The sequence below is a fragment of the Anarhichas minor genome, unplaced genomic scaffold, assembly GCF_050575085.1.
Source record: "Anarhichas minor isolate MPS153535 unplaced genomic scaffold, ASM5057508v1 ptg000007l, whole genome shotgun sequence".
NCBI classification, from domain to species: Eukaryota; Metazoa; Chordata; class Actinopteri; order Perciformes; family Anarhichadidae; genus Anarhichas; species Anarhichas minor.
In genome coordinates, this window is record NW_027466453.1 from 17,846,770 (window position 1) to 17,979,406 (window position 132,637).

Sequence of the window (132,637 nt, forward strand, 5' to 3'; positions counted from 1 at the left end):
GCGTTCAGTTTTTCTGCTCCACATATCTGGAACAAAGTCCCAGAAAGCTGCAGGTCTGCTGAGACCCTCAGCTCCTTTAAATCAAGATTGAAGACTTTTCTGTTTGCTGCTGCCTTTAATGGAACCAGATTCAATTAATATATTAATCAATTTCCTGCATTTCTGCATTTTACTACTGTATTTTATTTCTTACACTGTTTTTTAATGTTTTAATGATTGTTTTTATTGTTTCAATGAATGTTGTTAATTGTTTTTAAATCTCCTTTTCTTTTGCCTTATGTTTTGATGCTTTTAATGGTTTTATGTGAAGCACTTTGAATTACCTTGTTGTTGAAATGTGCTATACAAATAAACTTGCCTTGCCTTGCCTTTGTTTCAAGTTTGGTGGCTGTAGCTTGTTCCTTTGGTATAGCTGTCATAGACTCCCATCGTTTTGGGCTGAGGGCGTGGCCAAGCACAGAATAAGGGTTAGGGTTAGGGTTAGGTTTGGGTGGGGACGTGGTCTCCTGGTGGAGGTCACGGGGGGCACGGGCACACATGGAAGTGTTAGGGTTAGGGTGATGGGAAGGTCTTGGGAAGAGGAAATAAATTGAAATTTGTGAAATCATGAATGTGATTTGAAGTTAGCTCACGAATGAGATTTTGAAGGGCTTTCATTTTGAAACGCAGTCTGTGCATCCATTTCCTCTCCGCTGCCCGCCGCTGCGCCACACTCCAATGTCTGTTGGAAGCTTACTGCCACGTCCAAACAGAAGTAGTATTGAGTCCACAGGGTTACAGCAACTGAGCAGGGATAAGTGCAGGTAAAGGTAACACGGTACCAGATGTCGGTCCAGGTGACAGGAAAACAAATAACAGCAGCTCAAACGCAATAAAACAAAGCAGCATTGACAATCTGGCAACTGACGGGGTGAAAGGGGCTGGTTTATGAGCTGCAGAGCTGCTGAGGGAAAGTGGGAACAGGTGAGCAGGTGAAGATGGCTGAAAGGGGTTAACCTGATGGGCCCCTGGGCTTGTGCCCAGTAGGCCCCTTCAGTAAACCATCCATGTGTCTGGTGTCCAGGTAAAAGGCAAAGAAGGAGGAACCGGGGGATGTGGCTGGAAGAGATGGATGGAGAGAATGAATGTGACACAAGAAGTTTCCATTTCACGTAACAGCCCTTTTCCACAGCCCTAGATCTGTGATGTCAGTGGAGGAGGGTGAACAGCAGAGGGCGCTGCAGGCAGAGTGTGCTGCAGGGAAACACCTATTTTAGAGTGAAAGCAGCTGGGTTTACTCAGGAATAGCGCAGTGATTTATGAAGTAGAGACAAACATAATGCAGCTGGTGCTTTGGGGGATTGAAGGGGCCTTTAATTAAGTTATCCGCTCACTACAACAGGGTTGATTGTAATTTAAATTGAATCAACTGGATTAATTAGACAAAACAACTGCTTATGAGTGAAAAATGATGTCTAAGTTTAAGAAGCTTAATAATCAGCCTCCTCCAAGTTCAATGCCAGCAGACTGAAAAAAAGCTAAATCTGACCTCTGACCTATACTTAAAATCAACTGCATGCTGATTTATGAAGCACAATGGAGTCAAATAACAAAACAGGTCAACCTGAGGCCAGTAGGTCCTCAAACAGAATATTATATACAACTCCCTGACCTCTGACATGTCACAAAGGTTCGCTGAGCTTGTGTTCCTCCATAGGACCAGCTGGGAGCTTCTCCACATTCCTGACCCTACAGACAGACATACCATCCACCTAAAAAGTGATAAATGGCTACAGGGGAGCGTGGCGACACGCGTCACGTTACAGCAATGATCGTAAAAGTGTTTCCACATCTGTATGGAAACACTTGTCAAGTCAGCAAACTGCAGCAGCAGACAGGTCTGTGAAAAGATTGAGATGTCACAGCTTATTCTCATGATGATAACTGTGAATTATATCGTGTAACAAATCGTATTGCAGTCATATCGAGGAGTTTATAGAGATATTTCTTCTCACAAAATGTTTTCATAGAACACATTTTCCTTTCCTCCTCAAATCTTGTCCTCTTATTTTATTTAGATTTTTCTTATCTTTCATCTTCACTTCTATATTGATTTGTACCTGTTCTGTTTCTGTGCTGCTCTAACAGCAGCATATCCCTTCGGTGGATCAATAATTATTAGATAAGATTATATAAGATAATTATTTTTTTTTAAAGTTTTTCAATTAATTAAGTTTTTCATTTAAGAGGTTTTGTTTGATATCGAATGTAAAGCCAAAGTCTAAGAAATATATTCATGTAATCGAGCATCTGTCTAAGCTTGCACCTCAAAACGTCAGAACATATTTCATTCCTGTAAGGAGGTGTGGATGAGCTCGTGAACCTGGGGTCATAGGTCGCCAGCAACACAAGGGGAGGTCTGACGGCTATAGCGTCGGCTCTGGATGTCCTTAACACCAAAGTAAAGGAAACAGACATGACGAACAGACCATCAGTGTGGAAACACAAACAATCACGACCAGAGAGCTGAGACAGGGGACAGAAATAAAGTCCTCCAATGCAGAAGATTAGCAAAGTTATTAATGAAATGAAAGCAGATTATCTCTGAGGTAAATTTGGATATAAAACCTGAAAAAGCTAATGAAGGAAAGCATTTCGTTCTCAGGGCCCGGCGCATTGGCAGACTGTCAAGTTTATTTAGCTATTTTGGTCGAGCTCAGCTGTCCCTTATATGCTCTTCTGGGAATGCAGCTGCCATCACCCTGCCGAGCAATCCCCGTGTATTTAAGGGGGTGGAATGGCAGGAGAGATGTGTGTGTATGTGTGTGTGTGGGGGGGGGGGTTGGCGGTCAAACAGGTGGGAAAGAGTTCATGACCAAACACAACTTTGTAGTGATGAGAAAGCAGGACTGCAGCCAGAGGTTAATGGTGCTTTCACTTGTCTGTCAGTTAACGACTAAACTCACCTCGTCCTCAAGAAAAACAAAACAGACACAAGAAACCAACTTTTACATAAAATATTATTGATAAAGAAAACACATGAAATGAGATGATCTGACACTTGAATGACTTTTGTAATATTTTTTGTGTCTTCTCAATATTTTAGAGGCAAACATTGTACTTTTTACGCTCTGACAGTTAAAGTTACATGTTGCTTTACCAATTTAGCTTTTATATAGAAAATACAAACAAAAATGTTTGTTATATAAATGATATACAGATAGAATATAGATGTAGATGAATACAAGTATCGAAGGCTCCCATTTTTTGTGATGTCATTAAAATCATTTTTGATTCCCAAATGAGGTAAAAACTTTCAATATTTCACAAAAAAAGGCAACAACTAGAGCAACAATTTATCTTGAGACCTTCAGGAACTAAACTACCAAACGGTATATAAAGTAAAAGTAGCTCCACCTCAACCAGCTGCAACAGTAATCTGATAATGTCAGATATAAGAGTATTTTTTATACTTTAAGTACAATTTGCTGATCTTACTGTATTTTTACTGAATGCAGGACTTTTTTCTTGGTATTTTTATATTGTTGAACTGTTACTTTTACTTTAGATCTTCGTACTTCCCCCACTGCTGCCTTTGTATCTTATAGCACGCGGTGAATTGTATTTCATATATTTTTTTGGAGTATCTTCTAAATCAGGGCTTTTTTATTTATTTAATTCTGCTTTTATTGTTTTTTGCCTCCGCAGTCTAAGATAATGATGTTAATGAAAAAAATTATGATGATTTTCAGTAATATTCTCAGTTATTTCACTTAATTTGTGACATTTAATCAAAACTTTACTGATAACAACTAATTATATACTTTTAAAAGTTGAGATTGGTGAAATTGTACAAATTAAATTATAATTATATTCATTTTGTATATAGTAAATTGTCATTCATTTTAGATTAATACGTTATGTCAATACCCCACATTAATTATGATAAATAAGAGGTAAAAATAACTAAAGATGTGTCTTTGATAAAGTGAAGCCCAGTAAGTATTAATGCATCAGGAAGTTACAGGATGTAATGTATTCTTATACACACACACAATTCTGTGTGAGCATGCATATCCAAAGATAGATTTTCTAATTCACCCCAGTTATTTTAAATAACACCGTGTGCAGTTTTTCAAAGTCAAACTCATAAATATTCGTTCTTCCATGTTGTTTGTTTTGTGTGAAGAGATATTTTGATGAGATGATACATTAGATGATAATAAATTGATACTCGGTGTTGAGCTTCCTCCATCATATCATCTATGGGAAAATCCCAGATTTGACATGAGCATCATTACAACTTAAAATAAGCACGCGGAGTTGTGCACATACAGGGTAAGAGCTGCATCGGCTGCTGAGTGTATAGAACGCTTGTATCTCAGGCCGCAATATAGCAATGGACATCACAAACCAAAAATAAAGTCAGCCAGTGGCCGCTGCTCCTCTCTGCAGGCAGATGGAGGTGGACAGAAGGAGGGTGGACGGACAGTGTCCACCGGTCCAACAAGCATCTATGTACCGAATGTCCTTATTAGTCCACGTGGGACTGCAGACCTGCAATATGGTCCCCCAGCTATCAGGTTTACTTAATTCCAAGACTCCTGTGTCTATTTCTGATCTCCTGTAAGGTGATACGCTCCCCCGCCATTCTGTCTCCTTCCCTTTAGCCATCAGTTCATCCCTGACCATCCTCTTGCTCTCTCCCCCCCCCCCCCCCCTTCTCTCTCTCCAGCTCACCCTCTCTCTCTTTTTTATCCCCATCCAAACTTGAGGCTGTGGCTAAAGTTAGACCGGCCTGCGGAGGGGTATATAAGCCTCCGGGGATGTTCGTAAAATGCGGCTTCACACTGTCTTCTCCTCCTTGATCAGCCAAACCTCCACTCATACCGTCTCAAGATGGTGAGTACCAGGTTTCCCACATCTCTGCAACTCTTCTGGTGGAAATATCAAACCAACCCCATGGATTAACTCTTATCCGCATTTTTTTTGTTTTTTTGTGGCAGCTTTAAATAATATTAACTTAAAAGAGATGGGAGCCTTTGTCATCACTTCCAGTAAATCGTTTTTTGTGGATTTTTGGATAATTGCAGTTGTTGTTGATGCAGTTTTAAGGATGCTTGGGTTGTTAAATTCTAGTTTGCACTTCAGATTGCATGCCAAACTCAAACATCTGGAGGATAACAAAACAACCCAAGTGCATCTCATGTTCTCAACCTGGAGGTTATGACCTCTTGACTTAAATCTGAGGGACATGATTGATTGGAAGGAAAATTATTCTGCTACACAATTTTGATATCTGTTTTTGTAGTTTTACCATTTTTGGTTTCTAACACAATTACTCAAATGAAACAATGGAAATGAAAGATGTTCATAGGAGTAAATCCCTATTTTTGGTGGATGTATGTGAACGTATACATCGTTTAATCTTTAGGGGCTACAAGCCAAAAAGGTTTGGAACTCAGTAGCATCCCTGTGAGTTTTTTCTTCAGGTTTTCACTCATGTGTTTGTCCTCCAGGCACCAAAGAGGGCAAAGAGGAGGCAGACAGCAGGAGACAGCGGTTCCTCCAACGTGTTCTCCATGTTTGAGCAGAGCCAGATTCAGGAGTACAAAGAGGTGAGGTTCGTCCGGCCACACAGCGACACTCCATCGCTGCAGGAGTGTCTCGTTTTCTACTGTATGAGCATCAGGGAGCAGCCGACGTCTGTGTTTTCTAGTTAATGGACAGACACATAGATGTAAAGAGCCTGAATTAAAGCTGCTTTAACTTCAGTTAAATTTCTTGGACCAAATTAGAGTTTTGTTACGCAGCTCTTGGATCCATTTTCACAGCAGTTGCTATTTTGCTATTTTTCTGCCCTGACAATTCAATAAGCACCAGAATGTCATTAGGAGGAGCTCCGAAATATCTGTCACCATTTGAAGCTCTCCACATATCGTTCCCCTTTGACTCCCCTCCTCCCCCCCCCCCCCCCCCCCCCCACTCCCAGCTGTCACTCAAACATCTTTTTAAGGCTGAAGGCTGCGAGGCCAAACAGAACAACTGGACCTATGTTGTGATACAGATCGGAGGATGTGAGGAGAGGAAAGAAAAGAGGACAGTTGATGTTTTGAAAACGTTCATGCGTGTTTAATCTCTATTTAACGTCATTTAAAAAGCAGAGACAGACCAAAAGCAGAAAAGAGGAAGTGTGAAGGGCGTGTGTTGGGGTTCAGTAAGGTCGGGCAGATTAGATTTGATACGGCCGTACATGCCTCCTGCGATAAGTGATATGGTTCAGTGCCACTTTGGGAATGTATGACACGATGATTGCGGTGATCTTAGCACGGTGCACAGATGGAAAGATAGCAGGGATGTGTTTCGTATCTGTCAGAGCGGGGGCAAGTGTGTGTATGTGTGTGTGTGTGTGTGTGTGTGTGAGAGAGAGAGAGAGAGAGAGAGAGAGAGAGAGAGAGAGAGAGAGAGAGAGAGAGAGTAAGAAATAGGAAGGCAGGGGGAGAGATGAGAAATGAGTTCTAGTTGAAGAGATTAAGTTTCAGAGTGGATCACACAGCTGTTCCCTAATGATGCTTTCCCAAATTAACATGTAAGGAAAGACTCGGGGCTACCTTAAGCACCCCCAGCTCCCCCTCACCCCCACCACCCACACCACCCACACCCCACAAGGCCACCACAGTCAGAGTGGACTTTTCGGGTGCAGCCTTTTTCTTGCACAATATCCTCTGACAACATTGGTAAAGCCCTGCGTCACAGATACTCACAAGCTGGACAAAGTGAGGACAGAAGAGTCCCTGAAAGAGGTCTCACCTCATCAGTTTTAAGTGTTTCCTTCAAGTAATAAACACATTCTGCTTCTCCTCTTTGTAGGCTTTCACAATCATTGACCAGAACAGAGATGGTATCATCAGCAAAGATGACCTGAGGGACGTGCTGGCTTCATTGGGTGAGCGCCGTTGGGATGAATCTACAGTGGAAAAGCATGCGCGGCTACTTGTTTCATGGTCTCTTGTACTGATCCAAATTTGTTTTTGGATCCTGTTCAGGCCAGCTGAACACCAAGAATGAGGAGCTGGACGCCATGATCAAGGAGGCCAGCGGCCCCATCAACTTCACCGTCTTCCTGACCATGTTCGGAGAGAAGCTGAAGGGTGGGCGTCTCATTTTCACCAACTCTTTCTCCCAAAGTGTTTTACGTTATTTACATTACAAAGTAGACATTCAGTCGACAGTGGACTCAAGTACTCTTCCTCTGTATAATTTTGAGGTACTTGTAATTGAGTATTTCCATTTTCTGCTACTTTAGACTCGACAAAGTTTCAGAGGGAAATTTGTACTTTTTACTCAACTGTATTTATTTACATCAATAGTTACTTTTAAGATTTCATATACAAAACATATTGTCAGTTTATAACATATGATGCATTCTTACAGATTAAACTACCCAACAGTGTCGGAAGTAGTTCAAATAAGCTCTACTGCGACCAACTGCAACATTAAATGGCTGCTTACATATCAATAGATCCAAAAATATTATAATATGCACAATAGGTTCTTTAAGATGTGGATGCAGGGCTTTTTACTCATAATGGAGTATTTTTATTAAGACATGGACAAGTTATGAGACACTGGACCCCTGGGCACAGACATGTAAAGGGTGTTTTGGATCTCTTGTAGTTTTGCGTCTCTTTGAGGATGTTTTGTGTCTCTTTTTGGTAGTTTTGAGTCTCCTCTTCATAGTTTTGCATTACTCTTTAGTAGTTAGGGTTAACTAACCTCTCTGTCTTGTCCTCGTCAGGTGCTGACCCCGAGGACGTTATTCTTACCGCCTTCAAGGTCCTGGACCCCGAGGGTACTGGAAGCATCAAGAAGGAATTGTGAGCAATCTATTTAATAATAATTTCAACGTTATTCACACATGTCCAATTCATTGTTTGACCCCCAAAATCTTGTCTGTTCACTCATTCCAGCCTTGAGGAGCTCCTGACCACTCAGTGCGACAGGTTCTCCAAGGATGAGGTAAAATCACTGCAGAACTGCACGTTTTTGGCAGACTGGTCTTATATTCAACATATTCTGAAGTACTAATAGTCAGACAATCATCCACCTGTAACATATAGATTTGCTTTTGACGCGTTAATTCGAAATATTTTTCAGAAGAAAGGTAAAAAATGAACAAAGTATGGGATGCAAGTGGGTATTGTGTTCTTAGTCAACTGCCTTTATAGTGACTATAAAAGTGTCTCATTGTTTGCAGATGATTTTCCCTTATTTCACAGGGAAATGTCAGTTCAGTATGTCTGCATACTAAATCCATCCATTGCTCAAGACTGAGAGGTTTAGTTGTCTTTTAAGTGTTACTTGGGCTAAAAACTAAACGGTTTCGTAGAATAAGCTTCTATAAAGTGGGAGCTCTCTGTAACAGCGAGTGGATAACTTGACCGGTGTCCCAAAAACATGCTGCATTCGTTTGAAGAATATCAGTGTAGCTACATTCTAACGCCATGCTCAATATCCAACCTTCATTCTCTCCCTCAGATCAAGAACATGTGGTCCGCCTTCCCCCCAGATGTTGCCGGCAACGTAGACTACAAGAACATCTGCTACGTCATCACACACGGAGAGGAGAAGGAGGAGTAAAGAGAAAGCTAGAAGACATAAAAGACAGCAATCCCTTTGCTTTTCTGCCTTCCCTGCCCTCTTCTTTCCTCCTCTTCCTCCTCGCCCACCTTCTGTGTAAACCCATGTGCTCAGCCGTCCGTGGTCAAACCAAAGACTTGTCACAATGACACATGAGAGGGCTGATGCCCATGGGGCATCTATGTTTGCTTATGGGGAATAGGGCTGATTTCCAATAAAAGGATCCTGTAACATCATTTCCATCCACAAACTTCTCAAAAACCTGTTCTTTCCTTGCAACCGTCTTCTGTCTTCTCACCTCTGTCTGTCCTGTCACATCCACCTCTGAGAAGACAGGTGTACTGCTGGGGAGGGGGGAGGGGGGGCACACAGTGCGAGGACCTCATTCTACATTTTGAAGACGTCCTCTCGGGTGTAAAAGGGGGGAGAGGAGGGGGAGCAGTTGCAGGTTAGAAAGGAAAAAGTAGTGACAACTTGTCTTCCTTGAAAAGTTAAAAAAAAAAAAAAAAAAAAAGATTGGAGGGGAGAGAAAGGGCCGAAAGAAAACATTTAAGTCTTCGATTTCTTTCCCTCTGCTCCTTCCTGCAACCATTAAATCATCTTTTTTTCCATAAGCTGGACTCTTCCTAGCCTTTCCTCTGTAAAAATAAAAGGGACAAACTGTGAATAAAATCTCTTTCCTTTTGTACAACAGTGTCTCTGTTCAGTGGCTCTGTGCGAGGAATCCAGTCTGGTGGAGTAAACATCAGAATCCCTCCTGAATATATAGCGACATCTAGTGGAGCGTCTTGACATCTGGATGTACAAATAGGAGCCCGAGATGTAAATCTGATCCACAGCTTAATATACATAAATGACTAAAGCAATGAATGCTGGTTAAAAATAAATGCATCAAAATGTATAATGTTTCCAAGAATACAGCAGATCTCAAGGTTGAATTCATCACTATTACGCAGAAAGAACATCGTCCACATTCAAACACCGAGAAAGACAAAAACAAGATGATTTAATATATTATGGTTTATTACTCATCACAAATGTCATTATCGTCATCAATTAAATACATCAGTTGTAGATCTGAAGGAATGAATTCAATTAGCTATATGATTTTTATTTCACTTTCGCCAGAGAGTGACAATGTAAACTTAAAAACACAACAGAAGTAACGGCATGGGGAGAACATAACCAGCGGAGACGCTTCTTAAAACCTTTGCATTAGTGGGAAGTCATCCTCGATCAAGAACGACGCTTTCAGGATCGATGCAGAAATGCACAACGGACCTGATAGAAACGGGCTTCAATATTGCAGTGCTGACTCCACAAGCTTAGCGAGATTATTAGTTTTGATCATCGAGGCATCTCGAAGCCCTCTGAAATAAGAGACATTACATTATCGCCAAGACATGAGCGGCGAGGATGTATTGCTCATACAATATTGTAGCCCACGGGACAGAAAGTGTGCCCAGAAAGAAAACCTTCTGCAGCACAAAAATCCATTTCTTCCCACGAGACACCAAACAGATCCTCGCGATCGGTTTGGTGAAATCAGTGCTGCTGTCACCGCACACCATCAACAGTCGTGATGGAGGCGGATTTGCATAGATGAGTTCAGGTTATCCTCACTAACGCGACACTAATCTGTGCCTGTGAATGCACCGGCGTCAAAGGAAAAGGGGGGGGGGGGGGCGTGACGTTTGTATCTCTAAACCACAGCCTTGTAAAGACCTGAAGTGAAAAACAATGAAAATGCAGTTGACATGTTGGCTACAATTACACGAAAGTCCCTCTAACCCTCAACTACAAAAACAGTACAGTTAAAGAGCATCAATGTTTGCTTTTTTTTTTTTTTACACTAACTACCTGGCACTATTCATCGTATACTGATGGGGTTCAGTGCGGTTTAATGTATGCATAAATATGTTACAGTACAGAACACTGAGTGTAAATAGGTTAGGGAGTTAGTCCAGAAGTCATCATGAATGTTACAACACAACCTGGTGAGACAGACACACTCAAGATCTCCAATTAAAGAACCATTCAAAGCTCAAGAATCACTTCTTAGTATATTATACAGTACGATTAAGACCTTCAACTCCCAAAAATTCTGCCTGAATCGTCTCACGGTTTGTTCTTTCTACTCAAGTCTATTTAATACTGCGCTTCATTAAACCGGAGACTCGTGAACCTTTTGCTGACCTCGCCAACAGTGACGGTAAACTTAAAAACTTAAATAAAAGCGAAGACGTGCATCGTGTTTGTCGTGTAGAAGCAGAGGACTTGGCGTGCAAAGAAAAGAAATCAAGATGATCCCCCTGCAACCACACCGCGTAGTCGGCCATCGTTCCAGTCAACCAGGTGTCTCTTACTCACATAGAAAAATACTCGGATGCAAAATAATAATAATAATAATAATAATAATTCATAATATACTATATTTGATTAAATTAACCACTTTGTACATAAATACACCAGAACCTGAAGGTCAAAGTTGAGAGGTTAATGCTACATTGGCACACCTGGCACCTCCAGTCAAGTGGCTTCCTATAGGTCCTCCAGGCAGACGTCTCTACGTCACTGACGCTCCACTTCAGTGCTACTTTGTGACCAAATCACAAGTGCAAAACAATCTTCCTTCATTCTCTTTTAAGATGTCTGAAATCACATTCTAGTGGGTTCGTTACCCATGCTGAAATTTGGCTAAATAAAAAATACATACATAGGATTTTGTTCGTCAAAAGCAAAATAAGACAAATTTGATAGATTTGGTCTGCGTTGCAAGTTTCCGCGCAACCAGCTTATCAATTATGTTGCGACCGCTTTTTGCAAAAAATCAACCTCGGACACAAGAAATGTAAATAAAAATAGTAAAATGCTCCCTGTGTTTTCTTTTGTCAGAGACAGAAACACACTTCATGGTTGTATTCTTAATGTTCTCCCTCTTTTCGGCCGTGTACATCGCTCCATTTCCCGCTTCAGGTTTATTCCACTGCAAGAAGAATTTGGGATAAAAAAAAAAAAAAAGCAGCTAGAGGGAGACTGAAAACAGGGAGGCCACACACACACACACACACACACACACACACACACACACACACACACACACACACACACACACACACACACACAGAGACACACACACACACACACAGAGACAGAGAACAGAAACACATTTCACTACACTACTAGTGTAGTGAGGCACACACTCACTCACAACATTTAACATGACAATAAATACATCCTCAACAACATTACTAGCATTTCTGCCTTCAGTGCCTGTGTTTGAGACGACTTCAGAGCTTTTCTTTTCTTTTTGCCGCCGACATCCAGAGAACGAGTCCACAGACGAGAGACGAGGGGGCGTGTGGAGCGCTAACGGGATCCTATGTGCTGTAGGTAGACGTGTTATTTACATACTCTATGGCACCGCAACTATCTCTGCAAACCTTCAGTTCAACGATCCCTCGAGTCAATGTTCCTCTGAACACTGACATCCATCGGATTAAAATAATAAAAAGAACAGAAATAAGGACTGTGATCTGTGATTCACAGTCCGTGCTCCAGTTGAAAAAACATCTCACTTAAACCTGGTGAAAAAGAAAGCATTGAGCATGGGGGCCAAAAAGCCCCCCGAGGTGCTGTTAATCCAGTTTTCTCCCCATAGTCCAGAGACTACATTAAGTCTTTGAAATGACGTGTTAGGAAGCCACCCCGTGTATTTGTATTGATCACTCGTTCTGTGTCTGGGGGTCTTTTGTTCCCCTGACCTCTTTTTGTTTCGTGTCCCTTTTCATTATCCTGGAATGACGAGTGGGGAACTAGGCCGAATCTCTTGCTGCTGCAGCTCCATTCTTGTCCTCCGCTTCTCCTCCCCCTTTGTCCTTTTTCTTCCCCCCTTTCTTCTTCTCCTTCTCTAGCCTCTCTTTCTCCTTCCTGAGCCTCTCTTTCTCAGCTTTGTCCTTTTCTTTCTTTTCCTTCATTTTTTTCTTCTCGTCTTCCCTTTCCTTCTTCTTGTCTTCTCTGCTCTTCTTCTTCTTCTTCACCTCTTCCTCTCCGGTTGCGACGTCAGTCGCTGGCACCGCTTCTTTTTTCGAATCTGGAATTGGCGGAAGCGGGGTGTTGTTTGCCGTCGGAGAGGGGAGGGTGGGAGTGATCTGCTCGGAGACGATCTTAGGGGCGGGGAGAGTGCTGGGCGGTGTTGCTGTGCTTTGTGTCGGGGCCGAAGCGGTGGGCGGGCCCTGTGCTGAGGTGTCTGAGGAGGAGGCCTGAGTAGGCCCACATGAGGAGCCAGATGCTCCTCTGACTAAGGGGCTCCGAATGTGGGGTACCGGTGCCCTCTGAACGGCCCCTGGAGGAATAGGTGGTTTATGGCTGGGGCTAGATGACTGATGCGTCAGGCCCTCCATCCCCGAGGGGCCCGAGAAGGAGCTCTTCTTGGATTGGGAGTGGAAGGGAGCCTTGGACCTGCGGAAGCCAGGGAGTGAGAGGAGGCTGGAGGAGGCCCTGAGGGGTCCCGGCGGCGGGATCGAGCTTCCCAGGAACGAGAAGCTGCCGCCGGAGCTGATGGAGGAGGCGCGGCGCTTGTACTCGAAGATGGCCCTCGTACCGTGGAGGCGGCGGCCGGGCTGGTGCGTCAGCTCCCCTCTGGACTCCCTCCACTTCCTCACCTGGACGTTGCACTCCCTCTCTATGAGCGACTCCGTCACCGGGAGGATGATGATCTGGACGACACATGAGACGAGACAGACAGACAGAGGAAGTGATGATTACTAGACTGGGCACTACGGGACAAAGTGACTCACACCTCGTGTCGCTGAGTAAAAACAGAAGCAGCTTTTGTTTATGTCCGAAAAGAGAGAGACACCCACCTCCTGTACCAATATCTCCTCTCTGATAGCGTCGGGTGAGATGTTCCTCAGACGCTCCATGGTTTCATACATGCCCTGTACTTCCCGCAGTTTATCCACAGAGCCGAGCATCTGTTTCAGGAGCACCATTCCCACACGAAACACTATCTTCACCCCTACAACCAGAGAGCAAAATGTTTCTACTCCAGCAAGTATAAATATTGATCCAAATTCTTATTATACTGTTAGAATTCATCACCAACTAGAGGTAAATATAAACAGACAGCAGCTGGTTTTATATGGATGTGAATGGTACCTTCACAGAAGAACATGTCCCACACACGCAGTACGCTGGCCCACGGCAAGGTGCGAGAGAAGATGCACATGAACCACTCAGTCATGTAGAGAATCGGGTCGATCTTGAACTTCTTGAGATGACGGTACGCCATCGGACACGTACGCCGCAACAGGGAGAAGAAGATCTCCCCGTCCAGCTGGATCGCCTCCTAAAAACACAGAAATGATGGCGTCAATAAAGCTGAGAAAAACCGACAGGACGTTCTGACAAAAGAGTTCCCTCACTCACCAGTCCAGCGCTGTAGTAGCCGGGAAGATACTTCTCACATATCTGGACGAGGCACCAAAACGCTTGCTGTGAAAACGGAACCAAAGTACAACAGTTTAGGTTATAGTGAGACCGATAACTGCATCAACGCCCACTTTTCCCTTTCTTCCTTCTTTTGGAGATATATAGTGATGTATGAAAACAATTATATAAACACTTCCTGTCCTGCTAAACAGAGAACAGCTTTGAAACGTTCAGCATATACAGACACACTCCGGCTACAGCAACTGTGTCATTAGAAAATAAAACCTGCAGCTACTTCAGTATCACTACATCAGATCAGAACACCCGTTTACATCAGGGACTGACTGATCTCAGGTTTCAAATCGTCCGATGAGGCAGGTCCGTGTGGTAACCTTGCTGTAAAAACGTCGACCGAGCAAAGCAGCTGTAACCTGAGTCCTGTCTGCAGCACAGACGCTTGATATTGTTTCGGTCTGGTCTCATGAAGCATCAGCAGCGTGTGCGGTCTGCTACTATTTTTAATTTAGCGCTTTGTTTCGTTTTCTCGCACGCCCACTCTCTCTGAAGTAATGTGTCCAGCGAAGAGGGACAAACAGGAAGAGAGATCACGCTTTAAAACAAAAAACATGACGTGAACCGCACCGTGTGGTGTGCTACGCACTGACGCTAACTCGTCTTCCCGAGGGCCCGCTGGTCTGGAATCACGTTGGAGATTCTTTTGCCTCATGTGAAATCACGCAGCGGGTATTTGACCTACGATACAGTCTCGTGTGACGTGTGAGAACCTGTCTCACCTCAGCCGGCATATGCATGAGCAGCACCGCAGCCACCGGAGCCTGGGCCTGGCAGTAGCCCTCGTCAGGCCGGTAGACAGTGTAGGCCTTCAGGATCCGGAACAGATCCTGCTGCCTGCAGGAACAAACAATGAACTTATTAGAGATGCATGAATTATGCTTCAAGTGTAAACCTTTTTAATGCAGCAACAGATTAGTCAATCATGTGTGTTTACTCAGATGTTGTGTTTTTTAGTTGTTGTTTTTTTTACCCGTGGCCACCGCGAGCAGCAAACATCTCATGGAAGGGAAACTGTCTGTGGAGATCTTTCTCTATAATGTCCAACCATTTAGCTTCTCCCTGCTCTCGCTCCAGCTCCTGCAGGGAAAAAAAAAATAGACAAGTTCTAGAAAAAGTTCTCATTAACTCATGGAGTCAGTTTCCAAATTAGCCAACACAGTGGATTAGACAGGAAAGCCCTGTATGAAAACACATTTGAGAGTCAGACAACACAAACAATACTAAGCAGACTGCTGGGACCCAGACCCAGCCGAGCCCCCCCCCCCAACGTGGACACGGAGGCCGGCAGGCAGGATTACCGGTCCTGATAAGAGGCTTAAAGCTTGCCAGGTCTGCGCCTGCGCCCTTTCAGCACCCCTGGAGCTGAAATTGCCCGGCTCAGCCACGACGTCCCATTACAATTGTCCCCACTTAGAGCCAGTTACTCAACCACAATACTGAAGCTTCTTCAATGTCCTTAAATATTCTGAACACTGCTGCAACCAACTGAATACAAAGAGAGAGAGAGAGAGAGACGCGTTCAGGCCTGAACTGACAAAATCTTAGACCTCATGTTTTTTTGTTATACCATTCACCGTCTGTGTTAAATTGTAAAATGTTGATGTTGATGAAAACTTTTAAAAAGACAACATGGTAACAGTGATACCTCAAATTTTCCCGGGTTGGCATCCAGGAGCTCTTGGCTGTTGGACAGCAGCTGCCAGGCTTTGGCTCTGAGAGAAGATGGAATCCCCTTCCTGCAGCGCAACTTCACCTTTAACGCACAAAAACACACACAGGGTATCAGCTCTGGCATTATGTCAAGTATGACCAATCCAAGTATACGTAAAAACACATCTGAAAGGCCGATGCGTACCTTCGGGAATCGATGTTTGATCCATTTATCCCAGTTGTGGAACATATCGAGCCATTTCACCTCCCTTTGTCTGGCGACTTCAACTCGAACTTCCTTTTCACTGTAACGTGAGCGATATAAAATGACTCCATCACTGACAGAAGTGAGAAGTACTCGTTTTATTTTCACACCTCTACATACTGCACTACGATATGTTTCGACATTCTAATCTCGTTGCACAAATGAATTACTCGCTCTCTGTTTCACATCAGTTTGCACAACGTTATGATGAATTGATCAGACACAGAACAACATTGACCAGAATTCACTGCCACTAGTGACGGGCAATCTATATTCAACAGTGGAAGAGCAATTAGCTCGTCAGAAAAAGTAGAAGCAAAACCTGACAGAAAAGAGAGGAAGAGAGCAGATGGGCTTGAGAGGTGATACCACAGAGACACACAGTCAGTACACATTGAGTCACAAAAACGCTCTCAGCATTATCTGAGTCAGACCAAGGGGAGATAAAGGATGAACAGATATGTTTAGAGCAGCAGAGAAGAAGAAGAAGACAGGAAGGAGAGGACTATCTCTTTGGGGCAGATGGATGATGGAGCGAATGAGATGTTTGAAGCAAAGTGACCGATTAAAAGGAAGATAGGCAGGATTTACATGTATCTGTGTAAACAGATTCTGTGGCCATAATCTAATGTCTCATAATGCATATAGTGTAATGTCTACATTAAGCTTAAAATAAAGAGATGGATTTTTCCCCCTCCTTCAAACAGCCATAACGAATAACCGTCTCTCAGTTCAGAATATCTCAGACTTATCTGTTAGACATAATGACTTCACTAAGTGATCAATATTTTGCACAGTGGACGGGAGCTTCATTAGTTAATGTCATAACACTCACCCTGTTTCACTGTACTGATTCCCACCTAGGAAGCCATATTTATCCGTGCGCCTGACAGCCATGCCATTGACCTCCGAGTCGGAGCCCACAGAGCTGCCGTCCTCTCCCAGCCCAGATAGAGACTCCAACGTCCCCGACATCATGCTGGCTGACTCTAGGTAGCTGAGGGTGTCAGGGGCCGGCCGGGGTTTGGGGTTGGGCAGCGGGAAGGCTGGCTCTTGGATCAGTGGGACAGTCGGGCTGGGGAGTTCGGCTCTGGTGGGGGTGCTGGGCGGTTCTGCTTTCCCTGCTTCAATGGGAGTGTCGGGCTTCGGGGAGACGGGAGGAGGCTGACTTTCAGGGTGTTGTGCTTGTTGAAGTGGCTGAGGTTTCTCCTCTTCAGCTGCTGCTGCTGCCGTATCGATGGATTCTGCAGGAGCAGGAGCAGGAGCAGGCGCAGGATTGGAAGCTGCAGCGATTCGGGGTTGTCCCGCTGTAAAATGACCATCTTCCATAACAGGATTTGGATTGTGTGTGACATGCACATTGGGGTAGAGATTAGGACCAGGATTGAGATCAGGAGAAGGGGATGCCTGATGCACTTCGCTCTGAACTGATGGCTCACTTGAGAGTGCCGGGGTCTCTGTTTCAGTATTAAAGAGCTCTGCAGCTGGTGGGTCACCGGTCATTGTTTCCTGCTTCATAACATGAGCTCCAGTCTCTGCAGCTTTCCCTGCTGAGTCCTCCGCCTGTGGAGCAGCCTCGTGTACCAATAATGCGAGGGGGGTCTCAGCAGTGAGTTTGGGAGGACTCGAGGATGGCGGGGGAGTAAAGGGCAAACCCCCCGACTGCGCTGCAGGAGTGTTTCCAGTCAAAGTGTTGTCATTGTAGAGGGAAGACTTGGGCGAGGAGGTCTCCTTGGCGGACTCTGAAGCAGGGCTGTTGGTAGCAGGGTGCGCTGAGGAGGATGGAGGGATGGATGGAACTGCATGAGGATCACCTAATGCAGGGGGTGATGGGGATAGGGTGAAGAGTTCGGCCATGATGCCGCTCTGATCTCTCCTTTACAAATAGAGAGAAAATAATAGACATCAGTTTTCTTTTGCTAGAGAGCAGCTGTCAGTTCAGTCAATAAATAAAACCTACAGCTTGGATCATAAACCGTTTATTATATAGAGGATAGAGATGCAAATCCTCTCAGCAACAAGTCAGGACCCTGGCAACTTTAAAAAAGGTCAACGCTTGATGCAACAGATGACTAAAGTGTATGAAAATCTTTGAGCCGTTTTCTATAAAGCATAAGCGCAGAGTTCCTCTTCTTAAAATTAGATCAGAGAATACAATAGGAGAAGCAGCAGACCGTCAGCCGTATAACTCCAAGCCACTGTCAGTGGTTTTACTTGTAACTTCAAATGTGATGTTTTTGATGTATTATTTCTGCAAATAATGTAACAAGCTACACACACACACATATATATATATATGTAACAAGCTACATACATACATATATATATATGTAACAAGCTACATACATATATATATATATATACATATATATATATGTAACAAGCTACATATATATATATATATATATATATATATATATATATATATATATATAGTTTACAATAAAACTACTTTACGATGGTATAAATATTAAAGCATACAACTCATCACACCAGAAAAACGCTGACATCTATAATATCTCGCTTTAACACTATCTTACTTTTTCATCGGGTTAGCCATGGTGACGCAAACACCTTCCTGATTATATGTTTATTCTACAGATATAACAGTGAACTGACATTTAACGTTATCAACAAAATATAGTGATCCAGTACTTTGCTGATAAAGCAGGTTAATGTGTATCGTGGTGGTTCCAGACAGCTATTGGTTTCATGCTGGTAGCTAATAACACCAGACACTTTGTTGTCATATCCTCTCTCTCGAGGCCTTTCTCGAAGCGACTCAACTTCCCGATTCAGCACACAGGAGCGATGTGGTTTACTAATAACTAATAGTCAACACCCTCCCTCCCTCCCTCCCTGAGTGCTGCCAGGCCCTGGCCGAACAGCGTCCACGGCCTTGTCCACCCCGCTGCCCCAGTCAACCGCAACTTCAGCTCGGCTGCTCAACTCACCCACAACCGGCGTGTCACTGTGATCCGTCCGCCTGGATAGCCAGGGGGGGTTCCTACCCGTACGCTCCCCCCGCCACTGCTCCGGCTCCGCAACCTACTCGGTGAAATTAAACGATGAAAAAGGGCGAGACCCGGGACCAGGAACCGCTGAACGGGGGCGAGGACCTGGAGACGCAGACGCCTTGCAATCGGCGAGCTCGCTGGCTAAGTTACCAGCTAAGCTAAGTTAGCTTGTTTAGCCTAATGTAACTATTAGCATTAGCGCCGATAGCTGTTTCTGTTAGCCTAGCTAGCTAGCCGAATGTTTCGGTTACCTCAGTTAGACATGCCCACTTGCTGCGACAATTCTCGCCAACCTTCTAAAGAATAATTTTCATTCTGAAACAAAAATGACTTTCTTTGTTTAATGCACCCCAGCACAGCGGTGTAGGGTACATCCAACACCAGCAGGCTGCATTTCCTACTGACAGCTACGTGCGTGTTCTCGTCAATGTCGTCGTGCACACGCACGCACCCGCACAGGAGCCTCCCTTCCACAGCAGAAATATGCTATTGTACACAAACTATGCATTATACACAATGGTGGAAAGTAACTAAGTACATTTACTCAAGTACTGTACTTAAATACACTTTGAGGTTGTTTTTTGAAACTTTACTTTACTTGAATATTTCTATTTTATGCTTACTCCACTACATTTCGGATGGAGATGTAAGTCTTACTTCAACACTGTAGCTTAGTTACCTTGCAGATTCAGATTAGCAATACTAAATATACTTAACAAATGAATACTTATATATTATGATTGCATATAATCTGGCAGTATATACATTTGTTCGATAAGCTCCACCTTTACCAGCTGCAACATTCATTTTATTTATACATAAATGCATTACTAATTATATTCCAATGATGTATAGATGTATTATTTTGAAATGGATCCTTCTACATAGTGAGTAGTTTTACCTTAAATCATACTTTGACTCTTACATGTTTGATGCATGACTTTTAACAGAGTATTTCTACACAATTGTTTTGCTACTTTTAACAATAAGATATTAATACTATTTCTCCACTAATATGTTAATGATTCTTGACATTTTTATTTCCTCAGATTTTATTAAATTTTTCCATAATCACACAAACATTTACTACAAGCATCAAATATGTCTATTTGTAAAGCACCCTCCACATACTTTTTTTTGAAGAAATTATATACCAAGGAGTTACTTAAAAAAGAGAAAAACATACATTTCCCAAATTAAAACAATGATGGGAGGTTAAATAAATGCAATCTAATGAAAACACATTCAATGATCAGTGTCTTCTTTGTTTCACTACACTGGTATGTTTCTATAGCACCAGTAGATGGCACAATCCCATTTAATTTCAGGTAACCCTGAACATGTAGGTTCTGCTGATCCACCAAAGCATCTGTTAAACACACACATGCACAGCCATGCTGACCACCAAACGCATTCACCAACATTATGCTGTAGGATGTTAGCAGACAAATCAAAGAGAATATAAACTTGAGATTTGTTTTGTTTGGAGAGACCATCATAGTTTGTGTGGGGATGGTGAGTCATTTCTCTGCTTTCCTTTTCACACTAGCAGGCATGTGATTGTTGTGAGGATTGCCATGGTTAAAAACCACAAGAATTGGGGGGGGGGGGGGGGGGGGGACACCAGTAATTCTACAAGGGAACTCCCATATACTTTGTCTTACTCATACAACCTAATGCTATCCAGCTGGTTGTCATCGAGTCTGACAACAGGTTTCCACAAGAGTATCAAGGAAGACCGAGTCCTTTGCAGTGTGCGTAAACAAAGTTCATCGTGTCCATGGTAATCCAGAGGGAGAGGACTCCCAGTAACCATGTGTAAATGGTAAGTAAACAATGATTTAAGATCATGAATCATATCTCCAGACTGTACAAACTGTCATGATGATGTACACTACACATGGTAATAAAATACATGAGATCAGTTATAGAAATAACAAGAAATGCAACCTCTCCCTGTAATGTGAACCAAGTGCAAAACCACAACCAACAAAGCCATGTGGAATATATTAAATCATCTTTATTTAAAATTGAACCAAATGAAAGAAACTAAGCATGATACATTTCATCGACAATGTCATTATAAAACATTCTTTAAATTAGATATAACATAAAACATAGCTTATCAATAATAATACATTACAGAAATACAGGTCTAACGTCAGGTTAATGCTTGTAAACCGTGTTTACATTTGTCATAATTACAAATGTTGATGTTAAACAATCTCTGATGTGAAAATGTTTAATATCTGAATAAAGCACATTCGTAACGGAAAGCAGTCCGTTTGGTGTTTGTAGCTGGAAAACTGAATCCAATGGACTTTAACAATGAATCATACATTCTTTAACAAGGATATTAATGTTTGTGCTTCATCTGAACAAATGCTTTAATTATGTTTTCTTTACAACTAAGCTGCTAGACTAACACAAATATAACAATGAAATTAAATATTTTTTATACTGTAAATTTGCTTTCCTTCGGTTTTATTGGAGGTTACTTCTTAACAGTGTACTTCTGGAGTCCTGCATGTCTACGTAGCAGCTTCTAAAGCGTGCTGTACTTGAGGTCACATTAGGAGTCTTTGTTGTTATCCACAGGAAGCGTGTCAACCCATTTCTGTGTGCGGGTGCGACACTGGTCCCAGTCGTACAGAGGGCGGTACTGGAAGTGGCGCTGGGCTTTATCTGAGCTGACAGTGAAGGAGGTACAAGCCACGGCCAAAGTGTAACGGTTCAGCAACGGTGTGTAGTTGTAGACGGGGCTCAGGATCCAGCGGAACAAGTCATTAAGCATGGCCATGAACCAGAGCACCGTTGAGGGTATGCGCACCCGTCTGAAGTTAAACGTGGAGAGGAACTGCATGTTGAAATTCTCGTAGCTCTTGTAGGGCGAGTCATCGTAGCAGAAGAAGGCTTCCCCTCCGACTGTCTGTGGGCGATCTCTCAGGGCTCGGGCTGCAAGTACATGCATCCAGGCCACGTTGCCTAGAAACACAAACAAGTGGGTGAATACCAGAGTGATGGAAGAAGAGCTCAAAACACTCAGAGGACAAAAGAAAAAGTAGTCAGTTTCAAGAATGATTCCTCGTCCTCACCACTGTTGTTTTACACCCTTTCAAATAAACTTCATGGTTTCTTTGGAACTTGAGTTAATGGTATATAAAGAATTTTAAAAAAAATGTGCTTTTCGAGAATAAAATTGAAATCTCGAGAATAAGGTAAAACCTTTAGTATTAGTGAGAAAATGAAGATTTTTTTTGCATTTTGAGATAATGTTGAAATGTTAAGAATAAATCAAACTACTAACGTTAGCACATACACTGAAATTTGGAGTTCATGCCTTGACATTTTGACTTTATTCTTGAAATACCAAAAACAAAAAAAGACAAATATTCCTCCTCATTTTTTCCTTATGCCCTTTTACGCCATATTTATGCCGTTAAACATGTCGAACATGAAATAAGAATCTCCACTTAAACTAGTGGAATAAAATCCAGTGGTGTAAAAGACAATATACCTTATTTAAAAGTTGTGCACAGTTACAACACTTGAGTAAGAATGCTAATTTGCTAAACAGCTGTGACCACATTACACTGACGTCAACTGAATACAGGCTACAAATTACAAAATATCCACTGAAACCAGCATATTGAAGCTGGTATAAAATTGACATCAGCACACCTGGAAGGAGATTAATTTCATACTGCTGTAAAGATTTATGTGCCGATACTATGCACATGGTATTGTTGTCACAATGGACAGATTACTCAACGGGCTAACTGGGCAGGCACAAGCCCAGGCGTCCAACAGGTTAGGCGGCCCCTGGTAAGTGAGACAAAAGGACTAAAGGAGACAGAAAATGTCTACAAAGATATGCAAAACATCCAAAAAGAGACACCAAATGACTACGAGGTTTGTTCGGGTTCTCAGGCTACATTGGTTAACTTTGATGCGTCTTCAAAGTTGTGATTATGACTCGCAAAAACAGGAATCCTACCTGCATAGACCCGTCCATGTTCAGAGTCCTCTGGGACACCCCCGACGACCGTGCCTCCCCTTTCGACAGCCTGATTGTAGAAATCCTTAATTAGCTGGTGTCCCTCGCCATAGATCCCCGTCGGCCGCAGAGAACATGTGGATAAACACTTTCCACCCTTCACCTGGACAGGAGACAAAACCAAGATTCAGACTTGGTAAAAATACACTTATACACAGAGCGGTCAAAGGGTAGATTTCTGTGGAATTTCATTGTAAACAGCAGGAGTTACACCACAGCAAAGCCACAAGGGGGATGATCGAGCAATTTTGTGGCTGAGAAGTTTTGTGGTTGAAATGTTTTACAGTAAACAACTTCTACAGCTTTCTCACACCCAGTCTTAACCCTTGTGCCTCGCTTAAAAAAGAGGCTCTGATGCCTTTAGAGTACAAACATATCTGTGTCAAGCATCATAACCTCTGGGACTTCATTCAGTTTCAGAATTTAAACTTTTAAATGTCGGTATTTTTACATCATACCACTGTTTTTCTACAATTAAATAAGAAAAAACAAAAAAAATGTATTTTTCTTTTGAAAAACTAAATGCTAGGGGGATTTGTTTCACAGTCGGAGATATGTCAATGAATAGCAACAACATAGATTTTGATGCATTGCATTAAACACTGCAGTGCTCCATAATACAGCAGCGATGCCCCTCGTGGAAAACAGGGAAATAGCATGCATCTGCCCCACAGGGCAAACATGACAAAATGGTTCAATCGAATGGAAAATAGTTTAAACTATAATTTTGAAGCCATTGCTCGAAACGTTTGTCTGCGTGTGTGTGTGTGTGTGTGTGTGTGTGTGAGTACTTTGGCAACACAGTTTATCATAGACTTATTACAGTAGCTGAGGTTCAACTTCCAAAATTCTAGAAAAAACTACGGCAAACCAAAATGTATGTCGTATGCATCAACACAGACAAAATAATCGAAAGAATTAAGCCAAAAATGTCCCAAGAGGGGCACAAGGGTTAAGCTATGATGTAATACATTATAAAATCTAATATTTTGCATTATAGTACTCAGTAATAAACATTAATACACAATCTGGATGGCAATAAATATTGTTTCTATTCTGCATCATCATGGTTTCATGATATTCATTTTAACACTGTTGTTGTTTTTTTTGTTTTCCCAGTGCGTCTTTAAAGTTTACAGGTAAAACATACTTTCATAAATCTCAATAAAACACCCCAAAACCAGAACACTGTTAAACATAAAGTACCTTCTTGCCATTAGCTTCAAGCACGAGTTTCTCTGCCTTTGCTTTGCTCTGAGGATAGGCCATCGTGTGTTTCACTCTGTACGGCGTGTCTTCATTGCCCCTGCAGAGAAAGAGTTAAACAGTCAGAGGAGACTCAGGAGAAGAACGCAGGTAGTGTGTTTTCTTGACCTCGCCAAAGGTATGAGGGGAATGTTTTTATCTGAAGCCCGACAGACAGAGAGGCCACAGAGCGGAGGAGAAAAGTGTCTCCAGCGTTTCCAACAGGAGAAGACCAAAGTTCAGTCTGTCACTTTGATACATTGAATATTGTTGTGAAGCACACACACAAACACACACACACACACGTCACGTCAAGTCACTCCACTCCCGATACCGTAGGTAAATAAACAGTGCGTTGAGACATAATGTGTGAAGTAATCATGCAGCTCTGACTCACAGAAAGCTGGTTTGTTAACCCTGAGATGAGGGAAACTGGTCCAGGAAGAGAGGAAACTCAAACTCTGGGTCAGTTACCGTTGTAAACCTAACTTTATGCCTAACATGTTATTATCTGAACTTACTGCTTTTGTGTAATTTCTTCTATCAGCGGTTTTTGCCCTCACATTGAAATATTACACACAACACAGCTGTTTGTTGGAGAAGCTCCACTAAAATGTTTATTTCACATAATGTATGGAAATACACTATAATATTTCTGCGGTAGCAGGATGGTGGTGCAGCTGCAGAATGTAGTTTGGCATATGTTTGTGTTTATTAGGCTGCGTATAGTCTGAACGGGTTAAACTTTCAACATAATTTCAGTGACTGCATTTGAAATTACTACATTTGTTTAAGTAGCTGAAATAAAGCCACAGAATGCTGTTGAGCCCAGATCCAAACAGATGTTTCATTTTAACCTTTTAATCATCTAAAACAATACTACTGGATCAGAACGTTTCTCTGATCGATACATTTTTAAATCTATATCTTTCATCTTCACTTAGCCCCCATGTTTCATCCCCATCAGATTAAAACTGAACAAATATATCATAAATGTAATGAATATACTAATATATGGTCAGATTCCACCAGTTCACCATCCATTGAGGAAATGCAAGTCTGGAATAAGATGAAATTATAGACAAGACTGAATAAAACGCTCCGTTTTCATCGTGTCAGCATTGTTTTTGTTATGGTTTCTGTGCATCCTTGCACCAAAATATTCCACTATCATCCAGATCAGAACAATGCTCTCTATTGAATTGCACAGACTTCCTCAGAGAACGTAACCTATTCTTACATAACAGCGTGACAATTGCTCAAGCGTGTTTTGAGTTAAAGTTGCAGACGTAATGCTGGCAGCGTTACGCAACCCGTGTCTGACATACCAGACGGTCTGGTGTTTAACATTAACGAGGAACAGTGAGATAGCGAGCGAGTCTTTGAAAGCCCCTCGATTGTACAACCAGGGTGCTGGTTACTGTGTGTTGTGTACTTTTGTCTCCACCCAATCATATCTGTACTGAACAGGCCTTTGTGTTTTCCATGATGGTGCGTTCATGAGAAGAAAAAAAATAAGATAGTGACCACAGAAACGAAACTGCAAGAGCTAAAGAATTTCTGAGTGTAACCATATGTGCTCAGACTTGTACACTTGTCACCTTGTTAACTTGGTCATGCAGACACAGATGATCAGAGACAAGTAAAACCAGAATGACGTTTGTTTTTGAGCTTCACCTGACGAAGGCATCTCCGTCGACGTTGGGGCCGATCACTTCCATGCTGCTGGTGTAGACCAGGCACTGGATGCCACACTCCACACAGGCGTTGATCACGTTCTCCGTCCCTGAGCAGAGAGAAAAGTTTAAGTCATCTAAGAGATGGGAAGGGGGGGGGGGGGGTACTGGGGTTGGAGAGATCAAACTAAATTGTTATTGCGTAGTCCTACAAAGCCACAGGACTGACTTTGACACGGTTGGATTGTTTTCAGTGCACCTTTAAGTCAGTTTTAAATGACACAGGATGAAAGTCTTGGAATTATAATAAGGAGAGGGTCAACAGGAAAGAGCCACATGTGTTCAGCTGATATAAGAAGAAAACATGTATTCCTGAAACCTGGTCTCAATTATGCAAAAGTGGAGCGGTGGTGGAAAGAAATACGGACATGGCAAAGTGGAAGAAATAATACCAACAATACTTTTGAGGTCTTTCCGGTTTTCCACAATAAGACTTTTTAAACTTTAGGTGGCCTGGTCTAAACCCTGGCTGCCACGTTCTAAATTAACTGTATTTAAGAATGAAATAATTTAGGATTAAAAGAAGTTTTAGAGAAACCAGTAAAAAGAGAGTTGCAAATCTCTAAGTGGCTCAAATATAAGCATGCGTCAGCACTTCAGCATCGTTCCACAGATTAAATAAATGTGTTTTTGTGACCTTGTTCAAATGGCTCATAAAATCAAGATCAGATTCCCAAATGAATCTCAGATCTGTAACATGTGTTTCAATTTGCTTGGACAGACGAGCAAACACTGACTGAAGTCTCCGACTTTCTGCTCATTTCTGTTGAAAGATATATCGCTCATCCAAATGTTGATGTCAGTGAGACAGTTAAACGGAGTTTCAAAGAGCTGGGGTTGTCTAATGAGGCATTATCAAATGCTAACTTTCAGTGAATTTAGGAGAAATCTACAGACGCAAATAGACAAAGTAGTGAAATAAACACCTACATGTGTATTCTGAAGGTTTTCTGTCCACAAAATCTCTAAACTGAAAAACAATGTTTTTGCCTGCAGTGTCTCGCCTTAAACCAGACAGAACCAAACATCAACGCCTGCATAAAGATAACTGATAACAGAAATACATATTAGATTATATATTTGAGTGTAGGGTTTGGTTTGACTGCTAAACAAACAAGAGTAAGTGTCTATGGCCGTGCTCGCAGCTCTTTGATTTAAACACTAAGTACAAGTGAATACAAACATTCAAGGTTCAGCAACCATCTGTTTTGGGGAGACCTGAGGCCACACTCTGGTTCACAGCAGGGTTAAAATCTCCGGTATGTACTCAAGCTGAAGGCCAGAAATCACAGAGCCATTGACGTCAACAGTAAAATATATTCCGACTGGAAACCAAAGATACTGTGTCATGATCTGAACTCTTGTACTGACATAAGTTTCCCACACCGGCAATTCCTACTCATTGTGGGAGGTTAGAGTGAGTTTATGTTTGTGAGACTGAAGAAGAGGGAGTTAACATGAAATCAACCCAGGGGAAATAATATCAAATTCTTGTAATATTGCTGAGCCAAAGGAATCTAGACCGAACCGCCCTCAGAATCAAATCACTTCCTCGGCTTAACACAGACGGGCACAACTTTAATTGTGTAGAGGTTTGATGAAAACATTAAATCTTACTGAGCTGAGGAAGTTCTGGCACTTCAAAACATTAACAACTTCCAGACATATGGGAGTAATTTATACATTCAATTCCAGCAGCTGTGTGTTTAGTCTATCTGCTGAATCACTGCAGACTTTTCAAGGCCACACACCGACTATAGCCTCAACCCTCGGACATGAACCCAGACACCGAATTGGTGAACTCCTTTCATCACCTGTTCCATTATTGTGAGCAGAATCCTCAGTCTGGATCGGTCGGCAACCTCCGGGTCTGAAGAGTGAAGCCAATGCTGAGGTGCCTTACACCTGCATTCTCTCTAATGGCCATCAGGGGGCGACTCCTCTGGTTGCAAAAATAATTCTGATTGTATAGACGTCAGTAAACTTATATTACCTCAGGGAACTTTGTAAACACGAGTTGATGGGATCAATCACTAGTTTAAAATATTCTACAATACAAGATTAAAGATTCATTTCAATAGCCATAAACTGAACTAAATGCAGTAGGTCATGCAGCAATAAGGGGGAAACAATCTTGCTGCATTCAGGTGCTCCTTGTACACGAGTACTTTAATGTCTACAACCGAAGTGGTACAGAGCTACTTTGAGCTGCACTAACAGAGGGAAGGGGCTTAAAAGACCTCTTTGGCACACGATTCCTAAAAATGTCACTTAGACTTTATAAGGATGTTCAAGTTTGGATGCAACTATGTGATGTGCTTCACAACACTTTATGAACAATTATTAGACAACATTCAATATCCAGGACCTAAACCTCTGACTATCTCTTTACAGATCCTCTGTTTGGACTCCGTCTTGTTCATTTGTGTGTCACCCAGACATTATTCAGGGGAAACACCGGCTGATACAAACTCTGCTCGTGACTCACACTGATAGGGTTAACCAGTTAAGAGCAGAATGACCCGACATGCTTTTTCAATGCACAAAGAAACTCTACCATACGTTATATTACAGAATATGTAAAACTAGCCCTTTATCCAGGTTGGAGTCTGTCACTGCAGAAACGGGCAACACAAACAGGCAACGTTGTCTCAGTATTCACCAACGTGATCGGTAACATGGGCGAAGTCACGTCCTTGAAAATCATCCACAACAGGAGAAGGCGTGGGTTTCCTCTGTTTTCTGGTTTCCCGCAGTAAAACATTGCTAAAACAGAATCACCCCGTTGACGTTTCCTCCCTTTGTCATCACTCGGGCCACCAGTCCCCTGATGTCTCACCTGTGACATTGACAGCGACGATGAGGGTCTCTGGGACTTTGTGCCAAACGTCCACCAAGCTGGCAGCGTGGATGACGACGTCGGCCCCCCGGGAGGCCTCCAGCACGCTGCTGTAGTCTGTGATGTCCCCCTGGATGACCACCACCTTCGTCCGCTCTGAGGGACAAACAGGAAGACATTCAGTCAAAACTCAGTGGTTTTCCTAAGAGCTCGACAAAGTCCGGGAAGAATGAACTCACTTTGTTTGTTGGCAAATTACATGTGAACCCTCATGTGAACAATGCCTTTTTCTTTCCCCAACAACAACGAAGTTGATCAAAGACACGCTTTGTGTCATATTTGCAGATTATCTGGATCGTCTTCCGTCATTGTAATTTGAAACGATGGTGCATGATTTCTCAGAATTTGAGGCGATACCTGAACTTCTGAAAGTGTCTGAGGTGAAACAGTCTCTGCTTTGTTTTGGTCACCGCTGAGTCAATTAACCGTTTCAAAACCCACCTTTAATCTGGGATTCATCCTGTAATAAATAAATATAATCTCATTCTCTTTATACTGGGATGTTATCCGTTTTAAATTATCCTCATCATTTATGAAGGTCTTACACTTGTGCTTTACCTTGGCTCTCATGCACTGTCCTTGAGATGCCGACAGATAACGACGCCGCCCTGTAGCTCTCGTGGAGCCGCCCCGGACTTTTGAACACTGAGTCAGAGATCCTGTTGTAACTCAGACACTCCTTCTGGAGACGGCGTCTGTAATTTGACCAATTACGGTCTTTTAATTACAGCCGTTCACACCGATTTAAATCAGCTCAAAATGTCAACACAATTAAACATCTTGTTTTGTGTGAGTCCCGCATTGGGTGTGACTGTTAGCTGATCTGTCAGGGGCCCAAACAGCAGACCTCAGTCTCTACGGACAATAAATAATGAAAGCTCAACAAAGTACTTTCCACTGTGGCATAGGAGGCGTCATCGGTGGTTGAGCGCATTCCCCACAGCGATGAGGAGAAAAGGCGTACTGTTGTTAAAATGGAAAAAAAACACTGCTTGGATTTTGATTAATTTGATTGGTGAGGTTTATTTCCCCCCGTAGGAAAAAAGATGAGTCAACATGTGAGAGGCGGAGCGCACGTGAACCACCTCAGGTCACAACACACAAAGGTGGTGACAGTGACTAAACACAAACAGGTTGTCAAGGACATGTTATATACCATCTCTATCCTGGAACAGGAAGTGCGAGTATTCACAGCCCAGATGTCCCCTCTGCAGATCACTCAGCATGTGAGGGAAATTATGCCAGTGCTGTTTCCATGTGGAGACGCAGAGTTCAGCTGCAAACGCCCCATCGCCGCCTCTCACATTACCGAAAACTAATAGAAACGCAACGCTCACGGACGGATTAGGAGACAATGGGCCCCTGGACACTGGCATGTAAAGGGCCCCACCCCTCCTACATAAGAGCCAGAGCCACAGGTTCAAAGGGGCACATTCTTGGTCATTTTGCTGCTCTTTGTAGTTGTTTTGCGTTCTTTTTTTGGTTGTTTTGTGTCTCTTTCCCAGCAAGAAATGTTAGCAGTAACTTCCAACAGAAGCTCTTGCTCAGGGTCCCCTAACCAGTTGGGCCCCTGAGCCTGTGCCCTGTAGTCCCCTTCAATACTCCGGCCATGACTTATAATCAAGTGGAGGTCTATCAGTATCACAGTAGACCTACAGGACTAAAAGAGAGAAAGATGTAGAGAGAAACCATGCAAATGAACATCGTTTGAATTACACACAAACATGCAACTGGAGAAAAGTTGCATCAAAACCCTTCTTCGACTATCAGGAACCATTCGTGTTGTTAAAAGATGTCAGAGAATCTAATATGAATTTATCAGAGACAATCTTCAAGCGGAAACTGTCTCCGATACGACGTTGTGAACCAAACAATTAGAAACCCTGAAATTAAATACAAAGCACGACAGAGCTTTGAAAGAGACACCAGCTTCGCCGATATGAGGTCAAACTTTAAATGACGAAGGGAAACGTCTCACCTGTGCCGAGTCCATTCAAACTTAAGTCGACGTGTTTGTCGAACACCCGGATCTCCGCCAGCTGGTCCTCCTTCTCCAGTAAAAGCCTCAGGAGATGCCGGCCGAGGAAGCCGCAACCTCCGGTGAGCAGATAAACGGGACCCGCCATGATGTGCTGCGGTGACAGCTGCTCTCTGCGAACTCTGAGCTCCTCAGCGTGCAGCCTGAGCGAGACGCATATCTCCGAAAGAGGAGGAGGCATGGCTGCGGCTTTTCTGTTCGTTTTTTTGTAAACCTTTATTGACACAGACAACGTGCCTTCAGGGCCTTTCTCTCCTTAGATCTGCACGACAAACATGGGCGGAAAATATTATGTGGTTCAAATAAACTCGTTCTAGCACATACATCGCAGCCAGTGGTGGAAAGTAAATTTACTCAAGTAACTGTACAATTATGAGGTTCTTGTACTTCCATTTTCACTCAAAGGGTTATTTGAATTATACATTTATACAATACGACAGCTTTGGTTACTAGTTATTTTTGAGATGATCAAAAGAAAATATAAATTAACTAATGCATTGTTATATATGTTATGAGGCTTTAGGTACACCCAGTTTATAAGTTATTGTTGTTAATAAAAAGGATCCAGATTGTCTGCAGAGCTTTTTCAGAAGATGTACGTGCACACAACCCAAACGTTCTCACTAATTGCTTGTTACTGATCTACTTGAGTCCTTTATTTATTAACCAGTTAAAAACATGAGTTTAAACTTTTGTCCCCACGGCTGACAGTGCATGCAAACACGGAGCAGCTTTTTCTGTGTAAAGTGAGGACCTTTAACAGTGGGTGTGCACATGAGTTTGGTATGCACTTGAGTATTTGCTGTGGTGTTTTTAGCTGAGCCCACTCCAACTAACCAAACACACAAAACCACTGTCCCAGTGAATTTACCTTTAAAAAAAATGTCTTTGTGAGAACAAGATGTAAACTAAAATATCATATTGTGGTGAGTTTTTAACTACATATATATCCAGTTGAACTAAATTGACTGACACATCCTGATTATACTCCATGTATGAGTTACCTTTAGTCTGTCAAACTGTCGAGGCCATTACACCCATCAGGTCACACATTAACACAGGATGACCGATCAAAGGGCGGTCGGCTTTACTTTGTTATCTGATGAAGAGTTCCATCAGTTTGTCACACTTTGAGAAGGCTGATAAACTTAAAGATGGCTATAAAACAACTTCACATACGCAGTAATTCTCCCGAAGACCTGGAAACATCCTCTGTCTATAATCAGGGGAGTTTCTGGTAATATGTTCAATAATAAACACGTATCACTCGCTGGCATTTCTATTTGCAAGGATCATAGCGTATTATACTTCTCATAGTTGTAATACAACCTTTTTATAATGCGTTATAATACATTATACATGCTTTTCTAATAGTTCATTTATATCATAAATATGTGCATATATATATATATATATGCATATATATATATATATATGCATATATATATATATATATATATATATGCATATATATATATATATATATATATATATATATATATGCATATATATATATATATATGCATATATATATATATATATATATATATGCATATATATATATATATATGCATATATATATATATATATGCATATATATATATGCATATATATATATGCATATATATATATATATATATATGCATATATATATATATATATATATATGCATATATATATATATATATATGCATATATATATATATATATATATGCATATGCATATATATATATATATATATATGCATATGCATATATATATATATATATATATATGCATATGCATATATATATATATATGCATATGCATATATATATATATATATATATGCATATGCATATATATATATATATATATATATATATATATGCATATATATATATATATATATATATATATACATATATATATATATATATATATGCATATCCATATATATATATATATATATATATGCATATATATATATATATATATATATATATGCATATATATATATATATATATATATATGCATATATATATATATATATATATATATGCATATATATATATATATATATATATATATATGCATATATATATATATATATATATATATATATGCATATATATATATATATATATATGCATATATATATATATATATATATATATATGCATATATATATATATATATATATATATATATATATATATGCATATATATATATATATATATATATATGCATATGCATATATATATATATATATATATATATATATATGCATATGCATATATATATATATATATATATATATATATATATGCATATGCATATATATATATATATATATATATATATATGCATATGCATATATATATGCATATATATATATATATATATATATGCATATATATATATATATATATATATATATATGCATATGCATATATATATATATATATATATATATATGCATATGCATATATATATATATATATATATATATATGCATATGCATATATATATATATATATATATATATATGCATATGCATATGCATATATATATATATATATATGCATATGCATATATATATATATATATATATGCATATGCATATGCATATATATATATATATATATATATATATATATATATGCATATGCATATATATATATATATATATATATATATATATATATATGCATATATATATATATGCATATGCATATATATATATATATGCATATGCATATATATATATATATATGCATATGCATATATATATATATATATGCATATATATATATATATGCATATATATATATATATGCATATATATATATATATATATATGCATATATATATATATATATATGCATATATATATATATATATATATATGCATATATATATATATATATATATGCATATATATATATATATATATATATGCATATATATATATATATATATATATGGATATGCATATATATATATATATATATATGTATATATATATATATATGCATATATATATATATATATATATATGCATATATATATGCATATATATATATATATATATATATATATATATGCATATGCATATATATATATATATATATGCATATGCATATATATATATATATATATATGCATATATATATATATATATATGCATATATATATATATATATATATGCATATATATATATATATATATGCATATATATATATATATATGCATATATATATATATATATGCATATATATATATGCATATATATATGCATATATATATATGCATATATATATATGCATATATATATATATATGTTACTTTATCGTGTATATTATCTTATCCTCATTTAAATATTTCTACTCATCTATATTACATCATATTTAAATCTAATGTTATGTTTGTTAAATCCTCCTTTTACTGAGAATGTTGAGTTATTGGGTATTTTTGTTAATGTTTGTTCTGTTTATTTAAAATGAAGAAAAGAAGCCAATTAACAAAGCACGGAAAACAAAACAAGTTAAGAGCTTATTTCCAGGTCAACTCAGTTCAGTGCACCTTTAAAATACCAGTCATATGTAAACAGAACAGATGTTTATCAGACAGATGTAGAGATTAGAGCTTTTAAACTCACGTCACCCTCTGCGCTGTGAGCTTAAACAGATCGCCCACTTCACTTCATCATCTGGGGACTTGTGACATTTCGTCGGCCAGATTTCAGCGCTTCCTCTCTTGTTTTCTCTAAACAGGAAATACAAAAAATTGCAGGTGCATTTCCTCTTCAAACTTCCTGTGATACGCATGTCTTCTATGGAGCGTGTTGAACACAGTAAGACACACAGCTACAGAAAAACATGAGCTTTTCATTTATTTAAAAAATATTTTAATGCACCATTAATAAAGGGTCCAACGCATTAATACAAGAGAAATATTGCAAATAATATTAAAATAATCATCAAATTAAAAGGAAAAACAATAAAAAATAAATGACTGGAAGGTATGTACATGTTTCCTCCTCATGGAGAGAGGAAAGGGAACGACATATTTACAGCTTGAAGTCGGTGTGTTTCTACGAGAAACAAACACCTCTACAATATTTACATGTACTTCTTTGATTTTTTTTTCTTTTCCTTTCATCTTTTTATCCTGTAGGAAAGAGGGTTGTTTGTACTGAAAGGCTTTCATTGCAACAAGAATTATCTTACACACGTTCCTGTTTGGAAGGGAACAAGAGAACAAAAGTCTTCTGGTTTGAAGTTGAAAATGAAAGTTAAACTTTGGACGGCCATGGCCATTTGGAAAAACAGAGACGCAACACAAGGGGCCAAATACGTCCTGCTGTCTGCAGCGCATCTATGCATACCTTCCACCCGTCTACACTGCAAACAGGTCGGGAGCAGGACTCTTGTTTGCAATCAGCTGATCCATTTCTCAGGGAGGGATGTTTTGTTTGGGGCGAATATCTCCACGCTCAAATAAAATAACGCTTTCTGAAAAGGCCCACAAAACAGGGAAAAACCAAAGAAACTTTACAAAACTAAACCTCTGAAAAGACCTGACCAACTCATATAAATGTGCCTTTTAAAGACGTGTGTAGCACACAGATCGACTAAGTTAAACACTGACCACACATATTTACTAGGACCTGCATGAGTTTGGTGGTGAAAGCTTTGAAAAGCTGAAGGAAGGAGACGCAAACTGTTGAAATGGGAAACGTCAACATTTGCTTCCATGAAACTAAACACAAACAGGCGGAGAGATCCAAACAAACACTGAACGGGTTCTCAGCACAAGACTTTGTTGACATAGATTTAACTTGGGGGGGGGGGGGGGGGGGGGTTGTGCTGATCCTGCAGACATGTAAAAATAAAACACACTTTTAGCTACAACCTAAACTGACGTATTTTCACAGGGGGTTAAAGACAGTTCAAAGGACTTTGCTCTCGGGTTGTGGCAGATCAGGAGAGCAATGCACAGCGGAGAAATTATAGTTTTATGGGGCGGTGGATACACTGAAGCTCATTTCACTGTAAGATACTTACAGCTAATGCAACTAAAGAACACTACCATTAACAACAGCAATAGTAATATTAGAGAACACTATGAAATGAAATCAAAATAAACGGCAAAACAATCTTCACACTTTGAAATCTTGCATAACCGAAGACCTAATTGATTAAAGTTGTCGTCTTAAAAGTGCGCCCTTGACAAGCGCTTTTAAAAACCCTGAATTCGTCAGATATTCCTGTGCGTCTGTGTGCGGATCTGTGTGGATGGTTGGGTGGTGGGTGGTGGGTTAATGCGCGGGATTTGACACTGGAAGAGTGAACGAGGCTGTTAGATTATGTAGAAGTACAATACTGGTGTTCTGTTCTGGCGTCTTCCTTCAAACGGGTATTGGCATGGGACTATAAAGACCTTTCATGCCCGGCTGCACGGAGCCTCCTGGTTGGAACATATCACCCGATGGAGTCCAACAATACTGCCACAGAAGAGCCAACGCTGGAGCGGAGCAGAGCCCCCCCGCCCCGACACAAACCTCTCACACACCGGCTTGTGAAAAAGCCAAGTGAATGAAAAGTGTGCATGAAAAGTGCAAATGTATTTGTGTGTGTCTCTGTTTCCTGGGTATTGTGAGGACGGGGAGGTGAGGGGGGAGGAATCAGAGGGTGGCTTTGTTTCGAGGTCCGCTCTGAGAAGGGTGAACCGGGAGGGGGGGCGGGGTGTCCGGGTCCAGCTGTACGTTGGCAAGTGAGGAAGAGAAGTGCGTCCGCTAGTTCAGTGTCCCGCGACAGTTCTCCGTTCCACACAAGCAGGGAATCTTGTTGTCCTCCAGAGGGAACTTGTAGTCGTAGGTGATCTCTTCGTTGACGGCGATGGCCTGCTTCGAGTAGATCACGATCTTTTTCTGGGACTCTATGGTGATAACCTTGGCGTAGCAGCTCGGCTGGAGGAACAAAGCAACGAGAGACTGATGAGCTCCAGAAAAACATTACATCAAATAGAGTCATACGTCATCGCCTGTAAGCTGTGACCCAGATTTAAAACACGTCAGATATGGACAAGTAGGGCTGAAAAACAGGCCACATTTTGGTGCTTTACGGTAATTGTGCTGTTGCCTTAGAAGTGGAGAAAACAAGACCGACCTTCACCTGCAAGCAACATCAGAAACATGTTTCCGCTATGTTTCATAATCATTGATATCCCCCCCACACGAGAATATGAGCTAGACCGGAGAATATTCAGTTAAAACAAACTGGTGATTTTTCACCCTCATTGTTCTCCTTGAAGTTGCTGGAAGTGATGTAATGTGTCCCCGGTGCGTTTTATGTGGAGCGAGCTCTGAGCCAGACTCTGTTTAAAGAAAACAGACTTTTCAACGCTACATTGTGCTTCAGCAACCAGCTTTAAAAGTGACGTAACTTCTGTTTAAATGCGTGCTGTGGGAGGGATTTAATACAAAAAGTCAATGATAAATGTTAATGAAACTTAAAGGGTTGAATTCAAGAACAGAATTTTAGTGGGCTGGTAGAATGAGTGTTTAATTGGGTTATTTTCTTTTGATGTTGCCAACATGTTGGTTTTGCAATAAACTAAATGATTTTGATCCCTTTGTTCACATAATGAAGAGTTGTACTTATAGCAGAGAAACGAGCTGCAGTCGTTTCTAGAAACATCGTTGGTCTGATTATAAAATGAGCGTTTCATTCACACAAAGGATCAAAAGAAATATCATTGTTAATGGCGACGCAGCCCTTTGGACAGGTGTTGCCTGAGGATGTTCACACTCACAGTGCAGCAGTGGTTGATGAATCGAGCCAGGTTGCCACACTTGGTGGCGTCTATAATTGTGTCGTGGTCCACTCTGAACAGGTAGCTGCTCCCGATGCCCTGCTGCGCGTACCGCTTCTCTCGATTGTCAGCCACCATCTGGACGGACACACACACACACACACACACACACACACACACACACACACACACACACACACACACACACACACACACACACACACACACACACACACACACACACACACACACACACACACACACACACACACACACACACACACACACACACACACACACACACACACACGATGTTAAACCAAACATCTGAAATGTTTCTTATCAACAAAGCAGCAACAATGGACACAACTGTTGGACAATATGCTGCCTGCATGGGATGTCTGGTAAGTTGTGCGTGTGTTGAGGCCGTACCTGTCTGATGTTTTGACCCACGTACTCGATGACCATCTCATCAGCAGCAATGGGCTCCATGGCAAACAGGCCCCACTCGTGGATCCTGCTCCGTCCAAAACGAAGCTTCTTCTTACGATACTGTAGAAGGAGAAAAAAGACTCACTGTAACAAAGGTCTTGGTTTAAAAACAAACTAAACATAAAGTCATGAAACTCATGCTGGTTTGAGGAAATGTATGTTTAGGTGTTAGTGAGTAGATTCTGTCTTGTGCCACCACCCTAAAATATGACCACCACCCTTCTTTAGGCTGTTGCTGGTGACATGACTGTCTTCTGTCTGTGTTCAACACAGGGTGAGCTCTGTGACATGTTAATGAGAAACAGGCAGTCTGCGCTGAAGGATAAACGCCTTCCTAGTGAACAAGTTAGTCACTGATAGCGTCCATGACTCAAAAGTGTGTATAGTTAGACACTTCATTTTAATATAGCATCAGCTTATGTTGGTCAAGAAATAGCTCTAATGTGTACGCAAACTGGTGACTAAACTACATGTGTAATACACACACACATGCAGTTTGTACTTAAAATAGTTTTAAAGTGAAGAGTCACTATCGTAGACAAAGTTGGGGAAGCAGTTTACTCCAGTTTTGCACTCAGAATAACATGCTGAAAAGTGGAACGCCTTTCCTAAGATGTAAATAGAAGAAGAAGTTTGCATCTGTGTGATAATATTATTGGACAGACGCAACATTATGACGGTGTTTGAGTTCCTGTCTGTTTCGCTGAACTCCATCTACTGTATTTTATTGTGAAATCTTAACACTGGCAGGTGGAATTCATCAAAAGCGCACAACAAAGCGTTGTAGTTGTAACGTGACTGAGGGGGTTCATGGGTTCCCGTGGTTGTAACCGTGTTTACCTTCAGCTGGTTGAGTTTGAGCAGGTCAGAGTCCATGACGGCCGTGGTGCCGATGGCGGTGAGGAGGCGGCGCTGCTCCGAGCGTCTCTCTGAGAGGACCCGGTTGGCTCCCTGGCAGGAAACAGACAGAGTAGAGCCTTTACAAAGAGGCCACTGACACAGGCTCACTTTACAGCGTGGCCTTGAGCTGGAACAAGCTGAACACTTTGACCTGAATTTGTAACAGTGCAACGATGTCAGTGTGGGTGAGCTTCATTTGGAAACCAGTCACCGGGAAGGCAGATACGTCTGTGAGGAAATGTTGGAGGCAAGTTTCTCTTCTGCTTCAACAAAGTACGCTTCACTAAATTTAGACCCAAATACAGGATGTGACGTTATCAACATCGTATTTTTCTCACCGATTACTGAAGAGGCCAATGAAATGATCCCACTAACAAGTACTGACTGTGTAGCCAATGGCTGTTATAGCTCAGGCTTTATTGATATTAATGAAAATGTTTTCCTTATATCCTTAACTCTTACAAACCTCAATAAGCTGTGTCCTTTTTTAAGAACAAGATGGATGAAACTATATGGATTTATTTCAACATCAACAGCCGGTGTCTGTTTGCTTTTAACGTATACGTGGCAAAAAAACATCAAACATCAATGTAGCAGATGGTTTGCAGCAAGCATGGAGTTTAGATGAAAGTCTAGAAATACGGCTCACATTAATGTGCAGCTGTGGCACTTTGTTTGTTGCTTTCGTGTGTATTTAAATAGCTGAGGCAGCGTTATGGATGAATGTAAAGTAAACTCGACTGATTGAAGAGAAGGTGGGTGGCATTCAAAGTTCATCATGTATCATCTGAAGAACATTTCCACTATTAACTCAAGAACAAAGCTCATCACAGAGTACCTGCTGTGCTACTTCTATCAGGACATCACACATGTGGACTGTGGTGTGAGATTATGAGTCCGGTATACTGTACCACTAGAAACACTGAGGTTACATCAAAACAACACGCCATGGGTAACTAAAAGTCTTCCTGCATGGAGCCAGTGAGCCACAGCACAGAATGGAAAACACATTACTGGGGAATACAGGCGCCGCATAGTAACACAACACAACTGCATGAGGGGGTTTCCTCAAAACTAAACATCAGCAGCTGCTTTCAAATGACCTGAATATCCACATTTTACTACTTTCACTAACAATCTGGTGTGGGATGGAGGCTGTAACCCAATAAACTTTAATTGCCAACATTATACAAGAAGAGCAGATATTTTCCTTCAAAAAACAGAAAAACTAAATACTGAACATAGCAAGAACTATGAAGGTTGAAAGGATAAAGACCTTGTGTGTGTGTGAGAGAGAATGACAAGTAACTAAATAACGTATTGTTCGAGACTTTTGGGTGATCAGCTATTTGGAAAAGACACGAATCTATAAACATCTCTCTCCTCTGGAAACACTCTTATTACGCCCACGTTTCCAGTTAATCTGAGCCAAACTGCTGTGGGCCGATTGCAACTAGTGGAATTCCTGAAGGGCATCAGGCGCCATATAAACCATCGATATAATAATACTATTAAGCAACTACTGGACCTCCTGAGGTTTGTGTGCGGAGCCAGCACAGAGAGGGACAACATCATTCTTTCCACACCATGTTCATCTGGAAGCACGTTTGGATTTTTTGTGAATTCTCCACACAATCAAACCACTCTTTCTTAAAAATCTTATCTTACGTCCACCATTCCAAGTCAGGTATACAGTGTGACTGATGTTCTGGGGCGCAGCTGCAACATCTACAGCCTTATCACAGTGATGTGACAATAAAGTACTCGGTATGAGAACAACTACAGAGTGATGCTTCAGTTTTGGTAGCCGTGAGGCGCAACGTCCTTCAGAAATGTCTTTGTTTGTGTCGCTTGTGTCACGTTTCAGCGAGAACGCCGTACCTAAATACGAGTGCAGAGAAAGCTGTGGACCAGGCGAAAAAAGCTGACTCATTGCTGTGTTTTGGGACTCATTCTCCACTGAGGGTCGCAGATTCAGAGAAGGAAATTGCTTACCGAGCTGTCGACATTCTCCACCTCCCGCATGACCTGCTCGGGCAGGTCCAGGTCCAGGTAGACGTCCTTCTCCTTGCGGCTGATGGCGTAGTAGCCCTCACTCCTGGCACAGCCGGTCACATGCTCACGAAGCTGACCTCCTGCGTTCTTCTTCTTCCGCCGAGGATTTGGCAAATTGGTTAGTGCAGCTCAAAGGTCAAGGAGAATAGCAGGAAACCACACAGTGATACGAACACAAAACAAAACATGTAATGCAGCTACTTGTTGATTTAAAACAGATATAGGTTGTTTAATGCAGGTCAGGCATTGAAAAGGATATCAGTGTGGGTGACCCAGTGAGTGTCATTGAGCCAGTCAGAGCTGTGGTTGTCCTGTAGCAGCTTTTCATAAGTCTTCCTCAGAAGACTCAAGTCTTCGCCGTCCAGACCGGAGTTCCAGATGTCATACAGGATGGTCATCTGCTCAAACTCACTGCGGTTATCGAACTTCTTGGCTGGTAGCTCGGGCGCGGCCGGGACGGGTTTCGGCCAGCGCTGGGACGACGTTACGCCCGCCTCCTGCAGAAAGAGGCGCTCACTCTTCCTCACGTCATCGACCAGCTCGTCCTCTGTGTCGGAGCTGGACAGCTCCCCGGACTCGAGCTCCTCCACGTCCACATCTTCCTCAGAGTCCTGCACAGAGGAAGAGGAATGTTACTACCAATCAACTGTGAATGAGCACTTTTAAGAAGCATTGCGGTTGTGTGTTCACACATGCAGTTCAGTTTGAATCATCCATTGTTGCCTCTTAGTTTCTAGTTTGTTTAACATTCACGCTGTCACATTATAGCTCGGGGTTAGGCATCTGTGAGATGATTGGACGAGCTACCTGCCTGTCTACGCACATCGCTCGTCACTAGAGTCTCCACAAGCTGCTAGTCTGACAGCTGTGAGGACTAATAACAGTTTATGCTAAACCTTCAAAATGATCATTTTAGGGGCTTTGGAGGGAGGCCTGAAGCGAAGAGTGGAGACAACTTGGCAACTTTCTCGCTAGATTTAGCAACTTTTGGAGCTAATGCTGCTAGCCGCTTTCATTGGAAAAGAGTTGGCAACACTGTTCTGCTTTTATGGTTGTTTACTGGTTTACCGTAGCTTTAAATCACATGACAGGTGAGATATTTATTGGACCGTTAGTCATCTGAAAGATGAACATTTTGTCAGCGGAGTTATTCACATTTTGACAGATGTATATATGCAGGGTCATTACATTATATTTTCATACCAAACATTCAAAAGGGTGCGCTATTGTTTGGACCATTATCTCTTTACTCAGCATATCACAAGAGAAGAACGTTTAAATTGAAAAACACGCTGCAAAACAGGAAAACTTCAACATGTTTTTTTCCAGTGAGAAGCAAACGGCTCAGGCGTGTGGCACGCATGAGAAAAAACTCACTAGATAAGTATACGTGCGTAGACAGGTGCTGGTGATGTTACACCAACTGAACACATTTACATACAACACTGAGACTCAAGTGTTATTGTTGTAGAGAGGACAACATCTCTGCTTGCTCCATTTAAAAACATCCTCCGGCCAGCACGCACAATGCAAAGTTAAAAATGTTTTATTACCTCTAATAAATAAATATATATCTATATAGTAGTTCTGCAGCGTGTTGGTTTTCCCATTGATTAAAAGCCCAATAATATCATTTTATATAGCTCGGAAATGTTGGGCATGCATGAGAGACAGGAAGTAATTTCCTTCCTGGGGAAAAACCTGACGACATTACCAAACACTAACGTGCCATTATAACATAAACCTAAACCGACGGATGTGTCACACACATTGTGACAGATGGTTCACTACCTGTGACACGCTGTTTACGGTTAAGACATCCACAAACGTTTACAGGAACAAAGCAGAAGTCCCACGCACCTCTAGTTTCCGCTTCCTCTGTTTCTTGCCCGGCTGCTCCTTCTGTTTCTGCGTGAGATGCACCTCGATGTTCTCTTTGTCTTTCCTCCTCCTCTTTTTGCTGTTGTCCTTTTCAAGTTCGAAACCTTTGCCGACCGCCATCTTCTTCTTCGACGACGGAGGCAGAGATGCAGCCTGGCCCGCATCCTCAGACTCACAAAGCACTCCCATTGCGGATATGTATTCTCCTGTATCTCCTCTGGATGGCAGCGCCTCTCCGATGACCTCCTCTGGAGCTTCAAGCACTCCAGAAATAGTGTTGAGGTCTGCTGGGAGTAGGACAGAGGGGTCCTGTTTGGAAGAAGTCCTTTTGGTACCAGATGGTACTGGGAGAACAAGGGGTTTGCAGTAGTTGTGCTCCATACGGACAACGACACCCTCTGGGCTCATAACCAGGGCCAGCGACTCTGGAGAGAAGAGATCTTCCTCCATCTTCTGCTCCTCTGCCTCATCCGATGTCTCCGTCTCCTCCGAGTCCCCAGCGTCAGGGTCCATTTTCAGGGCTACGTCAGCCAACACGGACAGGTCGGCGGTCGAGGCGGAGGCCAGCTGCAGGAGGCCCGTGGCCCCCAGCTGCTCTCTGAGTCTCAACCTCTGCTCTCTTTCTTCCTCATCCTCGTCTTCCTCTCTGAGGGAGTGACAGGACGACGCAGACAAGCTGGTCGTCCGAGGCCTGCCTCTGGACCGTTTGCTGACGGGAGGTGGAGGAGGGGCCTCCTCGAAGGCCATCCTGCACATAGAAGCGTGGTCCAGCGGCAGGTTCTGCACAGTGCGGCACACCATAACAGGAGGGACGGGAGATTTGGGGGAGTCTTTGCCTGCACCACGTTTTCCAGGGGATTTGACCAGGGTGGTCTGAGGAGACACAAGAAGTCCCTTTTTGGACTCATCAGAATCTTGGGTTCGTCCCGATGGGGGCACGATGAGGGCATTGCCTTCACCCGGTTTGGAGGCAAAGGGGAGCAGTTGGATGCCCTGAGTGACACGAGCCGAGGGGGATGGGGAGGAAGTGACGGGGGAGTCTTGAGGCCTGCACGGGGAGAGGAGGAGAGAGTCACCTGCCAGTTGAGAGGACGATGGCGATAACGGTGCCGTCGGCAGCTGCGTTTTGCTGTCGATCTCGCCCGTGGAGAACGAGACGGTCTTCCTGCGCTTCTTGAGAGGGGGGACCAGAACAATAGGAGACGAAGGACGCGGGTACGGGGGCGATGGAGGACGCTTGGTAGGTGCTGCTGATGGATCTGCCTTGTGGTCCTTGGCTTCACCTGAGAGAAAATATGAGAGTTTTGAAAGACTGGTCCAAACTTAGCAAAGCAGCCGTTTAGATAAAGTCAACATCTTCCTTTAATGTTTAATCTTAGTATTTTTTGACGTGATATGCATCTGATAATGGTTTTGATGAGGACTAACCTGTTTTGACCTCTGCCTTTGAAACAGCAGCTGCACTATTCTCACTGAGAAAAACAGAGGAAAACATTGAAGTCAGCCAGAATGATGATGACGCAATGAAAAGTTGACAAATGAATTAGCAAAGATATTAGAAACACCCCAAAACTCCATACCGGCCAGCTTTCTCGGTTGTGCTGTCCATGGTGGACTCATCCATGGTGTCTGGCCCTTCGCTCTCTGCCCTCTCTCCTTCCTCTTCATCCTCATCTTCAGAGGAAGATGAAGACGAGGACCCTGAGGAGGAAGAGCCCTCAGAGGACGAAGAGAGGCTCTCATCATCACTATCAACACTAAGGGCATCATCTAAAAAAAGAAAGAAAAGAAAACAGTTATTTGGTGTCATTACTGCCTTAACTGAGAGTAAACATAATCAATAAAGACGTAGTAATACGATTATGGGTTGAGATTTACCATCAGACTCCTTTTCACTTTCTTCTTCATCCTCCTAAAAATAAAAAAGATCACAGTGAAATGCTGCCATCTAGCAATCAATATGAGCGACAACACAATTCTGAGCAAACACAAAACAAATGAAATATAAACTACCAAAACGTTCATATATTCATATTTATGCATGCTCTAAGAAGACGACAATAAAAGGACAAGAACTCAAACGCACCTTTTCAGTCGAGGAGCCGTCTGAAGTTTCCTCTCCCTCACTGCCGAGCTCCCACGGTTTACGATTTCTCGGCTTCTTTTTCCTCCTCTTGTTGTCCCTGTCGGCTCCGTGTCTGTTGGCCTCTGGCATTCTGCCCCCAGCAGCTGGAAACAAGACACCAGTTTAAGAGCCTATAAATGCAACCTGTCTGTTAAAACGATCAACATCAGCTCAGCAAACCTTCGTCGTCCTCGTCTGGTGGGGTCGAGGGTCGCGGCCGCTTCATGTCTCCCTCTTCAAGCTCCTGAGGTTCTTTCCTCTTCACCTGGACAAGAGCACGCCGACAATATGTTGTATAAATCAATGAAACGCAGCCAAGGGCCGACTTTAACGGTTCTGGTACTTTTAGACAACTACCATAAGATTATTCTCGAAGCTTTTCCATATTTATTTTTTAAAAGTCTGACCAGCGGCTTTCGATTTTGAAGATTCTGATTGCCTTACCAAGAACTATAATTGACATCATAAACAACCTCTTTTGTAACTTTTCTTTCATGGAGAACTGAAATTGTATTCTATATTCATAATAACACTGACAGTTAAATAACTTAAATTTTCTCCAAAACTGCACTTAGTTACAGAACCTTCTCTCACTCGATCGATCGGTGCATCTCTAGTTTATATTAAGATTAACTAAACTGGAGTCCTGCAGTAATGAGGACTAAACTTTCTCAAATCTAAACGTGGGACAAGTACTTTTAAATGCAAAATAAAACTGACACTTCCCAGTGTTCGTCTGTAGTCCGAGGTATAGATGTCGGTAATGTATCAAACCACAGTGTGAGCTGTTGAACGTGGAGATGCAGTCCTGATCTGAGGCAGTGTGGTGCATTTACCTTGAAGGAAGGCAGTCGTAGTGCTCCTCGAAGAGACAAGCCCTCCATGCCACCGCTCTTTGCCCAATCCACAAGAGACGTGAGAGGCTCCCGAGGACGGTTGACCTTTTCCTCTTTTTTCTCATCGTCCCGTAAGGCAGACACCCCTCTCACCATCGTCTGGAAAGGCTACAGGAGGAAAACATTCACAATTTGTATTTATTCCCCCTTTTTCATTTTACAGTATAACACCGTTTCCTGATCAATGTGCTAAGCAGCAGAGAATGAGGGAGACAAATTCAAACCGTTATCAAACGGTAAAAGTAATGGCAGCTTTGGAAAGCAACACATCCCCTTGCTAGTTTAAAGGCAGCGAGATCCTGAAAGTTTATCTTTGGAATGTTTTTAATCTGAACATAGAATCAGCTTTAGGAAAAGGATTTTAGTCCGAGTCTAATGAAACAACCTCTAAACTAGAATTAGCATCTCACGGTTGTATGCCTTAGCTTACCAGCCATGCTGCAGTTTACAACCATGTGTCCAAAATGTCATCACTTCATCAGTTTATCCGTTTAGACATTTGCATGAAATAGTTATAATAAACCTAAATTCTTGTGAGGTCACAGTTTGACTACCAAATTCTAGTCAGATTATCGTAGAGTCTTAATGCAAGTTTTGCCTCCAGACGAGGGCTGAGATGGTGCGTTCACGAGCATGGACATGACGGAGGGACAACCGGAATACATTGTGCCTCTGGAAACGTGTGTCGCCGGCGTGGAGGCATAAAAATGTGGATGATGCAGTATTTCTTACTGTCACACAAAAAGCAAAGCTGCAAGCTTAAAAACTTTACCCGCACCAGCATCGCTGCGATTCGTCTTCCTTACCTTGGCCTTGGTCTCTTTCCTCTCCCACCACTCGTCAAAAGTCGCAAAGGCAACGTTCTCCACCATCTTGCGGTTCAGGTCCCTCTGCATGATGTTCTTCATTTCCTGGATCAGAGTGCCCAGCACCATCTGCACCGTGGCTTCATGCGGATTCTCAGCCAACATGGGCATCTCCTCCCCTGGAGCCCTGTACTCGTCTCCCTCCCCAGGCAGCATGGTGCCATAGCCGGGGGGGGGCATGTAAGAGGGGTAGTGCGGCTGTAAGACGTGTGGCGGCCAGCCACTGTGAGGAGGTGGGATGCCGTGGTGTGGTGGGGGTGGGATCTGAGTGCTGTGGGGGTCGGGGTAGGGGTAGGCCATGTGGTGGGGCATGTAATGGTGGTCCTGGTCGTAGGGCGCACCCGCCCCACTTCCCTCCTGGTCCATGTAGGGGTGGTGTGTGTGGGGTGGGGGCATTGAGTGGAGGTGGTAGGAGGTGTAGTCTGCAGTGGCTGCCTCACCAGGACCTGGGCTGTCGTTGGCCGACGACATACGCAGCTGGTGCAGGCGACTCAGCATGTGGGTCTGCATCTGGAAAGACATAGGAGCTCCACCGCTGTACTGGTTCATCAGCTCCATGGACGAGGCATAGTCATACATGTGGTGGGGCATGGGAGGAGGGTACTCTGGGTGCAGTTCCATGTGGGGCAGCGGAGGGATCCCGGGGGGAGGCGGGGGTTGGAGGGAGTAACCAGGGGGAGGTGGAGGAGGCAAATGAGGGTAGGAAGGAATGGGAGGGTGCATGGAGGTGCCAAAGTGCTGTGCAGAGTCAGAGATGGGTGGGGACGAAGATGAGGGGTCCGTTTGTGAAGGAATGGCAGCCTGGGATGAAGAGGGGGAGGAGCCTAAGGTGGCTGAGGGCTGGTGGGTGGACACAGTCGTTATGGTCGTCTCCTCCTCCTCCTCGTCGGAGATCTCCATGTCTTCCCCTGAGGAGTGAGGGGAGGACTGAAAGAAAACAAAGTTTATTGCGTTAAGTTGGGAAAGTGTTTAACCGCCATCAACAGTGATAACCACACTTTCAAAAGGGGGGCTGCAAACATAACTCAATACCACAGATTCAGGAAGTGTGCTGTGGAAATATGAATCCGGTAACCACAAAAACAAACTGTTTGTGCTCCGGAGGTTAACCATCTCTGTACTGAAGTTATTTCTTCTATCCTTCTTTTTCTTCCTTTAGGGCAAAGAGTCGTTTGTTTGACTCGTGTGTTGCATTTTGAATAATAATAAAAACGTTTTGTAGGATTTGGTGGCATCTAGCGGTGTGGTAGCTGACCCCTCCGCTCACTCCTCCCTTTCCAAGGCTGCGGTAAAGTGAGCCACCAAGTGCAAAACCGCGGTAACGTCGCTCGTCTTGCTCAGAGGCCGCCCTTACCGTAATGACACTACTTTAGGAGCAACGGAAGTCAGACTGTGGATGGCTGTGCCACAGTTTTGCACCCTGCAGCTCACGTTTCTGTAGTTTACAAGCTTGAAGTAGAACTACAGTGGCCTTAAAGGCAAAAAAAAATCTAGAGTCAGTGTTTGGTTCGTCTGTTCTGGGCTACTGTAGAAACGTGTGAAGAGGAGCTGCTCCCTATGTAGACATGAAGAGCTCATTCTAAGCTATCAAAAACACAACGATTCTTAATTTCAGGTGATTAGACACTAATGTAACTATGAGCGAACATTTGTCAGAACCAAAGGCAACAGTCTGAAGCTCTCAGCTTCATCACGTGCTGCTGATCTTACCTGACTCTGTCCATTGTACGGCGGTGTGTGTGCTCCTGTCCTGCTCTGTGTATCAGCACACCCAGCCTGTGAAGATTCCTCCTGCAAAGCTCCAGTCCCAGTGAGAACAACCTGGGCTTCCTCTGGGGAAAGATTGTGGGAAGAGTAGGTGGAAGAGGATGGCATGGTCGCTGTAAGTACAGTGGGACTCTTCCTTCCTTCTCCCCCCTTTCCTCGTTTCCTTCCTCTGTGGCCATCTCTGTCCCCTTTCCTCCTGTGGTCCTTCTCCCCATTGTCTCCCACCTGCTCCCCCGATACGTCACCTGAGCCGCCTCTTCGCTCTCCTCCATCCCCACGTACTCCCCTCTGCTTCTCCTCCTTCCTATCTTCCTCATCCTCCTCATCAGAGGGCAGGAAAGAGAACTTGGCCTTTTGTTCCTTTAGGAGCATCTCAATACGAGAGTCCAGGCTGCTGCTGTGGTAGACGAACGGCAAACTCTCATTGGTGGAGTCTGGCTCTGGGGAGGACGAGTCGCGTTGAGGGGGCGGTGGGGAGCTGGAGGAGGAGGGAAGGTGGTGGGGGAGGGAGGTAGAGGAAGGTGAGGTCGAGGAGGAAGCGATGGAAGGGAGGGGCGGGGAGGAAGGCGGGGGCGTCTTCGGCAGTACGGGTGGGGTGCTGGGACGGCGTTTGGGCTTCGTCCACTGCTCTTCGCGGGTTGGACTATCCTGGTTGAAGTCCAGTGTTCCGAGTGTCTCAGCGACAGCCGCTGCGATGACTGACGCTGGCGGGAGGGGGGGAGGCGGTGGGGGAGGTGGAGGCAGGGCACTGTGGTGACCAGCGTGGAAGTCGTTGTCAGCGCCTACCGGAGGCAGAGAACCCCTCTCGACGAGACTCGTGCCCCCTAGACGAGTGGAAGCGTCTAATCCCTGAGGGGGGGCTGGGGCAGGCTCTTTGGAGGAGGAAAATGCGGGGTAAGACGAGGGGGGAGGAGACATGCTGTTAGAGGACGAGCGGTAGGAGTTGGAATTGTATCTGGGGTCAGAGCTGTTGGAGTAGTCGCTGTCTCTGTCCCTGTCTCTATCTCGGTCTCTGTCTCGATCTCTGTCGGGGTCGTGGCTGCTCCGTCTGCGGCTGCTGCTGCTGCCCCCCCCATGGTGGTTGTGAGAATGGTGGTGGTTGCGGTGTCTCTGGTGGCCGTGGTCACCTGACCGGGCGCCCAGACTGTCTCGCCGGTACCCCCTGTCATCCCTGCGATCTGAGTGGTGATGGGAGTGGTGGGAATGATACTTTGTGGAAGAGTTTGTGTCTTGCTGGTGATGGTATGATGACCTTCTGGAGCCGACCCCCGCCGCCCCGTAGCGCCCCCCCGAGTCTCTGTCGCGGTTGCGGTCCCTGTCTGACATCGGGGGCGGATCGTATTGGGCGGCAAGAGGTGGCGGAGGCATCGAGGAGTGGTGCGCCATGTGTGGCCCGGGCCCTCCGGCGTTGGGGTACGGGGGGTAGCAGGGCGGCTCGTTGGGACGGTACGATGTATTCGGGGGGTACATAGGGCGACCTCGGTGATACACTGAAGGTTCCTGTGCATCCTCCGAGTAGCGAGACACTTTGTATCCTCCGACGGTGGATGAGACTGCAGAGGACGAGGAGGAGGAAGGTAGCATGTCCTGGGGAGGGTAGCCGCTGCCCAAAGTGCCAGTGTTGTAGCCAGTATGCCTGCAAGACACAAATGAGGTATTTTAAAACTTGACTACCTAATCATGACTGATATTCACAAACTCTGTGACTGCCACTCGTCCATCGACTATTAATGCCACAACTGCACGAATGTTATTTTCGCAATGTATGTTCATCCAGCAGTGATTATGACATAAATGATTTGTGAAAATATTTCTTGAGGTCTCCTGAACTACGATTTGATATTGAACGGACAAACTCTCTGTCTGCCAAATAGTGACAACCAACCTGCCGCCAGTGAAGCCCGGGTCTTGTGAGAAAGCAGTCCCAGATCTGGAGTTGTAAGGAGTTCCTCCTCCACCCTGAGAGGAGGCAGAGGAGCCTGGTGTGAAGGGAGGACCTGCTACGGAGGAGGGGGGCGTGTCCAGACGCTGATCACTGAAACCAGTATCCCCAGAGCCAGGGGTGGCACTTCCTGATGTGAGGGCCTGGACCCCTGCAGCCAAAACCGCAAGATCGCTGGAGAGCCTCCGCCTGATTTCTGATGACTGCTCAGAGAAAAGTAAATATATAATTGATCAAGTTATCAACCCTAGATCATCATTAAGTAAGTGAAGTGACAATTTTAGTGTATCAGTACCGTGTCGGGCTGTGGTTGTGGCTGTGGCTGAGTTGGGGCCTGAGGCGGGAGCCTGTCTGTCAAAGCCTTGCCTCCCAGGGGCACAGTCTGAGGAGTGTAGGACCCGTTTACTATCAGGTTGTAATACTTCTGCCTCTGCTGGCCTGGGTGGATCAACAAAAAGCCACAGAAAAACAAATACAGGGCTGTTACATGAGCTCACCACAGACATAGACGGTTCTCATGACAAACTCCGTCTCCACCAAGAGCCAGCTAATGTATGTTTTTTTGTTAGTTAGCAGGAGATCCCAAAAGCTTGAGCAGATGAGGCTTTGAGCTTACCTTTTATATCCAGCTGAGCTTGAATGATGTTTCCCATGACAGAAGTGTTGTGCAAATGTTTGACTGTGTCCTTGGCTCCTCTGGTGCTGGTAAACAACACCCTGGCCAGGCCCAAGTGCTTCCTGGTCTTGGGGTGAAACAGGATCTCCATCTCCTCCACCTCACCAAACTTGGCACACATTTCTGCCAAGAAGGGCTCCTTGATATTGTCATTGAGTCTGGCAAAGGTCACCTCCTTGAGGGGTATGGGACCCACGTAGAACTCGTCAAGCTGTGGAGAAAATAGACAAAAATCGGGGGCAAATAAGTCGTCATTGCCATGAATGAAGCTGCGAGAAAGTGTGAAATGAATGTTAACCAGCTTTTCTCACCTTTAACTTCGGCACTGGCAGGGACAGTTCTGTATACCTGGACCACAGTCTCCGGGGTCGAGGGTCCCGCAGTTCACCCACGGGAGGAAATCCAGAGTCCTGGAAACGTTAAGGTTACATTTCCTTACTGAGGCATTCAAACTTGACACCGCGTCTACCTCACACAGAGAGATGGACGGCAGAGACACGAGGAGCTGAAGTGGCTCCAGCCTCCTTTCAGCTCGGTCTGGATTGCACCATCAACCTGTTCATATTCTATGACCCTCGCCGTTGACTTTGTGGCACGTATGTATTTTGAGTCACATACTTTCTGTTATATTTATGATCCTTATTGTATATAAAGTAGATACATTTCTGTCATTGTCTACATTTGGTTTTTTGCACCTTACTGATCATTTTGATTGTTTATATTTTGTTTATTTGCACTCCACAAAGTCAAACTCTTTACCACTATGTATTTAAACTGCTGCACAACAAGTTACCTCAGTATACATACCTTATCTTTAATCACACAGGTTGCAGTTCAAATATACAATTTTAAGCACGCACACACACACACACACACACACACATGTTATAGAGAGTAAAACATGGAAATCAACTCACTGGCACACTGAAATGCACTCCATCGTATCTGTAGATCTTCTGTGCAACCCGCCGGGTGGCTGGGTCCTGGACGAGTTTGTAGCTCTTCCACTGCAGACTGACAGCTTTTTGAGAATCTGCCCCACCGTCTGGATCCATCCTACAGCTGAGAGTCACAGGGCGGCCATGATTTCACACAATGATCACGTCAAGACCACCAACACGATTAGAGATATACTGATGAGCACTGCTGCAGTAATGACAGCCACAGTGTGTGTGTGGCCGTTGGCAGTGGGTTCACTCTCTGCTAATGTAACACAACGATGAGCTGCGTCACATCAGTTAGCCAAACATGAACTTTTTATGACCCGTTGTCTGCTAATAGTGATATTCTAAACAGAGCAAAATAAACGTTGAAGCAGGTTAATAACGAGGACGTTCTCAGTCTCGACTAAGATGCTGCGCGCTGTCAAAACAATGACCAGCGTTACGTCACTGACTAGTTAGTTCAGTTAGCAACATGCTAGCTGCACACACAAAATGCAAAGAAACCATGTTTCCCGACGTCAAAACAGAGTTCACGTTAAACGCATAATGAATCGGGTGACGAACTATTCCGCATGAGCAACATAACCGGCAGCTCTCGCGTTAGATAACGTTCACGAATGTTAAATTACTTATGCCTTCTCGCTTTAGCTAAGGCAAGTTAATGCAGCCGTTGGCTAATGCTAACTAGCAAGAACACCAAGTTTAGGAGGCAAACTCTGATCTAGCTTCCCTTCTGCCCTCATCGATAACGTTTAATCTGTGGGAAATAAAGTCACGCACCCGTCTCAGAGGCTCTACTGACTTGTTTTGACCTCCGGTCCGCCAAAAATTCAGACCCCACCTCTTCGAGATCTACTGCCCGCTCATCCGAAAGTAGCAACCCCGCCGCTACAGTGTAGGCAGCTACATCCAGGCCCGGGAGACGAACAAGAAAAACACTGAGACCCTAACAGAAAAGAGACGTCTCCGATCCGGCGCTAAAGCAAAACCGACGAGCTAAAACGATGCCGCTACCATTCCGGTACTTAGCCCAAACAACAACACGCATTTCCGACCGGCGAAGCCATTGTTTTCGCTCTAAAATCCATATATTGTGAAGAGAGCGGCCATCGCGTAACCAACCTGAAAGCCTCGCCTGTTCTCCATCAGTGTTTGCGAATGCAGCCTACGATTTCTGAGCAGCACTTTCTGTAAGCGCGGTTAGTAGAAAAATAAACGCTAAGTCACAACATGGAGGTAAACTGTTCAAATTATTAAAATAAACAAACATTTTATATCAATAAACTTCTTTATTTTGTTTATAGACACATTTCTACAGTTAGAAAAAAATATTCGAATCTGCGCGTACCAACCCAAGACCAGGAAAGTGACTAAAGCGCCCCCTATCGGCGGACTAGTGGTATTAATGACAACTCAGCAAACGAAAACTAATCTGATCACATTTCTGAACCAAGTGGTGCACAGTTCTAATATATGAGGTGGCATAAGTATTATTAACAAAATGTACTTTAAGTATCAACATTAAAAATACTCATTAGACGGCTAAATTTCTCCCACAGTGTCTTATTACATATTTAATTATTAGTGCGGCATTGACGTGTAAGCAGCATTTTAAATGTTGTTGAGGTGTTCAGTATACATTCACGTAAGTAGCCTACTGTACCTAAGGTTTAATTTGAGGTACTTGTCCTTTACTTGAGTCTTTTCTTTTCATGCCCCTTTCTACTTCTACTCCACCATCTCAGAGGGAAATGCGCTTTTGTACTTCACTGCACTTATCTGACAGCTTCAGTTAATTCACAAATTAAGATTAATACAAAACATACAAAGTAGTGCAGTGCAGTTTGTTCAAGCACAGCTGAAACGATTAGTTCGTTGACAGAAAATAACTTGGTGTTGTGGAAATTTATTTATTTCGATTTTTTTCCACCACACTTGGCAACTTACCATTTTAATTGTTTTAATTTATATATCATAATGTTGAGGTTTGAATATTGTAAAGGTGTCACGTTGGGCTCTGGGTAATTGTGACAACATTTCTCACTATCTTCAGAATATTTAAAAACTGATTAAAGGATAAAATAATCCATAAGGACAATAAACCTTAGTTTAAGTGCAGGTTCTGAATAAATGTACTGAGTTACATTCCAGCGTTGGTTGTTGGTTGATTACTGTCTGTTGGACCTCTAGAGGCAGCGTTTCAATGTGTGAAGCGGCCAATATTGTGCACCATGAAATAATAAACGATGTAAATGCTCTGCTGGAGTGAATTCATTTTGTGACCGAGTTAGAACATTTGAATGAAACCGATCAAGACATTTCAGGAAATATATAAATAAGAAAAATGGAAATCTAAAAATGCACATTTTAAACACTGAAAAGGCAAAAATGTGGAAGCACTGGTTTCCACAGAAAAGCATTAAACTGTACTTGTAATATAATTGCAGTATTTCTGCATTAGACATTAATAAGCCAATCCTTTTCAGCATTGCATTAATGTTTTATTAAGTATGTTAATTTAAGTCTTTGGTCATTTCTGATAACTCATGGTGTTTGTGTTAAAGGATTGCTCTACATTTTGAGTTAGTGAGGACAAAAATAATTTATAAATATTCCTGTGGTTTCATATTATCCGGGGATTTTATGTCTTGTTATACAGCCTTACATCTGGCTAAACGCAGTCATTGTATCCGTTTTAGCTCGTCAACCACACTGATGTAACCAAATCTAGTATCGAGACTGCTGACACAATCTCAAATTTAAATTTAGCATTCAGCCTCACCCATTCTGGTCCCCGTTATAGACCCTCACTCTCTTAAAGGTCTGAATCAGTCTCTATGTAACTTATAGACCCTCACTCTCTTAAAGGTCTGTGAATCAGTTTCTATGTAACTTATAGACCGTCACTCTCTTAAAGGTCTGTGAATCAGTTTCTATGTAACTTATAGACCGTCACTCTCTTAAAGGTCTGTGAATCAGTTTCTATGTAACTTATAGACCGTCACTCTCTTAAAGGTCTGTGAATCAGTTTCTATGTAACTTATAGACCGTCACTCTCTTAAAGGTCTGTGAATCAGTTTCTATGTTCGTATGAAACCGTTTATCACCTGTAAATCAAATCTGATCTAGAAAAACAGAGACAGTCTTCAAACAGACTCCAGTGCATTTTATTGTTTGCTCAGATAATCAATAGAAACAGCCTGCAAGAAATGGAAATAATCAGATATAAATAAAAATTCTTTCAAGATTATATTAATGCGAATAAATTTCCAATGAAACCACAGCGATGCTTTTTAAAAATGTGGCTCAAAACCACCAAATAGTGCGTTCTCTCCCAGCAGATGAAGTTTAAAAAGCTCACCGAGCTACGCGGCTGTCAAACACAGCTCCAATTCATTTTGACAAAATAGCTGGACAGAAAAATAATAGTAAAAAAATTGTGGTGATATGATGCTGGAAGAAGTCCCTCCCACTTGAAATGGACAGTTCACTCCCAGTCATTTGGGTTGAGCCACACCAAATATAGAGCAGGTGGTGACGGAGACGGCAGAGCTCGACCGTTTACAGCGACTGTGAGCCGGAGCGGTGCGCTCGAGTCCTCTGTGCTGCTTGCTCACATGGCTTTCACTTTGATCTGCTTCATCTTCATCTGCTTCTTCTCGATCTTCTTCTGATCACGTCGCTGAGCCGCTTCCTGGAGAAAGAAAGAGAGAAATATTTGAAGACGTTATTTGTGTGTTTTTCTTAAATATAAGATTGATATTTTGGGGATATGTGTTGATTTGCTTTCAAGCTGAAAGTTAGATGAGAAGATCGATCGACCGTCACGTATGTACGGTAAACATGTAGCTACAGCCGGTTTAGCTTAGCTCAGCATAAAGCTAAGAAACAGGGGAAAACGGCTACCTATCCAAAACCACCCAACCAGAACCTCCAACGCTCAATTAACAAGCTATATATTAATTGTTTAATCTTTACAAAAACCAAAGTGTAAAATCAATAACAGCACATTAATGTCTGTAAAACATCTGCATCATTTTAGGTAATTACGGTGAGTGAATTCAACAAAAATTGCTAGAATCATAAAAGTACATCAACTTCAGTAAAGTTGCTGAACTGCTTCAGGTGCATTTAGAAACACAGAACGACATCATCATCAATCATCTCTTCTCACTCTGAGCAACAAAGCAAAGAAGCAGCTTCCCCCAAAAAGGTCAACCTGTTCCTTTAACAGTCTTTTTGTGGCATTTCTGACCTCCAGACGACGTTGTCTCTCCGGGTCCTCCTCATTCATGATCCTCTCCTTCTCGGCTCTCTTCTTCTCCTCCCGGCGTGTCTGAGCTGCCTCCTGCCGCTGAGCGTGAGTCTGCTTCAGGAAGTTCTCCTCCACACGGGCCCGGTTTCTGTCAGCCTTCATTTTGCCCTACACATGCCGGGAACATATAAAGCACTTAAAGTAAGTGGAGTGGTCATTTGGATGCACTGTGAGGCACCAACGTGCTAGAATCCTGCGTACCTCTCTGTTGAGACGGAGCTTCTTGACTTTGTCGATGCTGTAGATCACCATGTTCATGAGAGGCAGCAGAGAGTCCATGTCTTTGGGAGAAGGGTTGCCCTTGCCAGGCACTACACAAGAAACAGAGTACATGAAACATCAACGTGACATGATGGGGTCGCGAGGCACAGTGAAGACAGGAGAGACGAAGTGCTCACCATTAAATGTAAACAACAGCGTCTTCTTGGTCTCAGGCAGCTTTAAGGGCTGACCCTCCCTGAAAAACACACACACGGGAACTTTAAGTACCACAGAGAACGTATTAAAGTGCTAAATAACTTCCATGTCGGAGATTGAAAAGACAAAAAGATGAAATACTTACTCTTGCATAACTTTTGGACCAGAAAATTGGTCCGAGAAATGGATGGACTCGATCTTTTCAGCATGATTGGTGATATAATGCACCATCTAAACAAAAACAGATCCAGACACATTGAGAGCTGTATTTAAAGAGAATAAGACACCCTGGCATAATAACCCTGTTCAACCCTTAAACACAATACTGTGTGTGAGACGGCCGTAGAGAGACAGCACCTTGTTGTCCATCACCCCGTCTGTGACTTCGCCCATCTCACTCAGAATAGACAGAGAGTCAGGGAGCCCATACTTGGCCCCGGACTTAGGCTTGTCACCGCAGAACTCACTCTGTGGAGAAATAACAAAAACCATTGTTTAAGTATATGAAGTAACAATAGTACGGTATAATAAACACAGCATGTGCAGAAGTTGTGGAGGATATTCACCAAGTCCTGCATCTCCTTCTGGAGCTTGGCCATCGTCTTCTTGGTGCCGACAGCGAACACAAAAGTGTCCATGTCGTCTTCATTCAGCGTCACTTTGATTTGCTACAGACAGAGAGACGTGAGTGAGACAATGACTGTGCACAGTCCAGTGAATCTATACTTTGTGTTCCAGTTCACAGACTTGATTAAATTGCTATTTGAGTGATACAGACCACTTGATCCCCGACAGGCCTCATCATCCTGGCCAGCACGTTGAGCAGGTCCTGCCTCTTCAGAAACTGGATGAGACCACATGAGAGGAACATTACATGACGGCATATTCAGCACAATACAGTGACACCAACACAGTCCTGTACATGCAACACATCAACACACCTTGAGCTGGATCAGCATGCCTTCACAGCACACACGTCCGGAGCACCACAGGTTGTAGATGTGCTCATTTTCCTGATTCAGCTTCCCGGTGCTCACTGCGTCTTTACTGGTGCCGTCATCACCTGCACATAACAATGAACACAAGCTCTGCTTCGTACTGACCGTCACCACGATTGACACCCGTTGCTTTCACACACTGCTGTGTCGTGTACTGAAGACAACTCACCCACTAGTGCAAAGTTGCTCTCCAGAAGCTCCCTGTGTGAGTTGAACCAGGCCTGAGCGAGGCGACTGTTCTTGTTCTTGCCGATGAGGTAGTTCATGATGTAGGCCAACAGGCCGGTGACCATCAGGATCTCCATGTAGTAACTCTCCCAGCTGTTCTGCAGATGTGCAGGAACCTGCAGAGAAACACCAAGCGTTCATTGATATCATAGCTCGACCGATGCTGGATTTTGTTCCTAGGCCAACATGAGATGAAACTTTTAAGAGTAAATGTTTAACATTTCTGTACTTAATTACATACTGATGCAACATATAATTCATCCGTCTAACTTTAAGTATAATGACGACACCGTATGCGTTGCAGGCAGCAGGAACCACGTGCACTTTCAGAGCCTCAGCCGATCACGATCAGAAGAGTGTGAAACTTGCCTGTGAGAAGATTTGAGCAATAAGCCCGGCTTACCGTGTGGATTATAAGAGGGTCTTTCATGGAGTGGCCCGGCTTCTCCATGTCTCCAGTCACCTCAAACTCCTCCTGGTCATATTTACTGTACATGTCTTGATCCTAAGGAAACATCGAGGTCATTTAGCTTTGCGTAGTTTAATAAAATGCCATCAATAATACAAAAATTGATTTATTATGAAGAATGTGCTCAAATTGGATGCTTATATATGTAATACAAGGCCATGTACCTGTGTCTCAGAGTCCTCAAAGCCATCCAGACCATCGTCCAGCTCCACGGTGGCTTCATCTTCGTCTTCCTCCTCTTCAGGCTGCGAGGAAGGCAAGGCGCGAGGCGGGGGGGCAGTTTCTGCCTCAGCCGCCGGATCGTCGTTCATGTCCTCAAACTCAGCGAAGTCGTTGTCGTCAAAGTCTGCGATGTCCTCGCCATCGTCGAAGTCATCGTTGTAGTGTCCCCTGGAGACGGGAAGGGCCAGGAGGACCAGCAGCGCGGGAATCAAGAGGAGATGCGCTCTACGCATGGTGGGACCTGCACCACAGGGGGAAAGAGTTGATGCAAGAGGACACACCAGTTCAGAAATCTGTCAACTGCTCCATTCTGCAAGGTGCTTGTGTATCAGTGAGGCTACCTGGAAGCATTACATGCTGTAAAAGTGTGGTGATAGTGTCAACCTGCCAGGCCATAGATATTTAACATAATAATCCAAACTGAGGCCTCTGGCAGTAGCTTATAACTGTGACAAGAGCTCAGGTTAAACTTCACCACAATACAGCAACCAAGGCAGCCACTGCTCGCACAATAGGGCTTCATGAGACAAACCCCAAAGAGAGGAAAGAGTCCCCACGGACCGAGACTAACGAGGAAACAACTACTGAGGAAGAGAAGGAGCTGCTGTGTTGATTTGGTCCCTGATTAAGTCACTTTCTAAAAAAAGGATAAAGCTATAATGTATCAGTGTACTAGGATTAGACATTACTAATGACACACTAAGGCACAACGTAAATGCTAAGCTAGGTCAAACTTCAGGAGCTGCACTAGTTGGGGGTTAAATCCAGAGAGCTGTCGCTAGCCCAACGAACTTTAGCCCAACATATCTAACGTGTGAGTTTTGCTAACAGGCTTTAATATAAAGTGATGTAAATGACTTTCTGTGGTGGCATTCAAGTCAAAACTAACACTGTGTACTAATCCAGTGTTTATGACATATACGATGAAACCACAAACCCGCAAATCATACCCGACCCATCCCCCAGCTCTCACTCACTTTATCATTAGCTGTTAGCAAACCTGCTATTAGCATGCTAACGGTGGCTAACTAGCATGGCACCTTGTTGCTAGCAACCAACCTGTTCTCTTTAACTCAACTCAGACGATTAGTCGTACTTTAACAAAACACCTGAACAAACCGAACAACGAGCGTACCTGGAGAATGACTGTGACAAAAAAAACGTATCGCTGGTTTCAAATCAAGTAGCTTGAACTGTCCTTGTAGTAATATTTCCCGTTACGCCTGAAGCAGGAGAGTACTCGACATAGGACCAACCTTTCAAAGCAAAAGTATCGCGGCAGGATATATCCATTACTCCCTTCGACGCCATAGAAATCACGTGACGTGTACTCGTCTGATTAACTCAACAGTTTTATTTTGAAAATATTTCTACCGGAAGTCTTTATGGGCTGTTGTTATGTCTGCCTTTATGCGAGTGACGTTGAACATAGGGCGTTGAATGCTAGCATGCTTATTACTTCAGCGCCACCCAGTGGTCACGTTACGTAACTACAACTGTGTCTATTTCAGAAGTGGTATTACAGTACACAGTACTACTATCATAATATACATAGTAAAGTAGCTTACAAACTATTTTCTTACGCTCTGGATTCATACACTACAACATCCAACTCCTTACATTACAGCATAGATTATATTTTTATAGTTAAAATAAATATCGTTATTTACACAAATTATTACAGAATATCATTCTGCTGTATATGCAATGTATACATCCACCCATGCTATATTTATTTATTTTCACTATGTATGTTATGTTTTGTTTTCAACTTTATATAATTGTTAAGAGTTTACAGACTGCTGAATAATAAAAGCCTTATGAGTTCATCATTAAACTAATGTATTGAGTTCAACTAACTTACCTATTATGTTACACCGTTACTAAACTTTTCGTTGTGTTATTAAGATAAATACAAACTTTATTATGTATTTATTAGCAGTTAACTACGCACTTCATAACGGTTAACTATATGCGGTTTACTTTTGCTCGGAACTATTTTTCAGGACGTTTGAGCGACACGGAATCATTAGTGTGTGACACACAGCGGCTGAACCATGTGGAACGTGTTGCGTTGACTTCGTCGGTGTAACGTCGCTCGTTGAAACAGTTGTCGTCAACATTCTCGGTCATAATGAACGCGATTCCTATTGAAAGCGTAAAGATAGTGCGGTAACAACAGATGTTATTAATGTTGATGACTTTAGCTGCTCTAAACATTGCTGAATAATGGGGAAATCTAAGGTAAGGAACGGCCTGTGCTAGCAAGTTAGCCACGAGTGAAGAGAGTTAGCCTGATGTGAGCTTAACACTTTTATTGTAATTTAAATCCAAATCACACAGGAATCGGTGAAATGTTATTTACCTTTTCTTTTCATGATAATAAATATATATGACTATTGTGCTTTCAGACCAAGAACCAGAAGAAGTCCCGAGCTACAGCTAACCATGTGGCCGAGGAGACCTACGGCGCGGTCCCGCACTCCTTCGTGTTTAATCGGGGTCAGATTGGGAAAAACGTGGGTCAGCTCATTGTGGACGTGCGGAGAGTCATGGAGCCGTTCACCGCGGAGTCTCTGAAGGTCTGTCGAACCGTAAAGCAGACTGTCCACGCTGCTGGATGAGGCCATGTGCTCTGTGAGCTCATTCGTTTGCTTTAAATGGCATCACAAGGGTAGATGTGTGGTTGCTTTAAATGGCATCACAAGGGTAGATGTGTGGTTGTTTAAAGGCTTTATTTGAACATTTGAGTAAATATATTTTGGTTTTCTCGAGATTTAAGTGTCATTGCCTTATCCTGCTGAGTCTCATCCACTATGTCTGACCTGTTTGTGCTTTTTTTTTTTTTTAAACCAGGTGAGGAAGAAGAACGTGCTGAAAGACTTTGTAGCCATCGCAGGACCACTGGGAGTGACTCACTTCATGATGTTCAGCAAGACTCCCAGCTGCATAAACATGGTGAGACCACCTCACACTATGAGCAGGCCGCTCTCTGGTACTGAAGGACTGTACGGTTGTGGCACGTAAAGCCTGTTCCACCATTAAACAACTCGCATCTTGTGCTTTCAGAGACTTGCTCGACTTCCCAAAGGTCCCACGCTTCATTTCAAAGTGCTCAAGGTAAACAAATGAACTCTCATTTGAAACACAAGTAGACAGATGGGCTCAGATGATGACGACATTTTAGTACTTGACTGTCTGTGATGTTTTCAAAGTAAACGCACTGATTTGCCCAAACTGTCAAAGTAATTTTCAACTCTTGATTTTTCTCGTTTAAGACTCTTTTGAACTTTTTCTCTTCAGTACTCTCTGGTCAAAGATGTGGTTTCGTCCCTGAAGAAGCACCGGATGCACGAGCAGCAGTTCACGCACCACCCGCTCCTCATCCTCAATAACTTTGGATCTGACGGCATGCACGTCAAACTCATGGCCACCATGTTTCAGAACATGTTTCCTTCCATCAATGTGCACAAGGTTTGTTCTTCTAGCACAAATATTGCCTCGCCGTCACTTTGGTTGACTCAAGATTGAAAGCCTCGTTGGCATGATGAGAGTATAGTCTTCTGAGATTCCCTTTGAAGATACATTAAAAGTAAACGCTTTCTGATTTCTGAATCTTTGAGTCTTTCATCATCGTAAACATTTAACCCTGAATTCTAGCAGTAAATAAATAAGATGCTGTTGTTTTCCAGATAAGCCTCAATAACATCAAGAGGTGTGTGCTGCTGAATTACAACCCAGAGACCCAGGAAATAGAATTTCGTCATTAGTAAGTAATGTGTTGTCACGTACATTGGTCACAGATGGCAAAGAGCTTGACTTTGCACAGAGATCGGCTCAGATGATGACAGATTGTGACTTGATTGTTCAGTGATGTTCAAAGTAAACGCACTGATGGGCCTCCACACTACAGCCACACGTCTTATATGTTGTTGAGTGAATGTCACACTGACGCACATGACGTGTTGTAACCTGCAGCAGCATGAAGGTTGTCCCCGTGGGAATGAGCCGCGGCGTGAAGAAGCTGATGCAGGAGAGGTTCCCCAACATGAGCAAGTTTGAGGACATCAGCGAGCTGATGATAAAGTGAGCTGCTCGTGGCGGTACAGCCGTTGTAGTCCTGAGGTCAAAGGGCGCTTAGTCTGATGATCTGTTTTGTGCTCTCCTTCGTCTCTCAGGGGAGCGAATCTCTCCGAAAGTGAAGCCGAGCAAGACGGGGAGCACAACATAACGGAGCTACCACAGGTCTACTCCGGCAGAGGCAACATGGCGTCCCAGCAGAGTGCCGTCCGTCTGACCGAGGTGAGAGCGCCGAGGGAGCGAAGCCGTTAAAGATGTTACCATGTTGCTCGGATGGCAACTGAAGTGTTGCTCTGTGTTGTCCTCAGATTGGTCCTCGCATGACTCTGCAGCTGGTGAAGATACAGGACGGCATGGGAGACGGGAGTGTCCTCTATCACACCACAAGTGAGTTCACCTCCGTCCTTTTTCTTTGGTCTTCCTGCTTGGTACGTTCTGGTGTACGTGATGAAAAAAATCATTATGAATTCTATGATTTCTCTCTAAAAGTAAACGCTTACTGATGCATCAAAAGACTACAGGGTTTAATGTGGACCGTGTAGAAACAGTCTTCTAATGAGAAGTTGTTATGCACTTTGTTTGCAAGTCTCCAAGACGGAGGAGGAGATCCAGGAGATCCTGAAGAGGAAGGAGGCCCAGCTGAAGGAGAAGGCTGGTCGCCGGAAAAAGCAGGAGCAGAACGTCGCTGAGAAGAAAGAGAAACGAGACGTCAACAAGTAATTTGGCCGTGTAGATAATCAGACCTTTCTGCCGTGTCATTTTTTTCTTTTTGCGTCCGTGTAACACTTATTGTTTCCCCTCCTAACAGGAAGAAGAGCCTGGAAGGCATGAAGAGGAAACATGCTGAAGAGGAAGAGGACAGTGAGGTGGAGGATCCCGGGATGCAGGACAATGAGGTCGCTGTTGTTGAATCTGATGATGAGGTGGAGTACTACAGACAGGCTGTAGGACTGGAGCCAGATGAAGGTGAATATAACGTTGTGCTATAAGTCATTAGCTCTGCGGGTTGTTTTGAACGTATTTATTGACCAAGACTCCGTTTTTGTGTGCAGACATGTTCCCCGCTAACAAGAGGAGGCACGGCTCAGAGAGGACTCATGACCCTGCCAAGAAGAGGAAGATGTCACCGGGTAAACCGTTTAGAAAAGACAGAGACACTAAATCCCCCATGAGAAGCGGTCCAGGAGGACACCGAGACAAAACAGGAAAGGGCGGGGAGAAACCGTTTGGGAGGAAAATGAAGCCTGGAGGAAAGGCGTTCGGAGCAAGGAAGTTTGGCGACCGGGACAGGAAGTTTGGCGACCGGGACAGGAAGTTTGGCGACCGGGACAGGAAGTTTGGCGACAGGAAGTTTGGCGACCGGGACAAGAAATTTGGCGACCGGGACAGGAAATTTGGCGGGAAGAAGAATTTTGATGGGAAGAAGACATTCGGTGGTAATAAAAATACGGACAAATCTAAAGGTCCAAAAGGCAAGCCGGCCTTCAAGAAGAAGGGTCCAAAGCACGGCTCTAAACAGAGGAAGGGGAAAGGCTGAAGCTCCTCCTCCCCTCTCTGGACTTTGAATGTGTTTTTCTGCTCGACCTCCAGGTGGCAGCAAACATCCAGTTGTTATTAAACCAGATGTTTGTTTGTGAGACAGTTTATTGCTGAAAATCAGCAGACGGACAGAAGAGAACAAAAGTGCTATATTTTCCACACTGTATGATTAATTGTACTTGTTCAATAAATTGTTAAGATGATTTTGTTCTTGTCTGGGAGCTGGTGCTGTTTCTTGGAGTTATGATTATTACATTTTTTTTTTTCAATTCAAACTATTTTCAGACTCGGGGTCCAGATGAGATGAATACATAAAATGACACAAACATTAAAGTACATGTAGGCCTCGCAATGCCTTACAGAGAGACGGCTGTACCAATGTCTCCACAGCTGGGACTGGTAGTGTGTGCTACTAAACTATGGTCGTTAAAACCAATATGTCATTTTCAGAGGCATTAAGCCGACAAATACATTTATACATAAGATTTCTTTAAACCGTTTGGAAAGTATTGACTCGTAACAGCCACAAACATTTCACTGGCACTACTCCATCTCTGTCTGTTTAGCAATATTCTCGTGGCGTCAATAGTCGCTGTAAGCTCTTTTTGTGTGTCGAGTGTTGTACAATATGCTCTGAACAGAGACATCCTCTCACTCTACGCAGACCAAACTTGCGTGAGAGAGTGATTGACTGTCCATACATCCTACGACATTGCCGAGAAATGTCCTTATCGGTCATGTGTTCCGTTATAAAACGACCTAAAATATATTTTACTTCACAGACGCCAAGATTATCAGACAATCTGAAGTCGGGGAATTTTAGACATTTGTCCTCTTTGGTTCGACAGATCAAGATAGCACTCTCACTAAACACCCGAATATTTTTCTAATCCAGCTCCACCACTCTGGAGTGAATTGCAGACCCACATATGGAGACTTGTCCTAGGAATTTCAAGAATGTGCCCGACAGGTTTTATCATCACTTTACTTCCACACTTCTGGGTCAGTTATCAAGTTGACACCTTAACACCGAAAGACCGCACCCAGGGAATTTAAATGAAGCTGCTGATGCTCATTAGCTGCTCCCCAAAGTCTTCATGTGAGGATCGAGTTGTAAGTAACAATAAGACTGATCTCAGATCGGTGATTAAGTTTACATTTTTATGTAAAACCCTCCCCTAAAGCCCGTAGTCATAGAAATGGTTAACACTGAGGGCTATTTACCACCATTGGGCTTGCGCATGCAGTGCCATCATAGTGTTTCTTTGAGTTGCGTAAGAGGAAGTGTCAGAATTCTAAAAGCCCTCCATGTCTCTCACATCGAGGAGCTTTTCATGCTGTCGTTACAGTTATCATACAGGAAATTAATTCTCGGGTTATACGCCACAGCACGCTGCTCTGCAAAGCTGCCTTACGGTAAGAAGAGGTTAACATTTACATTTCTGATTCTCTAAGGGTAAAATTGAGTCTCTGTATTAAAAATGTAACATTTAGTGTAACATTGTATCAGCCTACTGTATTTGTTACCTCAAAAAAAAGAAGAAAAATCCTCTTTGTGGAAAGGTTTCCTACCTTAACATGCTTTTACATGTCTGTGCCCATTGTCTCAAAAACGTTGCATACATGAACTGCACTTAACATAATTAATATGACTTTTATCCACATTTATTGTTCAACATAGTTCAAATTACGGATTTTGGACGGCAAAACTGTGTGGGAGCAACAAAGTAATCGTGGGCTGAACTCGAGATGGAGAATAACTTCACGTGTGAGAAGATCCAGAAGCTCCTGCTGCCCTTGATGTATGGCGTGGAGTTCCCCGTGGCCCTGGCTGGAAACCTGTTCGCCCTGTGGCTGCTGGTGGTCCGAGAGAGGCGGAACTGGCACACCGGGGTGGTCCTGGCCTGTAACCTGGCCATCAGTGACCTGCTGTATGTCCTGACCCTGCCTATGCTCATCGTCTACTACTCACTGGACAAACACTGGGTGTTTGGCGAGGCTGCGTGTAAAATCGAGAGATTTCTTTTCACCTGCAACCTGTACGTGAGCATCTTCTTCGTCATGGCGATAAGTGTGAACCGGTGTGTGGCCCTCGCGTTTCCCTTCTTCACCCGGTCCCACGTAGAGCCCGTCCACGCCAAGGCCGTCAGTGTCCTCATCTGGGTCCTTGTAGCAGTCATTTCCTGCCCTGTGCTGAGATTTGCCTCAGTTTGCCAAAGTGGGGACAAGACTCGGTGTATGGCCTTCTGTCTCGGGAATGAAAGCCCTCACTTCACTTACAAAATGTTCCTGGCTGTGTTTGGTTGTCTGGTTCCCTTTCTGGTTACTTTCTCTTCTTACTGTGTGGTGATTTCCGTGGTGTGGAAAAACATCAGTGTAACCACACTGGAGAAACGTAAGGTAGCCCTGTTAGTCACATCAGTGATTGTGCTTTATACCGTTTCCTTTGTGCCGTTCCACGTCTTCCAGATCTGGCAGTTGTACATGAAAATCCAGACACCCAACATTGGTGGTTGTTGGGTGTACAACATGTACCAGGTGTCCAAGGGACTGGCAGCTCTGAACATGTGCATCCATCCAATCCTTTACATGGCTTTGTTTGACAGTATGAGAGTGGCTTGTTGTGGGAAGAGCCGAGAGGACGACAACAGGGAGGGGAGCACGAAGTACAGAGCTGCTGCTTGACCAGGAAGTTCATCATGTTTTCATTCTGTAAAAACTTGCTCTAGTTTCTTGACTTGTTTTTTCTGAAAGTTATTGTTCAACTAACTTTGCAACATAATCCTCTGTAATAAATATGTCTTCATTGCTGTAATGTGCCTTGTTTTTTTCTGATTATCATCATTCCGATTCAGTTCCTGTCTGACCAAAAATCTAAATCAGATTAGAATTCAATATCCTGCATATTTGGTTGTGTAATCAGAGGCATTGAGCTTTGTTACAGAGGAATCCTGTTCTCTTTGAGCAAGTGTTTTAATGAAGCAATGTTGACTTGTGACCTTCTCATCCCAGTTGTTGTAATACAATATGGGATTTGTTTTCAGTTCTTTTGAAAGATGAATGGTGAATGCATTCAGAAATTCTCAACTAACAAAAAAGCATAAATTACAGAGAAGTAAATAACAAAAACATTGTTGTGCAGCTGTCACAGCCCGGCTCAAAACCAGCAACAAAAAACAATGTAAAAATAAATGTATGGCAGTAGTGTGAGTGGACACTATCTTTATCTCTCTTGAAAGTTATTCCTTGCATGAAACTCACACTCCGTTTTTCTCTCTCCGAGAAATAGACAAGAATAACTGATGTATAGACACGACTCTGTCACTTCTCCCCTCTGTCATCCTATATCAAGCATTGACAATGTCAAACATTTTCATCATAATACAAATCGAAATTCATATATGATTACATATGATTTCCACCCTCCCGCCAGTAGAGTTTAGCTTGATACCACCGGTTAAGAAACAAGGCTCTTATTGTGAAGCTAACAGTTAGACAAACGTGGTGCTTTTATTGCGAAAGTTAAAGTCCCGGAAGTGTGTGTATTGGCGGCTCGACTCGTCGCTCTGTGCTCCGCTCTTTACGGCCCTGAAGCTAAGCTAGCTGAGAAGATGCCGTCGATTGAATACGACGAGTGAGTGGGTTTTTAATATACATTTAATAACTTCTGCATATATTGGAGACATATCATCGATCTAATATGTAATATCAATCTCTCCCCTCCAGCTCCAAGCCCAGTTGGGCAGACCAAGTCGAGGAGGAGGTAGACGAAGGTAAGGAACTAACGTCAGTTAGCTCATGCTAATGCTAGCACATCTCTCTTAGCCTGGTGTCCGCAGGAGGAGGCCGGATAGGCGGCTTCCACTCACACGTGGTTGTTGGGCATATTACTCCAGATAACATACACACGTACCAGTGATGTGTCGGCTATCTGATGTTTAAAATATGTGATTAGTACGTTTGACCGAATGACATAAATGCACGATTTCTTGATTAAATATGAAGCTAACCGACATATGACGGTGACGTAGGCAGTGTCATTCACTGGGGACGTTATGATAGCTAAGAGTTAGCAAGCTAGCTGTGTTACTGGCTTTAGAAATAAATAAATACAAATGTCCCGGGTTAATTAATAACTTGAGATGTGATCGAGAGGACACATTCTGAGGCTGCTCCATAGTCAGCGTTGACACAACAGGATAGTACAGTGTTGATGTCTGTTTATTTAACAAGAGGGCAGCGACAACTGCTTCTGTTCCTTTCTGGCTTTTTGCTCAGAATCTAACTTTACTTATTTATTTTTGTCAGGAACACTACCGCCTCCCAAGGAAACCATCAAAGGAAATATAAAAACCATCACGGAATATAAAATAGATGATGACGGAAAGAAGTTCAAGGTAAGCTAAGTTTTACTAAGATATGCTAAACAATGCTGGTTTGTATACGTCTGCATTGCACGTGTGCAACTCTTAAACATGTTTATTAAAGATGGTGTACATGTATTGGTGTACAGTTACCGTGATGGTGAAGAGGCGTTTCTTTGTTCATCTATCAAACGTCAGAGCTGGAGTAGTACATGTCATTAGACTTCCTTTTTTGATTTGTAACACTGCAAAACCAACAGAAGTCGTCATACATGCAACATTTTGCGTTTGTGAAATAACTGAATTCGTCATGTTCTGCCTGTGTGTCTTGTAGATTGTGCGGACCTTCAAGATCGAGACAAGAAAAGCCTCAAAAGCTGTTGCCAGGAGAAAGGTTTGCGTTTTAAACTGCGTTTAGTTTTATTCACTTTGAAGTTAAGACTTTGGGTGAACTCGGGCGTCATGGATTCTATTTCTCTCTCATTCCAGAACTGGAAGAAATTTGGCAACTCTGAGTTTGATGCAGCCGGTCCTAACGTGGCCACCACCACAGTCAGTGACGATGTCTTCATGACTTTCATCTCCAGCAAGGAGGTGAGGATCCATTGTGACCTTTTTAATGGTTATTTCTGCTTAATACATGCAAAAACAGGCTGTTATTTACTGTGACTGAGTACCTCTTCTAACCTCTTGCAGGACTTGAACGCCCAAGACCAGGATGAAGATCCCATGAACAAGCTGAAAGGACAGAAGATCGTGTCTTGCCGTATTTGCAAAGGCGACCATTGGACCACCCGTTGTCCGTACAAGGACACCCTGGGCCCCATGCAGAAGGAGCTGGCTGAGCAGCTCGGGCTTTCCACCGGAGACAAGGACAAGCCCGCTGGCTCTGGTACCGTCAGCTCACCGTGCACACAATCCAGATGTAGATTTGTGAGACGTTCCTCGCATTATGACTGACGTGGCCTGTTCTTCTTCTCTTTCACCAGCGGAACCAGAGCCGGCTCAGCCTGCGCAGAGCAAGACCGGGAAGTACGTTCCCCCAAGCCTGAGGGACGGAGGCACGCGGAGAGGGGAGTCCATGCAGCCCAACCGGCGAGGGGGATGTAAGTAGATCCACCTTCTTATTCTACGCACACATTACTTGATTCATTGTACAGTAGCAAGAGCGTTGCTCAGTATAGACAGCATGCGTTTGCTCTCGACAGCTGATGACAACGCCACTATTCGGGTGACCAATCTGTCGGAGGACACCCGCGAGACAGACTTGCAGGAGCTCTTCAGACCATTTGGCTCCATCTCGAGGATCTATCTGGCCAAGGACAAGAACACCGGACAGTCAAAGGTCAGTGTCCGTCTTAAGAAAACAAACACGTCAGAGACTGGAAGCATTAAAGCAGGTGTTCTTTTATGTAGATAGTACGTTGACTGGTGTATTTGTATCTAGTAAACAAAAGCATCATGTACTTTTATGTTAAATACTAGCTGGCCCTGCCAACAATAGTACAGTTGTCTGATACATCATCTGCTTTGTTTCCTGCAGGGTTTCGCCTTCATCAGTTTCCACCGTCGGGAGGATGCATCCAGAGCCATCGCAGGAGTGTCCGGATTCGGATACGATCATCTTATTCTCAATGTCGAATGGGCCAAGTAAGTTATTGTCAGTTAATTGTTGGTGTATATTTGTATTTTTTTGTTCTTGCTGCTAAACATATTGAATTCTCTCTACAGACCGTCAAACAACTGAGGAAACCATCAGAATACATTCGAGGATGCCAGATTTTATTGTTGTGGTAAAACGTGGCTGTTACCTAAATAAAGAGAATCACATTGTCACAATCTCCTTGTTTTCATTCTAAAATTTGAGGGTAGCTTTTATTTTTGACTGAACCTTAACTTTAAACTGTTGAAGCTAGATACCTGTAATCTCTGAGTTGTGACTGGGAACAGATTGTAAGCAGAATTCTCATCACTAAAGCCACATCTGAATAAAGTCAGTGATGAGCGCAAATGCTTCCTTAACGGCACAAATGAATAAAGTTATGAGGATACTATAGCTATTGGTACATGTTTATGAATAGTGATGCAGAAACTGGATTAAAAACATGTTTGACTCCAAGTGACAAATACTGAAGTAGACTGCAAAATTGCCTGAAGGTGAAAAATCTTTAAATTTATTCTTAAACTGTAAAAAGGTCCAGTTGAGATTCATGAGTAATCACAGGTCTGTGGCTGCAACATGTTCCTGTATTTTATGATTTTCACATGTCAACCACACTGCTGAAGTCACTCTACTCATGTCTAGATAATGAAATTTAAAGCACTTCAATCATTACCACCAAAATAATAAATTCAGTTGCAATGGCACAGTACGTAGATCAAGTTAAAGGAACAAAATGCAGCATTAAAAACAGTCATAAGAGTAGATTGTGGTAACGTGCTGCCATCTCTAGGTTCTGCTAAGTAGCCATATTGTTCTATCCATAGATCTGTCACTTCTGCTTTTAACAAGGTGCCCTATTCAATTCTTTAAACTACACGTCACATTTTTTGCTGGTGCATTTTAGAAAACACTGGCCAGGACATTTCTCGGTGTAAATAAACTTCTCAAATATACTAAATCAGGTCTTCAACAGGGGGTCTGCAAAATTTTAGGTTGAGACAATTTTTAAATTCTCTTTTTTCCCCAAACATGAATCTGTCATTTTAATAGTTCAGTATTGTATAAAAGATAACAGGTATGTTTATGCATGGTAGTGGCACTAATAGGCCACTCATTTTCATTTACATTTAAAACAAAAACATCAATTTTAATAGCTTGTATGCATGATTATCATGCAATTGACAATGTTGATATCGGCATTGGTATCTGCTGACAAGGTATGTTTCTAAATGGCAGTGGCATGGCCACCCTACTCACTGTACCTTGCACATGTTTAAAATAAAAACATGAATATATGAACCCGTGTATTATTTGAATAGCTTAGTATTGAATGCACAATAAAGATGTATGTTTATACATGGCACTAGGCCCAGTTTAATATAAAACACAATATATATAGTCAGGGGTCCCTGCTCCATCTCTATCACTTTGGGGCTCCTTGGCCTGAAAAACATTGAAGACCCCTGAACTAAACCATATCCATAGTTTATCCGAGAGATTGTAGGTGTGAACATAGCTAAAAATGTATATTTAACTGTAATAACTGCTTTATTAACTTCACTTCTTGTCAATGTTAATACATGAAGTCTACAAATAATCAATTTCATAAGAGCTTTATTTGAAATATTACACATATAAAAACTACATACAATTTATTCCACATGATGATTAAAAGCAGTTAAAACAAAAACATCGAATGGCACGGCACAGAATGTCCATGTGACACCGTTAAAACCAGCTGGTTAAAAGAAACGTTGGCATCAAGATTTGTGGAACCGATTCTTGCTGGAAGGGAACCAGGAACTAGTCAGAGACCTCCATCTTTTCCCGTTTCACCGTCTCTGTGGACGAGAGAGAAACGTCAGTAACTCAGCATATTCAGTGTGTCATGAATCAGGAGAGTCAGAAGAGTCACCTGACGCTTGTTCTTCCTTTATTCTCTCCATCACACACTTCTTCAGCTCCAGGCCGATGGCTCTGGAGAGTGGGGGGGGCACTGCATTTCCAACCTGCTCAAACAGGAAGAAGCCATTATACAACCCGACTGTTTAAGGTCAGAGGCAGGATGATGTTGATGTTCGCTGAATACAACAAATGAAGGAAATAAAGATAGCGTACTGGAAGAGTAAAAAAACCAAATGTAGAAAAATTACAATTAAAGCAATATCACAAAATATGAATTTAACTCTTCAATGTTCAAATTCCGTCTGCGTGATTTTACCTGTCTGTGTTTGTCCAGAATGTTTCCAAAGAAGCGGTACGTGTCGGGGAATCCCTGCGAGCGAGCGCACTCCCTCACACTGACCACTCTGTGCTGCTCAGGATGCAGAACACGACCCTGAAATCAAAACAATCACATTTAGATTCAAAACGCCAAAAAGATGACAGGCCTTGAAGGCATCAATTCATTGCCGTTCTGTTAGTATACGTTTCCCTTGTCTCGATACAAAAGTGACACATAATGAGGAATGACACTAATGCTGTGAACTCTAACATTTCCCTCCGAGTTGTCTGAAACACAGCACACTTGTGAAATATTTTGGCTGTAATTTGATTTCTCCTCAGACTCATGTATAAGAGGTTGACATACCTGCTTGCCCATGGGCTCAGGGTTGGTGACGGTTGTGCTGAAGAAGCCGTCCCACTCCAGTCTGCCGTAGAGTCCGGCCCAGTGGTTGTGGCGGTTCCCGGTGTGGGGCAGACACCAGGGGATCAGTGTGCTGAACTGTCTGTCTGCAGGGTCGCATGGAGTCCCTACAACGACACCGACAGTCAGAGCTGCCTCAGAAACAGAAAATGAATCTCCGGCATTGTTCAAGTAGAAAACTAGAGCTACGTACCTCCTGAACACGTGCAAACTCCTCGGAGGGCACCGGTGCTGCTGCGGCCATTCTTCTTATCAGAGTGCGAGTAACGCAGCTTCTTGGTCATGGTGCTGTCTTTCACCCGGACCTCCAGGTTGGGCAGATCCCTCCAGTCGGAGCCCGGAGCCAACGGGATGTGACGCATGCGCCCTTCAACCAGAGCACTCATGTCCTGAGACACAAGAGGTCTGGTTAGAAACTTAGCGATCACGTTTGGATCAAACATTACCAAAACAAACGGAGTGCTGCAGGAATGAGTCCCAAAACCAACAAATGAGTCAGCATTTTTACAAGTTTATTTGTTTTTGGTCAGATGCCTGAAATAAGATCTGTGGAGGAGAAAACTCTGGTGGTCTTACACCTCACCTTGCAGATATGATCCCTGAGGATGGGCTGGTACTGCGTGCCTCTGATCTGCCTCTGGAACCAGGACTGAGGCTCTCCGTTGTAGGAGATCTCCAGTCCAGCTGCTCCATTACGAATCTCTGGCAGGTCAGACATGGTGTCTCTGACAGTGATGGTTCTGTAGATTCCTCCATTACCTCTGTTCAAGACAGACCATTCAGTTTAGTATATGTCAGATAAAAGACATTATGATCCATGTGAGGAGGCGTACCAGTCTGTGATCTAGGATTAGAGATCATTAAATGGTAAACAGGGCGTTGACATTACCGTGTGACGTTACTGACGTATTTCCTATCGTCCACCACCACGTTCAGAGAACACGCTCTGGGAGCAAACACATGCAGAGGCTCAGGGTAGCGAGGCAGCTTCTCTCCAGGAGCAGCAGCCAGGATGATGGCCCTGCGGCGGGTCTGAGCCACACCGTACTGACCGGCCTGATGAGGAGAGCAGCGAGCAGGTTAGAGCAACTTCAGTCATCACACAAGCAGTTTACCCTCAATAATCAGGGAGGGAAACAGCGACTTTGTTATGAGCAGATGGTTGTTATGATTTTAAAATCATTTTCTTGTTATTCAATTCTACAGGACTCGACTTCATGTGAAAAACAATGAGATTAATTGCAGTATAGCACCATCTTGTGGAATGTCAAGTCCGTTCAATATCTGTGGTTCAACTCATGAGTTAATGGAAATGCCTGGATAAAAATCGATTTGAAACCAGGCGATTTTGCTTCAGTCTAGTTTTTCCTTAAAGGGTGTTTATATTGACTTTGTATTTTTCACTGCCTACTTTGGTGTTAGGTCACGATAATAACCCGAGTCAGACCCACCTGAAGGACACCAAAGGTACACTGGTAGCCCATCCGCACTAGACAGCGTAGAGTCAGCTTCAGGACCATGGAGCTTTTGAATGAGACAAAGTTCCTCACGTTCTCCAGCAGGAAGAACTTTGGTCTGTAGTAGTCACAGTAACTGCAACAGAGGAAGACTTATTGTAACTGTGCACTCGTGTGGTCTGTACCGAATCATGTTTACAATAACTCAGACACCGACCTGAGATAAGAGACCACGAGTGAGTTCTTGAATTTGGAGTAGGTGCGAGAGTTGAAGCGGTTCATTCCACTGAAGCCTTGGCAGGGAGGTCCTCCACACAGCATCTCCACATCCCCCTTCTGAGGCAGCTTCTGGCCCAGAGAGTTGTTCTTCTCTCCAGACATGACCAGCTTGAGCAGGACGTTGCAGTCCTCCGTGAACACCGTGGTGCCGGGGTTGTTGAGCCTGAAGGCCTGTGCTGCAGGCTCCCACATCTCTATGGCCCACAGAGTCTCATTCATACCTAAAGGAAACCAGCAGGCACGTTTTCACCATCGTACTGGGAAATAAAAACTGCAGCTGCAAACACATCTGTGCACGTGCAACATATTTAGAGAGTGGCAGGGAACAGGCATTTACCAGCCTGGTGGAAGCCTTCAGAGAGTCCACCGCAGCCAGAAAACACATCCAGCGTGCGATATTTGGGCACTTTAAGCGTCTGTGGATCATTCTGCGCTTCCTGTCCAGCAGCAGCCTTTCCTTTTCCTTTACCTTGTAGAGAACAATGGATCATTGGATTAGGATTTCAGTGAGCATTAAACCAATTTTAGATAAATAAAATCTATGCGTTTATTTTCACCTTTCCCTTTGCCCTTTCCTTTGCCTTTATGAACAGCTGAGCGGGCATGATTTGGAGGATCTTCAAAGCTTTTTGATTTTGCATTATAGGCCTGTGATAGAGGAACACAGTTCGTAAGAGACTTGTACACTTTGTTTAACATAAACAAAGCATTTTATGGCTTTATTTACCCCCATAGACCCTTTTACAGCTTGTAAACAATGATCACATTCATAATTGTGTGCACAGTTTGGCAACAGAAGTACAGCTGAGTGGGCAGCTGTTCAACTCATCTGCACAGCATTTCCCCCTCAGTGTAAATTATGTTTTTTTTAAAATGACCAAATCTGAAATAATGCAGATAAAGTATTAACTCTACCTCCAGGAAATAGAAGCGGTCAGGTCCCCCGCTGGAATAGTCCTGGACTGATTCATTCAGGTCTTCTGCATATTCTACTTGGCAGCGGCCGAGCAGCTCCGTCATGCTGACCGTCACCTCTTCGTCGCTCCAGTACAGCTGATTGATGTCTGAGTGGTAACTGGCTTTGACCCCTTTGTGAGTGTTCTCGGGCCTGGTGGAGGAGACGAACGCTGGTTAATTCTGAACAATCGTTAGTGACAGATCAAACCCAGAGTTGTGATGCACTTCACCTGTAGAACTTGTAGAGTCGCAGTTTGACCTCCGCGGTGCGTTTGAGACAGAAGATCTCCTTGATGCGCCCGATGCGGAAAGGCTCTGGAGCGTCTTGGTTTGACCCCTTGATGTAGTCCGAGGACTTCCTGTAATACTCTGGGTACAAGTCTTCATCCACATCCTCTTTCCTGTGCGAGCGCTTCACTGGACTCGCTGGCTTCACACTGAGGGCCAGAAACAGAGGCAGTGAGTCTCGTAGACATTTTACTCGTACAGGTTTGAGTAAATTAAACATTTTTAATCATTTCACTCACGTGAAATTGAAAGAGTCGGGATGCAGGTAGACACTGTCTGCCACTTTGAACTGCTCCCCCTGGAAGCAGGCCAGAGCATAGACAGCCTTGGAGTCGTTGTCTTTGTCTGTGATGGGTTCAAATGCACGAGGCCTTTCCCGTTCCTCTCGCTCTTTTGTCCGAACGCAGCTGCAACAGAACCTGAGGAAACGTATCCACAACAAGGTAAAGGAACAACACAAGCCACACTCACACGTACAGTACAAACACACGTGTGGCCGGTGCTTACGTGAACTTTGAGTCTTCTGATGGAGCGGTCTTGGGAGGCGTCTCAAAGCGGGAGTAGTCCGTGTCGTACCAGAACTGGTAGAAGAAACTCTTCCCGTCATCCTCAATCACCTTGATTTCTAAATCCATGCCACCCTAGAATACAAACGTAACCATGAGGTCAAGAAAACTGGTTAACAAACAGCAACTTCTCCTGCTGTCAAGTTAGCGTACCTCCATAGACCAGTTGTCCGACGGGGCCTTGTACATGACGTTAACTTTGCCCTGCACATAGTTGAGCAGCATGTCTTCACACTCGTCCACCATGACGAGCTCCAGTGGATCAGAGGACTCTCCCAGCACTGTCTGAGTCCCACGATGGAACCAGTGGGCATGAAACATCTTCCCATTGTTGTCCTCCCACAGCGACGCGATCCTGAGAGTGAATACGTCGTTAGAGTCACACAAGACACGGTGACAACTTGTTTTCATAGAGTCTAAGAAAAATGTCATACCTTGCCAGATACAGAGGCAATGTTGGATCCTCTGATGAAACGGAGACACAGTCGCCCACCTCCAACTCCTCGTCATTCACACAGACCTTCCTGTAGTACTGCTTCTTCCCCTCGGTCTGAAGGAGACAAATACATTTACACACTGCTGGATCCTCATACACGACAGAAACACTATTTTAACAACCACGTAAGGGCGACAAACACCTGAACAGCCTCTCCGATCCAACACAGTTTACACTGGGTCTGCTTCTTCCTCTTAGCTTGAGAAACCTTCTTCGCCTTCTCCACTGGAACATCCTCGACAACGATCTCATCGTCTTCAGCCTCCTTTACTGCGAGGTTTGGGCATCTAAACAAATGATGAATGTCAGCAAAAGAGTAATTAAGGACTAAACGGGTCCACGTCAAAGTACAGAAAAGCATAATTTAAAATTCTCATCTTTTCTTCAACATTAAAGGCGTTTGCAAGGTTCAGGTGTTAATTGCACATCAAGCAACAAAAGTGAGAAACTGGTCAAAGAAAGTTTGTAAAAACATATCGTGAAGGCTGCAGAGTTACATCACTTAGAGAATAAACCGATCAGAAGACATTCTTACCTTCTCTGCTTACAAGCCTGCTTGCTTTTGCCACTTCCCCCAAATTTGATCATGTCCTTGCAAGCTGGACACTTGCCACAATCAGGAGATTGGCAAACCTGGAGACAATCAAAAGAAAGAAAATGCATTTCAACCATAGCGTATTATATAGGACACAAATTTAGAATTGTTCTGCCACCAGTATCAGAAACACGACCGATACGGTCTGAAATGCTTCATCTGGTATCAAAGTAGGAGAGTCTATGCGCCGATCAGACATCACTTAACTGATTCACACCACACAGGAACAATACCACACGTCACTCACTACCCGATCCATACTGCACATGTGCGAACTAATACTACACTCCTGTGGTTACACACGCATGCATCCTATTTCTTCCACAATAATGCCACATTGTAAACAACATATGAGAGCTAACGTTAGCCGATCGGAACATTTCTACACAAATCAGATGCACACGTGACACTGGTAATAAAAGTGATCCAGCGCCGTTTAAACACCAATTAGACTCACCTCACAAACACCACAGCGCTGTCTTTTGGCCGCAGCAGCGTCTTTATCATTCTGGTCTATCTCATCGGAGAAGAAGGTGTCAAAGATCTGGTACACCAGCGTGGTGGTGGTCGCTTTAGTCGGCCCCTTGTCCTTCTCGATCTTTGTTGGGTGACGAATGGCCTGTCTTCTGGCAGCTCTCCTGTCAACAGAATAAAGTTTGTGTTCAGAGGAAACTGTGGAGCCAAATGGACCAAACACTCGATGAGATGTGGAGCGATGCATCAAATCACCACAGCATCAGGCCATGCAACACAAGAAACAAGCAAACAGACACAGTAAAGATGTTCAATGCAGAGTTCGCGTTAGACTCAACCGGCCAACAACGTTAACAAACTCTGGTCTGCACAGAAAACACTAACGCAGTGTTACGACTGATGGTTTAGAGTTTGTGATCTCAGCTGGCATAAATAAAAATAAACAAATTCTAGCGTGAACTCTGGTATAATGCTCTTTTGGTCCATTTAGCTTCTTTCACAATAAAACACCACCATACAAGCCAAGGATGCATTCAGAAGGCCTACCTACCAGTACAGCAGCATGCTGCGTTAGGAAATGTTAAAGGAATGTTAGACATTAGGGAGAACAAGGAGCAGAAATACACAAAAAAAGTGGAGAACTTCCTGAAGCATTTGTGTTGCAAAGGTGCTTCTGCCAGAAAAACTTGGTGAAGCTGAAAATGGGGAGTTTTCATTCATTAAATATGTTGTTTTCACTTTGACCTAAAGCAGCTAAGGAAAGCTGTCTTGGTACAATAAATCCTAATCATCTTTCAGCCGTACCTCTTCCCCAGAGTGACTCCTGCCAGCTTGATCAGGTCTCTCATGCAGGGAGTAACGATGATGGGCTGCTCGTCAGAGTCGCCAGCCTCGTCGTAGCTCTCCACCTGCTCCACCACAAACTGGGCGTGGCGCAGCAGCGTGTCCTCCGTGAAGCAGTTGAAGTTCAGCCCTGCAGGAGGGACGGTTGTCTGAGGACCGGGGAAACAGAAGGCGATTGGTGTCCTGGTTTTAAGAGCTACAGTACATTGCATTCCTCAGTGTGAGACTGAGGAATGCAATGTCAAATACATAAACTTGGCAGGACGCTGTTGTGAATAACTACGAGTCTTCACCTCAATCTTGTTGAGAAGGTCCTCATAAGAAGCATCGGGATTCTTCTGGAGGAACTCCACCACGATCTTGCTCATGTAGATCTTCTCCTGCATCACAGCAAAGATGGGTCCGTACTCCTCACTGGAGTGCATCAGGATGTAATCGGCAAAAGCTGGAGAGTGAAGATAGATGACCATTAGAACATCATACGGAGAAAAACATGAGAATTTAGAGCAGGAAACTTTGCTACCTGTAGTGAAGCCAATTAAAGCCCTTTCTCCACCATCAAAACCAGTGATCCACCAAGCATTGATGGGGCCAAGCTTCTTGGCAGGAACACCACCTGAACAAATGAATAATACCACACACGTTAACGTCGGCTCGTTCGTAAAGAACATTTACAACGTTTCCATTCTTGAAATGTGGGACTTCATACCATCCAAGCACGGGTTGTCATCATAGATGGGTTTGACCACACAGCTGAAGTAGAGCTCCACATTCTTCTCGATCAGCCCAGAGTCAAATGGACAAAGGTGTCCTCGCTTGTCATACACGCTGCAAGACACAAGCGCCACAACGGACTCAGGTGCTGCAGTACAACAAGCTTCATACTAGCAGCATGAAATCAGCAGCACGAGTCCAACAAGTGTCGCCCAAACGCTGAAGTCTAAGAAGAATAACCGACCTGAAGTTTGTGATCTTATGCTGTGGCAGATCCTCGTAGCTCTCAAATCCATCCTCGTTAGAGTCAAACAGGGAAAGACGCTCGTCTGTTAACATCTCTGGTTCATCCAGCTGAAGAGAGCACAATCGTTTAGGGTTTCACATTCTTCTGCTCAAGTTAGATACAAAATGAATACACATTTGTCCTGTATATCAATCTTGAGTGTTTTAGTGAGTCGCATAGTTTCAAGATGACTCCTGAATACAATGGGACTATATGGCACATGGCTTGTGCTCAAAGCACCCAAAAACAAACATTAAATAAATCAAGGGTTTCATGTGACAAACTGCATGCAAAAGGTAGTCTATTCAAAATATATTGAGGTTTTACAAAGAACACAGACAAACAAGTGTTAATAAAATTCTCACCGCATTATCAGGATCCCCTTGAAAGAACTTGAGATCAGAATCATCCAAGTATTGTCTGCAGTCTGTACATTTGGGGGGCGGTGTCTTAAATAAATAAAAGATCACACAGGTTGCATCAGTCAGAATCATTAAGGCTGAACAAAAATCACTTTACACATGAGTCTCAGGGGGGCAGAATTCAATTTAATGCTTTTATTACCTTGTTAGGACAAATAGTAATGAAATTTTTGACAAATCCTCTTTTTTCATATTTAAATAAGCATAGCAGGCAAACATCAAGGTAAGCATAAGTATTTCACAACACGTATATTTAGTTTAGTGGTAGACAGAGTTATATGTGTTAACTCTGATGAAGGAGAACTTGACTAAGTTTGACAAAATGAGATGCATGGAATTAGATTTGTTGAAATTAAGACTTCAATAATTCAAATGTAAGACTACGTAATGACTTTCAATGCCCATTATCTACTAAATGTAATTGAAGACTCTTTAAAGCCTCTGAACACCCACACAGGTGTTTTCAATTAATCTGTTTGATTAGCCGGCTTCAACCTGCACAGAGGTCTAATCAGCCTGATTAAGTGAACACACCTGTGCAGGTGTTCAGAGGCTTTAAGGACCTGCAGACACCGAGCTCAATAACAAGTCATTACCTTTGCAGCAGAAACCGGTTTCGTGACCTCGCTCTCGGATGTTTCTGGAGCAGCAGCCCTACATAAATTAAAGGATTAGTACGTTATGTTGTGTGAGCTACATCACCATCACTAATGTTGACTTACTTTTCATCCGATTCCACTTTAAGACGCTTCTCCTCCCGAGACTACAACAGATTTATAAAGTATGGGCAGTGTTACACACAATATTTATAGGCACAGCTCTTTATGTTTAAACATCACTGGAACATAGAAATGATTCACCTCCTCAACATCATCTTCCTCCTTTTCTGTCTTCACTTCATCCTGTCCATTAGCAGCTTCTCCATTCAAGTCTTCAGACTTTCGCTTTTGACTGCAAGACAGACGTAAAAACAGAATAAAGACCCTTGTACATGTAAAAGATGTCGTAGATAGAGTACAGAAGTATGAATTACAAGATAAAATTAATTTACGCACACTTTAGAGAACATTGACATGATGGTTGGCTGTTTCCCAGCGTTTCTTGTAACCCTGGTACTGGCTGGAGACTCTGCAATGAACAGAAACAAGACTAAGTTCATCCTATACCTTCGTTTTAAATCATTTAGTTTGTGGATCACTCTCATATGGGAGTGCAGCTGCTGCATGACAAATATTGATAAGAACTCTAAAACGTACTTTTAGTGTCAGAATTTGTCTTGCTCTTGCGGCCACCTTTCCCTTTGGAAGCAGTTGGCGACTTGACAGCCTCCTCTTCCTCCTGTACGTCCATGGTTGCATCTTCACTCTGCTTTTCTTTGTTAGAACCATTTGTGACGACAGTCTTTCCATTCTGCTCCACGCCGTCGCCAGTCTCGAGACTAAGCTCCTTTCCCAGCAAAGCCTTTACTTTAGAGATGTAGACCTCCTGAGGAAAGCACACCGTATTGGTCACAGGGGAAATAATGAGGAGACATTTCAGGATTAGTTATGATTCGGATATCTTTAAGAGTCACCAACCATTGACATCTCTGAATTTTTCATTTTTTCCTCTAGGCTGGTCAGCTGGTCCTGAGCATCGACATGTAGGAAGTCCTGCACCAACTTCAGCTTCTCTTTCACATGATCCTGGAATGGCATTTTAAGAAGAAAGCTCTAAAGAGTAAAGCTCAACTTTAAAAACACTGAACAATTTTAAAAAGATAGTTTACCGTAGGCAGCGAAATTAAAATACCACATTTATACTTCTTTGATTCGAGTGTTGACGGATACTATTGTCCTAAAATGCATCGTGTAACATAACCAGAGATGCCAATTGATAGCGTATGCTTTACAAAAACACTCATCTTCAAGATGACATCATCAAGAGCTGAACTGATGATACTTTGGGGTTGTGATTGTGTTTCAGATATTAAATCCATATTAATTTCATGACCTGCAGGGCATCCATGGAGCAACCCTTAGATTTGTATCTTGAGGACAGCCTATAAACAGTTCATCTATTTGCTTTTAAGTACATCTAGACACTTATTAAAGTAGACAATATTGCAGATTTTAGAGAAATGAAAACCAATTAAGGGTGCTGCTTCCATTTGAGTCGACAGGACACTTTGAACCTACAATCACGTTCAGTAGTCTTTGGAAATCCAAATGGAAGAGTCACAAGCAAGAGCATTTAGTGAGCAGCTGAGTGACGTTAACACTTAACTACATGTAGACGTTTAAGAGGAATAAACAGACACTGAACCCACCTCGTCTGAACAGCAGTCCTCATCCAGCACCTGCAGCCTGTGAAAGTCAAAACAACGCTCAGTTATATTAATCCACGCACACATTGTCCGACACGGCTGTATAGCAGTACAACTCGTGTTGACAGCGAGCTAGCATAAACATAGGGAACAAAACTTCCTGAGTGGCGCCAAATCTCACACGCTGCTCCATCCATTGACAGGCTAAAGATGCTAACTGGCTAGCGTTAACGGGGGGGTGGGGGCTAATGTTAAGCGAATGCAGCATCAGTCCCGACTGTCAAGTGACAACAAGCTAACGCTAGCTGCAGCTACTAATAAAGGCAAAAAAGGTAAAACGGGGCAGCCCTGCTCATGACAGCCACAGCAGCTAGTTACACGGGGTTTAATTTACGTTGTTGTGGCATTTTTGACCAAGACCTCAAGCTACATGCATGCTACAACATAACGACATTATTAGCATTCAGGTTAAGAAACGTTTACGTACCTTTTCCTGACATCCGCTGGCAGAGACGGGGAAGTCCTGGATGGCATGGCAAACAGCTAGCTCAACGAGTGAGATAAAACCGATAAAACCGCGTTAAAATCAGTTAAAAATAATGTTTAAACCGGCCGTTGGTCCCTACAGCGCGGCTCCAGAGCGTCTGCCTGTCGTCCCCTAGCAATGGATACTATAAGCAATTCGGGCGCGCGGGCCGTCTTTTCGCGCGGAAACCCGGGTGTTGTGGACTGTACCACTTCAGTGATGTGTGGGTAAAACACTTTCAATACGCTGCGTAATATTTCCCTCCTGATTGCATCGTCTGAATGTGAAGCCCATTTTCGTTCTAGAAATATTTTATTAAAACACAAGTATGATGGACATGTGATTGAATTGTAAAAAATATGTATTAAAAAAAAAAAAAAAAACTAACTCGACTTACTCCTACTGTTTTCTAGATGCTTTGGACGACTGACCAGGCGGAAGCAATCTGAATGCTGTTTACTAATGATCTATAATATCAATAAATGCCTGCATTCGAGATGAGAATGTATATGCAGCTTATATATACTTTTGAATGAGCGCATATAATAGATGCCATTGTGCTTGCAGTGAACACTAGAGTTGTTGTGTTAATGCAGGCTAACAGCTATAGATGACTCACTTTGCTGCTGTAATATAACGTTATGTTTGTGGTTCCGAAGTAGAATCGGGCTCTCTTTGTGTCTCTCACATCTGTATCTACTTTTTTATAAGTAGATACAGATGTAAATTTGAGCAACTTCTGTGATTTTATTTAGTAGACCAGTTGTTAAATTTCTTTTGGAGAAAATATAATAAAAATGTGACTATACGCATATTCTACCACAAGGTGGCACTATGCCATTGATAATCTGGAAAGTCTTTTTCAGGTTGTCAAATCATGGTTGTGGATCCTCTCCGTCATATTTTACATGCAAATCCAACCAGGCCACATTTACCGCCAGTCCCAATCACATAAATTAAGACCTATAGGCTATTAATTGAGCAGTGATCAATTTCCAGGTAGTGTGTGTGTATGTGTTATATTTACATAATCTAATGTAGATGTTAAATAAGTATGTTATTTTTTCTCCATGTCTATTTTTCAGTGTTCTTTTTGCAGGGACAAACCCACATATGTCTTGTGTTCTGACTTAAATGTTTTTGTATATACAACCCTCACCTCCAGGTTTCTGAGTCTGATGTCATATCCTGCAGGGCGCTGGAAAGACTTGGCAGGCATTACAGCAGCGCAGCCTCCTGGGGCTGATTCAGCCAATGTTCCCACCCAGGAATCCTGGACGTCTGACAGGAAACAAGCCCAACTCTCCCAAGGCCACTATAAGTCAGTCTCTCCCCTTACCCCGAAAACCTCTCCCGGGGCCTTTCTTCATGCTTCTCTCAGACAAACTATCTTACAAATAGACATTCTTCCTCACCACACCCCATTTCCAGCCTCCCTTCTCTCTGCCCAGCTTCCCACCATAGCCCTGTCTTGCTTTAGCCTCGAAGCAATTTCATAATTTGATTAGGTAAGAGAGCCACGATTAATGGCCAAGCAGCATTCGCATGTACACTTTCAGGCTGTCATGTTGAAGCTAGTGTTTTTCTGACCATGTCAGAGCATGTTTGGATTAAATGCTCCAGTTTGAATACTTCTCAGATGCAAGCACAATAGCGAGGCATCTCAGGACCTGCAGCGAAGCCACAGCTGCAATTAAGTTGTTTGCAAATCAGAGTTAAACTCAAACGCACACAAAGATTTCTTTCAGTATTTCATTTATTTTATAAAAAAAAGGGAATGCAATTAACAAAACGTTTATGTACCTACATTAGTGTTTCAGATTGTACCGATTTAACACAGGCAGCGTGCTATTGGACACAAAAGGCTATTGCACACGAGACATTTCATACAACACAAATCATACATACTGTACAAAAATACATACATTCTTACATACAAACATACATAGTTATTCATGTATTTATTATAAAACATCACAGAGTCAAGCAACACAATGAAGGGACAGGTACACAGTTTAAAACACCTCTCCATCTGAAAATAAAATTAAAAAAACTGGGGGAAAGCAAACATCACTGAAGCTGCCAAAGTGCTTTTCACCATTTCTACTTGGTCATCTAAATGTAAATGTCAATACCAAAAACACTGAGGGAGAGAAGAGTTTTAATTGTGTGTCCACAGGAAAACGGTTAGTGTAACCCTGAACAACAGGAACCGGACAATGAAAAACAGGACTTCCTGTGGCTGCAGGAAGTGACATGTTGTAGGACATCAGAGATGAGGATGAAGGTGACCTCCCAGGAGGGCAGATCCTCCCCCCCTCCCCCTCCTCACTCTGTGCATTTGGAACCGGATCTTCTCGTATTTTGTAGGGGAGGAGAGGGGTCTTTGGAAAGATGAGACGTGTTTACATCTTTAGCTGCACAAGGCATATGGCCAACAAATTAAACCAGGATGTTCACAACATTGTTTGTTTTGTTCATGGTGCTATTTAAGACTTCACAGTGAGAGTGACCTACCCTGTTCATCCCACTCTCTGCTCGTCAATGACTTGGTAATTCAAAAGGATGATCAATAATACTGTCGACAATGGAGCGCCTGCCCCAAACACTTCATACATACATTCAGCCTAATTTCCCCAAGAGGAAGGCAAAAACAGAGACGGCACATTTTTGCTACGTTGCTCCAACACTGTCAGGACATCGGCCCCATTGGTCAAAGCTGCTGGACAGCTGACATTGAATGAAACGCATCAGTGCCAACTCACTTCAGGAAATGTGCTTTCTGATTAGGCCTTCCTCGACGGAAACTGTTAAGATACAAAAGACAACAGTAAAAGCAAGTGGGACAGATTATGAGAACAGATGAGGGAAGGAGTGTTAGTGATGGAAGCTGGAGCTGGAATATATCGTACATACATTAGCACTTACAAATAAATTAGAATCTCATGCATTAAATGTAAGCAGATTATGTAAATTTGTTGTAGTTAATCAAATGGTTTAAGCAAGGTTATATGGGGAATATATAGCCCTGGTTTTAGTTGAGGGAGCACTCGTGGTAACTTGGCTTCACTGGAGTTCAGTGGTGAGTGAAGCTGATCACCGTCTCCAGCTCTGTGAAGAGCAAGTGATGGATCGGTGGGCCTGATGTTTACACTTATCAGTACAGGAGAGTAAAGTTGTTCAAACCTAGCGAACGACAACAATCTCTGAAGTAATCTACAAAGTGCAACTTTGCAAGCTTTGCATAGCTGCAGTTGCTGAAAGGACCAAAGCAACTCACCATAACTACAATATTACGTTGGTTATGTTTCTAATTCTGGCGTTTTAATAGGGGTTTACATGTTTAGAAAGAAAAACAAGACGACAGGCATATACATGACGATGGTTTGCAACTCCATATTAATTAATGAGTACCCATGAAAAATAAAAAAAGCTCTTTTCACATTTCTGACAGTTCCCTCCTGCTGAATTGGTTCCCTCTTGAAACATTGTGTTTTTGCACACGCTGCAATCGATTGAATGTTGATTGTGAATTCACACAATTTTGATTGTAATAAGAAAAAGGCCGCGTTGTAGCCTTGCCAGGCGTCTCAGTCCAGAGTGTCTTTTTTTTTTTTAAACATCTCTGCATCACAGCACGGCCTCTCTTCTTTATCTCACTCACTCACACACACACACACACACACACACACACACACACACACACACACACACACACACACACACACACACACACACACACACACACACACACACACACACACACACACACACACACACACACACACACACACACACACACACACTGATGTGTTCGCACCGTATCAGACACAGGTGGTACAGTCCTGCATGATTGGTGTGGTCTGGTATTCATGCTTGTTGGTGCAGTGTTCCAGAGAGCTGGAGCTCTTCAGAGGGACCAGACAACGGTCGGCTGGCCGCCCGCTTTGCAGCATCCCCCAGCAGCACAACACACGCAGAAACTCCTTCCTCATGTCCTTGCTGCGCAGCGTGTAGATCACGGGGTTAAGCGCCGAGTTCAGAGTGGCAAAGCCAAAAAAGATTTCTGCTTTGGAGAGGATAGGGCAGAACTGTATCCTGCATGACGAATCCAGGAGGAGGATGATAAAAGCGGGCAGCCAGCACATGATGAAGACGCCCAGCACTATTGTGACTGTTTTCAAAAGGGCGTAGGCCGGCGAGTTGGTCGCCTCATGGTGGCTGGAGCGTACAATCAAATAGATCCTCACATAGAGGATGAGAATAGAGAGCAGTATGAGGCTGAAAATGGTGACAACGAAGAGGATGTATTTCTTAGAGTAAAGCGGCAACACCGTCGAGCATTCACCGAGGTTGTCGATGCAGTTCCAGCCGATGATGGGAAGTCCTCCGAGCAGGATGGAGGTGACCCAACAGGCTCCTATCAGGAGGAACATGCGGCACGTTTTGGTGGAGCCGTACACCTTGACCTTGGTGATTGCAATGTAGCGCTCCGTAGCTATCGCCAGCAAGCTGAAGACTGAAGCCGCCAGAGCGATAAACGCCGTGCCCTCCCGGATGAACCACTGCACGGGCATCAGGTCAAAAGTCCTCGGCCCCGACAGGAAAATGTTGGCTATGTAGGCCGAGCCTGCCAGCAGGTCAGAGAACGCCAGGTTGCCGATGAAGAAAAACATGGCGGAGTGGAACTTCTTGTTGCGGCAGACAGCGATGAGGACCAGCAGATTCTCCAGGATGATGAAGGTGCAGAGGACCACGATGGCGATGTTGAGGCTGGTGAGCGTTTTCTTTTGCTCAGTATGTTTGGTCAGCTCATCGATGGTCATGTTCTTAGCAAAGGCATAGTAGGAGGGGATCAGGCTCTGGTTGTAATATTGGGAGTACTTGCTCTTCATGGTGACAGGGTGGCAGAGCACAGCGGCTTTACGGCAAAGATTCATTCACCCAGTGGTGTCGTGCAGAGCGTCTCAGTCGATAATCATTGCCTTTCAGGAGAGGACGGGGAGACGGCCCGGGCTGTGAGGGAGACGGCCTGTCCCACAGTCACGTCTAAGGAGCTCTATGTGGGTCACCTGCAGACACACAGAAGGGAAGAGAAGGCCCGTGTTACAGACAGGGGAAATTCACTTGCACACATGAAATAAACTGTGACAAAGCAAGCGTAGAAGTTTTAGCAAAACAACGCAACCAGGCAACAACCTGCTCCTCAGTCTGCACAGTGGAAACTAAACACTTCAAGTCAAAGAGTGGAGGAACAGCAACAGACAAGAGCTGCAAAATGAGCACCGTATTAAATCAAATGTCCCTGAGGGGTGATCTATCAGATAAACAGATTTCAAAATGACGGGCTGGCATTCACATTTAAAGCAGAAGACGGTGAACACACTGAATCCCAAACTGAACACCCACGCAGGAAACAGTTGCAGCTTGTTGCGGTCTAAAAGGAACGGAAAGTAAAAACCCAGTGGTGTGGTACGTGACTGTGAGGAAGCTTCAATTCACTCTGAGGGTATTAATCACGAAAAGATCTTCCCTGTGTTTGGGCTGGTGAACCTGTGCAGGCAGAGATCATCTTCAGGTAGAAGAATAAATACTCTGCGAGTGCTGGTGCTCAGACAAAGGGACATTCCACTAACCCTGTCCAAGCACTCGGCTGTCAACACAGGGCATTGTTGTGGGGAGCGAACCTTTCCGCTCCAGCGAGCTACCTCTTGAAACTTCTGCATAGCTTTTGGATCCGCCAGACCTCCTCATCTCATCCCGACCCCTCCAACCAGTTCACACAAGAGAACAGCAAATCAAACGGAGGCCCGAGAGCAAAAAGGTGGGAGTTTCACTGACTTTGTGAGAAAACAAACTTTGGTGAAAAATCATACACCATTGACATATGGTGACATATCACAATTTTAAGTGACAGAAAAATCATCGTTAAAGTCATTTTTCATGCAAAAATGGCAGAAAATGCTTGTTTCAGTCTCTCAGATAAGGGGATTTCCTTCGTTTCTCTGTTTCATATCATATTAAACTCAAAATATTTGGGGTTTGGAATGAAAAAACAACATTTAAAGATATAACCTGAGACGTTGAGAAACTGGGATGGACATTTCTCAATGTTTTCTGTAGGGCTGCACAATTCATCGTATTTTATCCTTATCGAGATGTCAACTTGTGTGATAAACACATCATGAAAGATGTTTTGAGTTAGTTGAAAGAGAGTATCAGTACAAATTTGCACTTTAAAATGTTACTATCATTCTTTAATTGGTGACTTTTGTGTTTCATTCAATGCTCAATTTATTCCTTTAAAGAATGTTGGAACTTATTTCCTTCCATTTGTTTTAATTCAAAAAGCAAGTTCCTGTATTTTAGCAGAATATGTGTAAAGCTGATAAAGTGTTAAGTTTTATAATGATGCAGCCAAACAAATTAACAAAAACCTTGTGAACCACTTTAGTGGCTTCAAATTACTCAGAGAGCTCTCTGTCAAGGAGAAACCCATAAACAAACCAAAACAAAGGAAAGTTGGAGGCTCTGGAAATCTAATTAGAGGTGGAGCTGGTGTCTTCAACCTGTCAAAAGCAACAGGATCCCTCTGCAGCGCCAGAGGAAATCTAACACTGTTCATCTTCTGCAGCTCGCGCTTAACTGGAAATCTTTAGTGGAAACTGGGGCTTGAACCTCGTCTCTGTTCAGCTGGGCTTCTACTCAAAAGCCGAGAGACTGAGAGGTGGCGAGGGAACGAGACAAAGCCGGACGGAGAGCATGCATGTGGAACGGCATCTGGACACAAAGGCTGGAATCTGAGACATCACCGTGACGTCCACAAACTCATCCATGTGACGAGTTGCACCGCGCCGGACTTCACTCTGCTCGCATGCACAGAAATCTTTCCTCACACACACACGCGCACACACACACGGCTAATTGTGACAGACATGGAGTAGTGCAGCACAGCATTCCCCAGGTTCGACACACAGCCAGCAATAACCAGCACACTGTTTCCTCCAGCAGGAACAAAGAACAATAGTCTCCTTCAGCGTGGATAGCATTGCCCTTCAGCCTTAATAATGGGACAGCACACTTCCATTTGGCTGCTGCAGCTGTATCATAACAGAAATGTATTTACAGCCGAGCACTCCCTTATCAGAACTGCTGTATCAGGGCAGACCCCCCCTCCCACCTCCCACCTCCCCATCCTTTTCAGCTCCATTAATAGACACGAATAGCAGGCTTGAGGCTGAGCACGTGTGCCAGCTGCCCCAGCGTAATTACATCAGGTTATATTATTGCAGCCTATAATGATTTTATTACTGGAAAAATCAGCCAGCTCCGTATCTCTGCAGACTCCAGTCTGCGAAGAGAAAAACGCACCAGAGTTTGCTCCATCTTTCGCTCGGCTCTCGTACGTGTTGAGCAGACAGATCGAGGTCGTCCCGTCACCTCCAGTCCTTGGCGTCTTTCATCACAGGGGATTTCACTTAGAGTGTGTGTGTGTGTGTGTGTGTGTGGGTGTGTGTGTGTCTGAGAAACCTGCCGGGCTGGTTTACCGACAGCCCCGCCCTGCCCCTCTACCTGCCGCCCGTGTGCCATTCAGGTGTTTCCGTGGTGATTGGTCGACAGAAGTACTTCCTGCTATGCAACCCCCCCCCCCCCCCTCCCTTCCCTCCCAATCGTCAAAATTGTGCCCTGTGTTCGACCCTGGCATCACTGTCACACTTCCACAGTAGACACAACAAAAGTGTCAAAACGTGTTGTCACACCATGTGGCTCCTTTCTTCAGAACAACAATGTGATGGCTACAGCTGCTGCATAAACCCCCCAAAAAACGACACTTCAGTATGTTAACGGAAGAGTAAAAAGAGTAAAAAATGTAACATTAATACTGCTATTAAAGTGTTTAGGTATGCAGTGCAATATTCTATGAGCTGAATCATATTTTCGTACAATTTCAACAGTATATTAAAATATTCAGATTTGAATTCTGCAGCCAGAGTCAGTACAATTGTTACACCACTGCTCTAAAGTTTAAATACATTAACTGTGCATCAGATGATGTGTAGTATTACCTGCCTGCACTTCCAATCAATTCAACTGAACACACTTATGCATTAAAGATATATTTAACTTAAATAAAATTCATCTATATTCAGGTTGCATTCATGATTTTTAATAGTAGAGCTGAGTAAAACTATTACTGCTACTACGATAGTATTTAAAAGTGATACTGTGGGACAGCATATCCATGTACTTAAATGCAACTTGAATTGTTCCAAGTTAAAATAACTTAATCCATTATGACTTAAATATTAAATACGCTGAAGTATGTAGATGTTGTGCATCGCAAATACTTTGTAATTGTTTTTTTCACGAGAACAGAGATGATGGAACATTGTGGTTTCATGAACAACTTACTGTGATGTGTGTGAAGGTGTGAAGAGGCTGCAGCAAGACAAATATAATATCGCATCTGGATTTCACAGTGAAGCTCAAAGAACGCCAGACAAGGCGATGAAAGAAACAGTGGACACAGGCGCCTCAGAGACAAAGGAAGTAAAACAAGAGACAGACACCTGAGACAGGATATCCTATCAGAACGCTTAGTGAGCCCTATCATCACCAAAGCTGCACAGTTCTAGTTTCTAGAGGAATGATGCGTAGATGCTCGTGTGTGTGTGTGGTGCATGTTCACATGAACTGCTTTTCACAGCTATGCTTACTTTTCACATCCACCTATACGGTTGCAAACATGCTTTAAAATCGACCAAGGAACTGTCACCTGCAACCAGCTGCATAGATCTTCCACAAGATGATTCAAAATGGAGCTGCTGAAAGCTGACTCTTGTTTCCTCCTAATCCTTAACAAGAGACAGAGCTCCCCTCTCCATCATGGGACCTGACGACTGCACAAAAGCCTCAGGTGGTTTTGTTCCCCAGAAACACCTGATAAGCCCCAATTAGCACAGCGTCTGCTCACTAACAACCAAGGCAACGCCTCCCCATTACATCACCTGCTACCTGTCACACTCGAGCTCTACTTTCACTGGGGGACAGCACTTCAAACAAAAACAGAGCTCCTAACCGTCGACACAGCATCCACGTTTCTGTGCACGCACACACACACACACACACACACACACACACACACACACACACACACACACACACACACACACACACACACACACACACACACACACACACACACACACACACACACACACACACACACACACACACACACACACACACACACACACACACACTCCCATGCATATTTTGGTCGAGATAAGAGCGGACGACTAACCTTGTGTAGGACGGTTAACATTTCCGGCTTATCTTGTTTATTGAAATGTGTTTAATGATTGTTTACCGACAAGAATCACCCGAGCAGTTTGAGGTCCGTTACATCCTGTAACTGCATCTTCCTCCGTCTGTCCTTCACACTCCCTGCTCACAAGCCGCTGTAGTGGCAACAGAGCACCAATCCAGCTTGTTTTATTTTTTTTCCTCACAGCACAGAATCTGCTCTAAAAAAAAAAAAGCCAGCAGCATGAGACTATAACACAAAGATCTTCTTTGTTTGGACTAAAATATGACAAAGTTAATCATATAAATTTTCCCATTTTAAGGGGATTTAATGACTTCCTGCGCCCTCTTCGAGACGCCAGGCTTTTCTTCTGGAATAGACTTAATCTCAGCCACGAGGTGATCCGTCACGGATACACAGAAAGCGTCTGCTGCTGATTTGTTCTTTCCTGCTCAGTTTCACCGCCGTTAATGGAGGTATCAGTGTATCATTTATCTCTGGATGGGCCTTTTTATATAACTGTACACTTTTCTTCTCCCCTCTGCTGCTTATGTCCAGCATTTTCTAAATGATATCAGGGGGCGCCAGATGGTTCTGGAGAATAAAATGAAATAACATATTTTAGACTGGGGGATGGTTTTTAAATGACTTTGCTTGTATCAGTAATAACATCTGCCTCGGAATAGATTTGATAGAGAGAGAGAAAAAGCAGTCTGGACGCATCAAAACTCTGCAGAGCCTGCAGCCCACTGGACAACGACTTGGTGCTTCAAACTAAGCACAACTAGGAGGTCACGAACACCAATCTGATTATTCTGCGGGGTTGCGATTAGAAGAAGTTGAGAACCACTGTTCAAACTGACCTACAGACCAAAGGACAGCAGGACGACCAGCACTCATACGAGTTTGAAATATACATATTTCAGAGTGATGGAGGTTGTGAGCTCAACAGCAAACATCCTGTGTTGTTGTCTTTGAACTCAAAACAAAGTATAGGTGATCTTTTGAGTATTTTGACTGAAACCAAAAGGTGTGAATGTGATTGTGTAGAGCGGGGGTACAGCAGAAGAGCGATGGCGTCACGCAGGAAAATTCCACACGCAAAAGTACAGTAATGCAGTCAGAGCATTTCCCCAGTCAAGTGTTGACATGCCAGAGAAAGCACAACTCACTATTAACCGCCACAGAATTTCACCACTGCTACCACTTCTCAGGAAATGACTGAAATGAAAGATGCACACCCACAGTCCTCTCTACACTTTGCCACAGATTTAACTTTATCAGCGATGATGTCGTCTTTACACCACCAGCTTCTTTAAGCCAAGGGGTGGTCAACTGGCAAATGACCTACTGCGGTGAATACTAAATAAATAAAATAAATAATGGCGTGAGCATATTTCACATCCTAGTTTACACACTAGGTGTTCTGCTTGTTACATCTTAGTATTAGACAGATTTAAATCTTACATTTGCATCATCAGTGCCGCTGTGCAACGAGAGGAAACACAGCGATGGACTGTGTCTGCTGGCAGGTGGCTGCAGCGTCTCTCTGCTGCAGCGTCTCTCTGCTGCTCTGTCCTTCGCTGAGCCCCGCGGCTCTGAGTGTGAAATCTTTTCACACCAACACATATTCATTTTTCACAGTCAATTTCCAGGAAGAAATGAAGCGTTAACGTTTCCAGTATGATTGTAATCTGGCACGGAAGAGGATTCATATTGCAGCTGTGACATGACTGGTCCTTCAAATGACACCAGTCACACAGCTCACATACAGCCTCTGTGAGGTCAAAATAAACCCAGAACAGTTCTTACATCTATGACGGCCGGATCTTATCTTAAGCAGTCACTGTTATCCCTGTTACGCGCCACGCTGCCGACAAGCTCGCTGAAGATGCACAGCTGGCACTAAGAGAACATTCAAGAACACATCTCTCATCTGCTACCTCAACTATCACTGTTGTAATACAATAGGAAGTGAAATACATTCACTTCAAGACCTCAGGAGAAATGCCACTGCATTCCAGTCTATATTAAGTCCCAGAGTGCCAAGCAGGCACTCACTTTTATTCTTTCTTATGTTTGAGTTTAGATATTTTCAGATGTTTACTGTTATTTCCTAAATGTCGAAAATCAGTGTACTAAAATCCAGAGAGACAGAGAGTCTGTGACTTCACACACTGAGGGCGAGGATGGAGCAGTGAAATACGGGCAAGTAAGTCGTCAGGATCTGTTATTTTTGAAACAACAGCAGCTCGTGAAATCACCAGACAAAAGAGGTTTTAAGGGGAAGTACAAACAAGAAAGAAGAGAGCCTGTTTCAGTGTCGCGCTGTAACTTGTACGGTCTAGAGAGGAAGAACAGACGGAGAGATATGAGACGGGGCCTGCAGTATCTCACAGTTTAACTGGCAGAGGAACTCAACTGGGGGAACAACACATTTAACGTAGCAAAGAAATGTCCGTCGTTTGCGAGGCCGTGTTCCAGATGTTACATCCTTTTTTAGGACTGGAAAAAAAAAAAATAGAGAAGTATTACAAGTTTGCATCAGAGTGATGATACCAGCATCATGGCATTGAATAAGGCAAATAACAAAACAGTTCCTTTTTAGTGACATGAAGAAGGTTCCCTCTGTGTTTCATTTTAACCTTCCTCTCTCTTTGTCCGTTATTATGCTGACACGGTTCATTAAAACTGTGTATAAGCTGCTAGATATTAAGGGAGTGGGTGTCCTCAATACGATCGTTTAATTAGGGATTACCCTTTCGCTCGTCAAACACTTTGACAGTTTGGGTACAGACTCTTCTGAGGGGTCCTATCTCTCAACACGGTTGAGTTTGTTTTGTTTCCTGTGTGTTTCAAAGTGACTTTGAAACACACTTTGCAAAGTGTCTTGTTTTCTGTTCCTCTCCTCAGTCAGTTCATCTCTTGAAACTTTGCAGCGCTCTATTTATGGCAGCTGCTCATGTGGCTCTTAGAGTGGCAGTGAGAGGAGCCGGAGACAAAGAGCTGCGTTAAAAAAAAAAAAAGGGGGCATCATACAGCCCGAGGAGCCGTAACCCGCATGACCGGCAGACCCCCCCCCCCCCCCACCCCCCCACACACACACGCCCCCACCCCCAGTCTGTTCCATTGGGGGGGTTGGGGATCTCCAAGGGTGGTGCCTGAGAGCCAATTACTGTAATACCTTCACCCTCGGACCATTCCTATCAACTTAAGTCACTGTCTTAGAAATTATTCACGTTTTTATATATCGCTCCATTTTGCATTATCTCCCTTTCATGCTGCTTCGCTGATTTGCAGAGCTGCATCGTCCTCACTCTGACACTCCGCTCGTATATTTTAAACTTTAAACACCACAGACATCAAAAGACAAGGCCACAAAGAGGTGATTAAATGCACATCAAGGAGGATTTATTTAGCACACATCTGGGGCAGACGTGTTCTTATAGTCCCCTATTAAAGACTTCATTACAGCACAAACGGTGCAATCAGCAGTCGATTCAGGAAACCCTGGACTTTCTTAGAACTGTGTCCCAAATCCTCTTGTCAGTGCAAAAAAATGTCTAATGTTCCATGTAGCTTAATACTACTTTAAAAAACAGCATCCTTATCACTAATCCTTAATACCAAATGTACGTTTTTCTGCAAACTGTCCTGAGATTTGCTCAGCTTGAAAAGTAATAGACTGTTCTCAGAATTCAAGCTTCACTTGGAATAGCAGTAAACCACACATCAAAATGCTGTGAAAAGCTGTCGGGTTTGTTCGTGCATATATAGGTTAGTGTTAACCACATGGTGTCCTTAATACTGACACGTGTGCGTTGGCTGTTATGAGGAAGCAAGAAGTCAGATAAGTCTGAAAACCTCAGGTCTCACTACTGAGGCAAGCTTGATACAAGTTTCAGCTGCTCTGCCTCTGTCACACCTTCCCATGTCCTTGTCTTTACAATGAGCTCTCCCTCAATAAAAGGCTTTGAACCCTCCTTCAGGTCTCTTTTGTCCTGGCTCCCTGCTCCCATTCTACACCTTGAACTCCACCCATTCTCAAGTTCTGCTGCTTCGCTGGGAAACTGCGCGGTTGCTGTGAGAGAGCTCGTGGTTATTTGTTGCATTGCGTGCCAATGAACAGGGGAACATGACAACGTATAGGCCTAGTCATGCAATTGTGTGCGTTGTGCAGCGAGCATCATCACAGACAGTCATCGAACAGAATGTCAAAAATCAGTGGAGGAGGGAGGAAGAAGGTGCTGGCGGCAAAGCACGATGGAAAATGATGGCATCTACACAGGCTGACACGCGGGGGCACAAATCTGATTGCTTGATAAGATGATGAATTGATGGTGGCCCTCCATCTCTCCTCGTGGTCCAGCATATGAAAACAACCCCAGACTCCTCTGGCAAACACACATCCATTAAACACAGCTCTGTTGTCGGAGAAAAACATGGTTGCCTGGAGAGGGAACATTGTTGTGTCCACAGTGCACAGCTGCTCTTCTATATTTTATACAATTTAAGAATTTCTTGCTTCGAAGAGAAAATGTATTTCTAGAAAAATCAACATAAATCAGCATCTCTGGCATGAGGACTTTGTATCCTTAACTGCAGGGCCAACACAACCTGCTTTTAAAGACCAGCGAATGTGCACGGAAAGAGACCCGAGGGTATTCAACCTTCCCGAGTTTTGGAGGGATACTATGTCTGTTTTATTTCTTGGCAACAGTACATGAGTAAAACATTTCTAAAAGAAAAGGCCCCACTGTAAATGACTTGGCTTTTTACGCAGCTTTGGTTTGTGCCGGGGGGCATTTTTCAAAACGAACAAACGGGTCAGAAAGTGTTTCTGCGGCGAAGCTTTTCAGAGGGTACGAGACAACAGCTACTTGACAACACTCATCTGAATGGACACGTTTGAGCAGTTGTCACATTGATTTTGAGTAAACAGACTCCACTTCCACTCAATCTGTCTGTTGCAATGGAGCAGTCTGACCTTTGTCGTGACCCGGCTTGTGTTTGGCTGAAGCTTAATTCCATCGTGTCTCTCAGCCTGGAAAGACTGAAGCTGAGGCCTTCACAGGATAAACAATCTTAATAGCTCTTTCTAACTAAACAGTTGGCTATTTCGCCTTATTTTTAAAGTCTGCCAGTGATTAGGGAGATCTGACAGAGCTCATTAGGAGGCGATCAAGTTAACTTCCAGTTCCAGACTAAATTAACTGGCTGCATGGGGCAATTCAAAATCTAAGAAAACTGTCCCGCTTACTCCTGGATCTGGGGAGGTGGGGTGTTGAAGTAATCGCGCTGAGTTCTCCAGCTGCACAAACAAAGCTGACTGGATAACAAGGGCTTTCCAAGAGAGAAGAAGAAGAAGAAAGAGGAGGACTCCAAAAACCACAGCATCTTCATGTGTACCTGCTCCTAGATGGACCTAGAGTGAGCTCTGAGAATGACCAGAAATCAGGAAACCACAACATGACCACACTGATTAAGCCTGTCGCTATAGAACAGACAGCCCGGGCTTGTTCCCGTCCAGTTCATAAATCACACTGCACAACCTAAGGAGAGGCTGCGAAGTGCTGCCGACCTCGTCCAAAGCCGCAGCAGAAACCAGAAACCTCGTCTTAAATCTACTTGTCATTGTCTCTGGGAGATGCATAATGTTTCTGACTGTGGAGCGTTAACGTTGCACGAAGAAAAAATGCCTGTCAAAGCTCTCAAAAAGAACCCAACAATTTGCAGCATCATTACCAACTGGCAGCAGATTTGAACAAGAGGCCGGGCCGAGCTTGAAACGTGACAGAAGAAGAACAGCCCAGAAAGCATCAGGAGATCCTGGCATGCTGCTACAAGCATCAGCGCCTGGTCATGGGGGGTCTCATAGTTTGCCCAAGTCCTTCAAGTGGAAAAGGAATGTAACAGGAGACTTTAAAGCTGATGGATTCAGTCATTTGGGTAAAACGCCGTCCTAAAATAGTCTCCAGCAAATATCAGCTTATGTCAATGTTTATAAGATAATCAGAGCAGCACTGACGGTAACTGAGAGGAGTTGTTTTGAAAAGGAGAGACAGATAGTGCATGTGTATTTCTCTACCAGGCAAACTGTCTTCAGTGACCTTTAGCGACACAACCTATTCGCATTCGGGTAAAAAGCAGAGGACGCCATATTTACTCCTCTGATCAGAGACACTCCCAGCTCTTGGCCGTGAAAGCTGCTACATGTTGTCAGCTGTGTGTTGTGACTTGCGCTTCGGCAGCTTGTGAACAGAAGGCATTTATTTTGCTCCAGCTGCCACACCCAAGGAAAGTGTTTTTCAGCTCAAGGGGGAGTACCAGCAAGAACTCTGTAGAACCCAGATGGCTCTCTGCAGAATGCTATTACTATTATTAGAGAAAAGCCCAAATGTATGGACACATGCATCGTCTCCTGTGATCTGCCAAGGCTCCTATTCTTCCTTAAAAAGTTCTGTATTGACCCCTGACAGGTTTCATTTAACCAGGTGAAAGCCAAGGTGCCTCTGGCAGGCCACTCCTCTGATCTCACGGTGTTGTCACCCCTCCTATCTAGCTGAATAAAGTGCTGAGTGTCGACAACAAAAGAGAAGTGGGACTCCCAAAGGAAAACCCTTCTCGCTGCTTCCTATGAGCCGACCACTCTCAGGCCTGAGCTGAAACCCGAGCATCCTCCAGGGATCGACACCACCCACCCACCACCCGTCCCCGCCTTCAACCCCCCTGGTGACCCGTTTCGTTTAAGTCCCGCAAATCCAGTTCCCACCGCTGAATTACCATTAATTTATTTATCCGTTCATGCACGTTTACCTCTATTTATTTATTCAACCCATCTATTTGTCCTCATTTCTCATGCAGTCCCTGGAAGTCCCCTGCTGAGAGGGGTCCGATTACAGCGGCTGTCTTGTGGAGGAGAGCAGAGCCACTGAGCTCAGTGAGCTGGGTCAGCAGCACACACACCCTCAACTCATGATGTCATGGGCGGCTGGACTGAGCCAGTCTGCCTGCGCTAAAGATTTTAAAGTCCCTCTTTAAAGACTAATAGCATGTTTGTGAAAGGCGGCGTGTGCCTGGAGCTGTGGCACCCTGGGGTTACTCCTGCCCAGGCCAAGGATGGCGAAGAGTGTGAGGAAGCCTGGCAGCGGTCAGGTCCGGTGGGGTGGCGGCTTTTCTTCTGGTGCAATGAGCCATGTGGGTCACATTGGCCAAACGCAGACGGGCCGGCCGGCTGGCTGGCTGCATCATGCCCATTCTTCAGGCTCTCCAATGCATGCTGGGAGAAGCATCTGAGTCCAAAGGTGGCCGTGCAGGCAGCCCCCCAAAACAAAGCAAGCTTCTCTCTCACAACACCAGCATCAATGAAGCTGCCGACAGGGCCCTCAACACTTGACAGTCCTCTCCTAATGCTGCAGAGCCTGCTTCCTCTTCGACCCCCTATCCTGATGTTATCACAGTGAGATTTGTTTGCGAGTCTTAACTCAACAGGCTTTGCAGCGTCCGTGTGCTTTTGAGACTTTGGTTTGTCGCCCCATATCCTCGGCTGGGGCTTCAGACCGCCTGCTAATGAGAACAGCAGCGTGCAGACTGACCCAGAGCATCCACAGGACAGAGGATGATGGATGGCGGCTTTTATCTGGGCAATAAACATTAGTTCCTCCTCCTTATCACCTTATCTCGTTGTGATTTGAGGATTCTCCCACAACAGGATGCCTCGTGGCTTGACTGCTGACACCTATGTATCCCTCTCTGCAGGGTTTCCTCTTCCAGACACAAGAAACAACCTGCTGTTTGGTCAGTCCAGCCTTATAGTGGTGATAAGGGAATGTAACACAGGGCTGACAAAAGACTGAAATGTTCCAATATAAACATGTCTATAATACACGATATTGTGATGACAGCGTATTCAGATTGCTCTTCCAATATTTGCTCATTCTAAATCTCTGACAACAACCTGTTGCAGTGTGTTTTGTTCTGCCTGCCTTCTTCAGCCCCATGCGATTAACTCCCGTACATGGGGATAATGGAGGCTTTTGTCTTATTAATACATCCTTTCAATACAATGCCTTCTTTAGAGTGACGGATGAACAAGCCCCAACAACATCGGAGGGGTCAGAGAAAGGGGGGGCACAGCGGGCTGCACAACAGCTCCAAGGAAATGTGTGTGTGGCGGCCCCTGCGAGGACGCGCCCGGGGTGCACGCACAGCTCAACCTCCAACAACAGCTACACAGACAGCATGTGATGCCCCCCCCCCCCTCACCCCCTTGTATGATCGACAGATGTAGACCTGCATGTTAATATTTAACACCACACACTGTTATTCATTAAAACACACACACACACACACACACACACGCACTGTGGCTGCAGCAGTGTTTTGTTTCTGAGCCCAAGTGGCTGGTTGCTTTACGTTGGACATTCTGCTGTCAGAGGCGTTTGTGAGTCAGCGACACATTTCGAAACTTTGAGCGTCAACGGAGACTTTCAGTTCGTTATTATTAACGCACATGAGTGATCGGGGATGTTATGAAGCAACCCCCGCACCGTGGAATGACTGAAATCGACTCATTTCACGTGAAAGCGCATTCAGACACATCAGATCCTTTTGTTAGGCTGCAGCAGCACATGCAGACTGTCACACCAACTCTTGTTTTACTCACCCCATGAGAGATGTAGGAGAGAGCAGCGAAAAGACGCTCCGACTAAATATGTGTCTCCAAACGTCCTCACATGTGGTCTCCGCTTTCCACAAATGCTGCGTCAAAGTTTGGGCGCCTTCCCTCTGCTCCGGGGTCGAGAGGCAGCGGTGACAATCAAAACTTTGGTGGAGGACTAGACGGCGTGTCTCGTCTAGTCTCTGGTAAATCCATACCGGTCTGTGCACCGCCGCGGAAACCGTTTAAGGATCTCCCGAAAGAGCGATGATTCAAAAAAAGAAGAAAAAAACGAGGAGCGATGAGAGCCAAAGAAGACTTTTTTATTTGGAGACAGCACTTTCTCTTTTGTCGCTCTAATCCAGCAGTCCGTCTGATTGTCCTCCTGGCTGCTCTCTGGGAACAACAGCTCCACGGGGCTGTGGAGCGTCAGGGAGGCGCGCGCACAATACGCCGTCACACTCAAACACACACACACACACACCCACGCGAGAGACAGAGTGTATGGAGACGTCACATGCCCATAAAGAGTCGCGAGTCTCAGTGTAGAAATGTACCGATGAAGCTGGGTTGTGGACAGCAATTAATATGAAAAATACAAAAAAAAAGAAAATCCTATTTCTGGACCTTTTCTCCGGCACACAAATGAAGTCCAGATGTTCCACCTCTTCACTTCCTCTCCCCTAGCAGATCCCAGCGTGAACCAGAGCCCACACTTTACAACTCATCCTGGCCCAGTTTCCCCTGAGAGCAGTGGCCATGCATATCTAAAGCCCTGCAGTATGACAATACATTCTCCAGTGTTATGATGAGTAAATAAGCGTTTGACCTGCTCCTGTGACGCTATTTGGTTAGTTGTTTGTGATGAGTCATCGCTGTGATTTTCACATGCACCCCTCAGGTCTGACTTTAGGTCGAATGCTGAGGGTGAGGTGGAGGATAGGTCAGGGCGTGTTAGTCATCCGGGTTGCGCCTAGACTCCCCAGTGAAAGAGATCTCCAAGAGGAGGGAATAATGTCTCACAGTCATTATGCTGAAAGACAAAGTCGTCCATGATGTAATGTGTCTGTGATAGGAAGAGGGAGCTGCGTGATGTTGTCATATTTATTAGGAGTTCCCTGGCTTCTGTGTTAAGGCTGGTTTACACCAACGCGGATTCATTTGATTTTAGAGTAGTCAGAGTAAATCTGACTAAATATATTTATTTTATTGCACAATTAAAAATGAATCTCTGTTTAGTAAGTTTAAACAAAATAGTTTAGTCAATATGGAGAGGCTTGCTTACCCAAATGAAAATGAATACATTTGCATGTTGTTGAGATAAGTAAAAGATTTTAAAAAATCTGTTAGTATAATTTTGCTCATGATGACTCAGCAGGAAAGGTCTAGTTTCCCCTGCTTTGAGAAAAACTCGGAATTAATGTAAAATATCACCAAATAACAGAAGATAATACAACGAACAGCAGAAACGTTTTTCACAGAAGGGAAAAAAACAGTTGGTCCAATCTTTCTACTCCAGAGCAGTTTCCTGGCTGAACCTGTACCTCGAGAGAAGTTCAGCTGCAGCATCATAAAACTCGACTGTGATTCTGTCCCTTGACTTTCTTCAGGGAACTTTATTAATTTACCCAATCCGTCTAAAAAAATGTCCATTTCTTCTAAAGTTAAACCTCCCCAGGTGTAAGTTTGAAGTTAGAGCTGCTGAATGTGATATTATCTACATAAAGAGGCAGTGGAGTCATGTCTACCTGAGCAGAGGAAGAAGTCTCTCTCCCTCTGTGTGTGTTGTTATCCGAGCTTCTCTGTTGTTTGTTGACAAAGTAATTGTTTAGCTGCGCGTGCTTTTAGTTCATGTTTGTGCACGTCAGGGTGCCGACAAAGCGGAAGCGTATAGCACCCAGGGTCCGGTTCCCCCCTCAGGTAAACACACTGTTAGCGCTGTTAGCTTCGAGCTGCCAGCTCAGCCGTCGCCATGTTGAGAGCCGTTTGGAGGCAATAGAAATGCACCCAATCTCACATGAAGCACCTTTCATTTTCATACAGTTTTGGTGCCACAAAATTACATTTAATCAAGTTTTAGAGTATAAACTCAACTTCTAGAGAGGTTTAAATCTAATCTCTCTTAAATTTAAGGGGGTTTCAAAGTTTGGTGCAACATGATTTGCAGTTTGAAGTTAAACCATGATTTAATCAGGTTTATAAAATAATCCTTGTTAGAGCAACCCAGCCTGAGGGTTTATTCAGAAATGCACTGCTTAAGGGAAAAGATGTAAATGGAAATGGAAGACTTTGGTTGAGACAAATCACTGATGATTCAAAGCTTAACTTTGAGAGGTGTTGCACTTCAAAGACCAGGAAGCAGGTGATACTTCTTCAGACTCACGCATGGCAGTCCTACCTACCTGGCTGAATGACACCAGGGGAAGCACCTCACAGCTCATCATAAGCAGTCTACCAACGTCGGTTAAAGCAACATGCCCAATGAAAAAAAACGACAACAAATGAGTCTTGGTCTGGTCCCCACCAAACAGTTTCAACAAGTTTGACTCATGTCGTGTCTGCTGATGGTTTACTGGGGGAGAAAGGATCAAGATTGTGCAATCCACTCTCACCGCACTCATCCCTGCCGCCCCCACAGCAGCTGGTATGTGGAAAGTACTCACTGTAAAGAGGAAAGAAGGGGAACTTTGCAATAATTCTGTTGGAGATGGAGACAACTTTAACGGTTTAGCGGTTGTTGTTCGCCGTCTGCATTCTCAGCTGAAGTGGCAGGTTGAATGAGCAGTGTGTGTATAGTAGAAAGGCTTTATGGACTCTCACTGCCGGTGGGTTTATGATGGGACACTTTTAAAAGCTGCCCCACTGCTGTGTCTCTCAGTAAGCTTTTAGGGGAGGGGTCAAGAGCCCTGACCTCACTTCCTGTTGGGGCTCCTCACAAGCATTCCATTGTCTGTGAGAATGTGCACGGGCTCGGGGGACTCTGCACATCTGGCAGCTGTTATTAGCAACCTCCTGTATCCCCCCCCCACCCCCACCCCTCACAGCCCCTGAGGAAGATTACTTCATGTGCTGGTGGATGTGCTCCCCAAAATGCACCTCAAAATAAACTCTGGGAGAGTATTGTTTCATGAGTCACTGCTGTGTTTGTCACATCAGGTAGAAAGTCGTATAAACGATAGATAATATGTTAATTAACAAGTTTTAGAGGTTCTGGTTGGACGGAGTTAGGCTTTGTGCTAAGCTAAGTTAATCGGATGCTACATTTATCCAACTCTAACTTTTCTTTGATGTTATCATCACCTTACAATAGACAGAGTGTAAACCTTCCTCTCTGAGACGGAGCATTCAGAGACGCTGCGGTCCCCTAACCCGGGTTTGAACTTACCAGAAGTAGGACAGGTTTTATTTCAGAGCCTGAGATGAGAGCTGCAACAGAAAGTAGATCAGATCAACAAAGAGACAACTCTGCATTGCTTATTACTCATCTCTTTAGACCCTTTTTCAAAGAGCTCCGCATGACCCAAAAAAGGCCACGTTGTCTTTCGGAGAGAGGCTAAATATTCTGCACTCCTACTTTTAGATGCAGGATTACACTGGGGATGTCATTAAGAGTAAACTGTTCTCAGGCTCTGTGTTGTGTGTGATGGGGGACTTTCCATCCCTTGTTTATCCTATTTCTATAGCACATGAGCCAAAGATGTCAATATGCAATGTATGAAATAAGGGCAGCCACAACGGGCCCTAACATTCCCCTGCGTGCCCCTCCTTTCTTCCATGTAATGAGTAATTTATTAAGAATACATATCAATCCAAACATGTCTGATGACAGCAAATTGTTTTGATTTCAAACAGAAACTACATAGAAAGCGAGTAAGGGAACGGTCGCTTCCTCTTCCAAAGAAAAAAGCCTCAGACATCAAGTCTGGGAAACCTTCCTCTTTTCTGCACAGATGCAGTTGGATATTATATTTGTAGTGCTGCAAATGTTCTGCATATGCATCAAATAGTCAGTCAGGACTGATGTGGATCCGGACGACATGACTCTCTCACGTTAAAGGGGAAGGAAATGTGCACAGTTTGCAAATATGAGAAGCTGTTGTCATCTCTATTCTGTGCAACATGACCAGATGCGCTGTGGTGACAGATCTTCTTTACAGATGAAACCGACTCACTCCAAACGTTATTTTTACACCAGGTGTAGACGGCTTTACTGGCTACATTTATTGTCGTATGTTTAGATGAAATTAAAAATTCCCTTTTAACCCTTTTAGATCACATTTCATATTGTGCAAGTTTTTAACAATATATATGAAAAAGTATAAAAAATGTATGACTTCATATTTATTTTCATCATCATCTTTACTTCCTGTAAAACTAAAATATGACGAAGATTTGTGTGTGGAGCAACGGTTCTCTGGAGCTCCGTATCGCACTAAATGCTGAGTCTGTCCACTTTTTAGCACCCCAAAAGTCCAATCAATTGTTTAGAATCTGATTTGAATCCCTCTTGTAACTGTAAAGCACTCAAATATTCTGTTTCTTTGGGGAATACGTCACAGGACAGAAAATAAAGACACTCTGACCTCCAGTTTAACTCTGGACTGTAAAGGGACAGTGTGTAGGATTTAATGATATCTAGCGGTGCAACCAACTGAACATTCCTCTTCTCACTTCTCCTTTTTCAAAACACTTGTACTTGATTATACAATTATGAAAACATAGTTATGCAAACAGATCCCCCAAAATCCTACACACTGTTCCTTTAAAGTAATATGTAAGTTATTATTATAAGCACATTAATAACAGGGAAGCAGTTTTTTGGCAAGGAAAATCTCCTGTTTTTCTCCTGTGTCTCTTGTGTTCCACGTCCCTGGCTTGTGTCTCTGTCTCTGTGTGTGTGTGTGAGTGTCCTGTATTGCCGTCAACCTGGGCCCAGTCTACCTGCACACCTGCCATCAATCAGCTTGTCACCTCCCTGCTCTGCACACACCTGTCAGCAATCTACTCATCAACTCCACAGAGTATCAGCTCTGGCTTTCCTCCCCGTCCTGGCTGGATTGTTTGTCTCAGTTAGCCTGCAGACGGCCCTCACCAGTCTGTTTTCCACCATCTGCCCTCTGCCTCAGCAGCCCAATGTTATAACAGGTCGTGAAATAGTCACGAAATGCAATCCATTGGTTACTTGTACATGGACACAAAATATCTTTTTTTTTTTTTTTATGTCACTCAGGATGAAAATAATGCCAATGGAAAGTCATTTAGGATCCTATTTTGTGGTGGATGCACAAAATAAATGCCTCCACGTGACTAGTTTTAGAATTTAAGACCTGTGTTCAACACCGTGTTGTGGTTGTATGGTTGCGGTTTTGTTGCCTAAACCTATCGTTCGATTTGTTGCTCAAACCTAGCTGTAGATAGTTATTTTAAGCCCAACCATGATGTTTTTCCAAATCCTAACTAATGGATTTTTTTGCCTAATCCTAACTTTCTTTTTTTACCATAATGTCGTCCCGAAATAAAAACGTAATTCCGAGCGACATGAAAATACAGCCACAGACAATCAAGTAAAAAAATTTGAATATAAGACATAAAACAGTGCAGAAGGATAAATAGAACACATATCATGTGTAGCCTAAAATAAAGGATAAAGGATGTAGTAAATGCATCTGTGTAATGAGAATTTATGAAAATATATATCTTTAGGTGTCAAACAGTAAGCCGAAGCGGTTCATAAACAGGACCTGCTATGTGTCGTTAGACTCATTAAATGTATAATCTAGGGCTCTGTGGATGCAGTTAATTGACACAGACAGCGCTTGTGGCAGTAGAGGTTTGGTTTCTCCTCCCGACAGCGAACAGCACAAGTGCTGCCTGGAGTCAGCGCGGCTTATCTCTCTCTGCACTCCAAACAGTGGGCTTAAGTGCTGGCTGTGCCACATGTCTCTGCTGTTCACAGGTTTAGAAGAAATCCGTCCAGCCTGCATTCACTCCCCCGAGACCTGCAGTGTTATCTTACCTCTTATCTCTAGAGCATCTAGCAGCTTCTTTTTTTGTTTTGTTTCATACACAAAAGACCTCATCTTCTTTTTACATTTGATCTGCTCACTGTTCAGGGATAAAGTCTGAATCACTGTCCACATTCAGGTCATCTACTCACACACAAAGGAAATAAAGGCCTCATCATGTGAAAGTCCTATATTTGTGATTTAACTTGAATTGTTTGTGTTGTTGCATTTCATCCTCGGTGTCTGCAAAACCCAACATATGTAAAAATTTTCTTGAACTTCTCCCTGGTGCTTTTACAATTTTTCATCGCTCCACCCCTCTCGTGTGGCGTCTCACAGGAGTATAGAGTTACCTTATTTTTACAGTCAGGCCCTGAAAAGACTGTTCCCATGGTCCACTTCTGCACCGGTCTGTGTACTGGTTACCATGCTTGAGTATTAGTGTTGGGTGTCTGTTGCGTTCACTGTCCTCCGAGGAGAAGGGTGCGAGTGGATAGTAAAGTGAGGGGGCCCACACGGTCATGACTTTTGTGGCTTCCTGCAGATTAGTGCCGTGTTTATAAAGCCTTGCTGAAGTATCCTTAACAAAACCCATTCAAATCCACACGTCCATTATTATCTTTTTATAGTCTTTTTTCATTTGTGAGCTTTGTTGTGTTGTTATGTTGGAACAGGAGCAGTTACAGGAGAAGTGATGCAACACCTGGCAGCTCTGTGGCCAAACAGTCATTTGGTGGTTAGACAGGTGTCTTTTTTCTGAGGAAGAGCCACAGATAGGATCTCTTTCATTAAATCTTCAGAGGCATCACAGAGGGCATAGCTACAAATCTGTTGTTTTGACTTGAAACCATATGGCAGCCATCAGAGGCTCCTCTTGCATCGGCAAAAGAAACCCAACCCTGACATCTCTTGCTAATTCATTGACCAGAAAGTAAGTTCAAAAGGTTAGTCGTAGGTTTGCATGTGGACATATATGTGTGTGTGTGTGTGTGTGTGTGTGTGTGTGTGTGTGTGTGTGTGTGTGTGTGTGTGTTAGTGGTAGTACAGTACTCAGTTTACTTTGACGCAGAAATGGTCATGAGACGTGTTTGCCCTTCTGTCACATCTGTAATAGCTATATAACATCTGCTCTCATTCTTCGACCTCAGTGCTGCTGAGTTTCAGAGAGTGCTATGTGTCTGTCGAGGTAAGAGAGAGAGAACTAGTGCACAGATGTTGCACAGCGATCACTGAGCACAAAAGAAGAAAAAAACCACTTCCTTCTCTATCCGCTCAGGCAGAACCTTTCTGAAGATTTTTACAGAGAAAGGAGTGGACAGAGCTGTGTGCTGAAGGAGTTAAAAAAGGAAATAGAAAAGGGATGGATGAGTGTAAGCAGAGGAGGGAAGGAAGTGAAGTGAAGTTGGTCAATAGAGGGTAAAATAAGCTTTCAGTAACCAGGTCAAGCATGCACCTATTGGAATCTTGCCCGGAGAAGCTTGCATGGAGTTCGGCTGAGACGGGGAGGTTAAATCTTTGTGTGTTTTTGCTTGAGGCAGAACGTCTAGTATTTGTTTGTAAAAGTGTGTCTACAAAAGAGTGTTTGTGCTAACACATGTGTCAAAAGGTGCACATTTCTCTCCTGCAGCTGAACTTATCTCCTGTTTCCCAGAGGGAAGCTTGCACTTGTCTGCCGGGGGTCAAAGCTGGGGGTCATCAGATAAGAAGGATCAGGGTTAGGCCATTACTTTAATCCAGCCTTGCTCATGTCTCGCACTCCTCCGCATGCCCTCAATTAAAGTTGACTGGTCACAGAACCAAGTTATGTCGTCAAAGTGGTAAAATGAACAGTAAAAAATAAGAAGACAAAGAGTGTGAGGAGAGATGGCAGGAGGGCAGCAGGGGTCGAAATCTCACACTATCCTGATACAGCCTGAAGTACTTCAGTCTGTTGAAGCTGATCACACACACACACACACACACACACACACACACACACACACACACACACACACACACACACTGAGCGTGACCCAGACCCAGCCTGGATAAGGCCCAGACAGTCACATGGACATGGACTGGGAGACCAAAGTTTCTTCAGTTACCATGTCAATTGAAATTTGCAAGTAAGTCATTTTTTTTTGTCGCCAGAATGACAAAATACTATTGACTCTTCGCTAAGTTCTGCCCTCAAACGCAGACTAGACAGCGTAGAGTCAGACTATACGTCTCTGCTTCATTGACTCAGTTTCAGATTTTCTTCATTTTCAGGATGGTTTTGTTGATTTGAAGCTTAGTTATGGTTTAACGTTTTGTAATAGTGATCATTTTGTCTGTATGTTTTGTTTGGTGTTTCAGAGAATAATTAAATCAACGCCTTCGTGTGTGGTCGTAGCTCGCACGTCATCTGCAGAGGCAAAGATTTAGCACTTCTATGCTTCGCTATAGCTGCTGAAGGTTTACTGAATGTTTTTTAATGATTGTAACAGTGAATAAGGATCTACCCAGCTCGTATTCCTTAATGTCATTGTCTTCTTTCTCGATTGCCAGGTGATGTGTTGGTTCACATTTACGCTGTGATCCATAGGCTTTAGCTTCTATCTTTGTCTTTTTAACTGCTGCTGAATCAGTTGGACATCCTTGATATATCCTTCAAATGCATATTATAGACCCTTCTGTCTGCTTCTCTCTGGAATCACTTTTTCTTTTTTTCCCAAAATGAGATAATATGTTCTTGTGTCACTCTAAGTAACCTTTAAACTGGAGACAAACCTGCTTAGGTTTATTGACTGCACACTGTTGGCTCCCATGTGGTCAAGCTCCACACTCGCTTTGATCAGCACACTGCACACATTCTTCCCATCATCATCATCTCACTTCCCTCCCCGGTGTTTATTATTGGCTGCAGCTGGAACACCTCCAGTCGCTCAGACCTCACTCCGCCGAGGTCGTGCTGACAAAATCCCGCTCCACAAAGCAGAAGCAGCCCACCTCTGTTTGACTCTAACTGAAGTTAGCACATGAAGATAGGTTTCTGTACAGCTTCATATCAAATGTGTCCGGATGTCCCCCAAGTTGGTCTTTGTCTCTTTGGGCTGAATGATCATTGTGAATACATTGCATGAACCATTTCTTCTCTGTTAAATTACATTTTACCAAGCCACTCTGACCGCGAAGATCACAGTGAGACAGCGATAAGGCTCAAGTGTGAACCACTTCTCTGTTTTAGGAACTCATTTCTAAACATGCAGAAAAACAACGTTATTTATGTGACAATTTTTTTTTTAAGTACAAAAGAAAGAAAGAAAAAGCTTTACACGGTCATTGAACCGTTCAATATTACAGGTTCTTCACACAAACAGAAGTACAGTAGCACAAAGAAGCACTTCTGTCACTTTATCTGAGTCATCTCACATCTCTTCTTGAGCTTTTTTTTCCACTACTGGCAATCCTATGTTACAGACCTGCACTGTCAAATTTAAAGTGCTGCATACAGTCAAGGTTTGAACACTGCTTTAAAAGCTTTAATAGAAATTTAAAATCACAAGTGCAATTCCATCCAAAGGAATTAATGTCATTTGTTGCCGTCACTTTCCTGTTTATACGTCACATTGCTTCTTGCAGTGCTTGATTTTGACGTTGATTTAAAAAGTTCTACGTTCTCAATGCTCTCTGTGAGGCGGATCAGGCCAGAAGGTGGAGAAGGAAAATTACATTCTGGTAATATTGATACAGCTGTACTCTAATTGCATGATGAACTCACTGGCCACATCCAATCAAGTTCAGAATTACTTATCACCCACAGCCAAATCTGTTCCAACCGCGAAAGGATAGTTACCGGACACAATGGAGAAGGAATCAAACTGCAAGTTAATCCTTTCATGCACATTAAAAGCCGTGGCAGCACAATACAAACAACACTTTAGAAGATAATTAACTGCAGCTCCAGATTCCAAAGACTTTCTCAAGAGCTGGCAACTGATCCCACACATACAATACCCCATCACTATATAATCACCACGCTTGCTAATGACACCCAGCCGTCACTTTTTCCCTGCTGAAGTCCACGATGAGCCATGATGACTAAAGCGCGCCGGCCTCCATTAGATTTCTCACTGAATACATTTCAAGGAGCCCAAACGTCAGTGGATCCGTCGTCCCTGGATACACACGTGTGTGCGTGCAGCGTTTTCACATGACGATGACTGTTTGCTCAGGCTGCTGCTTGCCAGCTGGGCTGGTTGAGCTTGTCAATTTGTGAGTCATGCCATTAGAGTCAAAGTCTGCCTGGTTGAGCAGAGAGGCTATACTGCCTCATTATCTCATCCGACAGCAGGTTTGATAGGGCTGGCATCCGCTGTGAAGAGCACATAAAGAGTCATTCCTTCAGGCAGGTTGGGGGTGGATGATGGGAAATACAAAGTCAGAGGTGTGTATGTACATGTGTGCGTGGCCGAGTGTCAAGTGTTCAACCCTAAAATGCAGCATTTGGCAACATTGCAGCCTGCAGAGAATGCTCCATAAAACTGACGAATATCTCTGCTGGATAACAAAAAGGAAATGTGGCTTTAATCGACAGCTCACACGAATTCTACAATAACTGGCAGTAATGTCACTAACCTAAAACACATTGAATTAGACATTCTTGCTCATGGTAACGCTGCACCAGCACCGCATTGTTTTACTACATTTGAATGGTGTCACTAATCCAGACCCAAGTTTATTCTCTGATGCTGTAGCCACACAAAGAATCAGTCTCCGTCATATTTTTGGAATACTAATTCAGGCCATTTTGTAAATCGAGGCTTTCAGTTATTTATAACCCTGTTAAAATACTATAATGTGTTTTAATTTATAGTGATTTTTCACTGACTGCTCCAATAACTTCACACTGCTCCCAGTGGAAAAGAGCACCAACTGTTGGGCTTTCATTACTGTTTTGAAAAAGGCCTTCAGTTCTTTGTACTTGAGCTGAACGCCAGTCACCTAATGATTTGCACCGCTGACCTCAACCAGTTCCAATAACACGGTTAAATCGTAGCTCTCCAAACATGGAGAAACAGCCCTTTAACCTCTCGGGACCTCAGGCTTTAAGTCAAAGCTCCAGAAGGAAAAGACTAAATGTTCATTGGCTCTCCGGCTCGGCTCCTTCTCGGAGGTGAATTGATTTAACGGCCTCAGTGAAATATTGCTCTTATCCTGGCCTCGGACCACTCTTGCCCCCTAACCCCTTCCTCAGACGACCCCCCTCAGAACGGCCCCAAATTCCAGGAAAAAAGATGCAGCGAAGTTCTGGCTTCTATAAATCACAGCTCCACTCCCCAGCCGCTCCCTGCAGAGCACCGAGGGAGAAACATCATCCCCTTCCCTTTCCCCGACCCCCTTCAGCTCCAAACCTCCTCTGACTGTTTAAATGCTGCATAGAGTACAGATGAGACCTTCCTCACCATTTAACCACAACCTCAACAGGGCTCTGTTTCACTTATGAGTCACTCACTGTGCTCTCAGATCTTTACGGCCTCATCTGTAACACCGCGGTGGCGTCAAAGTCGTGCTGCTTCAATCAGTCTCCCTGCTTTATTTACCTGTTAGTGTTTCTGCATGTGGTCACGGTGTCGTTAAGCTCTTTATTGCCCGCAATCCACAACGGTGCCACTCAAGTCTGACTGACTTCTGAACTCTGTTTTTATAGGGAGCACACAACAAAAAGTCCCAGCAGGAGGGGGGTTCGCTGGAGGCAAGCTCGTGTTGCAGAAATCACACAAATAACTGACAAGGACAGAAAATGTGTGTTTGGAAAATGTTCCATGACACCACACACTCCAATGGAAAACAATGTGTGTTGCACAAGCGTTGTTTTACACTAGCAGTGGAAACGCTTTTTATTGATTGTCCCTGTGCTTTCTATGCCTGAAAGTAGCGTGTGACTGCAGCGCTGCAGCCCAACCCATGTGGGTGATGGACCTGTCTCTGCATGCCCATCAGATGCAGGCGAGCTAATTAATACACAGGGTTAGGTTCATGGGTACATGACATATGCATCACATGACTCACTTTCTGGGACATCTGACAGGAACTCTCACTGCAGCTCTCATGAATAGCACGTAAACAGCGAACATGCGTAAACAGCTTAGAAGACCCGTTTGGACTTTGTTCCAGAAGGGTGGCTGGGAAGGAGGGGATGCAGAAAGAGGACGGGGACAGGAGGGGCGAGAGATTGAAGCCCTGCAGCCGATACTCCCTCTATGGCGGTCCGGTTGGGAGGAGCAACATCAGGCTGTTCTCCTTTGGGACGTTCTGCCTGTACAAACAAACCGACCCCGGGCCTCTGGTCTAATGGGAACCAGACCTGCTCAAGGACCAAATCCCCTTCCCCTTCCCTTCTTCTCCCCTCCTCTCTGTACGACCAACGCTCCACTGACACACACTCCAGCTGAAGGATGCACTTCAATTATTCCAAACAGACCTGAAAATATTCCCCAGTTTTCCCACACAGCAACAGTTGATGACGTTCCTACATGAGCGCTGACCTTCTTGACCCCCGAGCAGCCAGACTCCAGTGACCGGCACTTCTCTGCACGGCCACACTTTCTCTCACTTTCACATGATTTCTCTCTCCTTCCTCCTCTCTCCCACTCTCTCTCATTTACACACAAAGCTTTCCATTGAATAATGTCGATACTGGGCCGTTCCGCCAAAGCGGTGCCTTGTCCGTCCCCACGACATTTCATGTATGTATAATACATTCTATTATCATGCAAAGTGTCCTGTACTTTGTCCTAATTGCAATTTGAAGATACACCATGGAGAACCTTCACAAAAACTACTTAGTTCACTGAAAATAAATATGATTTTATCCTGTCACTATAACACTTCTCTTTTTTCATGAAATACAACTGTTGGAGTCCTTCAGAATTATTGTGTGACTCCATTAGACATCCAAATACATTTTTTTCATCAGAAATTCACAAGGTAAAATACACATTTTAGTTGTGTCCCTAGGTTTTCACTCTGACCCTAAAACATTTGGGGCATTAAAGTCAAAGGATCAACAGGAAGTAGCATCATTTGAGTCTGCTGAAGCAAGTTCTCTCGCTCCATTTTCTGTATTTTTAATCACATCTTAAGTATGACTGAGAATTTCCATCTAAACATAAAGTCCTCGTCTTGCTTTGTTTACGTATCTGGGCCACTTTGCATGCTTTCAATGCATGGTAGTGCACTGTAAGCGTGCCCCACCGACTAGCTCATAGCCGCCTCTCTGCACTACTCTCACATGGCCGTTACAGCTCAGAACACCATACAGGGTCGTTGCTGAAGAGTAACGTCCAGCCACTTGTTCCCCGTCATGTAAACACTGCTAGCTCTGTTAGCACCGCTAGCTTCTAGCCGCTGGCTCAGGCGTCGCCATGTTGAGAGTCGTTTAGAGACAATCAAAATGTTCCCAATCCCGTATCTTGCCCCTTGAAGATAGTTTTGGTCAACCTCTTGAAAGTGCTAAGTGTTCTCATGCTATTAGCATTGAGGTCATGTGGCTACATTTCATGTATTTGCTAATGCTATGCTAAAAACTCAGTCCTTTTGCTTTCAGTCCTGTTACTCACATGAACCAGTTTCCATTTAGAATCCTTTTAAAAATGTTTTTAGATTGACCATTACACATTTTTAATAGTTAAATGTGTGCGTATTTAAATACAGTGCTGAAAAAAAGTTTAAATTTGAAAAGTGACAACATGGAAATGGCACAGATTCATCTGATTGGCCCTGCTGGCGACCTTTTCTTTTCCAGTCCAATCCATATCTCTCTGATTAAACACATGTTTTGACCCAGTTTCATATGAGAGTAAGTTACATTTTCCTTACAGCATAATTAGATCTGCAGCGGATGACCAAAGCTCGCCTAATCTGTGCTTCAGGACTGGAGGCACCATGGTGAGCAGCTCATCCCTGGATACGAAGTTTGAATGTTCTCATTGTGAGGGTTCAGAGTTTATCAGTGAATGTCCTCCCAGTCTCTCTATCTGAATGTTCTGCTTCACTAAAGTATGAATATTGGCTCAAAGTCAAACGGAGGGGAGAAAAAAAGCCTCTTAAAACACATAGAGCCTCCACATTGACTGCACGTCTGCTGCAGAGAGGGCTGATTGTGATACGGCCTGGTGACAGTGGGCCTCACATGGCATGTGGTGCTGTTTAAATTGCATCACTTTATCACTCTGCTTTTCCCTGAACAAAAAGTCTGAGATAAAAAAAACACATGTTAACGCTTCCTTTGTTTCTTTTCCTTTTCTACCATACAACCCTGGTGTGTAGACGCACGTGAATCGTGTTTTCAAGGCCAGAAAAGCTGATTATTTGTGCGTGCTGGAGTCTGTGATGGAGTCACTGAAGCCAAGTGGGTGGAAGTACGGCAGATTTATTGAGGAGAATGGAGCGTGTCTGAACCAACTCACAAACACTGGATATGACTGTTCAGCTCTGTCTCCCTCCCACACATCTGTGCTCAAACCCGTCAATGTTCCCTTTTGACGAAGATCAGTGATCATTTTACATTAACCCCCCCCCCCCACACACACACACTCACATTCCCTACATTTGAGTTCCGACTGGTCTTGTGTGCTCCTCTGGGGTTCCCTGTATCTCTGTTTGCTATTAGCTTTCTTGTGTCTTTGTGCTTTGCATGCTGGGAGTGGCCAAACCTAAACGCAACCCTCTGGAACTGAAGTGTTTATCTGCAGAGTCAGCTCAAACTGAGACCTGGCGGTAACAAACGTGTTGCAACTCACTCGCCTCAGGCTCTCTGGAAGAGCGTAGGAGTGGGAGGCGTGTTTTGGGATGTGAAAGAAGTGTGTTTACAACTTTGACTGCTTGGTCATATTACTAAATATGCAGACTAATCTGCATATACATATAATCTCCTCGTGCTTTTGGGAGCATGTCTTTGTGTGTTTGCATGATATAGCTCCAGGATACATATAATTGGGGCTGAATTGATCCGCTGGAAATGTGTACTCACAGTACTGATGGGTGACACGGATCAATACTGTGACACAAAAACACCCTCTGAACAAAACATCCAGCAGTTTGACAAAAAAGACACCAAGAACTTTGAATTTTTATTCCATCACTCATTGTCATAATGTTGTAAAAGACTTCTCAATAACAAAAATAAATCCTTCAACATAACCACAAGCCTGGATGAGACCAGGTGGGTGTGTCCAGCCAGGAGTTGAATCAGAGTTGGTTAACTTCCCGCTGACGTCATTTGTTGAGGCAACCTCACTCTGGCACGAAGGGACTGACAGTCAAGGTCATTGACCCACTGCAGGGAAACGGCCTCCAATCAGTTTGTGTGTCCCTGATGTTTCAAATTAACGATTATTCCCTGACGTAATGGGAGGAGGGGAGGAGGGGGGGGGACAGAGCAGTCTTTGTCTATTATTGGCACTTTTTACACACAAAAGCTCCTTCTTCCTCTGCACTCCTTTCTTTTCTGGTCTCTTCCTCCACATTGTTCCAGTGCCACGTTGCAGCTGCAGACACCTGGACCCCGCTATATAGTTTCCCACTGAGATTGTTCCGCTTCCAGAGCAGCTCAAGCCAAAGACTATGGTCATGTGATCACAATGATGATGTGGCACAGTCTGATAGTGAGAAACCAGTAAGAGTGGGGACTCCACACCCCCGACGCTCTCCCCTCTGTATACTGAATGAAAAACGCAGAGATGTGTGGGATTACTCTCACAGGAGGAACTTGAACCCTCTGACTTCCTGCTCGCTGATGAGGTCACTGGTCTCGGTGGGAGCGTCTGTGATATGCCTGCTCAGTAACAGCCGACTGACGGCAGGGCAGAGGGAGGGGGAGGGGGGGAAGAAGGGAGGAATGGGACATGTAGCGGGGATGGAGGGGTAGATGACAGGTTGATGTGGGGGGTGGGAGGAGGAGGAGGCGGAGAAAGGCCGTCCATGCAGGTCTCTAGTGAGCCTGGAGCACTTGGCGGAGCACAGCATGTGTTCATGTTATGGAGAGGACTCTCTCTTTTATAAAGAAAAACGACAAAGAGGGTGGGGGTGTTGAAAAGCCAGGAAAATCTCACAAAATGCCTGAGAATGTTCCCGTCTGGCAAAACTCTCTGTTTTTCATTAATCACAGTTGGTAGTTGAGGCAATGCAAAGAGCTGAAATCTGACTTCATGTATTAATCTGTGGGGCCAGATAGGGGTCGGGGGCCTCAGTACAGTGTGAAATCATATCTTTTCTCAGTTTGTGATAACATTCAGGACTTCAGTATCACAGAAACATCCCAGCTGCATTTAGGAATCAGAGCTGCAGACGTGTTTCTAGCAGGTGTGATTGGGGCCTAAATAAAGCATCAACAACAACATAAGTACAGAAACAACAGGCATTGCTTTTGTCATAGGAAGATAAGATTTTCTGAAAAGAGGAAGAAGAAGATCTTTGAAACTGAAGATGGGACAAGCAGTCAGGATATTTTCCTGCCATGAGACCCCTGGACTCCATGTGCCAGAATGCTCTGCTTCGCCCTGAGGCTGGCCTCGTTCATGACCAACAAAATGATGCCGTCAATAAGCCAGATGATTGTCTATTGAGCTTTTACAACTGCCATACTGTCACAACAATGTATTGCACAAAAGGGGAGGAGCGTTACACAGTGCAGTATATGGCATAAGGAACATCTGACTTGCGGCTGCTCCCTGTCAGCTGGTCTGCCTCTCGCTGGCTCCCGGCTGATGTCAGAGCACTCTTGATTAAAGAGCGGCCTTCGGTCCCGGTGAAGGTCAGGTTACTATGAGGTAACTCTTGCTCCCTGAGCTGCTGCGAGGCTGACTGGAGGGAGCACCTGGTGCGCGGTGCCTGAGGCTGCGGCCCTATAGGTGAGGGGTTTAAGGGAAGGAAGGGAGGAGCAGGATGGCGATCGCACATACAAAGCCATCTTGTTTTAAGGCCGGGGCTCAGATGGAGCCGCTCTGTTGCCAAGGGTCCAGAGCCCTACATCCTGCCGCCAAGTGAAAGACCCAGTCTTCAAACAAGTTGCATGAACAAAGAGCCACACAGGCACCCATACACCACCCCTCCAATACACATGCAGGCTGTATTTGACTATCTCCCTTCATCTCTGTTGTGACTTCCCAATGCAACCCTCATTCAACTCCAAGTATTTCTCAAGAGGTCACGGTTTTCTAACTCTAACTCTCACAAAACAATGCAATTAAGTCATTCTCTCTGAAACACACACAGCTTGGTCGAAAACACACACTCACTCCCCCGTCATCGTCTCGCTGTGCTTCACCCTCAGGCCTTTTAATGCTTCCCAGATGTTGACATGCTTTTCTCTCCAGCTCTAGCAAACCTTGGAAGTCAGTGGCCCTCTCTCGTGGTGTTAACGGTGCCCAGGAGGCCTCTGAAAGGAGGGGAGGGGGAGGGGGAGGGGGCACAAGACCTCTCAAGCTCCTACAAAAGGACCTTCATCCTTTCCCTTTCACGGGGTAATCGCTTATCTGTCTCCTCTTTGCGCTGATCAGCAGGGTTTCAAATGAAAATCTGCATGAGGAACATGGGTGTGGTTTGGAAAGACATCCTGATAACGTTTGAGAAAAGAAGGTGTGCTCACAAACAGGATAACAAAGTACTCTGCAGCTGTTCTCCATCCAGATGGGCAGCGGTGGTACATACTATTAGGTTTCATTTGTCTGTGACCACGGGTTGGGCCTTTGGGTGTTATGTGTCAGCTGCTCCTCATCAACTTATTACAATCCTTTCAGTGTTTCTCTGTTTCTCCATCTAGTCTTTTTAGCTTCTACCGTAATAGGAAAGAAAAATCAATAAATTCTCTCAAGAGCTAGCTTGTGTTACCATCTTCCCTCCTCGTGACTCTCACCAAATGATCTGGTGTCACAGTCTGAGGTTTATGTTCCACCATTTTCCAGGCTGAGTCTATTAGTCTGTAAAAGGCCAATCATCAGGGTCCTATCTGTTTCTCAGTATGGACTCTCAAAAGCCCTGGGACATGTGATGCTATTGTCCTCTTTAAAAGCAGCGATGGATCTCCTCTGACATGCTCATCTGCCGTGGTGTCTTGTGCTGGTGGGATGATGAAATGTAACCGTAACATTTTGACCGGCCCGTGGATCCTTTGAGGCCGCATGGACGAGCCCTAGAGCCAAAGAAGAGAGGTTGAGCCGCGGCGAGTCGGAAAAAGCCTCCGGCTCAGGAGCTCTGTGAGAAAGCGTCCATCTGCTGCACATGCTGGAGACGGCCCAAAACAAACAAGTTAAAATTATACCGCAGAAAGACAGCCGATCTCTGTGTTTAAAGTTCTTACAAACAGAGGATTACCGTGTTACTATTTCAAAGGCCTGAGAAATTGTCAGTTTTGTGGTTTATCCCACCACGATACAGCAAACAGTCTCTGTAGCAGCTAGATCGCACATTCAAGTTTGAGAGGAAATGTTCTGAAATTCAGGTGTCAAGAACTAAGTCATGTGTAGGATGAGTCTAAAATATATTATAAACATACTTATATTGTTATAATCTGCTTATATCACAGTATAATTATAGTTATAAGCTCTCATATACATTCATAATGATTTATAACAATAATCAAAACTCATTATGAAGCATTTTATAATGACTTATACGGTCATGATATTTCCTAATTGCTGGTCACTCATTGACATTTTTTGACAAGTATCATATTGTGTTTTATAATTCGATATATTTGTAACACATGATTATATTTTCATAATGCATCATAGTCACTGTTATAATGCATTAGAATGGGATTGTAAAATACTCTAAGTGGTCATTGTTCATTTTTAATAAAGTGAAAAAAGTCATTAAATCTACACAAAAACAACGCACACATCATTATAAAAGTCATTTTTTCTTTACTTAAATGTAACTTATAATCACATTATAATACATTATAAAGTGATTATAATGTATTACAACAATGACAATTACAATACACTCTGATCCCTCCAAAGACAAGTCAGTGAGTGACCAGCAGTTGTGAAGTATTACTTGACCTTTTAGGTCATTACTAAATGTTTCCTAATTTGTTTTGTGATTATTGTTATAATGAATATTGAATATATTAATGAGTACTTACAACTATAATGATACAGTGCTATAAACAGATTGTATCACATTATATGTATGTTTATAATGCATTACAGACACGGGCATCATAGAAAGTGTTTACAAACTTTTCATAATCCTTCAAGCAGTAACATTACTTATTCCCACACTAAAGTAAATACAATGTGAATAACATTTTCAGTGAAAACATTTTGTTTGTTTTAAATCTGACATTCACCTTCTGCTGTATTTTACAAGGTGATGTGTTCAAATTATAATAACACACTTTATGGTGGAATTGGCAGTAACGTTACAGCACTTACCGTATCTACACTTTAATAACATGTGCGGCATTATGCTCACAGTACATGATGTACAGAAGGGAATATAAGTCTGTTCCTCGGAGATAAAGCGACACAAGCAACCAAAGATTGACTTTGACCTGTGGCCTGCAGTCAAAGACAGAAGTGAAGTGATCATGAAAGTATTCTTTGCGTCTCATTTCCTGCCAAATGTGTGGTTAAAGGTTGACTAGTTACACAAAATGAAAAATGCACCCTTACGGTTAAGATTTATAGAACATGGAGCTTCTCCTATACCCGTCACAAATAATGATATATTCAAAATAAATCTGACTAACAGGAGTCCTACTTGTCAACTTAGTTGGCTTTGACCATGCACATTAGGTTTCCCCAGCAGCTTTGTTATGGCCTCAGAGTGAGTGCATGTGGTCGCTGTGGTTCCACTGCTGAGGTTCCCTAAATCCACATGATATCAGTGTGCAGCAGCCCCCTCCTCCACCTTTTACCAAAAAGCCTCAAATCTCCGATCAGGGAGAGGAGATCAAATCCACATAAAGAATAATGAGTTATGAATTTTCACCTTTGATTCAACACTATGCTGCCATCTAGCGGTGACTAACAGTCATCAGGTGCAGAAAATTAATTCTGTAAAACAAGGTGAAAGTATACAAATCGACACGTGGGGGAGCCAGAGATCAGTGACGTCCAGAGGCTTCTGCAGTGTCAGCACTAATGTGGACAGCACAAAGAGCTCTCAGAGGAAACGTTCACTGATGTTTCTCTCCCTCCCTGTGGACACATTTAACATCACAAACAGATGTGATTTGAGGGGATATCATGCAAAGGGATTTTGGAGGACTTCTCCTCAAAGCAACCTTCCCCAGATGATGTAGGAGGGTCTTTGCCGTTCAACTGGAAAAATATTTGCAGTTTATGGCTCCCAAAATGCATGACATCATCCTTCACAATCTCTTTACACGGCAGCACATGCGCCTCCTAAAGCTAATCAAATTGAGGCGATTGTAAATCTCACTTGATGATTTAGTTTTTCAGTGTTGTATGAAAATAAAAAGAAAGGAGAAACCAAAGGAGCTCTTTCTCTGTTCCCCATCACGCAGCCCCTAAACATTCCCATATGGCAATGATGTCAGGCTTTATGTTGTGGAGCAGGGATCCTCTCCTGGGACCATCAGGCCCAGATAGAGCAGTTAGACCCTCCCTCAACCAGGGGACCTGAAGACGACAACTGTCAGCCGTGGACGGATGATGAGACAACGGGCCCTGAGCACAGACAGGTTTAAGGCCCCATCACCTCTACATAGCAGCAAAAGACATTGACTTAAGAGACGTTTAGCCTGTTTTTGTTGTTGTTTTCTATGTCTTTGTAGTCATTACGCACCTCTGTGTGGTTTTATCTCTTTGTGGTCATTTTTGAGTCTCTTCCTGGCTTGTACGTGTCTCTTTGTGGTCCTTTTGTGGGTGAAGGCCCTGACACTATGGGCCCCTAAATCTGTGCCCCTTCAGTAGTCCATCCATGCTGCAAACATCCGTCCAGCAAAAGTGCTGTTGAGCAGGGCCAATTTTTTTTTTTGTCGTTTCTATGGAATTACTGAAAAGGAACAAGAGAGGAGAACTACTGATACTGATTTCCAACAAAAAAAGTGAGTCATAGTTTTCTGTGGAATCTGTTCAGCATTGTTCAATCTAAAATGTGTCTTCTCTTCTTCTACAGCTACAATCACGGGGTTATTTGGCAAATCCTCTGATTCATCCTCCCCCGCCAACTGGGAGTTTCTGGATGAATCTGATTGCTGTCAGGACAGTTGAGCCAAGGGGGGGGGGGGGGGGGGGGGGGGGTCTGGAAGGGGCTTTATTCTATGACTCAGCTGGACAGGACTGAGGCTCCCTTTACGAAACAGTTTAACAAAACAATGTCATTATTGTGAAAGGAGCTTTTCAGTCTCAGCTGAGACTCCCAAACGCCATCCAGACTAATACTCCTTCATTACCAACTGAACAGAGCTGTTCCATTTAAAAGAAGACCTTTACGGGAAAAAGGAGCAGACTGAAATTAAAAGGGTGCAAAGGAAGGGGTGGGGTACATTGCAACTCAAGACAAGAGAAGGATTTAGGCCAGCAACTGTATGCTAACTTCACATTGACAAGCAGAGATCCCAATATACTCAATGCACGCTCATACCACAGGATGTATGTTCATAAGCAAAGGGGAAGGGGAGGGTGAAATAGAGAAACAGTTTCATTATTTCACATAAATGGATACAATGCACTCAGGACCTGGCGTACAGAGGGGACGGGGATTTACAAGAGGAAGGGGATCCACTACTCGTGGTGTCCAGGAAGCAGAACAGGAGGTCATCCGAAGAGAAATAAGATCAGGAAAAGAGACTTTCAGTCTGTCGCCGTCTTTAGCACTCTCACTCTGGATTTACACTCTTCCTGTCTTTTGTGGACCCCGTAGAATTGTCCAAAGTAATTAAGATATTTCCTGTTTGTCTAATGTTTGTTCCTGCAAACATTAAACTTACCCTTTCTGTTTCCATCACAAACTATGTAATGATGTGTCGGGCTTTTTCAAGTTAATCGACTGACCAAGTTTGATTTGGCACAGAGTACTTTGTGAGGACTAAATATTCATTAGAAAAGGGAAGAAGTGAATCAGAGTCTGACGTTTCTGTTGATAATAGGAAACCAGAGTGCCGAAGGAATCTAATTTAAGGAGCGTTGATACCTTTTCCTCATGTTTTTTCCTCTTTTGTCTTTTCTTGCTTACGCTGTCATGTTTGAAAGACACGACTGCTCGCTCGGCTTACAGATGAGCTCAGCTCGTCAGTCTTGAGATATTTTGAGCTTAAACCACGTATATCATAACGTCTCATCACACGATCGGACAACGACAACATATTACCCAGAAATCATCACTGCATATCTGTATATGACAGAATGACCAAAGGAAAAAAGCCATTTATTTATACAATGTATTCATAGTTTTGTCATAGATTGCTACTAAAAGTGAATATATAATAATGACAGTCATGGGTTTGTTGTTTTGAGGGTATATATTTTATATACGATGGCCACATGATGAAGTATAGGCTGGCATCTGGAACCTCTGGCTCTGTGAACTTTCCTAAGCGAGTTTGCATGAAACATTGCATTGAATATGTGTACAGAATCCTTTTTCCAAAAACACACATGCATTCCAGAAATGACCCCTGCTCAGTTTAATGATCAAGGGAAGAATGCAAACGTTGGCAGGGAATCGATCTTACTCAATGCTGTGGTATGTAGAGTCTTAACTCTCAGTTAGCGCACTGAGGGGTCTGCATGGAAACCGATGATTTTTTAAATTTGAATAGAAGTTTGTAGAAGTGCACTGAATCTGGAATTAAAGTTGTTGTTTTACTCTGAAATTCCTTTGAGCTTCAGACAAAGTTTGGCGGTGTATAGATATTGGAACCCAGCGGAGCCTGTGCTGTTTGATTTATCATGCAGTTTGCCCAGCAGGTAAGATTAAAATGACGCTGTGCGGGGGACCGAGCAATATGTAGAAAGACATTTCAGGAATCTGTCCACGCACACTGACGCTGGCATCGTTTCTCTTGCTCAAAATAAAGAAAAATGGCTGCTAAATGCAAGAGAAACTCAAGGAATCTCTGGAGACAGAGGGGCCTCTGTTAGCCTCATGCATTTTCCGTGATCACATTACAGTAAGCCTTGCTTCAGTGAGTAAATGGACAACACTCATATTGTTGCGTGGTGAATGTGTAATTCTCTGGTTGAGCATTAAGCACCAGCTCAGTGTTACAACTCCGGTTGAGAGAGGGTGAGAAACAAGCATCTGGGTGTTCTCTAACAGTACAAGGTCACGTTATCAGTGTCCCGACAAGTAATTCGTCTCTGGATCTGTTCGGTTACATTCTTACAGATATTTCCTTTTTGTCACAGAGTTTAAAGCGGTAAAGCTGTCGGAGGAGTCCCTCAGATTGTCTTTTTGTAATATATTTTATTCTGTTAATACACATCATTGATATATTAGTTTCCCTTCTGTTATTTGAACTTGACACATTCTTTGAATCTGTTTTTATCTTCCAACTATAGATAAAACAGTGCACACACAAACAAACAAACAAAAGCAAAACCCCAGAAGAACTACAAATGAATAACTAAATAAATAAATGGCACAAAGTAAACTTCAAACAGGTAATAATTTGATGTTTCATTACAGAAGTAGGCCTCCTACTGCTGCTACGACAGTGACCCGTTAAATATGTCATTAATATTCATATTATATGTTGTTAGTCTATGCAGTTTACTCGTATGTCCTCATTCCTTTTACTAATCCACTCCCCCTCACTGTTCTTGCTCCCTGTCATGTCCACAAAGAGCATGCAGATAACCAGCACCGTTGACCAAGAAGGAGGGAAATAACTTTTGGGGGGTTTTCATGAGAATCCCGTGGTTATTTTTCCCTCTTTCTTCCTAACCTTTTATTCCATCACTTCCAGTTTTCTTCCTATATTTGCCGGGGATTTCCAGTCTTATCTGACTACTCTGTTGTTTTTCCTCAGAGCAAGATTAGACTTGAGACAAAACACGATGATAACTCTGTCTTTTTTTATCTGAAGGGTGGAGATATTCATATCAAGGGTTAATCGAGTCATCTCCTCTGTATAAAAAACTCAAATATGAATTACCTATCATGCTGCTGAAAATGGATCAACACTGTCATTTCATTACCATGCAAAATAAACCCTTTATCGTGAGAAAAAAATCCTCCACTAGAGCTGCCATTTGTGACACCATTAACTCTTCGGTGACCCACTTGTGTAAATATCTGAGCACAGATAATCCCCATGAGCTGGAAAGGCTGTAGCAGCGGCCGACGGGGCTCTCTGAGGTCTCATGTCTTTGGACATGAGAATGAAGCTCATAGTGATCTCACACTGCAGGCAAAAACACTTTCAGTTCTGTTTGGCAGCACTCCTTGTTTAGTTTTCGGTTCCTCTGGCTTTGTTGCTGGGAAACAATGACGCTTTGTCAAGCGATTAAAGCTGACTATGGGCATGCATCCAGTAACAATTTATTAAAAACTGAATGTGTGGATAGACCTCCCGAAGTTAAAGTGCATGTTTTGTGAATAGGGAGTGATTCAGCAACACGACTGGAATCTCAATGCTTGCTTTCCTAGCTGAAGCTCTCTGTTTGTCTTTCGTGGTCTCCCCCTGTTGAATATCTTCTTCTGTCATCCCTTTCTGCTGCCATCTAATGAACTGCTCAAACAACCTTTGACCCAAACTGGATTAAAGACGCCTGACTGTGTGCAGCTGTTTATTCTCAGCATTCTCACTTTCCCTGTTTCACATACCAACGCATTGTTTCTGTGGGTCACAAGGGCTCCTGGAGGATGTGCTCTATGCCTTCCTATGAAACATCAGCCTCCTTTTGTTAATTATTGCTGGAGATTTGTCTGCCACGAATGAATCGCTCTGTAAGGTGACTCATCATTAGCGTTCCTGTATCCATCGGCGCATCAGGGCAACATTTTCCCCAAGGAACTCATATCCTGGAAAATCCAAGAGTTCTGCAATATGAAACATCTAAAAACAGGAAGTGACTGCATGCCACGTGTAGAGTGGAAACTCCACAGATTAGCATCTTAGTGAAAGTGGAAGCTGCCTTCAGGAAACAAGCCAACATGTTTATTTTATTACAAATTTCCATTTATTTATACATTTAATGGATCTTAATGAGAGCATATATCATTTCTGACTCATTATTAACTGATAGTGATTTTAAAAAGTCTGATATTTTTACAAAAGCACGGTGTTAAATATACAATCCTGGTGCTGGTGCATTTCTGCTTTCTGAAGAAATGTGTGTGTGTGGGAGTGAATCTCTGGTGACCTTAAGAAGAAGCGTGTGCATAATGAATCCCTCCAACATGAGCACAGAACACTTTGTTAAGCCTGATTGAGAAAAGGAGCAAGAGACCATCACTGTCATCTCATTTCTTCCTTACTCGCACGGCTTTTTTATTTTTAGTTGTAAAGCAGTTTTTATTTTTCAACCGCATGGTCGACTTAAAATGTCCATATGTACATTTTGACTAAAAGTATGTATGTCAGTGCAGTAAATTGAAGAAATACAAGTACTCACAGTGAAGCACAGTTACTCTCACAGTTACACATCAACACCTGCACCTGAAGTCTATATAAGATCATTCATCCGCTGTGCTGTTTAAACTGTAGCAGTGCTTCATATTTAAGTACACAGATTTAAAGTGGGAAAAATGTACGATAAGTATTTTCTTTTCTTCACCTTTTTTTATTTGTTCAAATATTTAACAGTGAAATATGTTTGAGATATTTTGATAATATTTGCATTATCATTTGTTTCTTTGGGGAAAAAGATAAAAGTATAAAACAGGAGCTTTGTTCATATTTGTGATATCGGTGTAAAACATGACTTTTCAACTATAATCACTTGAAACCCATAAAATATACTTTTGATATGCAAATGTCTTACCATGTGATAACTAAATATGACAATGAATCATCTTTCAAAGGAATGGTATCGTGATGAAATCATGAATTGAGGTGTCGTGATACACACTCATAATCTGAATTGATACTAAGGATCACTTGCTAACTATGATTTATGTAGTGAAATCAAACTATTTTCTTAACTGATTACTCCTTAGTTACGTGTAAATATAGTCAGTGTATAGCTGGAAATATTAATTTGATTTTTTTTCTCTATACTTTCACTTGAAACTTGTTTATGTTCATTTTGAACTAAAGTTCTTAATTAAAAGAAAAAACATTTGTCAAGGATCTAACAGGAGTACACAAAGGTTTTAACCATATGGTTGTTTATTTATTGAATTACCAGAAAACATGCTATATACTGTGACATATATTGTCATCGAGATATGAAATGATCTTCATCGTGACAGAACATTTTGGCCATATTGAAAAAGCCCTACTTGAATTCATGTATTTTGTTTAATTTGTAGTATAATGAACTACAAACAAGATTCAATGTGCTAAAAACATCACAACAGCAGATCTACTATGTAACATCGGCTGACTCATGAATAAAAATCCCACACAAACTCAAACCACCTGCGACCGTACAGAAAGGCAAAGATAGAGAGAGAGAGAGAGAGAGAGAGAGAGAGAGAGAGAGAGAGAGAGAGAGAGAGAGAGAGCATAACCCCCTCAGAGTGCGTTGGCTGTACTTCTCTCTCCTACTTGGTTGGGTTACTACAGACCCGGACAGCCTGCAGAGCTGGAATAAACGACAGAAGGGACGTTGTTCAAATCAAATGAGTGAAAGCACATCCTTTGTTGGACTCTTTCTGGGGTTCCTGCTCAGTGCGACAGGTAGGTCTGTATGATCTGTATGATGTGTATGATGTATATGTGTATATGATGTATATGTGTGTCTTGTTATTCAACAGAAACTTAAAGAGAAACTCTGATATATGCTGACTACGTGAAAACGCTGTATGAGCCTCAGTTTAATCACCAAAAGTCATAAACAATAAAACAGCTGCAGGTGAAAGTGTTGCATTTCACAATAGGGGCAGAACTTTGTTAGAAGCAGAGGGGAAAGAAAAGGACTGTTAACTCATTGTGCATCGAGAGAAAACAAACAAACAAACAAAGACAGAAGTTTCTCCGGCTATAAGAAATGTGTTTTAATCTGAGACATTGAACGATCTCTCAATACATTTCAAGAGAACATGAAAAACCTTTGAGTCCATCAGGGGAAAAACAACAGTTTCTATGATTAAATCAGACCCTCCTAATGAATGTCCTCAAATGAGCAGTGTTACGTAACTGTCATTTAAAGATTACTCACAAGATAAGCCTTTCTAACAGTGTTCCTCAATCACAGGCACTGTTGAATGTTGAAATGATTTAAAGGAATATGTGGATGAGAATAGTTTTCACCTTAACTGCAAACGTCCCATTCTTAAAGGTCTGGTTCATTATCTGATTCATTTGATCACATTGCTGATTAAATTCCATATCGTTTTTTTTTTGCCAAAACTTTGGGGTTTTTGTTTGACATTCTGTCACCAGATCAAAAGAAAAATGTCACATTAATAGGTCAAATATATGAATCTGATATGCTTTTGTTAAAGATATGTTTGATTGTAATTGATTGTTTTTTAGTTATTTAAGTTGTTTGAACTTCAGGAACAAAGTAGTTCATCGGGACAATTTGAGGAAAGCACCATGACAGGACCAGCAAGTCCTCTCTGCCAACCAGTTTGAAAATACATAACTACAGTGATGAATACAACATTGCATTTTCAGGTCGCTATTTTGGTCTTTGTCTTACAATGAATGCATTTATTTACTGGTACCAGGAAACAGACCCAGCACAACAGTGGTGGCATGGAAACAAAGAAACTGAGACACATACACTCTCTGATGGTCGGGACATTTTTAATTTGCTGACAAAGTAAAGAAAAGGAGACATACAGGGGACATGCTCTCAAACCATGGATGATTACTGAACCGGCCGACCAAAAACAGACCTCACAAAGACAAAAATGAACTACAAATAGACAAAACAACTTCAAAGTGATGCAAAAAAACTACAAAGTCTGTGATCTTGCTCCTTTATGTTTTAATCACCTTGCTGAAAATACACGTATCCTCACACAATGGTTTCTATGATATCTTCTATGAAAAGTTAGTATTAATTTGCCGGCAAATTGAAAGCCAGTGAAATGCTTCTCTTGTGGCATCTATGCAAATAAGCAACATGTCATGTATACTCCGTGCTGCAGGTGTGCATGCCTCCTGTCCCATTGAGTTGAGCCCCCCCAGTGTGGTGGTGAGATATGGAGACTCGGTCTCAGTCAACTGCAGCACATCGGAGAGCCTCTTTGATGGAATGGGCTGGGAGGCTTCAGAAGGAGGCATGGGTGTAAAGCAGGTCAACCATCTGGTCTGGACCGTGGCGAGCCTCACTGACTGGACTACCTCTCCCTTATGCTTCATCAACCCATCACCGGGCAGCCATTTTGAACAGTGTTCCCAGGACCTAACAGTTGTACTTTACAGTAAGTCCTGCTTATTTTGCAGAGGATCAGAATGATGCGACTGTGTCTGATGGCCTCCTCTTTTTTCTCCAGCATTCCCAGAAACCATCAGTATCCGCTCCAGCGGCGGTGCAGGTGGTGTGATGAATGAAGGAGAGACATATAACTTCACCTGTGCCATCCACGATATAGCACCTGTTCAAAATCTCTCTGTGCTGTGGTACAAGGGAGATGCAATGGTCTTTGAAGACACTTTTGACAATCCCAGTAAGAAACCAGTGAATCACTCATCTTCATGGAGCGTCACACCGACCAGACAAGACAACGGAGTCACGTTCAAATGCGAGGCACATCTGGACCTGATGCCAGAAGGACCTCAACTTAACGCATCTTCACAAGACTTTCAAATTACAGTTCACTGTGAGTATATCATGCGTGTACTCACCAGTCTGAAATGTACCTAAAATGGTCAGTTTGAATTTTACATTTTTCTATGCTGTTTTTCACTGGAGCTGCAATGCTTATTTAATGATTATTCGTATTAATAGCAATAATAATACAAATACTACTACTACTACTGACAGAATTACATAATTATGAAACATAAGATAGAAATTAAACACACTTGATAAAAGATAAGATGAAATAGAATGAATAACATAAAATGAAGATTACGCGATTAGTCAATCAAACTATTTTGATAATCGTGTAAGTAATTTGTCAAAACGTAGTGACAAACATTTGACAGTTTCAGTTTGTAAATATACTATTTCTAAACTATATAATAATATACTATAAATAAACAGAATTTATTTTGGTGTCAGACGGTTGGTCGGACAAAACCAGCAGTAAATTATCTTTCATACTCGTCTAAGAGGACAAAACACCAACATATTTCAGTCGGTTCTATCGCCTGATTTATGTCACAGCTTCTTTTCATCTGCTTAATAAAAAAATACAATAGTTGTATGAATTGCTGCTGTGTTTGCTTCTGTTTAGTTGGACCAGATGTGCAATGTCTTTCATTGGACATACTGGAGTTACGGGAAGGAGAAACATTGGAGAGCGGATGCCATGTGACAGGACATCCCAGCCCCAAAGTCAGCTGGCTGAAAGCCAGCCGGCCCACCGACCCAGCCGTCCCTCTGAGCAGGAGCGATGCCGGCCGGTACACCATTAATGATGAGGGCGCCACCATCATCCGGAAGGAGCTGTCGGTTCATGTATTGTGTGAGTGTCATCAGCACAAACAAGAGCATGAGGATAATTTACACAGGTTCATAACATTGTTGTCATATCGCCAGGATTTGTTCTGTACTCTTTTTTTGTAGTATTTGTATTTGCAAATACCTTGATGTACAAACAGAATGTGGCTATTATATTAGGATGCTACAGCAGATGCATTGTGCAAGAAGTGTTCAGATCTTCATGCAACACTACAAAATAAAATGAATGCTTATGAGCTAAAAGCAGAGCTCAAATTTCATGTATGTACCTACACACTGTACCTATTATTATAATATATATAAAGAATATAAAGTATCATGAAAAGGTGTATGTATTGGTATGTATTGCTGCTCCAGTGTAAGTCTAAAGTAGTGTTTTGTGTTTTTGCTCTCAGATGGACCAGAGGTAAAGTGTCCAGACACTCACACAGCAGTGGAGGACGCTCCTCACAACCTCTCCTGCGTTGTGAAGGGCTTTCCGAAACCTGAGGTCACCTGGTACAAAGATGGCGAGGAGGTGGAACTTCGAGAGAACCTAACAAGAGACGACACAGGGCAGTACTGGATCAACGCTTCAAGCACTCTGTCAAGTGTCAACCACACCCTGGATATCAATGTCATATGTGGGTTATTTTAATCCTAAATATCTACTATCAGCACGAGTCATCTGCTTTTTCTCTGACGTGTTTTCATTGCTGTCTCCAGACCCACCGTCACAGATAGTTGAGCTCGAGGACTCTGAAGTTGACGTTGGTTCTACCGTGTGGCTGAAGTGCTCCTCGACGGGCAACCCACGACCACAATATTCATGGGATTATTACCAGACCACCAATGTGGTGGTGCAAAATGAAGATGGAGTGTCCCGTCTGCAAATCCACAATGCCACTGCATACAACACGGGCTCCTACACGTGTCACGCCTCGAACGACAGAGGAAATGTCTCTGAAACAGCCAGAGTCACAGTGAAAGGTAGGGTCAATATAATGTGATCAGCGGCACTAATTTAAAGAGCTCGTGTGTCTGCTCACTACAGTCCAACTGGGGGATGCAGTGCTGTGGATTGTTGTTGAAAGAGTATGTATGATGTGATTTTAAAATGACCTGACTTCTAATACTCACTCTTATTACCTTTATGATAAAAAGTATGCTGTTGAATAGGCATGACCAAACTTTATAGGAAAAGGAAAATGAACTCCCCTTCAAGAACTCAATGGCGCACCGATACAGGACATGGAATAAAGCATTTAATAAGACTGTTAAGTGCTGCCGAAGTCTTCTCTGACAACGATAGTAGATTTCACCTTCAGGGATGTTTTTCTTCAAACCAAAGTCTCCAATGAAACTTTACCAAATTTTAATTTTCCACCAAGACACCTAAACTCACTTGACAAGGGGATCCTGTAATAATATGATGGGGACTCTGGCCCCGATATGCCACCTACTGTC

General features: G+C 43.2%; 10 protein-coding genes across 13 annotated transcripts; 4 read left to right on the top strand and 6 right to left on the bottom strand.

The window, feature by feature from the left end:
* Nucleotides 1–4,795: 4,795 nt before the first annotated feature.
* mylpfa (myosin light chain, phosphorylatable, fast skeletal muscle a) lies at nucleotides 4,796–9,310 on the top strand. The gene is made up of 7 exons (XM_076086336.1): nucleotides 4,796–4,881; nucleotides 5,499–5,597; nucleotides 6,850–6,925; nucleotides 7,026–7,130; nucleotides 7,778–7,856; nucleotides 7,950–7,998; nucleotides 8,518–9,310. Exons 1-7 carry the CDS (start codon nucleotides 4,879–4,881, stop codon nucleotides 8,617–8,619), a joined length of 513 nt encoding a protein of 170 aa, XP_075942451.1. The 5' UTR covers nucleotides 4,796–4,878; the 3' UTR covers nucleotides 8,620–9,310.
* Nucleotides 9,311–9,624: 314 nt separating this feature from the next.
* Nucleotides 9,625–19,461, bottom strand: tbc1d10b (TBC1 domain family, member 10b). 2 transcript variants are annotated; one of them, XM_076086334.1, is made up of 10 exons: nucleotides 18,997–19,461; nucleotides 16,878–17,918; nucleotides 15,983–16,082; nucleotides 15,773–15,880; nucleotides 15,098–15,204; nucleotides 14,847–14,961; nucleotides 14,050–14,115; nucleotides 13,780–13,969; nucleotides 13,485–13,639; nucleotides 9,625–13,337 (listed from the first exon to the last, which is right to left on the bottom strand). In XM_076086334.1, the coding sequence occupies exons 2-10, from the start codon at nucleotides 17,897–17,899 to the stop codon at nucleotides 12,435–12,437; spliced, it is 2,766 nt and encodes a 921-aa protein (XP_075942449.1). In that variant the 5' UTR covers nucleotides 17,900–17,918; nucleotides 18,997–19,461; the 3' UTR covers nucleotides 9,625–12,434. The 2 variants fall into 2 exon arrangements, with proteins under 2 accessions (XP_075942449.1, XP_075942450.1); XM_076086335.1 differs by having other exon boundaries at nucleotides 19,311–19,457.
* A 1,598-nt stretch (nucleotides 19,462–21,059) lies between these two features.
* hsd3b7 (hydroxy-delta-5-steroid dehydrogenase, 3 beta- and steroid delta-isomerase) lies at nucleotides 21,060–32,384 on the bottom strand. The gene is made up of 6 exons (XM_076086337.1): nucleotides 30,975–32,384; nucleotides 28,937–29,092; nucleotides 26,039–26,147; nucleotides 24,323–24,422; nucleotides 23,057–23,219; nucleotides 21,060–22,044 (listed from the first exon to the last, which is right to left on the bottom strand). Exons 1-6 carry the CDS (start codon nucleotides 31,213–31,215, stop codon nucleotides 21,632–21,634), a joined length of 1,182 nt encoding a protein of 393 aa, XP_075942452.1. The 5' UTR covers nucleotides 31,216–32,384; the 3' UTR covers nucleotides 21,060–21,631.
* Nucleotides 32,385–34,904: 2,520 nt separating this feature from the next.
* On the bottom strand, nucleotides 34,905–53,650 carry setd1a (SET domain containing 1A, histone lysine methyltransferase). 2 transcript variants are annotated; one of them, XM_076086338.1, is made up of 21 exons: nucleotides 53,503–53,650; nucleotides 52,354–52,498; nucleotides 51,748–51,846; nucleotides 51,377–51,647; nucleotides 51,056–51,198; nucleotides 50,704–50,963; nucleotides 48,762–50,454; nucleotides 46,992–47,978; nucleotides 46,126–46,293; nucleotides 45,470–45,554; nucleotides 45,251–45,393; nucleotides 45,043–45,076; nucleotides 44,745–44,934; nucleotides 44,593–44,636; nucleotides 43,144–44,447; nucleotides 41,543–41,894; nucleotides 41,224–41,405; nucleotides 39,169–39,279; nucleotides 38,269–38,388; nucleotides 37,837–37,974; nucleotides 34,905–36,991 (listed from the first exon to the last, which is right to left on the bottom strand). In XM_076086338.1, the coding sequence occupies exons 2-21, from the start codon at nucleotides 52,489–52,491 to the stop codon at nucleotides 36,818–36,820; spliced, it is 6,636 nt and encodes a 2,211-aa protein (XP_075942453.1). In that variant the 5' UTR covers nucleotides 52,492–52,498; nucleotides 53,503–53,650; the 3' UTR covers nucleotides 34,905–36,817. The 2 variants fall into 2 exon arrangements, with proteins under 2 accessions (XP_075942453.1, XP_075942454.1); XM_076086339.1 differs by lacking the exon at nucleotides 53,503–53,650 and adding an exon at nucleotides 53,161–53,452.
* Nucleotides 53,651–55,525: 1,875 nt separating this feature from the next.
* ccdc47 (coiled-coil domain containing 47) lies at nucleotides 55,526–60,410 on the bottom strand. 2 transcript variants are annotated; one of them, XM_076086341.1, is made up of 13 exons: nucleotides 60,286–60,410; nucleotides 58,972–59,270; nucleotides 58,742–58,843; nucleotides 58,280–58,454; nucleotides 58,054–58,175; nucleotides 57,891–57,956; nucleotides 57,679–57,780; nucleotides 57,470–57,580; nucleotides 57,258–57,343; nucleotides 57,094–57,152; nucleotides 56,897–57,006; nucleotides 56,636–56,803; nucleotides 55,526–56,074 (listed from the first exon to the last, which is right to left on the bottom strand). In XM_076086341.1, the coding sequence occupies exons 1-13, from the start codon at nucleotides 60,338–60,340 to the stop codon at nucleotides 55,994–55,996; spliced, it is 1,536 nt and encodes a 511-aa protein (XP_075942456.1). In that variant the 5' UTR covers nucleotides 60,341–60,410; the 3' UTR covers nucleotides 55,526–55,993. The 2 variants fall into 2 exon arrangements, with proteins under 2 accessions (XP_075942456.1, XP_075942457.1); XM_076086342.1 differs by having other exon boundaries at nucleotides 60,165–60,303.
* Nucleotides 60,411–61,060: 650 nt separating this feature from the next.
* Nucleotides 61,061–64,851, top strand: ppan (peter pan homolog). The gene is made up of 12 exons (XM_076086343.1): nucleotides 61,061–61,273; nucleotides 61,441–61,611; nucleotides 61,886–61,987; nucleotides 62,099–62,149; nucleotides 62,333–62,503; nucleotides 62,722–62,798; nucleotides 63,008–63,115; nucleotides 63,208–63,331; nucleotides 63,418–63,496; nucleotides 63,696–63,825; nucleotides 63,918–64,075; nucleotides 64,162–64,851. The coding sequence occupies exons 1-12, from the start codon at nucleotides 61,259–61,261 to the stop codon at nucleotides 64,644–64,646; spliced, it is 1,671 nt and encodes a 556-aa protein (XP_075942458.1). The 5' UTR covers nucleotides 61,061–61,258; the 3' UTR covers nucleotides 64,647–64,851.
* A 1,037-nt stretch (nucleotides 64,852–65,888) lies between these two features.
* p2ry11 (purinergic receptor P2Y11) lies at nucleotides 65,889–67,463 on the top strand. The gene is made up of 2 exons (XM_076086344.1): nucleotides 65,889–66,064; nucleotides 66,330–67,463. Exon 2 carries the CDS (start codon nucleotides 66,398–66,400, stop codon nucleotides 67,331–67,333), a length of 936 nt encoding a protein of 311 aa, XP_075942459.1. The 5' UTR covers nucleotides 65,889–66,064; nucleotides 66,330–66,397; the 3' UTR covers nucleotides 67,334–67,463.
* Nucleotides 67,464–68,175: 712 nt separating this feature from the next.
* Nucleotides 68,176–70,845, top strand: eif3g (eukaryotic translation initiation factor 3, subunit G). The gene is made up of 10 exons (XM_076086345.1): nucleotides 68,176–68,282; nucleotides 68,375–68,421; nucleotides 68,957–69,045; nucleotides 69,347–69,406; nucleotides 69,502–69,606; nucleotides 69,709–69,904; nucleotides 70,002–70,118; nucleotides 70,221–70,357; nucleotides 70,556–70,662; nucleotides 70,744–70,845. The coding sequence occupies exons 1-10, from the start codon at nucleotides 68,260–68,262 to the stop codon at nucleotides 70,757–70,759; spliced, it is 897 nt and encodes a 298-aa protein (XP_075942460.1). The 5' UTR covers nucleotides 68,176–68,259; the 3' UTR covers nucleotides 70,760–70,845.
* A 1,427-nt stretch (nucleotides 70,846–72,272) lies between these two features.
* On the bottom strand, nucleotides 72,273–83,921 carry dnmt1 (DNA (cytosine-5-)-methyltransferase 1). The gene is made up of 34 exons (XM_076086346.1): nucleotides 83,492–83,921; nucleotides 83,008–83,044; nucleotides 82,277–82,384; nucleotides 81,956–82,184; nucleotides 81,755–81,827; nucleotides 81,560–81,650; nucleotides 81,422–81,462; nucleotides 81,296–81,353; nucleotides 80,643–80,726; nucleotides 80,236–80,345; nucleotides 79,987–80,105; nucleotides 79,801–79,893; nucleotides 79,571–79,722; nucleotides 79,239–79,426; nucleotides 78,418–78,598; nucleotides 77,901–77,998; nucleotides 77,508–77,652; nucleotides 77,304–77,419; nucleotides 77,023–77,224; nucleotides 76,811–76,944; nucleotides 76,543–76,722; nucleotides 76,246–76,452; nucleotides 75,974–76,166; nucleotides 75,616–75,706; nucleotides 75,396–75,527; nucleotides 74,997–75,279; nucleotides 74,774–74,915; nucleotides 74,212–74,378; nucleotides 73,906–74,083; nucleotides 73,516–73,711; nucleotides 73,266–73,429; nucleotides 72,897–73,013; nucleotides 72,591–72,684; nucleotides 72,273–72,516 (listed from the first exon to the last, which is right to left on the bottom strand). The coding sequence occupies exons 1-34, from the start codon at nucleotides 83,536–83,538 to the stop codon at nucleotides 72,479–72,481; spliced, it is 4,488 nt and encodes a 1,495-aa protein (XP_075942461.1). The 5' UTR covers nucleotides 83,539–83,921; the 3' UTR covers nucleotides 72,273–72,478.
* Nucleotides 83,922–85,274: 1,353 nt separating this feature from the next.
* Nucleotides 85,275–102,330, bottom strand: s1pr2 (sphingosine-1-phosphate receptor 2). The gene is made up of 2 exons (XM_076081228.1): nucleotides 101,503–102,330; nucleotides 85,275–88,602 (listed from the first exon to the last, which is right to left on the bottom strand). The coding sequence occupies exon 2, from the start codon at nucleotides 88,468–88,470 to the stop codon at nucleotides 87,355–87,357; it is 1,116 nt and encodes a 371-aa protein (XP_075937343.1). The 5' UTR covers nucleotides 88,471–88,602; nucleotides 101,503–102,330; the 3' UTR covers nucleotides 85,275–87,354.
* Nucleotides 102,331–132,637: the final 30,307 nt, after the last annotated feature.

Bases quoted from the DNA above. Each gene is read 5' to 3' on its own strand.
- ccdc47 (XM_076086341.1), bottom strand. From the start codon at position 60,340: ATGGCGTCGAAGGGAGTAATGGATATATCCTGCCGCGATACTTTTGCT. The intron at 59,271-60,285 runs GTTGGTCCTATG...CCTGTGGTGCAG, and splicing joins CGATACTTTTGCTTTGAAAG to GTCCCACCATGCGTAGAGCG. The intron at 57,957-58,053 runs GTGTGTTGATGT...GGTCTCATCCAG, and splicing joins GCATGCTGATCCAGCTCAAG to TTTCTGAAGAGGCAGGACCT.
- setd1a (XM_076086338.1), bottom strand. From the start codon at position 52,491: ATGGATCCAGACGGTGGGGCAGATTCTCAAAAAGCTGTCAGTCTGCAG. The intron at 44,637-44,744 runs GTATGGAGTTTT...TGTTTTTCTCAG, and splicing joins ACAACCGAGAAAGCTGGCCG to TGAGAATAGTGCAGCTGCTG. The intron at 37,975-38,268 runs GTACGGCCTCAA...GTGTCCGTCCAG, and splicing joins TGGGTCAAAACATCAGACAG to ATGGTGGCTGACAATCGAGA.
- dnmt1 (XM_076086346.1), bottom strand. From the start codon at position 83,538: ATGCCATCCAGGACTTCCCCGTCTCTGCCAGCGGATGTCAGGAAAAG. The intron at 83,045-83,491 runs GTACGTAAACGT...TGACTTTCACAG, and splicing joins CCAGCGGATGTCAGGAAAAG to GCTGCAGGTGCTGGATGAGG. The intron at 81,651-81,754 runs GTGCGTAAATTA...TCTGTCTTGCAG, and splicing joins ATGTCAATGTTCTCTAAAGT to TCAAAAGCGAAAGTCTGAAG.
- hsd3b7 (XM_076086337.1), bottom strand. From the start codon at position 31,215: ATGCCTCCTCCTCTTTCGGAGATATGCGTCTCGCTCAGGCTGCACGCT. The intron at 26,148-28,936 runs GTGAGACATCAG...CTCTCTGCTCAG, and splicing joins CGTCGCTGTCAATGTCACAG to GGACGGAGAACGTGATCAAC. The intron at 23,220-24,322 runs GTACTTTATGTT...TCTCCTGTCCAG, and splicing joins TTGAAGCTAATGGCAAGAAG to GTGAAGGGTGGAAAGTGTTT.
- s1pr2 (XM_076081228.1), bottom strand. From the start codon at position 88,470: ATGAATCTTTGCCGTAAAGCCGCTGTGCTCTGCCACCCTGTCACCATG.
- eif3g (XM_076086345.1), top strand. From the start codon at position 68,260: ATGCCGTCGATTGAATACGACGA. The intron at 68,283-68,374 runs GTGAGTGGGTTT...TCTCCCCTCCAG, and splicing joins CCGTCGATTGAATACGACGA to CTCCAAGCCCAGTTGGGCAG. The intron at 69,905-70,001 runs GTACCGTCAGCT...CTCTTTCACCAG, and splicing joins GGACAAGCCCGCTGGCTCTG to CGGAACCAGAGCCGGCTCAG.
- tbc1d10b (XM_076086334.1), bottom strand. From the start codon at position 17,899: ATGGCCGAACTCTTCACCCTATCCCCATCACCCCCTGCATTAGGTGAT. The intron at 13,970-14,049 runs GTGAGTGAGGGA...CTGTGTTTTTAG, and splicing joins GCTACTACAGCGCTGGACTG to GAGGCGATCCAGCTGGACGG. The intron at 13,338-13,484 runs GTGGGTGTCTCT...TGTGTCGTCCAG, and splicing joins AGGAGATATTGGTACAGGAG to ATCATCATCCTCCCGGTGAC.
- mylpfa (XM_076086336.1), top strand. The intron at 7,131-7,777 runs GTGGGCGTCTCA...TGTCCTCGTCAG, and splicing joins GTTCGGAGAGAAGCTGAAGG to GTGCTGACCCCGAGGACGTT. The intron at 7,857-7,949 runs GTGAGCAATCTA...CACTCATTCCAG, and splicing joins GGAAGCATCAAGAAGGAATT to CCTTGAGGAGCTCCTGACCA.
- ppan (XM_076086343.1), top strand. The intron at 62,504-62,721 runs GTTTGTTCTTCT...GTTGTTTTCCAG, and splicing joins CTTCCATCAATGTGCACAAG to ATAAGCCTCAATAACATCAA. The intron at 64,076-64,161 runs GTGAATATAACG...TTTTGTGTGCAG, and splicing joins AGGACTGGAGCCAGATGAAG to ACATGTTCCCCGCTAACAAG.
- p2ry11 (XM_076086344.1), top strand. From the start codon at position 66,398: ATGGAGAATAACTTCACGTGTGAGAAGATCCAGAAGCTCCTGCTGCCC.